This window comes from Patella vulgata, chromosome 7 (assembly GCF_932274485.2).
Source record: "Patella vulgata chromosome 7, xgPatVulg1.2, whole genome shotgun sequence".
In the NCBI taxonomy this organism is placed as follows: Eukaryota; Metazoa; Mollusca; class Gastropoda; family Patellidae; genus Patella; species Patella vulgata.
In genome coordinates, this window is record NC_065885.2 from 37918441 (window position 1) to 38062619 (window position 144179).

Sequence of the window (144179 nt, forward strand, 5' to 3'; positions counted from 1 at the left end):
CTTACTATAGAATTCAGTGATGCACTAATATGTACTTTGCAGAGATTAAACAGATTGCAGCAGAATTCTTCTTATCACAAACTATAGCAAGTTTATCATGAATAAAAAATAGAGTTTGTTTATGAATGAAATTGTGATACATATTTTCATTTTAAGAAAAAGTCTTTGTAGAGCTTTAAAGCAAAAGAATCGCTAATACATTATTCTTTTTAAAACAAGTCAAAGAATTCAGGACCGGTTTTTACTAAAGTTTATTGTGAATACAGCCTGTCTGGTAGGTATCTTGTTAGTTAGAATTTAATGACTATAGCAGATTCTGTACTCAAATTATATAATACCTAACCAAACTGCAGAGGCGGTCATCAAGTCAACCGTGAATACCTGTCAGCGAGTCATCCTTAACAACCAATTTAGTCTCTTGAAGTCTGTTTGGTCATTGGCTTAATTTTAGATTCTGAATTACAGAAGTATGTAAAAGTGGTACACATCTCTGCAATCAGTTCACAAAATTTATTCAAAGGTAAATTTGCCCCATCCTTCCTATACAATAATATGCTTAATGGTTTTGGGAGTATCACTCAACTTTTCGACAAAATAAAATTAAATGAAAGTTTTTAAAGTTTCTATATTTTGAAAATTTGTCTTTTGACTTATAAATAAATATATCTTACTTAATCGACTTAATCATTATGTGTGGATATATACCTATATTATATGTACATTGCATGAAAGTACTTATATAAAAGTTTTGCAATAGTATGAAGATGGATTTGAATAGATGGTTCTTTTTTTTCAGTTATTTTGAAAATATTGGTAAACTCTGGAACAAGAAAGATGTCATTTCAAAGAAGGTGACTATTTACATTTTCATCTTATAACACAAAAGCTGTATTATTGTGTGTCATGGCAAAATATGTTTCTTGCTCTCGCTGGACAAAATGTCGAAAAGTTTTATCAGCTGTACAACGAAATAAAAATGACATTATAACTGATAAACTCCGAAAGCGAACGCGGTAGTTACTCCCCGGTCAGAGCTACCCCTAAACACAAAATATTCAGCCTCGGCGACAACCTTGGTAGCTACCAACCTTGAACAGACCAACAAACGACAGTCACATATATTAGTATGCCCCCCCCCCCTCCCAAAAAAAAAAGTTACAAAGAGTCAAATTTGTTGATATAGGTTTGTTAGAACAACACTGACAGATATATGCTTTTGAGGGGTGCCCTTTTTTCACAAAAAACAACAAACTATAAGCATTTTCATTTATGATCAGGATGATGAAGCTGCTTGGGCTTGCATGTTTTAAGACGTAACAACTCCCATTAAAATAACTGTGAATTTATGAAAGAAATAGTTTCGTTCGATAACTTTACATAATATCGATATGCAGATTTTTTGCTGGTAATATACAGTGCACTTACGTATTTGATCATTTTTTCGTTCTGTTTAAGATAAACCGACTTGGACGATTAGGTGTCCACCGTTAACAACATCATGAAGAATCTCATTGTCACTTATGTACAACCCCTTTACAACTGGACTGGACAGGATAAAAAGGCAAACGTGAATTTGGGGCACATGCTACAGCTACCCATTGTTTTTAGTAGTAATATTGATGATACATCATTGTTTGAAATAAATACATATCCACGATGAAAATAATAGTTCTGGTACGATGGGGTTTATTTTAATGTTTTTACAATCTCTCACCAAAATATCTTCTAAGTCTTTTTGAACCCTCTGCATATTTCAGGTGCAATTTAGATTTGAATTGTACGTGTTTTGTGGTCTAAGGGGGGGGGGAGTAGGCTAATATGGGAAGAGTTGTGTTGCTTTGTCAGGTTGCACATCAACAGACCTAATGTGCTTTCCTTTTGAATTACAGAGCCAGTCAGAATAAATCCAATTTTTGTAAATACCACAAACAAGAAAATCGGAGCCGCAGTTAGTCGTTTCCTGACAAATTCAAGGGACGGGATGGTGGGAGATCCCAACGAATTAAAACATGAAACCAAATAAATAGTTTTGTTATTTTATTAGACTTATTTGGTAATTGTTTTTACCATGCTTAAATAACTAGAGAATTCGTCAAAGTTACATAGAGCAGGGTAACACACTTGATATTCATTAAAATAGTGTTACGTAGCATGTAATAGAAAATGACCATACATCAGAAGATACTTGTATTAAATTAGTCTTAGTTCAACTATAATTTGTAGTCTAAAGAAACTCTGTTCAAATTGCTTTGTGCTTTAATTATCATTTAAATGAGAGACCAATATATGAATCCCATAGAGGGACCGTATTACATATCATGGCATATCCACAAAGATCCTATATGAGTCCCATATTACATTTATTTGCACCCCACATGCAGTGGCGGCACTAAGAGGGCGGGGGGGGGGGGCAGTGGTGCATTTTCTTCCCCCCATTAATCTGGTCTGCCCTCCCTACTTTGACGCTTCGTCGAGATTCGCAAGTCAGTTCGTTTGACACATTACCTCAACGATCAGTGCGTGAAATACTGCCAGGCTGCATTTCCGGCAAACTTTGCCCCCTTAACCTTGAACTTTGCCCCAGCTTTGCCCCGCCAATCACCGACAGCTGGCACCGCCACTGCCCACATGAGTCCAATAAAGTACCCATATTACATGTCTTAACATGGCCATATAGGTCCCATGCAAGTCCCATATTACATATATTTGCACCCCACATGAGTCCCATTATTACATTTCTTAACATGGCTATATAGGTCACATGCAAGCCCCATATAACACCCATATTATTTTAAATGACTTTCCCATATAGACCCCACACAAACCCCATCCTACCCATATGGTTGAGCCCATATGGATCCCATATAATGTTGGGTGCAAAAATGTTGGGGCCCCATATGGGCTCCCCATAATGGCCCCATACATGACACATGGTATATGGTAGGCCTACCCATCAGTAAATGTTATCAGGAAAGGTAGTGACACATGTAGCTCTACACAGTTTACGTTCTTATAATAGATTCATGTATGAAATACAAACGCACTAACTGATTTTGCAACTGTTTTGGGTGGATTAAATAGATTTTCTAGAGAATAGGGTAGATTAAAGGAACTAAAAACTAAGGGTAGATAATTATCTGTAAATTTTGGGTATATGTGAACGGTACGTAAATTTTCATACAATGGACATTCTAGTTAAAAATGTGCTTCCTCTTCAGTTTTGTTTTTATAGCATTGTTGGCATATTCTTAGATCTGGGGGGACATTTTTGTATCTGCCAATTCCAATTTGAAGCGAGTGTGAACTGTTTTAAACAGAGATATTCAGCAGGTTTATAGATTTTTGTTTTAAATAAACCGTAAGTCCTTAAATGGGCTGGAGTGACATGATTCAGTGAAAAGGAAGTTGAATTTGGATTGAAGTGATGATTTGATTACTCTGTGAATTTAGTGAGGTTTGACGTAGAGTACCGGAATCTGCCGAGGTTTGCCGACTGATCTCACACTGTCACTCCTGTGAGCTCCACAATCTCTCTGCCTCTGGTCGGCAAGAATCTAACCTGTGAAACGCTATTCCACTACCCTTTTCGGGTGTTTGAGCAGCCAAAACAGCAGCAACTTTCTGGCATATTGATTATAAAACACGATTTAAAAGATCTAATGGTCGTCACTGTCGTCAGCGTCAACTCCCCGGAACTAACATGGCGGACAAGGCCCCATGTCAGCACGCTGTCACGTGATCAGTGCGGACTCTAGTTTCTATATATAACTCTATGACTGCGCTCTATCTATCGATTCCAATTAGATATGTAAACTTACAAATAATCGGACTTATAGATAATAATAATAGTTAACTCTTTTGAATTAATGGAGCAGTTACTTTCCTAAAAACATTACTCCTTGAATGAAATATTGTGACCCTAAAATTTTGGCAACGGACGTACATTTTTACCCTAAAATTTTGGTAAAGGACGTACATACATCTATGAAGCCCTAAGTAATTCAGAGAATTTTGGCAAATGATTTCTTTTTACGGTCATAGTAACAAGAATGAATGATGTTATTAGCTTTAAATATGAGTTTTTGAACAGTTCCATCAATAAATAAGAATAAGAGAGATAATGGAAATATTTGGTAACATGAAATACTGTGAAAAGTAACGGACGTACATCTATGAAAACCCAAGTTATTCTGAGAATGTTTGCAAATCTTTTCTTTTTACAGTCATTATAGTAAGAATGGGTTATTAAAGCTTTAGATATGAAGTTTTAAATAATTCCATATAAAAATATGAATGAGAGAAAAAAAAATGTAAATATTTGGTAACGGACGTACATTCTCATAGTAATATTTTTCAATGTTGGTTACCTTCACAAAAATATATTACTTTTATATTTTAATGTTTAAATATTATGTTTATATACATTGTCAGATAATTAACTAATGCCAAATCATTCATTATGAGCCAGAATAATCAAACAAACACAAAGTAAGAAAATACAATAGAATTATAAATTCGACATATACAACGTAAACCTTGACACAAGACCAAATAAAAAAAAATTGGAAGAGTCTCCACCCAAATTGAGATTTTTCTTCAAAATATGGATTATTTCCCACCATAAGACACTATTTTTGTCCACTTATCAACTAATTAAATTTTTCACCTAATTGTATTACTTTAGCGTGGAATTGCCCACCATATGCCATATGTTAGTCCCGAAATGACCTAGTTTGTGTCGAGTGGACGTTAAACCCCATTTCATTTCATAAATATTTTTTTCAGTTCCACAAATTTCTTAAAATAATTAACAAATAAATAAATACCGGTGTGGCAGTTTCAGATGGTTCCTGGTGTGTGATTACCGTTTGGCGCATGCGCAGTTGTAGGAGTCAACTCACACCGTTACAGTCGCGGTGTGCATTGACTCCTCGTGATAGGATTCCCCCTAAGATTTTCTTACGGTCAAATCAGATTATTATGTACCGATATTTACAGTATTACCACCACGAGAGGATGCAAATTGACGATCTTTATTATTTAGTATATATACCCGTCCACAATGCGAACATTCTCTCTTGTATTTGGGCTGTCTACATGCATGTTTGAATGTATGGGATGGTATAATAAATCTATATTTATGTTAAAGAAATCGGAATAAAAAATTCCATACTTTTATATTTGTGATAAATGAATCCACGAAATATCAAAGACCTTAATCTTCAAGCCAATCATCAATTTGTATGGGTTTCCACTGATCGTACGTGTGTAGAAGTTAGTAGAACGACTAATCACTAAAAAAAACAACGGCAACAAATCACGAACGATAGAAGTATCAATTTCAAGCCAATCAACTTAGATCCGTTGATTGTGTAACTACTCATCACTAAAACAACAGCTAATCACGATAACGAGTATGTTTATTAATGACAAAACTCTAATCAAGTACATAATATACTTTTTCCTGGACTGTCTGACCAGGAACCAACTCGCACTGCAGAAAGTAGATATAGTTTCGTTGTTAAGGCAAACATCAGTTTCGGACATGCGCAAGTGCCCAGGAGTCAACTCAAACTATCACACCGGTAAATAGAAATACAACATTTTACGCAGGCTATTAATTTTTCTTCACTTTTCATTCCCTAATTTCCTAAAATAAAATAATTAACAAATAAATAAAAATACCGGTAGGCTACATATAATTCTGCGGGCTATTGATTTCTGTTCACTTTTATTTTTAAAAAAACCCATTCATTTCTCTACACTCTTTATTAATTAGTTCCATAAATTTCTAAAACAATTTAACAAATTTACTGTATAGGAATAATTATTGTGTACATTGCACTAATTTAAAAGATCAATATTTTAATAAAAATTAAAAGAGAAAGCGAAGGTAAGTACAAGTAGGTAGACGTAGAGAAACTGCGGTCGAGATCGCTGACATGTCAAATTAAAATGTTCTATAACCTTTACTGTGGAAAGTGGATCCCGGAGATAAGTCGGTCCATGGATCTTTATTATTATTTTTATTAAACAATAAAAATTTGGGTGGGAAAATTTAAAAATTTAATATTTGTGCACATTTTAAAACAGTTTGACACAGATTGATTGATGCGATAACATAGTGAACATCCGGGTATTTACGTTCATACTGTTCTATTTATATTAAATCCAAACTATGCGATAGTGTCCAAATTATTGATAACAAGCCAACAGTGAGGCTGATGTCCCCCGCCGAAATAGGAAAATAATTAGAGGACACATATAAAAATCAAATTGCGTATCGCTCTGCTTACCCTGAGCAGAAAATGCTCATTATCAAACTTAGTCAAGGTATTACTGTAATGAAACTATACACCAAGTTTCATCAATCTCACTTAATTAGAACTAAAGTTATCGTGTCCCAAAGCATCAACCAATCAAATTGCTTATCTCTGCTTACCCTAAGCGGAAAATGCTCATCTTCGAACTCCATCAAGGCATTGACCTAATCAACACATACACCAAGTTTGAACATTCTAGCTCAATTAGGAAGAGAGTTATCGTGCCCCAAAGTATCAACCAATCAAATTGCTTATCTCTGCTTACCCTAAGCGGAAAATGCTCATCTTCGAACTCCATCAAGGCATTGACCTAATAAACACATACACCAAGTTTGAACATTCTAGCTCAATTAAAAGTTATCGTGTCCCAAAGCATCAACCAATCAAATTGCTTATCTCTGCTTACCCTAAGCGGAAAATGCTCATCTTCGAACTCCATCACGGCATTGACCTAATCAACACATACACCAAGTTTGAACATTCTAGCCCAATTAGGAAGAGAGTTATCGTGTCCCAAAGCATCAACCAATCAAATTGCTTATCTCTGCTTACCCTAAGCGGAAAATGCTCATCTTCGAACTCCATCAAGGCATTGACCTAATAAACACATACACCAAGTTTGAACATTCTAGCTCAATTAGGAAGAGAGTTATTGTGTCCCAAAAAGTGTGACGGACAGACAGACGGACAGACAGACGGACGAACCCATTTTAATAGTCCCCTGCTTTCTTCGAAAGGCGGGGGACAAAAAAGATGGTGATACCATTTGGCTGAAACTGTGTAAAACCGACTCAAATCTGAAATCAGATATCTTTATTGCCGCGGTATATATCGCACCACAAAACTCCCCAATATGGAAGAAAGACAGTATGATCCTTTTGACGAATTGGAGAATGACATATTACGTTTCAAAAGCCAAGGTAAAATTATTTTAGGGGGTGATTTCAATTCCAGAACTCATGTTTTAAGTGATGTTTATTTTCCTGATTCTGATACTTGTAGCATAACTAAGCCATATCCACAGTTGCTTAATGACATACCTGATAATGAATTTTTAAAAGTTAGGAACAACCAAGACCCTAAAATCAATACCTGGGGTAGAGAGCTTATTCAGATTTGTAACACAGATATCTGTATTCTTAATGGCAGGTGTATTGGGGATATACTTGGTTCGTACACTTGCATAAACTACAATGGTCAGAGTACTGTGGACTACATTCTTACCAGCCTCTCTCTATTTGATGATGTCCAATTATTTAAGGTGTCTCCGTTAAACTACATGTCTGACCACTGCTTAATTGAGTGCAATATTGTTGGTACATGTACTCCATATCATAATACATGTAAGATCCCCCAGAGTCCTAAACCGTCCTTATCCCAACCTGACCTTATCTCTTATAAAACGGGTAGTACTACTAGAAATAAAATTAAAGTAAGGAAATTTATTTGGAAACCAGACTCGGATATTTCTTTTCTAAAAGAACTACAAAAACTCTCAACAAAAGCTAAGCTGAATAATTTTCTAATGACCCCTTATACAAGTAATCGAAATAGTATCCAAGAAGCGACTACAGACTTATCCAATATCTTAATAGATAATACTAGAGCCTGTGTTAGATTTGTGGTGGTCAAGAAAAAGAAAAAGAAACATAAATGGTTTGATAAGGACTGTCAGAAGTTAAAAAGAGAAATGATAGAAGCCAAGCATAAATTTAATAATAATGTACATAATAGGCATTTCAGGGAAATTTATTTGAACAGAAAGAAATTATACAAAAATGTTACTAAATACAAAAAACGTCAAGAAAAAAATGTTATCCTCAAAAAACTCGCTGAACTTGAATCTAATAATCCAAGGGAATATTGGGATCTTGTGAACTCTCTTATTCAAAATAAGCAAACAGAAGATAGTAATATTAAACTGGATGACTGGCAAAATCATTTCACAAGTCTTTTTCAAAACAACTCCCCAACCACTAATGATGATAAAACGGAAACCTTAATTAAAACTTTGCTAGATTCTAATGCAGAAAATACATCCCTAAACAACCCAGTCTCTGCCGATGAAGTGAGAACAGCCTTTTCGAGCCTTAAAAGAAACAAATCTGGTGGGCCTGACCTCATACTAAATGAAATGCTACTCATGTCACAGGAAATCATGTTAGATCACTACTTGAAATTATTTAATCTAATTCTTTCAACGGGGATCTTGCCCCAATCTTGGAAAAATTCCTTTATTGTTCCCATTCATAAAAAAGGAGATAAGAATGACCCCAACAATTATAGAGGGATAGCTCTAGCTAGCTGTCTAAGCAAATGCTTTTTGTCAATCATAAATCAGAGACTTACAAACTTCCTTGAGGATAATAATGTCATAGATGATGCACAGTGCGGATTTCGTAAAAATCATAGAACTGTTGATAACGTCTTTATTTTAAAAACCTTGATTAATAAATGTAAGAAGGAAAAAACTGATTTGTTCTTATGCTTCGTCGACTTCTCTAAAGCCTTTGATTCAGTTTGGAGAAAGGGCTTGTTGCTAAAATTACTTCAGCATAATATCAATGGGAAAGTTTTCAGTCTAATTAGATCTCTGTATAACTATACTCTTATACTGTGAAAACCTTAGATGGTCCGTCAAAAAATATAGAATCATCCTTGGGTGTGAAACAAGGATGTGTCCTTAGCCCGACTTTATTCAATACACTCTAAATCCAGTGGACGCCAGGCGCGTCCGAGCGCGTTAGATTGTAAACACACGAAGTTTTAATCTGCCCACATAATGTTTTTTTTTATTTAACACAATCATTAAAAAGGGAACACAGAGCGTCCTTTATATGATTTGGAATTATGACGCCGAGTGTTCATTGTGATTTAGTAAACACAGACTGTTCGATTGTGAACACATTTGGGTTTAAACATTAATAACAGAACACATGACGTCGTTTGAGATGTTTTTAAGAATGAACACCTTGCGTCATCCATTCACCGTCAAATTTTCTCTATGAACAAGCTATTCATAGAAAATTATTAAAACTGCCAACTTGCACTTAAAAGTACAAGTAGGCAGTTTTAATATTTGATTAAGAAACCAGATATAGTTTTATTTGTTTTTTAAATAAAGGATTATTTTTTTTTTTTTTTTACAAAAGGCAGCCCAATGACGTTAATATACGTCCATTGGGGTAGCCTATCAACATAATCTCCGTCGAAGCAATACCATTAAAAGCTTTCGAATGAGAGTTGCGAACACGCTTTTAAAGGTCATGTTTGTGTGAACGTTGTATTTGTTTGCCCCAACGCCTGGCGTTAAGACAAACACCCACACCGTTCACACAAACATGCCCATGCGTTAAGAGTCACGTGCACACTTTCAAAGACGACCTAGGACGCCATTGTACGTATTTTGATGTAAGACATTAAATCCAGCTCCGAATCACTAATCAGTGTACAATGATGAATTTCAGCATAGACACTTTGTTAACGGTAAGTTTTGCAATAGAAAATTTAGTTTTATTTTCCTCCTTGAGTATTTTGATTTACTGTTAATCATTTCAACCGTTACTGCTCTCTTGGGCCCTTGGCGTCTCAAAGAGTAAGACGTCTCTAACTGAAGGCAAATTTCTTTAGTTATGTATTTTATTGTTATGAATAGAGGAACGCGGACATTTTTAAGAGTGTTAGAACAGGTGGGTCTAATTTTAAAATATCCTTAAAGAAAGGGGAAGCTGACTGTAGACTATAACGTATAAGGTTGGACACATACTTATCTCCCTTCTAGTTATACGTCACGCGAGTGCTGTTTCGAACACCACGTGTTCAGAAGAAGAACACCTCGTGTTCAGAAGAAGAACACAAACTGTTTGTTGTTTCAGCTTTTTATTTTTACCCCCATTCCTCCCCTCAACAAACACACACACGCGTTATTTACAGTTATCAGTAATGAGTATTTAGTATTGATGCATTTGGTCATTTTTATAGCGGTAGGGGTCTACTATTACAGTATTAGGTCTAGCATGTTCCATCACCGCCCATGAAGAAGATTAACATCGAAGAATTTTATAAGGAGTAGATTAAAAAAAACAACACAATTTCCGAATACGGTGCACTTTAAGCTTCTGCTAAATAAAACTGGTAAAGTATTTCTGTACATCAGTGATACTATGCCTGCAGAAAATTTCGTTTACAGCTTTTAGTTCAATGTACTGATTCAATGAAACTTTTTTTCATTTTTTAAAAAGTATTTACATTTAAATTTCGAATCACATTTTTCAGGTGTAAGGTGAATGACGGGCCTTTTTGTCATCAACTTTATTGAGATCGAAACTCAAAACGGTGCGATGAAAAAAGAATCCATTGTGCAAGTAATTGATGTAAGTTTAATTCTTGATGCACTGACAAAATTCATTTTCTGTACAATATTTTCAAATTACTGTTTGGCCAGCAATACGGAACGGATATTGTCATTGTGTTGCGGTACAAACGATGAAATGCAGGGCCTTGAGAGTCCAGGGAACTTCTGGCTTAGCCAGCATTAAAATACTCGGACAAAAGAAGGTAAAAGAAAAAAAAAAGAAAACATTTAAAAAAAAGAAACCTATTTGTTTAAGAATGCTTAACCAAGAACTTAATAATAACAAATAAATTTATTATTTTTTTTGTATGCTGGGTGTCCACTGGCAGTGCGGATGGGGATCGTGATTAATGGCTCCCTTTGCCCCCCTCCCCAACCCCTACACAGAGCTGGGCACTCTACTGGTTTATGACATGTCGTTCTAACGTGCACAGCTTCATTTGGTTGTCGATGTTGCTGTTGCTCTAGGTGGATACCTGCCTTAACTGTCAGCCACAATAAAATGTATTTTTGTTTTTTTTATTTAGACTTTCGTTTTTCCTAATTTCAGGAATATGACAGTTCAGAAATTGAGAGGTCACTCATAAGGGAGGACAGCTACATTTATAAGTACCAAGAACAGAAAATACCGTCCGTTGGATTTTTATTTAAAATCATGATAACATGTAAAATAAACTGTTTTGGGGCTAAATAAAACCTTTAAATTCATATATATGTTTATTTTTCTCTTTTTGCCCAGAACATTTTGTAAGATATGGAAATCGACTAATTTTCTTTCGCTCATTGTGGCTTTATATATATACAGTTAATCCAGTACAATGAATCTGAACACTTAGTGTTAGCAAACAGCAAATGAACGCGTTCAAGTGTTCAAAATCTGTTTCATTTTTGCGTTCATTACGGAACGCGTCCAGTGTTCGGATCTGAACGCTTAGTATTACTTTGTTAAGAACATTATGTGTTCTGTGCTGAACGGCAGACGTATACATCAGTTCGAATTTGAACGTTTAGTATTACTTTGTTAAGAACATTATGTGTTCTGTGCTGAATGCCAGACGTATAAATCTGAATACTCATCCTGTTGGACGCGTTCAAAATTTGTTTCATTTTAGCGTTCTGTAAAGGCGTCCGTATAGTCCATGCGACAGGCAGATATTCATTACCAATTTGATGAATTGGTTTAACTATGATTTTCAGTTAGCCTTAGGTCTAAAGTGTCCAAAATTGGTTGATGGACTTCCGGGTCACTTTGCCAAATGTCAGTTTGGCGGCCATCTTTAAAAAAAATGGCCGCCGTTTTTTTTCTTATTTGAAATAGTGCGAGTCGGGGAAGCCTTCATAACTCCTCAACAGTTTCACCTATATGGATATGTAATATATCTCAAAATGTTCATAATATAATTCTGCATCTGGTGGTATATGATATATGTTGTTTAATCAATACTATCAGTTTTAAAATAAAAGATTAATCTGAAAAAAGCAACATTTTCGATTTTGTTTTTCATGTCTGTTCGTATGTTTACTAACAAATCGTGTTCAGACCCATATAAGCCAAATTATCTGTTTGGTCAACTTAAGTGATTGAATAGATATCAGAAACATTGATCATAAAAAATAATCTCAAATATGAGTGTCCCAGATCCAAGATGGCTGAAATTCAAAATGGCGACAAATTTCCTAAAATGGCGAATATGTCAGATAATAGTCATTTCATTGTTTGATATGACATGTACTATCCAATGAGCTTACAATTAAAGATTCATTACGTAAGATTTAGATAAAGAGCTAGCCATTCTTGCTACAATAGTTCGAAAATAGATAATGTAAAATGAATAATTTGACAATTTCATTCAAATTACTTTATTGCGAGCGAAGATATTAGCCTTTGAAGGTTTGACAAGACACGTGCAATAATTTCAACCACTGTACTGGTTGCTCAAAGCTAAGTTTCGCTCCTCCATTTTTAGATTAAATCAAAATATGACTGATACGTTCTAATTTATTTAATATCGGAGAAATCCGATGCCATCGAGAGTTGATTATGGCCTGGGTCAGTTAATTAATGTCTAAATAATAATTTAGAAAACATTTCAGGCCTAAAGAAAGAACTGCAATAGGCAGATTTAGCTCTTGCACAATGTTTGTTTAATCTAAACAAAGAGTTTTAAAAATCAAAGATGGGGAAAATTCAAAATGGCGGTCAGAATTTCCATAACATGAATGACTGTTTTATATAGCTTATAATGTCTCTTTTATAAGGTTTTCAGAGTCACTGAACATGAATAAAAACTCAAAAATGATGCTGAAAATGATGTTAATGATACTGCTAAAAATGACACATCCTATGCGACCCCCCCCCCCCCCCACACACACACACACACCCCATAAACAATACAATGGGGCATAATATGGAATTGATTATTTTGTATCTCACAGATCACAAGACATTTCACCAAAATAGTGAGTCATTTTAATTTCATCTACTATGCCTTTGCACCATTTTAAGCCGTATTGAGAATTATTTGATATATCCAGTTGTTAAGAATTTAAGATCTCTTATTCGTTCAGAAATGGTAATGTGGTCCGTTTTTACATTAACGCCTCTATGCCCGGCAACTTTTGTCGTATAGTCTAGTAGGCCTGCAACCAAAATTTTTAGCTTGCTTAGAAACACAGTTCCGCTACAAGGTCCTCCCTATTAAACAAACTATACATATTTGGAAAGCTTATAACACCAGGAACACAAATCCAATTAAAATGTTTTAAGGCCAGATGAAAATTGTGATAATTGTCAAGTAAATGTTATATTTATACTGACAATTGTGAAGTTGACATAAAATTACACATATGATACCTAGGATAGGACAGGCTTATCTTTGCTCCGTGAGGTGAACGACGGGGTTCTCTACAACCAGGCTCGAAATTTCTTTTGAAAAAACTGACTGTAATTTAAATGGTACTTTCTAGAGTATATCCTGGTGTTTTTAGCTTATGCATATATCTTAATAATTCATCAAAAACGACATAAATTCATAACTACGCGAGAACATTGACTAATTTAGGGACCCCCGAAACTACCATACTCCTTTTAAGTGTCCATCCCTGAAAAGGGAGGCAAAAGATATGATGTTAAAACGATAATTCATATATTATTTTACAGTTATATATATAAAAAAAAATGTCTCCTTTTTATCCAATGGACAATTTATTGTTAGTTCATGTAGAAAGATATGGTGCTTATAAACGTGTTGCAAATTTCCGTATTACATGGTAGACTTCAACGTATCATATACACAATAGGTATTTATTTTACAAGTATAAAAAATGTTTCCGTTTTATCGAATGAACAATTTATTGTTAATTCGCGTGGAAAGATATGATGTTAAACATGTTACAACTGGTATATTAGTCGAGTATTTTACATTTTACAGAAAGTTTACGTTTAATCGAAAATTCCAATAAACAATTTATTTTTAAGTTGAAGGGAGTGTTCTACAGGTGGTAGACCATATTAAATGCTGCTTGAATGTGTATTTTCATAAACTTTGTATGCATATAGATTATTATACTGAAGGTTCGTCTGGATAGAAAATAAGATTTTGTGTGAAACAGGTGTCCTAGAAAAATGGGTTCACTAACATCAAATATCTGGTCTACAAATTGTATTTGTCCCTTCTAAGCTAATACCTGTACGGAACAAACCTTTCCGTTTCATCGAAAATTCCAATAAATAATTTAATTTTAAATTCAGTGGCTACGAAAACCCTATACATGATATATCACAAGCCCTACCTTGCATGATACTATAATAATAATAATAATAATAATAAAAACTTTATTTAATGAGGCAACGTATTTAGTTTGCAAAAAAACTAATCTTCCATAGGTCCCTCCTAAGCTACAAAGACATATATACATGTAATATCAGGATAAATTTAAAATCATTAGAAATGCAATAGCATTTTAAAGTGGGGAGTTTGATAAGTCACTCCCAAACTTCAAAACATATACATTATACAAGTAGAAAATAGGAAGAACACTATAATTACACACAAAATAAAATAGAATGCAGTTGCAAGTTAAAAACAAGAGATTTTTCAATAAAATAGAAATTTAGATAAAGTGGAGTATTAAATGTAATAATTTTGAATGCTAAGACAATTTTATTGTAAAGAATCCTCTGTGTAAGGGTAAGCCAACCGAGTTTAGTAAATAAAGAGGTGGACGGAGTTTCAATCGGTGCATCAAGAATAGTTCTTGCTGCCCTCTTTTGTAATTTTAAAAGAATAGAGCAATAATCAAATATTGGTAGTATGTAACTGTTATAAAACAAAATTCCTGTCTCGTAAGGTAAATGATCTTTTATCTTATTTAGGAGAAATATTTTTGATGCAAGTTTTTTTAGACATATCTGCTATCTGTGCTTCCCAATTAAGGTCTTGGTCAATTTGAATTCCAAGTAATTTTGCGGTAGTAACCGTCTCAATTTTCTCACCATGGAGTGATAAAGTTAGGTTTTTCTGATTTCTTTTGTGTTTTGATGAAATCGGCATTGATTTTGTTTTCGAAGGATTGATTACCATCCCATTGTTTTCACACCATTTAGCAACCAAATAGAGATAATTTTGGAGATTATTGGCGATGGATTAAATATCTTTGTGTGAACAATGCAGGGTACTGTCATTAGCAAACAAATCTATCTGACTTGATTCAATATTGAGTGGGAGATCATTTATAAAAATAAGGAAAAGGAGAGGACCCAGGATCGACCCTTGTGGAACCCCGCATTTGACTGTAGTAATTGAGGAGGTAATTCATCCTAAACAGACTTTTTGCTTCCATGAGTCAAGATATGATTCAATCAAAATTTGTGAATTATTATCAAATCGATAAAGATGTAGTTTTTCAATAATAAGCTTATGATCAATGAGATCAAATGCTTTGCTAAAATCAAGATACACTATACCACTCATCGCAACATTATCGATAGCATCAAGCCAATTATCTGTCATTCGGATCGGTGCAGTAGCACATGAATGATTTGATCTAAATCCAGATTGGTAAGCATAAAGAACATTGAAGGTTTCCAAATAAGTTTGAATTTGAGTGCTCAAGTGCCTTTCGAATATCTTTGAAATTGTGGGGAGAATTGAGATTGGCCTATAATTGTTCGGATCATCTTTAGCTTCCTTGCGGTCATTTTGGACATCGGACAGAACCCCAACCGAAAATGACGTCACAGAAGTGACATAATCTCAAAATTGTCTTTAGGGACAAATTTTGACACAGAAACAACCCGTCCCAAAATATCGTTTCGATTGTGACACACTAGCTAAAAGTTCACTAAGTTTGTGCCCTGCCTCGCCGACGTTCAACATTTTAAATTTGACAGTCTACTTACGACTTTTGTTGAGTTTGCGGCCACCGCAGCTGTATAGGGAGGACCACTGGGCGTATTTATTTATGCTAATTGAATAACTTAAGAAGACCACACACATAATTTGGCTAAAATTACTCTGAACAGGATTTGGTAGTAAACTTATAAAATAAATCATGAAAACCTGGGAAAATAAAAATGCCAAAAGGTTGCTTTTTCCAGAATAATCTGTTGATTTGGAAAATATATGATTCATTCAACAACAAGTATCATACAGCACCAGAAGAAGCATTTTCTTGTGAACATTGTGAGCCACATTCCATATCCATAGGTCGATCTTTTCATGAGTTATGAAGCTTTTCCCGATGCGCTCAATTTCAATGAAATAACGGCGGCCATCTTTAAAGATGGCCGCCAAAATGCAATTTAGCAAAGTAACCCGGAAGTCCATCAACCAAATTCCAACACTTCAGCCACCAGGCTAACTGAAAATCATGGTTGAATTTATTCATCAAATTGGTAATGATGTTCCAAAATCCCAGGTCTGTCACATGGACTAGTAGGCGTCCGCGGGTTTAGAGTGTATATATCTAAACGACCTGCAAACTTGTTTAAATACATTTAATTTTAATTTTGACAGCCCAGATCTTGACTCGCATGAAATATCTCATATTCTTTTTGCAGATGATCTTGTTCTGTTATCAACATCATCTGTCGGTCTTCAAAATTGTCTTGTATGTCTCAACTCTTTTTGCACTGATTGGAAATTTAATATAAACTCTGCAAAAACGAAAGTGATGCTTTTTAATAACAATAAGATAAGTCTGAAAAACAAATCCCAATTGAAATTCTTTTTTAACAATCAACTGCTCCAAACTACTGATGAATATCTATATTTGGGAGTCTATATAACGAATAACGCATCCTTCAAAAGTGCGATAAATGAATTAAGTAAAAAGGCTAGGAGGTCATGGTTTGGTATCCGTCAGAAAGTGTGCACCGATGATCACCTGCCAACCGAAGTACTCATAAGACTGTATGAAGCAGTAGTGAAACAAATAGCTCCGTATGCCTGTGATGTATGGGGGTCGCAAATAGTACATAGCAGAAATGTGAATTTACACAAATGGAACTATGTGGAGCATAATAAAATCGCAATAAAAACTTGCAAAACCATTTTACTCCAACCAAGAAAATCATCAAACATAGGATCATTGGCTGAACTAGGTATCTTCCCAATTCAAACTGATATTTACCAACGAATGTTGCTATTTTATAAAAGATTAAATACACCCGACATAAAACGTACAAATCCTTTACTATCCGCCGCATATGTGGAAGATGTAGAAATAGGCAAATCAAATCCCAAATTATCATGGTCAGCAGCAATATCCTCCCTCATGGACCAGTTCAACTTATCTCCCTTGCAACTTTCAAAATCTAACATTCAAACGGCCATAAGGTCCCAATTCAATACTATTTATAAAACCGAATATATTTCTGGCAATTCAAAACTTAGAACTTACGGCACTGTAAAACCTACTATAGACTATCCAGCTAATTATTTGCTTCATGTACACAATAAAAACTTCAAGTCTGCTATGACCGCACTACGATTGAGTTCCCATAAACTAGAAATAGAGAGGGGCCGGTACAAGAACGTCCCCCTGATATGAGACTATGTGCACTCTGTTCCCTCTCTAAAGCAGAAACCGAATTTTACTTCTTAATTGAATGTCCACACTATCAATCTCTTAGGCTAAATATTCTTTCTGCTACATTCAGTAACAACAATTTGGCCATAACGTTTGAAAATCTATTTGACCCTCCCCCTTCAGTTTCTGTGAGTGTATGCCATTATATATATAAAGCATTTCAACGTAGAAATCAAGCCTCGACCTAATAAGGTATTACAAGGCAAAACTTCACATTTTATTTTTTTTATCCTTTTGACATCTATACATTTTTGAAGTAATGTTTCTGATAGATATTTTCACTTTTAACATGAACCTATGTATTTTATGTTTAGTATTCTTATAAATATATATATGTATATTGCTATTTATTTTTTGTCATCTTACTTATGTCATGTATATGAATTGTATGCGGCCTGAAATGGGTGTTATGATACAATAAAATCTTATCTTATCTTATCTTATCTTATCTTACTCCCCGGAACTAACATAGCGGTCGTCGCTCTGTCCCGGCACAAACCTTTAACGTTGTAGTCATGGGGGTCACGTGATCAGTGCGGACTATAGTTTCTATAATATATAACTCTATGAGCGCAGTCTAATTTATGATCACGTGACTGGACGTGTTATTGCTGTATCGTGAACTGTTCCTGAAAATACATATGAAGGGTTTGGCGTGACAGCTAAAAAAATTAAGAAATGGAAGCTTTTGTGAAACCAGATACATTAGTGAGGGGAATACAGGAATTTTTATGGAGTCCAGAGTTCTGGCTCCCAGATGGAGTTTCATGGCATCATTTGGAAAGCCATGACGACCCAAATGTTTACTATCCGAAATCAAGGGATATCCATTGGTGCATTGTTGTCGGCGTAGTCTTTATGATTGTTAGTTATGCATGCGAGAAGTGAGTTCAGGCTTAATTATACTGCTATTAATTAATAACGCCCAGGATATATTTCATTTCTGTGTAGGCCCCACGTCCATCTATCAATCCAGCTTTAGAGTTTAATTTATACTCGTTATAATATACATGTATTATATCAATCATGTTATAGTTTGATTGATGTTGAACACACGTCACTATTGACTATATATGTATCCCTATAATTATACAAGTAATGAACTTACAATATGTGAACTTTCCATGTACAGATAAAAACTTAGATGTGGAATACTGTGTGTGAACTTCAGATAAATCATTCCATCTATTGCTAAAAATTAATGTGTAGTGCAGGGGGTGCACGTGGAGTGGAGGGGGTGCACCCCTCTAGAGAACAAACATAAAAAACTAAAAAAGATGAATGTATACATGTCCTTTTCAGTTGAAGTTACAGGGGCGGATCCAGGAATTTTTGCAGGGGGGGGGGGGGGTCATTTTCCTGAGACAATGTATCTCCCCCCCCCCTCCCGCTTGGTTTCTATCGTCATTTTGGCATATATACATACACATTGAGCTTTTTAAACAGAGAAATTCAACACCACGTTTGACGTCAATTTTTATTATGAATTAATACAATGACTTTGTGATTCAATTTCATGGATGCAAAGCATTAATTGTGATATCACATAATGTCTATATCATTATCTCGTGCTTTGAGTGCCCATCCTGTCCCAAATCTGACGATAAAGGATAAAGCACACGGCCGAGAAACCTTTCTCATAAAAAGTGTTGATTTACAAAAAAATTTATGTAGCCGAGCAGGGGGGGTTTCGACCCCCCAACCCCCCCCCCCCCCCTCTGGATCCGCCTCTGAGTTAGCCATGAGCCAATTAGCCCAGTTCGGAGCAAAACAGTAGGACGTTAAACCCCATATCATTTCATTTCCAATTTCCCCCTGTTTTGATCAATGCTAAGATGCTAATTATTCATGGTCAGGGCCCCATTATGGCACAGGGAATCAGGTCATGTCCTAGGGCCCTTGGCGTTTAGGGAATCATTCTCTGTGTTTCCCTAAGCTCTTGCTTGGTTCAATAAATTCTCTAAACAATCTACTGGTACGTAGAGCCCTAATAATAATAATAATAAAAATAAATACTTTATTTCAAAAGGGTTGAAAATTACATGTAGGCCAATGACCCTTCTTACATTTTGCCCTTTAAATTTAAACAATGAGAACATATGTACATTAATAAGATAGAAAAGAGATAGAAATTTATACATTAAAAATATATGTATACATTATATATATATACTGAGCGCCATGGAAAACGCATCACTTTTTTTCCCAAATATTTTATTACTAGGTGGTTTTGTATGTATAATATTATGCAATACTATGAACTATTGTTTCACACAATGCTCCCAAACGCAAAAAATATCGGCCCGTGTGCACAAAAAAAAAATTGCACGAGATACACATGAAAAACCCAATATTCACATGCAGCATTGTGTTTGAGCCCTTTAAAAGCATGTTTTCAACTTAATGTGCAGTACATGAACTGTGAAACGTCAATCTGTCGTAATTTGTTGTTGGACGTGTGAAGGAATCGAGCTAGAGATGCCGAGACTTACTGAAAATCAAAGGAATGAAGCCATGGGAATGTCCAGGGCTGGCATGTCTACACGTGCTATTGCAAGACACTTCAATTGTCATCAGTCCACTATTGTAAGGTTGGTGGAACGTGTTCGAGTTACTGGATCAACATGTGACCGTCTATGTCCTGGTCCACAACGCGTTACAACCCAGGCTCAAGACCGCTACATCCGGGTCACTCATCTGCGTGACAGATTCCGCCCAGCGACTCGAACAGGTGCGCAGTCGTCGAAAGACAAGGACCAGTAAGTGCCAACACCGTAAGACGTCGTCTAAGAGAAGTAGGACTCCGTGCACGATGACCTTATGTTGGAGCTATCCTCAGGGATCATCACAGTCAGCGGTGTTTGATATGGGCTCAAGGACACCAGACATGGAGAAGAGTAGACTGGCAAAGTGTGCTCTCCAGTGTTGAGAGTCGCTTTCATCTTTATTACGCTGATGGCCGTCAACGTGTGTGGAGACGTCTTGGGGAACGTCTTGCAGACTGCTGCGTCTTCAAAACGAATCGATGGGTTGGGGGAAGTGTAATGGTGTGGGGAGGCTTCACATTTCATCACCAGACCACCCTTCACATTTGCAGGGGTCGCGTTAATGCTGTAGCCTACCGTGATGATGTCTTGCAACCAATTGTTGTTCCGATGTTCCACAACTTCAGCACTTCCAACAGGATAATGCACGTCTGCATACCGCCCGTTTTAGTATGGACTACCTGGCTGCTAACAACATCAATGTCTTGGACTGGCCAGCCATGTCTCCGGACATGGCACCGATAGAACATGTCTGGGATGAGATTGGACGCTGTCTGTATCGGAGACCACAGATGCACACCATTGCTGCTTTAGAAGCTGCTTTTGTCCAAGAATGGAACAATTTGCCCCAGGCCTTCTTTTAAACATTGGTAAATTCCATGCGACGTCGCTGCACAGCGTGCGTAAGAGCCCGTGGAGGACACACGCGCTACTGACATCTGTGTTGTACTTTTGGTTTTGACCCCTCTGACATTGTACCGTTGATTACAGATTAAACATCCATAAGTGTACAAATGTGTTGTTATTGATGTGTTCCCATTTGAATATTGTTCACAATAAGAAGCAAAATAAATAAGATGTTTACAGGATCATTTTGTTATTCGAAAAACTAAGTGATGCCTTTTCCATGGCGCTCAGTATATATAAAAAAAAACAAAAACAAAAACAAAAAGAAACAAGAAAAAAAAACCCCAAGACCCCCCCCCCCCAAGTTGAAAATGTATTTACAGATGTACACTTTTGGCACATAAAAGGTGCAACATGGCTTTAAAGACGATTGGCTGTGACAATTAATACATAATTGATGTGCAACAATGTTTATAGATTGTACGAATATAAGGTTAATCAAATCGGGTGAGAGACAGTAATTAATTTTCATTTAGATATTTAATCAGTTGGGCTCGGAAGGCCTTGCCGGATTTCAAGCATTTGAGAAAACATGGTAATGTGTTCCATAGGCGTGATCCACAGAATTTAATACTATTTTTGACTACACTAAGACTAGGTCTTAATACAATCAGTCGTTTATTAATGTTAGAGTAAGGGGTGGAATTATATAACAGTGTTTCAGCGAGGTAGTTTGGGCATTGCTGGTTTATAATTTTGTAATAAGCAATACAGCAATGGGTCGGGTGACAGTTGATTTATTTGACATTGATGGTAGCAAACACGAAAGGTGAACGATCCTTGTCTGTGTTCAAACGTGTGAAGAACCAGAGTCGGACAAGATAAGTTATGTGACTTATCGCTGTTGACTTGATGAGAGGCATAGACTTTGAAGGTATCATTGCAAAATTTGCAACGCTCAAATCTAGAAAAAAAGCTATGTAATTCCGTGTAACGTCACGTCACCTATCTAATGTAACCTAATGCAATACATGCAGTGTATAATGTACATACATATGCCACTGTGATTTCTTTTGATATTTTTTTATTTGATGGATGGATGGATGCCTGTGTAATAGACCCCATGAAATATTTTGGCCTAGGGCCCCACAAAATCTTAATCCGACCCTGCATGTTGTGTAATAATCCGGGAAATACTCTGATCGTGCATATATTGCCCAGGGAAGCATGGGCGTTTTCAGGAATTTAATCAGTGGGGCATCAAAGGTGAAGACAACGTCAAGTTTGATGTGAGATATGGGGCATTAAACAAGAATTTTATAAAATAAGAATCTCGGAGGCAAGATTTCTGCTCATTTAGGTGCATACATGGATAGGATTAACGTGGAGTGAGGCCAAAACTGCAGGAATATTTTACACATTTGTTTGTACAGTGTTATTTTGATGAATGTAGGATTGATTGAATCCAACCAATCTGGCAAATGACTCACATAGACTTTAATCAGAGGTTAAGAAATGTTAGAAAATAAATAATTAACATTTGCCGAACTTAATGTGTATCCCCCAAATAAAAGGTGTTCACAAGTGCTCAGGTTGACTAGGCTGCCCCTGTACAAATTACAATAAATATGAGTATCAAAAAACACCAGTAAGATCATCTGATGGTTGTAGACATTTTGTCACGGTTCAGTTGTCAAGGTAAAAAAAATCAAGAGACGATTAAAGCACCACCCAGGCCAAAAAAAGGAAAATATTCTGGCTGACTGACTCAATTTTTTTTTTTTTTTGGTAGGGGGAGGAAAGTTACAGTAACCACATGTACTGGTGTTATCTTTCTTGGCCTCTGTTTTTGACTTGGATGTCAGTGTAAACAACAATAAATTTAAGGTCAATATTTTCCACGTAACTGACTAAATTGGCTTTGAAGTTGTAAAATAAATTTCACTTGATAGTATATAACATACCAGATGTTACCCCTTCTTGTTATGTATTCTATTCAGAGACACTCCGATTGTTAACAATTTGTAATGATGAAGAACTATTTCTTTCCAGAATAAGATCTCTTTATTTTAAATGCACTGCTAAAGCTGGAAGACAAATTCATTTTGTAAAAGAAATTTTAAAATATCCACTCCAAACATATCATTGACATTTCTTACAGGTATATATTAGCTGATTATATTTTCAGCAATGATATAATCAGGGCTATCGGTAATTTTTCACAGTTGATTAGCAGCACAGCAAATCAAAAAGTCAAATTTTACTAAATTTGATTTGCAAATTTAAAAATTGATTTGAAGATTTTCAGATTCAACATAAAACACCTAAATAACAAGATATTACTTTAATTTTAATTCATGATTAGATTTCATTCTTAAGATTTTTTTAGCACTGCTACAGGTACATGTAGCTGTGACAGTTTGTGAATGTGATGTAGACTTTTGGTTAGATCTTATGTCTGAAGCCAATTCTTGGCATTGGCCTCCAAAGCACCACTCATTTTAATTCTTACTTCTTCGTTAGAAATAGAAAACCGCTTTCTGCTAGGTTTCGTAAAAATGTAGTCTTGATTATCCCAGCCTGTCAATCAAATGTAGAATGGTCAGTAGACTGGTTAAGCGACACTACTTTCAAAACAAGGGCACGTAACCTATTTTTTTACTCACATATAGGACACAGATCACCAAATATTCCTACGCTCTCACCCACGAAACAAGGGCCAAAGCTATTTTTATATGCCCACATGGAAATGTGGTCGTATATTGTCGTCGCCCCCGTCCGTCGGTCCATCGTCCACAATTTATTGTGAACACTCTACAGACTACATTTATCATCTGATTGTTTTGAAATTGATATATGTTGTTTGCTTTGGTGAGATGAAGAAGCCTATTTAATTTCAATAACTTCCGTTAATTTCTTCTGGAGTTATGGCCCTTGTTTCACTTTGTTGCACCTTGTGAATATCAACCGATATGTATGAAATTTATATGCATCATTTAAATTAGTAAAACAAAGAAGCCTATTGAATTTCAGCAATTTCCGTGAATAACATCTAGAGTTATGGCCCTTGTTTCACTTTGTTGAATCTTGTGAACGCTCTAATGACAACAGTTATCATCCGATCTGTTTGAAATTGATATGCATCATTTAAATTAGTGGAACGAAGAACCTATTGAATTTCAGCAATTTCCGTTAATTACGCCATGAGTTATGGCCCTTGTTTCACATTGTTGTACCTTGTAAATGCTCTAACGACAAAAGTTATTATCCGATCTGTATGAAATTTATATGTATCATTTAAATTAGTAAAACGAACAAGCCTATTGAGTTTCAGCAAATTTCCGTTCATTACATCTAGAGTTATGGCCCTTCTTTAACTTTGTTGAATCTTGTGAACGCTTGAACGACAAAAGTTATCACCTAATCTGTATGAAATTCATAAGCATCATTTAAATTAGTGAAATGAAGAAGCCTATTGAATGTCAGCAATTTCCGTCAATTACGTCTAGAGTTATGGCCCTTGATTTACTTTGTTGAACTTTGTGAACGTCCGAACGACAAAAGTTATCATCCGATCTGTATGAAATTTATATGCATTATTTGAATTAGTAAAATGAAAAAGCCTGTCGAATTTGAACAATTTCTGTAGATTACTTCCAGAGTTGTGGCCCTTGTTTTAGTTTTTAGAACCTTGCGAACCCTCAAACGACGAAAAATTATAATGTCATCTGTATGAAATTGTCTATTAAATTCCCCTAATTACCTACAAAAGAATAAATATGTGACAACCGTTGTGGACTGCTCGGACGATTTAGCTGCTGTGGGCGGATGTTTTGTTGACTTTTTGGTGTAAAATCGAAGAAAAGAGTTTGAAAATACATTTTCTGCCAGGTTTTGGTGAATATTCATAATTTTAATGCGGAAAATTTTTGTTGACTTTTTGGTGTAAAATCGAAGAAAAGAGTTTGAAAATACATTTTCTGCCAGGTTTTGGTGAATATTCATAATTTTGATGCGGAAGGATACAAGAGTTGAGAGGTTGGTTAGGTTAAAATGTAGGGCCTAAAATTGCATGTTTACTAGTCTCTACTTCCAGCTTAAATCGTCATAGCTTATTAAGTACAGCATGACCGTTTATTTAGTGACTATAAATGTTTGAAACTGATTTAAGGCTTGATGTATACAATGTATATAAATATTGTGGTGTAGTTGTTGAGATATTTGGAGATATTTATTTATGGTGGGGCACCTTAACCCTCTATTATATAGTATCATGAATTGTGTCTGGGTAGTTGAGAAGAAAATGTCACACGGGGAATTCAGTTTTTATTATACAATTTTATTTGATATTTTATACATGTTGAAAGTGTTGAGAAAGCCTTCTAGTCTTCAAAATGTGGATAAATTTTCGTGTCAATATCCAAAATGACAGGGGGGTTGGATGGCCGAATGATTAGCACGTGCGTGCTGTATCATAAAGCCTGTCATTGAGTCAACTGGCGTGGTTTCGAATCCCTGGTTGTACGTGACAAGGAGTAGGGTCGCCTGTCCAACCTTGTGAGTTTTCTCTGGGTCCTCCGGTTTCCTCCCACTGCTAAAGACCCCTACGCGCAAGCAAATTATTGAAATAAATTTAAACCATATGTTAGTCCCGAAATGACCTAGTTTGTGTCGAGTGGACGTTAAACCCCATTTCTCTCTCTCTCTCCAAAACGACAGGGATAATGATTCGCAGTTCCTGCAAATCAAAAACGTTAGATTTTAATTTTTGATTAGCATTGGACAAAATATGTATTGCAAATTGCGCTGCGATACTGGTTGTCGGCAGCCCTGGATATAGTTTGATTACCGACAAAAGAAGTAATATGCCATGACCCTTGTAGAATGCTCGGATGATTTATCTGTTGGTGTATGTTTTGTTGCCTGGCAACCGAATCAATAACAAGTATATTTTATACTCAAGCCACCAAAGGACAGAACAGCCTAGGTTTCCCCAAATATATAATCAATCACACAGCATACTACATATTTAAATCCATACTACATTTTTATACACCCACATTGTTTGTGACCACTCTACAGGTCACAATTTTTATCCGATTTCAATGAAACTTGAAATATAGGTTTATCACCCTAAGATCTCGGTTCCTTTCAATATTGGCATGTATCGGACTGTAACTTCATGGACTATGGCCTCTGATTGTACGAAAAATCAAGTTTTTAGCTTGTGAACACTGTAAAGGTCACAACTTGAAATGTATGTTTATAACCAACAGATCTCGGTTCCTTTCGATATTCGCGCATATCGGACCATAACTTCCGGAATTACGGCCCCTGATTGTACGAAAAATTGCGTTTTTAGCTTGTGGTCCCTGTAGACATCACAATTTTTATCCGATTTAAAAAAAACATGTGAATATATCACCATTACACACTAAGATCTTGGTTCCTTTTGATAATCGCGGATACCCAAACTTAACTTCCTGGATTAAGGCCCCTGATTGTTCAAGAAATCACATTTTTAGCTTGCAGATTCTCTAGAGGTCACAATTTTTTTCCGATTTTAAAAAACGTTTAAATACATCACCATTCCACCATATTGAACGATGAATTGGAATTTCGGGTAAATCGAAATGAAACTACCCGACAAAATGGCCGCTCTTTGTACGCAAATTGTGTAGAAGTGTGTAATATGAAGGTTGTGGACCCTCTAGAGGTCACAATTTTTATCCGATTTGGATGAAACTTAAAACATATCTTGATATCCCAAAGATCTCCGTCCCTTTTGATATTTGCACATTTCAGGCCATAACTTTCTGGATTATTGCCCCTGATTGTACAAAAAATCGCGTTTGTTTTTAGCTTGTTCTCTATCCATCTCATGCAAAATGTGGGTGTATCCTGCCTGGCAGCCGCTGGTTGTAATGCAGGAAACTTTCATATACATTGTATTTTAATTCTTATCTACTATTGATTGAAATATATGGGTATATTTTATCTTGATTGCTTTCTGTCTCAGCGCTCACAAAAATATATTAATGTGTGTCTTTAGATATTTAATTCCCCGGATATTACCGAAATGTATCGAGGATTGCCAACTGAATTTGTACTTTCTCATTACAAATTATATTTTGACCATGGGTAAGATTAATCTCATGCTTTCTGATATGATTTCAGATTATTTATTCGACCTTGGGCTAGATGGCTTGGAGTTAAAGGTAGACAAAAGCAGGCCCTCCCTAATAATGACTTGGAAAAGGTTTATTGCCTGCATAAAGGTACGGTGCCCGCATCTGAAGTGCAGGTAAAGAAGTTTATTTACTCACTGGATATTTTTCATGTGAAATAAGATAGAACCTATTAAAGATAATATAATTTTAACATCTTTTCAAGCAATGAATTAGTTTCAGAGTTATTACCCTGGTTAATTTTTATACGCCCACATTTTCGTCGCCCCTGTCCGTCCGTCCACTCTACAGGTCACAATTTTGAAATATAGGTTTATCACCCTCAGATCTCGGTTCCTTTCGATATTGGCATGTATCGGACTGTTACTTAATGGATTATGGCCCCTGATTGTATGAAAAATCACGTTTTCAGCTTGTGAACACTGTAGAGGTCACAATTTTTATCCGATTTGGTTTAAACTTGAAATGTATGTTTATAACCAACGGATCTAGGATCCTGTCGATATTCGCGCATATTGGACCATAACTGCCTGAATTTTTAACCGATTTAAAAAAACGTTTGAATTTATCACCGTTACACCCTACGGCTGGTTGAGATGAAATCGGACCGATTTTGATCCAATTTTTATGAAACTTGGAATGCATGTTTATATCCTACGAAGGCCCATTAGTGCCGAAAAAAAATATATTAATCCTTTGAACGAGTTAGTATCTCGTTTGAACGTATTAGTATCTCGTTTGAACGAATTGGTATCTCGTTTGAACGAATTAGTATCTCGTTTGAACCAATTAGTATCTCGTTTGAACCAATTAGTATCTCGTTTGAACCAATTAGTATCTCGTTTGAACGAAATAATTATCTCATTTGAACAAATTAATTATCTTGTTTGAACGAATTAGTATCTCGTTTGAACGAATTAATTATCCTGTTTAAACGAGTTAGTATCGCGTTTGAACGAATTAATTATCTCGTTTGAACGAATTATTTATTTTGTTTGAACAAATTAATTATTTTGTTTGAACAAATTAATTATCTCGTTTGAAGAAATTAATTATCTCGTTTGGACAAATTAACTATCTCGTTTGAACGAATTAAGATTTCGATTGTACAGAAGCGTGTAAGGGACATGCAGAACCAATTAGTATCTCGTTTGAACGAAATAATTATCTCATTTGAACGAATTAATTATCTTGTTTGAACAAATTAGTATCTCGTTTGAACAAATTAATTATCTTGTTTGAACAAATTAGTATCTCGTTTGAACGAATTAATTATCCTGTTTAAACGAGTTAGTATCGCGTTTGAACGAATTAATTATCTCGTTTGAACGAATTAATTATTTTGTTTGAACAAATTAATTATCTCGTTTGAAGAAATTAATTATCTCGTTTGGACAAATTAACTATCTCGTTTGAACGAATTAAGATTTCGATTGTACAGAAGCGTGTAAGGGACATGCAGAAATTGTGATCCTAACAGGTGTTTTAAGTAAAGATTATGTCATTTAATACATAAGTTCCTTACTATTTCTAGCGTTACCGTCAGTAGAAGGAACAACATTTATGAGAAGGAGAATTAGTATAGAATATATTGGAAGTTATCCACGTTTTAAAAGCCGAAAGCTGAATATGTTTAATGTTAGCCTGAATTAGGCAAAACATCGTAGTGAAGTCATTGTTTTATGACATGTATATGCTTAAACAGTCATTATGCAAGAGCTAAATCTGCCTATTGCAGGTCTTTCTGTAGGCCTTAAATGTTATATAAACCATTCATTAGACATTTATTAACATGTTTAAGTAGAATAGAACGGTTCGGCCATTTAATGATTTAATTGAAAAATGGTAAAGCGAGGCTAAGCCTCGAACAACCAGTACGGTGGTTACATTCCGTGCACTGTCAAACCTTCAAAGGCTAATATTGTCGCTCAGAATAAAGTAATTTAATGAAAATTTCAATATATTTATTTCACATTATCTTTTTTAAACTATTATTACAAGAACGACCAGCTCTTTCTCTAAATCTTACATAATTTATCTTTAATATTGTAAAGACGTAGATTTGAAACGCACCCAGTTAAGAAATAATTATGCCTAAGCTGAATTTTCGCTAGCTCAGTGAACAGAACTACAGGTATACGATTGCTTGTCAACGGGGTTTACATATTAATTGAACTTTGCAGTAAAGTATTATCCCAGAGTAAATTTATTCCTAGTGTTGACTGTGTTGCAATACAACGGATGTAAGAGGATTTGGGTGAGTTTCTAAGATAGAGGGGTGGTTGGGGGGGGGGGGGAGAGGAAACAACTAATTTGCGACGTCTACTTTAATGGCGCGAGTCTTGTAAGAAAAGTCTGTAGTCCTCGGATGACACAAAAACTGTGGATGACACGAAAAACCCGTGGAATACAGTAGCAGTATGCAAAATGAAACAAGCATAGTAATTGTGCCGAAACATTGATAACATTGCACCGGAACATTGCCCACATTGCTTTTCTCATCCCTCCCACTAGGGTCCCGTGTGGCAAAGCGACGCTGCTGTTGGTCGACCTGTTCGAGAGAACAGGGGACGTGAAACCAAGAGCCACAGAGGGGAACGATGGCTCAAGGTGAACCAAGAGGGAAAGGCCTCCGTGTCAGCTTTTGCCGGTAATCAAGTGTAGGGCGGTTAGAACAGCCGTTCCTCGCTTGAGCCAGCATTCCCCTATGCAACCCCCAGCTTCAAGTCATCTGTCCTAACGAGGAAGTCGGCCAACAATAGCGTCGCTTGTCAACAAGGTTCCCTCATGGGAGGGATGCGACGTGCAATGCGATAAATTTTGCGGCACTACTACTCCTGCTTCGTTTTGCATGCTGCATTCGAAAATTAGTTATTTCTTTTAACACTCCCACCTCACCCATCTATCTTAGAAACCCACCTAAATCCCCTTCCAAGGCAATCAACACTGGAAACAATAACATTAATCTTTAATATGTAAACATCGCTGACAAGCAATCGTATACCTGTGGTGCTGTTCACTGAGCTAGTGAAAATTCAACTAAGGCCTGTTTAAGCATATATGTCATAATATGTCATAAAACAATGACTTCACTACAATGTTGTGGCTAACCCAGGCTAACATTAAACAAATTGGATAATTTCCACGGTATTCTATACTAATTCCCCTTTTCACAAGTGTAGTTCCTTCTACTGGCGCTAACGCCAGAAATAGTAAAGAACCAACAATTTCTGCATGTCCCTTCCATGCTTCTGTAGGCCACAATCGAAATATTAATTCGTTCAAACGAGATAATTAATTCGTTCAAACCAGATACTAACTCGTTCAAACAAGATAATTAATTTGTTTAAACGAGATACTAATTCGTTGAAATGAGATAATTAATTCATTCAAACGAGATACTAACTCATTTAAACGAGATAATTAATTTGTTCAAACGAGATACTAACTCATTTAAACGAGATAATTAGTTTGTTCAAACGAGATACTAATTCGTTCAAATGAGATAATTAATTCGTTCAAACGAGATAATGAAGTAGTTCAAACTGTCAGACAAAATGGCCGCCCTATGTACGCAATTAGTGTGAACATCTGGTATATCAAGGTTGTGGACCTCCTAGAGGTCACAATTTTGATTCGATTTTGATGAAACTTGAATTGCATGTTTATAACCCAAAGATCTTGGTTCCGTTCGATAATCGCACATATCGAATCGTAACTTCCTGAATTATGGCCCTTGAGGTCACAATTTTTATCTGATTTAAAAAAAAAACGTGTGAATATATCACAGTTATACACTAATAATGGTTGCGTTCGAATTTCGTGAAAATTGGGCAAAACTTTAAATATATGTTTTTATCATAAAGATCTTTGTTCCTTTTGGTAATCACACATATCTGAACATAACTTCCTGGATTATGGCCCCTGATTGGTCGAAAAATTGCATTTTTAGCTTGTGGATTCTCTAGAGGTCACATTTTTTTTCCCGATTTTAAAAATCGTTTAGATTAGAAATTCCACCATAATGACGGTTGAATTGGAATTTCAGGAAAATCGAAATGAAACTGCCCGACAAAATGGTCACTCATTGTACGTAAATTGTGTATAAGTATGTAATACAAAGGTTATGGACCCTCTAGAGGTCACAATTTTTATCCAATTTTGATGAAACTTAAAACATATCTTTATATTTCAAAAATCTCAGTCCCTTTTGATATTTGCACATTTAAATATTATTTATTATTATTATTATTATTACAGCATATTTATAGTGCACCCTTCCATATAACATGTTCAGGGGCACTTTACAAAGTGACAATGTAATTATAAATAAACAACAAGATTATGGACATGTTAACGACATGTTAACGAGTCAGTTAAATGCCTGATTAAATAAATGTGTTTTGAGTTGTTTTTTAAAAGAATATAGAGATGTACAACATCTTAAACTAAATGGTAGGTTATTCCATAAAATAGATGCTTGATAACTAAAAGAGCGCTGACCATAAGAGGCTAGTTGAACAGTTTTGGGCTTTAAAAGTAATTTATCTGATGTACGTTATGTTTGGGCGGGTGTATCCTTAGACATCATATTGTGACGCTGACATATCCGAGCTGACTGTCACTTGCACGTTGTATCCACAACATATGATATATCGTTCTCATCCGTTCGTGTCTTCGTACAAACAGTGAACGAATTCACTCAAATTGGCCAAATTATCGCGACGTCTTCGTATGAAACGTCGAAGTCAGTTGACGCCGCATATTCTAGATTGCAGATACGAAGTTTCATTCCACTATGGACAAACGAGCTCTTAGAATTCTTTGATTGAATCAAAATTGTCAAAATTGAGGCAATTTCACAAGGTGTCCCTAAACTTTTGTTATAGACTGTAGAAAGTTCTTTGACATCCATTTTCTAGTTTCACTAATACAGTTCTCAAGTTTCAATTTTGATAAATTGAAAGAAGATGGACAATTAGGTGTAAATGAAATATATAATTGAGTATCATCGGCACACAAATGAAAGCTGAGACCATATTTTCTGACAATGTCACCTAATGGTGACGTATAGAGGGTAAATAAAATCGGACCAAGAACAGAACCTTGGGGAACCCCAGATGACAAAACAGATTCAGACGACGATTGACAATTAACTAAAATACACTGTTTTCTACCCACAGTATAGCTTTCTAAAAGATTTAATGCAGAGCCACAAATACCGAATTTAAATTGAAGTCTACGTAGAAGAATGGAAGGGTCCACCGTGTCGAAAGCAGCAGATAAATCTAATAGAATTAAAAATGTACATTTTCTATTATCATTATCCCTTAAAATATCATTTGAAACCCGGGTTAAAGCTGTTTGGGTACTGTGAAATTGTTTATAAGCACTTTGAAATGGTTCATACAAACAGTTATCATCTAGATGGACCTTTATCTGAGAAGCAATACATTTCTCCAATATTTTAGAAATAAAACTTAAGTTAGAGACAGGTCTGTAATTTTTAAAAACATTAGGATCGAGTGTAGACCTTTTAGTTAAAGGGGTAACATAAGCTTGTTAGAAAACGTTGGGAATAGTACATGTAGAGGATGATATACAAGAATTAATAATATTGGTAAAAACTGGAATAACTTCGTCTAGACAGTCCTTAAGAACATAACTTTCTGGATTATGGTCCCTGATTGTACAAAAAATCCTCTTGTTTTTAGCTTGTTCTCTATCCATCTCTTGCAAAATGTGGGTGTATCCTGCCTGGCAGCCGCTGGTTCTGATAATTACATAATTTGTTGTAATACTCTTCATAGTTTTGAATGTCTTGTAGATGCTCCCATTACATGTATCTCTAAATGGCTGGCCATGGGAACTTAATTTAACTATTATCTAATTCTTAATTTAGATATAGAATAAATTCTACCTGGATATAGAGTTCTCAACAGAAATTTTAAAAATTTGGTGAAATTATTCTTTGGGGCATATTAAATTTCTCAATTTTACTCATGAAGCTTTGAATAAAGTTCATTGTTAATGTTTTTAAAAACTTGCTGTTTGATATTAGAGCTAATATGAATGTTTTTGTTGCAGGATGTTTAAAAGGATTGACCTTCTCGGCCAAAACATTATGGTATATATAATTTCTATTTCTAGAGTTTATCACAGCAACTTAAAATGCGAGAGATAGATATTGAAAAATGGCTGGCACATCGAGCACAACAAAACCGAGCAACCACCAGGGACAAGTTCTGTGAATGCTGGTATGTTTAATAAAACATTTTGAAAAACATGTACCTGTACCATTTGAAGTGCTTAATGTTGTAGCACACTGCATGTTTACTCTTTCGGAAGTAAGGTGTGTTTAAGCATTGCAAATATACAATTATTACGATCGCTGGGGAATGGATAACAAATGGTTTGTGCCCTTTTATAGTTTTATTAATGGGGTGTACTCTATTCTTCTGTTGTCAGCCTTTTGGACAAAGACTTAGTTCGTCACTTTATTTTCCTTTGTGTGAGGTGTGTCAACAATTTACACTTTTGAAATGTGGATAAGATTTACCGGTATAGGTAATAGATGATTTAGATTTGCTTATTTGAAGAATTGCCTTACTACTGGGAAAGCTCACAGAAGCTTAAATAGGCTATCAATATTAAAACTTGTATTTTTATGCTTATTGCATTTTTACTCTTAATTGAAAAATGAGTGAAATGTCACTGTCTTCAGATTGACAATATATTAGATTTGTATAGTCATTACATGTAGGAGATTTAGAGTGGAGTGCATAGGTGGTGGATTTTAACCCTATCAGGTATAATTCATGTATTAATAGATATATTTGGAGTACCTATTGACATGATCCAACCCTGTATAGTTAACACAAGAAAAAAATCAAACTAAAGACCTGAGCACACCATGGGTTAATACTTGCTTTCTGATGGTTTGTCTGCCAGGAGTGCACATATCATTGACAAAACATCAGGGACAGTTTGTTGGGCTATAACATGAAATGAAGACAAATCAAAATCTCTAATAGATAATCCTTGATGTGTGCACTCCTTTAATCACCAGTTATGTTTTATCATTCCAATATTCAGGCATACCTTACATTTTTCAGAAGCTACACATATAATATTACACCTTTGTAATGTAATAAATGGTCAAAAGCTTTCTCGGGTAGATTGTATGACAATCTCTATCTTCACACAGAAATATGTGATTTTCAATTAGACTTTTGAGGTTCTCTGTGTATGAAATTGTACTTTTAGAAAACCATGGTATAATATTTCATAATAATAGTCAAGTTTCTTTATATTATAATTGTAGTTTGAGCCTTTTGAAATTGCTCTTTTTGCAGTTGGCACCTTTTGTTTTATATGACTATGTTTATTTATGGATGTGTTATTTTATGGGATGTAAGTAATTTCTTATATATACATATATTAGTTTAATTATAAAATTGCACGATTAGGGCTAGTTTAGGATTCTAACAATAAACATAGCATGGGCATTGGTAGTTTTATTTTCAATGGTGAGATGCTTTTCTAATTTAAGCTATCATAGAATCAGAATGCTTAGGCTCTGTGGCTTTTCTTTTCATATGTCTGCATTACAATGTGAGACACAGTAATAGAACACATACAAAGAAATGTATCCGTTAATGATAGTACTGACATCTTCAGGGATAAAGAACTAAATACAAAATGAATGGATTTAGCTCTTTATCCCTGAAGAAGTCAGAATTTCTATGGATGAAATGCATCATTTGCTGTTGGCGTATATGTTCTTCTCTGACAGCCTATCTTTTCATTCCCAAACTAAAACATGCAGCATTTATGCATTTCTGACACTTAAATGTTGAATTTGTGCCAAGAATAATATTAGTAATCAATATAGCATGGCAGTGAAAATATTAGACCTATTGATAGATGATATGCCTAAGATATAGAAAATGTGTGTAAAAATTTGAGAATAAATTAGCCTAATTGTTTTGACTCTCTCTGGCAGTCAACCAAAAAACTAGATATAAAAATGTGTAAGGAAATAATCGCACATTTGGCATGACAATGGTGATGAGTAGGCCTATAGATAAATTTATTAGCCCTTCCTTGTGACATATCTTTAAAGATGATATAAATTCAGGTACCCTAGAGGTAGACCTTTCTTTTAAGAAAACATTTCTAAACCTTTGTCCATTTGACTGAGTGTGATCTATTACTGTAAGTTCACTAATCAATTCAGTTCTGAATGATAATGTCTGAAGCTAAATGTATATGTATTAAATTAATTCTGTTAGATTATGACTGGTTAGACTGATGTCCACCAGATGGGTACAATGACAGCTCCATCAGATGGTACAATGACAGCTCCACCAGATGGTACAATGAAAGCTTAATGGGTCTTTGACAACTGAACACATATTAATATAATTTCTCAATGTTATCAAGTAAAGCAAAGTGTGTTGGGAACTGAGATAGAAACGATTGCAATTTTGGATGTTTTAGTCTTAAAAATCACATCTTAAACTGATTTTTTGAAAATAATCATCAAAATAATTCTTCATTCGGATCATTTCTAATTGCGCCACTTTGAATCTTCGCAGTTGTGTGTTGTGGACATTGGCTAGTAATGCTGCCATTACCTACAAAAGAATAAAATTTTGAGGAACTGATTTGATTTTTTAGCTATGGGTGTAATTTTAGTTGCATAGAAACTTATCTGTTTGTCAGTAAAAGAAAATAAGATACCAAGCCTAACTGGGTACAAAGTCAAACCTCAACACAAGCTTAAACTACCAAGTATTTTTTGACTAATCAGAATATAGAATTTCCTAAAAATGAATATAGATCAGGGGTTTGTCAGGGTCCCTAATACACCCACTTGCAGCAAATTCAACCGTGCTAGCTCTAAATTTATGAATGTGATACAGGTCAATACAGAGTTTATTAAAATTTGGTAGGATAGAATAAAATGAAGAACTTTTCAGGGTTTTTTTTATATTGTAAATACTCAATTTTATCAGCAAAGCTTGTAAAGGGGACAACGTTGTCTATGCAACTTGGAGATTTTATTTATCACAAATAACTTTTTTTTTTCTCTGTTTCTGTTCCAATTTATGATATCTTTCAAGCTCGGTACAGGTCTTAGTTCTAGATGAATAAATTTTTCTGATGGTTTTATTGCAGAGCTTTCTTTTCCATAGTGTTTTTTTTTCAGAGGTAGAATGGACAATTTGCTGTTGGTGAACGTTATCTTTCCTTTCACATTTAGATTTCTTAAGCTTGGAACAGAGTTCATAGTAGTTTTGTAATTCAAAGGGAAGGGGGTTTGGAAAGTTTTTGTGTATTTATTTGATAACTAACTGCATGTGGAATGATATATGTACATGTACCTTAAACTCATTGGCAACCATTAGTCTATTTAAAGGGGAAGACCATAGATAAAAGGAGTTCAAGTATTCAAATCAAAAGATGAAATGTGAAGAAATGGTCTATTTAATTACCATGTCTAAAAGTTTCACATAAAAATATTATTGATTATAATACATTGACAATGAATTTGACAAATACAAACTGCTGCTGGGTTCAATTCGTACATTAGATGTTAATGTGTCTGTGAAATTAATTAGATCAGCATAAAGTCTATTATCAACAAGATCAATTCTAAGCAATTGCTGAATTAGACTTCTGAAAACCCTTCTTCAGAAATTCTGATGCGATTTACATCAATATTTGTATTCCTTGTGGGTAATATATGAATCCTGGTGTTACCTCCTATGCTAACCGGTCAGATCTATATGGATATGAGGCCATTGAAAGTATAAAAAATCAAAATGAATTTTAGATCTATTTCTCACCCAATTATTTCATGATAAGGTAGTACATGTATAAAAATATTTATTCACTGATTAATTTATGAAGATCCCCAATTATCTTCCCAATTACGTTCATATGTATGACATATTGTTAACAGGGCAGTTCTTGATGAAATATTTTAAAACTTGGTGTGGTGAGCTTGTTTATTTGAGCAAAAGGATCAACCATATCAGTGAGGAGGGGAACACCTTGGTAAATTATTCATGTACTGTATGTGTGTACGGTCCTGTGGGGATGCTGGAAAAAATGTGAATGCCCTGTCCCCCATCCAGATTGTAAGCTGTAAAAGTTGCTGAAATATATAAATATATATGTATTTTATGTTTCTTAATTTATTTTCAGAAAGACTGGATGTATGATTCCAAGTTATTCTTTAAAGACTGGCCACATGTGAGTTGACAACATATTAAAATACCAAGTACTGGTATAAAATACCAGATGTACAACAGGCTGTACTACATTATATCATATTAAATAAAACTGTGGATTCTCATTTAGATATATATAAGGCTGTTGAGACCTTTGATCTTAAATTTGATCAAAGTTGCTCTGAACTCATTAATCAGTTTAGACACTGTAAAAATAGAATATTTTTCCCAAACCCATCTTGAAACATATCAACAGCCTGTACATATTATAGAGCACATGTCAAAGTTATTAAACATACATTATGCAAGAGCTAAATCTGCCTATTCCAAGTCTTTATTTAGACTTCAGATGTTATAGAAATTATTAATTAAGACCTTTATTTACATGGCAAGCTCAAAATCAGCTCTGTAGACCCTAGGATGGCTGGATACAACTTGGATTTAAACAGTCGTCCAATTAAAAATAAATCGATAAATGGTGGACGTCAATACCAGAGACTTCCAATGAAAGGCCTTCCAAGTGAGGGTACCATAGCCACTGAGAATGTTACTTGATAATCGAGAATATGTGGGTGGTGTTATCATCTGTCAATCAAAAGATCGGCAAATGGGGTAGATAGTGCGGACACAGTTGATGCCTATTTCTAGTCCAAACTTCCAACAGTGACAACTCAGTTCAGAATAAAGTAATTTGACTGAAATTTTCAATATTTTCTTTTTTTTTTATCATCTATTATTGAATTATTGTCCCCCGCCTTTCGAAGAAAGAAATGGACTATTAAAATGGGTTCGTCTGTCTGTCTGTCCGTCCGTCTGTCTGTCTATCTGTCCGTCACACTTTTTGGGACACAATAACTCTCTTTCTAATTGAGCTAGAATGTTCAAACTTGGTATAGGTGTTCAATAGGTCAATGCCTTGATGGAGTTCGAAGATGAGCATTTTCGGCTTAGGGTAAGCAGAGATAAGCAATTTGATTGGTTGATGCTTTGGGACACGATAACTTTAATTCTAATTAAGTGAGAGTGATGAAACTTGGTGTATAGTTTCATTACATCAATACCTTGACTAAGTTCAATAATGAGCATTTTCTGCACAGGGTAAGCAGAGCGATAAGCAATTTGATTGGCCGAGACTTTGGAACACAATAACTCACCTTCTAATTGAGCTAGAATGTTCAAACTTTGTGTAGGTGATTATTAGGTTAATGCCTTGATGAAGTTCGAAGATGAGCATTTTCTGCTTAGGGTAAGCCGAGATAAGCAATTTGATTGGTTGATGCTTTGGGACACGATAACTTAGTTCTATTTAAGTGAGAGTGATGAAACTTAGTGTATAGTTTTATTACATCAATACATTCACTAAGTTTGACAATGAGCATTTTCTGCTCAGGGTAACTCACAATAACTCACCTTCTAATTGAGCTAGAATGTTCAAACTTTGTGTAGGTGTTTATTAGGTCAATGCCTTGATGGAGTTCGAAGATGAGCATTTTCTGCTTAGGGAAAGCAGAGATAAGCAATTTGATTGGTTGATGCTTTGGGACACAATAACTTAGTTCTATTTAAGAGAGTGGGATGAAACTTGGTGTATAATTACATCAATACATTGACTAAGTTCGACAATGAGCATTTTCTGCTCAGGGTAAGCAGAGCGATAAGCAATTTCATTGGCCGAGACTTTGGAACACAATAACTCTCATTCTAATTGAGTTAGAATGTTCACACTTGGCGTAGGTGTCAATTAGGTGAATTCCTTGATGGAGTTTGAAGATGAGAATTTTCTGCTTAGGGTAAGCAGATTTGACGGATTGGTGATAAGGAATAGGTTACTTATTTTTTTAGGTGTAGTTTTGCTGGATTGCAGCAAAACTAAGGGGAACAACTCTCCTGACTAAAGCTCTTGTTGTTGGAGGCGAATTTGTTGTCGCCATTTTTCCAATTCACCAAATTGTCATTCATTTCTTCACAGGTTTTTCGAATCATCACTTGACCCCTCAAAGAGAGACAGGTGAAGGTACTGTGGGCAACACAGAGATAAGCAGTTTGATTGTTTGATGCTTTAGGACATGATAACTTTAGTTCTAATTAAGTGAAAGTGAGGGCACTTGGTGTATAGCTTTATTATATCAATACCTTGACTAAGTTTGATAATGAACATTTTTTGCTAAGGGTAAGCAGAGTGATAAGCAATTTGATTGGTCGAGACTTTGGAACACAATAACTCTCCTAATTGAGGTAGAATGTTCAAACTTGGTGTAGGTGTCTATTAGGCGAATGTTTAAACTTGATGTTGATGTTTATTAGATGAATGTCTTGACTGAGTTCAATGATTAACATTTCGAGCTGAAGCTAAGCAGAGGTAATCGATTTCATTTGTCAATGGTTTGGGACAGGATAATCTTGATTCTATCTGATAGAGAGTGATGAAACTTAGTGAAAAAAATAATTGTGCGATTAATTAATATGTTTCATCTATTTATTTTGCAATTTCGGCAGGGGACAGCAGCCTCACTGTTGGCTTGTTATAGCAAGAATGGCCAACTGTTTATTAAACTATGAATTAATGTATTTTTTAATTCAACTCCAAATTATCAATGTCAGTTTGCTTCCTTGAACAGGTGATACAATGTGTAGGCTATAGTCCGGTAAAAAATTTAAATGACCTAGACAAATTGCAACAGAATTTTTCATGACGGAATCCGGTAGAGAGGTCCCTGAAGGTCTCCCAAACAAAAATCGCCCAAAATAAAAAGATAGGTTTTCGAGTAATTAGCATAGATCCAATATGGCCACCATTGGCACCTTAAAACTTCAATATCTCGGGAATGGTTGAGTTTGGAGCGTGTAAATGTATTGCGGGTAGATAGGAAAGTGGTAAAGATGACTCAGAAAAAACATAGCTAAAAGACTTTCCTGTGATGTCATACTGTCATACGGCCAATGATTAGCATAAATCCAATATGGCCGCCATTGCACCCTAAAACTCCAATATCCCGGGAATGGTTGAGTTTGGAGGATGTAAATGTATTACGAGTAGATAGGAAAGTGCTACCAAAGAACTAGAAAAACAATGCCAGGTGACGTCCTTGTGACGTCTTATGTCAATCGGCAACAATTAGCATGATTCCAAAATAAAAAGATAGGTTTTCGAGTAATTATCATAAATCCAATATGGCTGCCATTGGCACCTTAAAACTCCAATATATCGAGAGTGATTGATTTTATAGGGTTTAAATGTATTAGAGGAAGATATGAAAGTGGTACCAAAGAATAAAAAAAGCCTAATCCATGACGTCCCTGTGACGTCATTAGTCCATGTGACAGACCTGGGATTTTGGAACATCATTACCAATTTGATGAATAAATTCAACCATGATTTTCAGTTAGCCTGGTGGCTGAAGTGTTGAAATTTGGTTGATGGACTTCCGGGTTACTTTGCTAAATTGCATTTTGGCGGCCATCTTTAAAGATGGCCGCCGTTATTTCATTGAAATTGAGCGCATCGGGGAAACCTTCATAACTCCTGAAAAGATCGACCTATGGATATGGAATGTGGCTCACAATGTTCACAAGAAAATGCTTCTTCTGGTGCTATATGATACTTGTTGTTGAATGAATCATATATTTTCCAAATCAACAGATTATTCTGGAAAAAGCAACAAATTATGTGTGTGGTCTTCTTAAGTTATTCAATTAGCATAAATAAATACGCCCAGTGGTCTTCCCTATACAGCTGCGGTGGCCGCAAACTCAACAAAAGTCGTAAGTAGACTGTCAAATTTAAAATGTTGAACGTTGTCGAGGCAGGGCACAAACTTAGTGAACTTTTAGCTAGTGTGTCACAATCGAAACGATATTTGGGGGCGGGTTGTTTCAGTGTCAAAATTTGTCCCTAAAGACAATTTTGAGATTATGTCACTTCTGTGACGTCATTTTCGGTTGGGGTTCTGTCCGATGTCCAAAATGACCGCAAGGGAGCTAAAGATGATCCGAACAATTATAGGCCAATCTCAATTCTCCCCACAATTTCAAAGATATTCGAAAGGCACTCAAATTCAAACTTATTTGGAAACCTTCAATGTTCTTTATGCTTACCAATCTGGATTTAGATCAAATCATTCATGTGCTACTGCACCGATCCGAATGACAGATAATTGGCTTGATGCTATCGATAATGTTGCGATGAGTGGTATAGTGTATCTTGATTTTAGCAAAGCATTTGATCTCATTGATCATAAGCTTATTATTGAAAAACTACATCTTTATCGATTTGATAATAATTCACAAATTTTGATTGAATCATATCTTGACTCACGGAAGCAAAAAGTATGTTTAGGATCAATTACCTCCTCAATTACTACAGTCAAATGCGGGGTTCCACAAGGGTCGATCGTGGGTCCTCTCCTATTCCTTATTTTTATAAATGATTTCCCACTCAATATTGAATCAAGTCAGATAGATTTGTTTGCTGATGACAGTAACCTGCATTGTTCACACAAAGATATTTAATCCATCGCCAATAATCTCCACAATTATCTCTATTTGGTTGCTAAATGGTGTGAAAACAATGGGATGGTAATCAATCCTTCGAAAACAAAATCAATGCTGATTTCATCAAAACACAAAAGAAATCAGAAAAACCTAACTTTATCACTCCATGGTGAGAAAATTGAGACGGTTACTACCGCAAAATTACTTGGAATTCAAATTGACCAAGACCTTAATTGGGAAGCACAGATAGCAGATATGTCTAAAAAACTTGCATCAAAAATATTTCTCCTAAATAAGATAAAAGATCATTTACCTTACGAGACAGGAATTTTGTTTTATAACAGTTACATACTACCAATATTTGATTATTGCTCTATTATTTGGGGAAATGCTACCAAAAGTAGATTAGACATTCTTTTAAAATTACAAAAGAGGGCAGCAAGAACTATTCTTGATGCACCGATTGAAACTCCGTCCACCTCTTTATTTACTAAACTCGGTTGGCTTACCCTTACACAGAGGATTCTTTACAATAAAATTGTCTTAGCATTCAAAATTATTACATTTAATACTCCACTTTATCTAAATTTCTATTTTATTGAAAAATCTCTTGTTTCCAAAACGGATATCTTGCTCCGTTCACAGACCAGTAAATCTCTTTTTCTTCAAAATTGCAAAACGGAATCCATGAAACGTACTTTTCATTATTCTGCATGTCTTTTATGGAACAATCTGCCTTTCGATATAAAGATGTGTAAAAATGTTGAAAATTTTAAGATTAAACTGAAAAGTCATTTATTTTGCACACTGAAGGAACCATAATATTCAACTGATGACATACTTATTGTCCCCCGCCTTTCGAAGAAAGCAGGGGACTATTAAAATGGGTTCGTCCGTCTGTCTGTCCGTCTGTCTGTCCGTCTGTCCGTCCGTCTGTCTGTCCGTCTGTCTGTCCGTCTGTCCGTCCGTCTGTCTGTCCGTCACACTTTTTGGGACACAATAACTCTCTTCCTAATTGAGCTAGAATGTTCAAACTTGGTGTATGTGTTTATTAGGTCAATGCCTTGATGGAGTTCGAAGATGAGCATTTTCCGCTTAGGGTAAGCAGAGATAAGCAATTTGATTGGTTGATGCTTTGGGACACGATAACTCTCTTCCTAATTGGGCTAGAATGTTCAAACTTGGTGTATGTGTTGATTAGGTCAATGCCTTGATGGAGTTCGAAGATGAGCATTTTCTGCTTAGGGTAAGCAGAGATAAGCAATTTGATTGGTTGATGCTTTGGGACACGATAACTTTTAATTGAGCTAGAATGTTCAAACTTGGTGTATGTGTTTATTAGGTCAATGCCTTGATGGAGTTCGAAGATGAGCATTTTCCGCTTAGGGTAAGCAGAGATAAGCAATTTGATTGGTTGATACTTTGGGGCACGATAACTCTCTTCCTAATTGAGCTAGAATGTTCAAACTTGGTGTATGTGTTGATTAGGTCAATGCCTTGATGGAGTTCGAAGATGAGCATTTTCCGCTTAGGGTAAGCAGAGATAAGCAATTTGATTGGTTGATGCTTTGGGACACGATAACTTTAGTTCTAATTAAGTGAGATTGATGAAACTTGGTGTATAGTTTCATTACAGTAATACCTTGACTAAGTTTGATAATGAGCATTTTCTGCTCAGGGTAAGCAGAGCGATACGCAATTTGATTGGTCGAGACTTTGGAAAACAATAACTCTCCTACTTTGATTGTCCCCCGCCTTTCAAAGAAAGCAGGGAACTATTAAAATGGGTTCGTCCGTCTGTCTGTTTGTCTGTCTGTCCGTTCCGCTTATTTGTGATAGATTTATATGTGTCCTCTAATTATTTTCCTATTTCGGCGGGGGACATCAGCCTCACTGTTGGCTTGTTATTTTTAACTTGCAACTGCATTCTATTTTATTTTGTGTGTAATTATAGTGTTCTTCCTATTTTCTACTTGTATAATGTATATGTTTTGAAGTTTGGGAGTGACTTATCAAACTTCCCACTTTAAAATGCTATTGCATTTCTAATGATTTTAAATTTATCCTGATATTACATGTATATATGTCTTTGTAGCTTAGGAGGGACCTATGGAAGATTAGTTTTTTTGCAAACTAAATACGTTGCCTCATTAAATAAAGTTTTTATTATTATTATTATTATTATTATTATTATAGTATCATGCAAGGTAGGGCTTGTGATATATCATGTATAGGGTTTTCGTAGCCACTGAATTTAAAATTGAATTATTTATTGGAATTTTCAATGAAACGGAAAGGTTTGTTCCGCACAGGTATTAGCTTAGAAGGGACAAATACAATTTGTAGAACCAGATATTTGATGTTAGTGAACCCATTTTTTCTAGGACACCTGTTTCACACAAAATCTTATTTTCTATCCAGACGAACCTTCAGTATAATAATCTATATGCATACAAAGTTTATGAAAATACACATTCAAGCAGCATTTAATATGGTCTACCACCTGTAGGACACTCCCTTCAACTTGTTTATTGGAATTTTCGATTAAACGTAAACTTTCTGTAAAATGTAAAATACTCGACTAATATACCAGTTGTAACATGTTTAACATCATATCTTTCCACGCGAATTAACAATAAAGTGTTCATTCGATAAAACGGAAACATTTTTTATACTTGTAAAATAAATACCTATTGTGTATATGATACATTGAAGTCTACCATGTAATACGGAAATTTGCAACACGTTTATAAGCACCATATCTTTCTACATGAACTAACAATAAATTGTCCATTGGATAAAAAGGAGACATTTTTTTTATATATATAACTGTAAAATAATATATGAATTATCGTTTTAACATCATATCTTTTGCCTCCCTTTTCAGGGATGGACACTTAAAAGGAGTATGGTAGTTTCGGGGGTCCCTAAATTAGTCAATGTTCTCGCGTAGTTATGAATTTATGTCGTTTTTGATGAATTATTAAGATATATGCATAAGCTAAAAACACCAGGATATACTCTAGAAAGTACCATTTAAATTACAGTCAGTTTTTTCAAAAGAAATTTCGAGTCTGGTTGTAGAGAACCCTGTCGTTCACCTCACGGAGCAAAGATAAGCCTGTCCTATCCTAGGTATCATATGTGTAATTTTATGTCAACTTCACAATTGTTAGTATAAATATAACATTTACTTGACAATTATCACAATTTTCATCTGGCCTTAAAACATTTTAATTGGATTTGTGTTCCTGGTGTTATAAGCTTTCCAAATATGTATAGTTTGTTTAATAGGGAGGACCTTGTAGCGGAACTGTGTTTCTAAGCAAGCTAAAAATTTTGGTTGCAGGCCTACTAGACCATACGACAAAAGTTGCCGGGCATAGAGGCGTTAATGTAAAAACGGACCACATTACCATTTCTGAACGAATAAGAGATCTTAAATTCTTAACAACTGGATATATCATAAATAATTCTCAATACGGCTTAAAATGGTGCAAAGGCATAGTAGATGAAATTAATATGACTCACTATTTTGGTGAAATGTCTTGTGATCTGTGAGATCCCAAATAATCAATTCCATATTATGCCCCATTGTATTGTTTATGGGGTGTGTGTGTGTGTGGGGGGGGGGGGCGCATAGGATGTGTCATTTTTAGCAGTATCATTAACATCATTTTCAGCATTATTTTTGAGTTTTTATTCATGTTCAGTGACTCTGAAAACCTTATAAAAGAGACATTATAAGCTATATAAGCCATTTTGAATTTTCCCCATCTTGGATTTTTAAAACTCTTTGTTTAGATTAAACAAACATTGTGCAAGAGCTAAATCTGCCTATTGCAGGTCTTTCTTTAGGCCTGAAATGTTTTCTAAATTATTATTTAGACATTAATTAACTGACCCAGGCCATAATCAACTCTCGATGGTATCGGATTTCTCCGATATTAAATAAATTAGAACGTATCAGTCATATTTTGATTTAATCTAAAAATGGAGGAGCGAGACTTAGCTTCGAGCAACCAGTACAGTTGTTGAAATTATTGCACGTGTCTTGTCAAACCTTCAAAGGCTAATATCTTTGCTTGCAATAGAGTAATTTGAATGAAATTGTCAAATTATTCATTTTACATTATCTATTTTCGAACTATTGTAGCAAGAATGGCTAGCTCTTTATCTAAATCTTACATAATGAATCTTTAATTGTAAGCTCATTGGATAGTACATGTCATATCAAACAATGAAATGACTATTATCTGACATATTGGCCATTTTAGGAAATTTTGTCGCCATTTTGAATTTCCGCCATCTTGGATCTGGGACACTCATATTTGAGATTATTTTTTATGATCAATGTTTCTGATATCTATTCAATCACTTAAGTTGACCAAACAGATAATTTGGCTTATATTGGTCTGAACACGATTTGTTAGTAAACATACGAACAGACATGAAAAAAAAATCGAAAATGTTGCTTTTTTTCAGATTAATCTTTTATTTTAAAACTGATAGTATTGATTAAACAACATATATCATATACCAGCAGATGCAGAATTATATTATGAACATTTTGAGATATATTACATATCCATATAGGTGAAACTGTTGAGGAGTTATGAAGGCTTCCCCGACTCGCACTATTTCAAATAAGAAAAAAAACGGCGGCCATTTTTTTTAAAGATGGCCGCCAAACTGACATTTGGCAAAGTGACAGGAAGTCCATCAACCAATTTTGGACACTTTAGACCTAAGGCTAACTGAAAATCATAGTTAAACCAATTCATCAAATTGGTAATGAATATCTGCCTGTCACATGGACTACATAACGTCATATACGTTCAACAATTGGCATAAATCCAATATGGCTGCCGTTGGAACCTTAAAACCACCCCCAACCCTTTTGAAAAATCAAGTATCCAACCTTGTGAATAGCCTCGTTCTGGTCAAAATACATCGTTCTAAAAACATGGCAATTTAAAAAAAAAATAGTTTTGGAACTCCAGACAAATGTGGCATTTTGTTTTTACCATGTTACAACATGGCAAAATTGTGGACAAAAATGCGGAACGAGGCATTCTGAGGTTTATAGTGTTGATGATAGCTGCTAGGAATATCAGGGTGAGTTCTGCTGAATTTCTCTTGTATAACACCCTCTTGTATAACCCCCTAATTTCTGCATGTCATAGACTGACCTAGGCGTTCATTTCTTTCCCAAATATGGAATAAGCATCCCCATTCTCCCCAAACCAGGGGGAGAACATTGCCTTATTTGGTCTATCAACCACATGTCATAAACAGATAGAGACACATGGACAGAAGCTCCAGAACTAGACCCGCCAAGTTTGTTAACAAATTCACCCGATGAGAACTTAAAGATTGAAATTCATAGTCAACGATTCAGATGAACCTGAGCCAACTGCATACTTGACACTACAGTCCCTGAAATCGTCAATAAAGAAGAATTGTTAGCAGAAGAATTGTACAGTCCATAATTGAAATACAGGTCTATCAGAAACCAAGTAAAATATTCCTGTTAAAACCTTTACAAACTGATGAAATATATGAATTGTTTGACAAGATGATACAAGTAATACATTTTCACCCTCTAAATTAAACCATCCGCGAGAAACTGGATAGTTTATGGTTCCAATGGCAGGCATATTGGATTTATAGTATATACTAATTATTGGATGTATGAAATTACGAAGACACGGTGACGTAATTTGGCAATGTTTTTCTGATGCTTTGGTGGCACTTTCCTATCTACCAGTAATACATTTATACCCTCAAAACTCATCCATTCCGGAGATATTGGAGTTTTAAGGTGCCAATGGTGGCCTTATTGGATTTATGCTAATTGTTGACCATATGATGTTATGACGTCACAAGAAGTCGCCTGGCATCGTTTTTCTAGTTCTTTGGTAGCACTTTCCTACCGACTCGTAATACATTTAGATCCTCCAAATTCAACCATTCCCGAGATATCAGAGTTTTAAGTTTCAATGGCGGCCATATTGGATTTATGCAAATTGTTGGTCGTATGACGGTATGACGTAACAGGGACGTCATTTGGCTTTGTTTTTCTTTCCTGTCTACCTGTAATACATTTACACCCTCCAAACTCAACCATTCCCGAGATATTGGAGCTTTAATGCTAATTACTCGAAAACCTATCTTTATATTTTGGGCGATTTTTGTTTGGGAGACCTTCAGGGACCCCATTACCAGATTCCATCGAGAAAAATTTTGTTGCAATTTGTTCTAGGTATCCACTCTATATGGCTTATCTTTACCCGACTACTATGTTGGAAGGATCTTTCTATGCTCATTTCAGCTCTTAGAGCTCTTTCAACAGCTAAAAAGAAATATTATTATGCCAAGATTTTATATCTTATTCTAATATTGAAATATTTATATACACCACAAAAACAAAGATGTCTAGATGCAAGAATTCATATAAACAAAACCATGGAAAATTTATTAAATTTGCAAATCAAAATTTTGAAGTGGTAGTCCAGGATGTCGATCTGTAACGATATAACAACTTACTGTTAAACTCTGCCATTTAAAGGTGCACCATTATGTAAGATTTCGATAAAGAGCAGGCCAATCTTGCTATCATAGTTCAAAAATAGATTATGAATAGATTGAAAATTTCAATCAAATTAATTTATTCTGAGCGAAGTTAATAGTGTTTAAAGTTTTGTCAAGAAAGTCTCAATTGTAAAGTACAATTGCTACCATAATAGACAAGGACTTGTCTATCTATTTTATAACATTAAATTATTAAATGGCAAAGATGTTTTAATCAATTTGAGTTGATTATTGGCTTGTTACGTAAATGATAATTTACATAAAATAAGATTTTAGGGTCAGTTCTCAGAGTGCTTCTGCTTTCCCCTTCCCAAACAAAAGAATACAACAAACCAAAATGTACGGAAGTTGTCAATAATGCCAAAAGATTGCATTCTCATGTCATTTGTTTTGCTGCATGCAAATTTGAAACAAAAATGGAGGTAAACATAATATATCTTTTCTATATTTCAGCATGTCAGCAATGATTTGTATTATTATTATTTGGTGGAAATGGGATTTTATTGGTCTCAAATATTTACAATAACAATTTCTGTTAAAAGAAAGGTATGACATAAAATAAACACAGCAGTTCTATGGATAACAATTACTGCAAGAGGAATGTAGCTCCAATAAAAATTCAGTAATTGTTATCCATAGAACTGTTGTGTTTAATTTAATGTGTTAAATTACTACATGTAAATGCCATTCAAACAATATAAAGTGTATGCCAGTTTTAATCTTTTACCTGTAATCAGGTTTCAGTGTTGTATTTCACCATTTTGTCATTCATTCAAGTTTGTTGTAATGTCATCTTTACTTTCCATACTGCTTTTCTCTTTTGTTTACACATCACCACATTGTCGTCAACAATTTTTATATGAATACTCTACATTTGAATTGAAATGAAATGAAATGGGGTTTAAGGCCTGCTGGACTAATGAAGACGGGCATACGCTATCCTAGGAAACACTTGTTAGTAATATCACCCTTGGTGGAAGCAGACGTTAAACCCAACAAGAACATATCTTTTTTCAGATTGTTGGCAAAATTAAAATATATTTGTAATATTTTTATACACCCACATTTTCTTTTGGACGTATTATGCTGTCACCCCTGTCCGTCTGGACATCCATTCATCCACAATTTGTTTGTGGATACTCTACAGGTCACAATTTTTATCCGATTTTGACGAAATTTGAAATATAGGTCTATCTCCAAAAGATCTCAGTTCCTATTGATATTAGCCTGTATCGGACCATAACATCATGAATTATGGCCCCTGATTGTACGCAAAATCACGTTTTTAGATTGTGGACACTCTACAGGTCAAAATTTCATCTTATTTTGATGAAACTTGATATGCATGTTTATCATCCAATAATACATTCTACAGTAGATATCGCTTATGTTATAAATTTCATAATCTAGGAGATATCGCTTTACATGAATTTGATTGGTCAATCAAAAAGGAACTACTTTTTTTTATTTTCAAAGAACAGCTCATTTTTTTTTAAAAGTAACTTCTTTCTTATTAAAAAGGAACTATTTTTATTTAATTGGCCATGATGGAAACACTGGGTCAATATAAAGGACTTTGCAATGGTTGAATTGCTGTCAAAAAATGATGTATCACTACGCCGTAATGTAATCAGGTTCAATAAAGGTGAAATCTATATTATATTTTTTTATTTGTGCATGTAAGAAGGGATTGGAGGATAAATAAAATCTCACACTCGTTTTTTTTTATATCAAAAAATATCAACACTAGTCGATATATCAACGTTACACCATAATGTCAGTTTAATTCAAATTATCAGACTATAACATCCTGGATTATGGACACTGATTGTACGAAAAATGATGTTTCTTAGCTTGTCACAATTTTTATCCGATTTAAAAACCGTTTAAATATCACCATTCCACCATAGTGTAGGTTATATTCGAATTTCGGGAAAAGGAAATGAAACCTTCTGACAAAATGACATCTCTTTGTACACAAATTGTGTAAAAGTATGTAATACGAAGGTTGTGGACCATCTAGAGGTCACAATTTTTCTCTGATTTTGACAAAACTTAAAATATATCTTCATATCCTAAAGATAAGCAGTTCGTTCCTTTCAATATTTGTGCATTTCAGACCATATCTTTCTGGATTATGGCCCCTGATTGTACGAAAATTCAATTTTTATTTTAGCTTGTTCTCTATCCATCTTTTGCCAATTGTGGGTGTATCTTGCCTGGTTTTCTTCTTTGCATGACCTTGAAGGTATTGGGCAGGCTTTAATCTTTCAATTAAAACCTTTAATCTTCAGATTGTTGGTTGAATTAAAATATATCTATTTGTTATATTTTTTTTTAGGATTTTAAAGAACTGGTTTTGCACCACATTACTACATTAGGTTTAATGTATTTCTCCTGGTTTATCGATATGGTACGAATTGGAGCAGCCGTTTTAATTTTACATGATATCGCTGATATTTGGGTGTTGGTAAGTACTTGTTGCTTACTTTTATAATCATTGTACATTTCTTATGTGGGAGAGGTGGGGTTCGGTTATTAGTAAGTGTAAGAGTACCCCACTACATTGAAACAAAACTGACAAATCTGAAGACTAGACACAAACTACATAGACATTGTAAGCAATAAACAACATATATCTAATCAAGTGAATGGATCCGGGGAGGGGGTCAGTCGTAAGCATCCACTGCGCTGTACAGTCCCGGCCTGTAATGATACTGACACTTTACTAAAATGTCTGATAATCAAGTCAGGGTATGGGCAGCTAACACTGTAACCCAGGTATCATTTAATCTTGTGTATCTAGCACTAATTTCTTTCACATTCATTTGATATCAAATCTTTGTTTAAAAATTCATAAAAATTATCTTATTTGTACTTGTGTCCAGTTTAAAGCTGTTTGATTAATATTGATAATGAGTGTTCAATTTACAAGTATTTAATTTTTTGACCACTGTTCATTATACATCATAAATTAATTGGGTTGTTGATCGAGAAATTAAGCACTTGTAATTGGAAAATTATTATCAAAATTGAATGGTCAGCTTTAAACTGGACACAAGAACAAATTAGATGATTTTTATACGCCCACATGGAAATGTGGACGTATATTGAAGTTGCCCCTGTCCGTCCGTCCGTCCACATTTTCTTGTGAACTCTTTAACTCCAACAGTTTTAATCCGATTGTTTTAATCCGATTGTTTTAAAATTGATATATTTGGTTTACATTAGCGAGATGAAGAATCCTATTTAATTTCAATAATTTCTGTTTATTACATCTAGAGTTATGGCCCTTGTTATCAAACGATCTTTGTGAAATTTATATGCATTATTTGAATTAGTGAAACGAAGAAGCCTATTGAATTTCAGCAATTTACAATAATGTCTTGTAAATGCCCCTAATTACCTACAAAAGAATAAATATGTCACAACCCTTGTCGACCGCTCGGACGATTAAGCTGCTGTGGGCGTATGTTTCGTGGCCTGGCAACCTATCTTTGGTGATTTGAAACGATTTTTACGAATTTTTAAACAAAGATTTGATATTAAATGGATGTGAAAGAAATAAATGCTAAATACACAGATTAAGTAACACTCAGATAACAGTGTAAGGTGATGTATAGCTAGTTAAAGAAGTATGCAACGATATGAAATGCAAAGGCGCACCAGTGTATAAGTGACAAGAACATTGACCTGATCTTATCTGATTTTAAACAAGTATGAGCTAAATTACATGAAACATAAACCGAGTATGATACCATCGTCGACAGCCTGGAATTGTGGCATCATATTAAAAACTAAAACCCTTATATCAATGTGCAATATCCTAAAAACAAGCATTCCACTCGAATTGGCAGAATATTTAAAGAGTGTCGCCCCAAGAACAAGAAGAGGATTACTGAGTGTATGTAGCCAGTTCCTGATTCAAGAATTAGCGCAATTAGTTGTGGAAAGGTTTCAATACTTGTCACCGACATAGGCGTACTGGTCGATTTTCCTTGAGGATGGGGGGGGGGGCTGCTGCATCATTTTTCCCCAAAATTAAGCGACAGTGCCCGAAAAATGAACCTACATCCGCTAAGAACTAAAATGTTTACATTGACTAATTAATAATTTTCATATATATGCAGTTTAAGTTTAAGAAGATAGACATCCTCAATCAAAATCAGAATTGTGTGATTTTCTGAAACTCTCAACTGCATTTGGGAATTGCATCACCCCAACCAGTGGTCATTAAAAGTCCTGGATTAGGGGCACTTCACTTTGTGTAATGGAATAATTTTCATATTTTTCCTTTAATATCCACTAAGATTAGTGTGGACGTTCTAGAGGCTAAAGTTAATATCTGATTGACCTTAAATTTATACACAGTGTTAAAGGTTATGAGACGAAGAATTTTATTGCTTTTCATCGATTTCCGATAATTACTGCCAGAGTTATGTCCCTTGATCACATTGTAAATCTTGTGGATGCACTAGAGGCTAAAGTTAATATCCGATTAACTTTGAATTTATACACAGTGTTTAAGGTCATAAGATGAAGAAGTCTTTTGATTTTCATTGATTTCCGATAATTACTGCCAGAGTTATGGGCCTTGATCACTTCGAAAAATCTTGTAAATGCTCTAATCAGATTTTAGTGTGTTATAGATGTTTCATTACCGACAAAAGTAAAAATATGCGACAACTCTTGTTGACTGCCCAAACGATTTATCTGTATGTTTCGTTGCCTGGTAACCTATCTTTACATCATTTAGCCACTGCCCGAAAAATTTGATGATCGAATACCCTCTCCGCCGGTCTCCTACACCTATTGTCACCCAAAGAGTTAGTGTAGAGACTTGAAATTTGCTAAGGGTGTTCAGGGTGTCTAATTTTGCTCTCACACCAAATTTCAGACGAATCGGTCAATAGCTTTTGATTTTACACAACTTTTACTTCATGCGACCATGCTGTTTACTATTGAGACTTGAATATGAAGACACTGATATGACTTGCTCAACACCAAGGAAGCTTCCTACCATCACTGATCATATATAATAATAACTAGAACTGCTAAAGAGTACTGACATGTTTCGGTATGTCATGTCACATTGTGCCTTGTCACATCAACATTCCAGTTACACCATAAATTATTGAGTATAGTACCATCCAATACCTAATAATGTGGAAAAACCTGTCATTTTAAACTCTTAATAAAATGAAAGTTATACTTCATGACCAAACTTTTTGTCCCCCGCCTTTCGAAGAAAGCAGGGGACTATTAAAATTGGTCTGTCTGTCTGTCTGTCGGTGTTTATTAGGTCAATGCCTTGATGGAGTTCGAAGATGAGCATTTTCTGCTTAGGGTAAGCAGAGATAAGCAATTTGATTGGTTGATGCTTTGGGACACGATAACTTTAGTTCTAATTAAGTGAGAGTGATGAAGCTTGGTGTATTGTTTCATTATATCAATACCTTGACTAAATTCGATAATGAGCATTTTCTGCTCAGGGTAAGCAGAGCGATAAGCAATTTGATTGGCCGAGACTTTGGAACACAATAACTCTCCTTCTAATTGAGCTAGAATGTTCAAACTTGGTGTAGGTGTTTATGAGGTCAATGCCTTGATTGAGTGTGAAGATGAGCATTTTCTGCTTAGGGTAAGTAGAGATAAGCAATTTGATTGGTTGATGCTTTGGGACACGATAACTTTAGTTCTAATTAAGTGAGAGTGATGAAACTTGGTGTATAGTTTCATTATATCAATACCTTGACTAAATTCGATGATGAGCATTTTCTGCTCAGGGTAAGCAGAGCGATAAGCAATTTGATTGGCCGAGACTTTGGAACACAATAACTCTCCTTCTAATTGAGCTAGAATGTTCAAACTTGGTGTAGGTTTTTATTAGGTCAATGCCTTGATGGAGTGTGAAGATGAGCATTTTCTGCTTAGGGTAAGTAGAGATAAGCAATTTGATTGGTTGATGCTTTGGGACATGATAACTTTAGTTCTAATTAAGTGAGAGTGATGAAACTTGACGTATAGTTTCATTACATCAATACCTTGACTAAGTTCGATGATGAGAATTTTCTGCTTAGGCTAAGGAGCAATAAGCATTTTGATTGGTCAAGACTTTGGAACATAACAACTCTGCTTCTAATTGAGGTAGTATGTTTAGACTTGATGTAGATGTTCGTCTTGACTGAGTTCTATGATTAAGCAAACATTATGCCAGAGCTAAATCTGATTATTGCAAATCTTTATTTAGGCTTCAGATGTCATAGAAATTATAAATTAGTTCTTTATTTACACAACAAGCACAAAATCAACTCTGTAGACCCACGGATGGCTTGGATTTAAACAGGATTTCATTAATTGATTAAATTTTTAAATGGCATCGTAAGCGGAAATTAACCGTTACGTTGACGTCATACTCCCGGAAATTTTAGATCGAGGCTAAATGACAGAGTGTACGAAGCGAGGCCGCTGTTGAGCGAGGCCGCATGTCAGTCAATTTGATTGAAAGTTCGATATATACGGCCTTGATGTTATGTTTAGTTGTGGTTAAAATGAGAGTTTGGATGTCAGTATTATACGCTCTTTTGACACTTGCGTTTACAGACAAATTATGGAAATTGGTAAACATCGCAGCTAACATCACCCCATTGGATCACTGTTTCCTATAATTTGTCTGCTTCGGGAGTCACGTAGGCCTACCAGTTACAGTACAAGACTGTACACGCAGGTTAACAAGAAGTCGGCTATAATTATACCTCATTGATTTGGTCCATTCCTTTCAAATTTTCTCTTCTTATCTAAATATTAAAAGACTTATTTTTAATTTGTAGTAAAAATAAATGTGATACGAATTGAATTGCAACCCCGTCTCAAACCAAATATGCTAACGGTACCACAGCCATTGAAAACGTTACTTGATAATCAAAATTATGTAGGTGGAGTTAACGCCTGTCAATCAAACGATCGGCCATTATCCGAGACGGTGAAGAGAGAGTTGACTACTATTTTTAGTCAAAAATTACAATGGTGATAACTTTGTTCAGAATAAAGTAATTTGACTGAAATTTTCAATATATTCTTCTTTCATCATCTATTTTTGAACTGTTATAGCAAGAATGGCCAACTCTCTATTAAAATCTCCCATAATGTATCTTTAAAATATCGAGCTTAAGCTAAGCAGAGATAAGCAATTTCCTTGGTCGATGCTTTGGGACAAGATAACTTTGATTCTATCTGATAGAGAGTGATGAAACTTACTGTATAGTTGATAATCAGTTTGATTGCTTGATACTTTTGAAAAATAGAGATGTGCGATTAATTAATATGTGTCATCTATTTATTTGAGGATTTCGGGGGGGAACATCAACCTCACTGTTGGCTTGTTTATATTAATAGTTAGTAGACATCAGGGTCATTATACATACAAAGGTCAAGGGTCATGGAAAGATTAGGTCGCCATGTAGATGGTGATAAGTCGAACAAACTTCAAAGTGAAACTGGAAGTAAACAAAATCAAAATTAAAAAATCGGCACCCAAAGAATTGTTGCCATTTGGAGTAGGTTCAATACAAAAAAAGTTTTAGAAAATCGGAATAAAAATAGTGGCTGAATATCGATTTGAAGGTTGTTTTGTAAAATCCAATATGGGGGTCCAGCAGTTGAAAATGTTATGAAAATGAAAATGAAAGATAATATCTGGGACTAACACCACCATATGTCATTTTTTGTCTATTTTTAAAATGGAGAGAACTATTCATGTTTGGGAAAAATCAGAAGGCCTCTGTAATTTCAGGAAGTTTCCAGAAGCTGTTACAAAATTTTTTAATATGCCATTTTGAAGGCTTCGATTTGTTCCTTATTCCTACCAAGTTTCAACTTGATTCTCAAATAGTGATGGAGATATGCCATCTTGAATGTAAAAAAAATGATGAAATCTTTCGCAAATCTTTGTTGCTAATATGAATCGAGAGAACTTCCGAATTTCTAAAAACGGTCACTAATTATGAGTTCCCACCAAATTTCAGATGATTAGATTTTACACAACTTTTCTTTAACAGTTTGAAGGCTTAAGTCCCTATGACCAAGGGAAGTACTAGGTGTACGAAAGTGCATTAGTTCCTTACTATGTGCATTGTCACTTTTGCTAATGCTAGAGTGAGAAATATTGGAGTACTGATAATACTCTTTATAAATTTATGTGTAATACTCTTTATAAATTTATGTGTAATACTCTTTATAAATTTATGTGTCTGATTTTTCAGAGTGCAAAAATGTTAATATACAGCAAACATCAATCTTTAGCAGAACTAATGTTTACTGGTTTTGTGATTGTATGGGTTATTACACGAGTAATAATATATCCCTACTGGTAAATATTTTTCATTTAAAGTAAGAAGTTGACCATATATTAACTTGACAGTATAGTTCTACGCTCAGTTCAATGCTATCCATTACAACTACTAGCCAGTATAATTATTTACTTGAAAATAAAGGGGGTGCGGGTGACCTAAATAAATACACGACTGATAAAACCTGTTTATAATAATATCCTAGAGCATTGAAAATCCAGTCAGTTTGTTTGGACATAACATTTGATAAATAAGTTGTAGAAAGGTCAGCTTTGGAACACTGCATAATATAACCAACGAGGGCAGGCTGAAAAGTTCTAAGTCTGAAAAGGATAGATCAATCAGGTTGTAACAAACTTTTGCCACCAACAAGTACAATCATTGAATGAATCATAGACATAAGAACTACAACTGTAGTGTTATTATTGTCTTCATACCGGACCATCTTGTGAACCTACCCATTGAAATCACCTGAAATAGACAGAACTGGCTATAGGGCAGTCATTGAGTGGCTGCAACTGAAAGGACTAACCCCAACACAGAGACATGGCAACATGGTCTCCACTTTAGGGTATGATGCCTCTTCCTTTTCCACAGTAAAAAAGTGGACTGCGGAATTTAAGCATGGCAGAGAGTCTTGATGATGACCTGCATCCTGGAGGGCCATTAACAGCAACCATTCAAGAAAACATTACTCGAGTGCATGACATGGTGATGGCTGATCAACGATTGAGCACTCAGCATATTGCCAGTGTTGTGGTCATCTCTCATGAGAGGTTTGAGCACATCGCCAAGGAGTTAGGAATGACAAAAGTTTCTGCAAGATGGGTGCCAAAGCTCTTGACTGTTGATCAGTGTCATATTCCTGATGTCCCGCAACAATCTGCGCTGTTTTGAAGCAGATCGTGATAATTTTTTGGCCAGATTTGTAACCATGGATGAGACTTGTTTCCCAAAATGAAAAAGGAACTATCTGGTCGTCGTTTTCTTAGTAATGATGACGTCAGGTCAGCTCTGAACGACCTTTATTAGAGTGCCTGAAGAAAATATCTTCCCGACCAGGCCTTGCAACCTCATTGGCAAAAGTGTGTACACCTCAAAGGGGACGATGTAGGATAAAATGGAAGCCATCGACTTTGTGCAGGTCTTTCAAAGATAGGCTTAGAACTTTTCAACCAGCCCTCGTATGTTAGGTTCAGAAAAAAAACTAGATAAACCTTTGGAGGTATGGAACAAATTAACAAACACCAAAACCTTATCTTTCGGACACTCCCCTGACAATGAACTATCACTATAGCCAGTAAAATAGCCTAGGTAAAGAGCCCACTGCTATGGACTGAAAATTTATGTAATCAGGTATGTTTAGCCTTTTGAGTATGCAATGGTTGTTGATTTTTTTGGTATGTTTTAGGATATTGTACAGTGTGATTGTTGATGTAGCACTATATTTTCCACCAACGCCTTCTCATCAATTGTTAGCTGTAATGCTTTTTATATTACAAATTTTACATTGGATATGGACGTATTTCATCTTTCTTGCCGCAGCCATGAAGTTCAAATATGGAAAAGTGAGTTAAAACTAGTTTTTAGAATTTTATTCGATAGTGGCTTTAATTTTAAAAGATGAATTGAAATGAAATGGGGTTTAACATCCAACTTTTCTGCAGAGACTGGGCTAAAGGAGACGGGCATAAGCAATACAGTGTGCTGTGGGGGAAATTTTGACTGGACTGGACAGTGGGAGTACTGCCTACTCTTATTTCGAATTCCAACTGTCAAAGGGGGGGGGGGGCACTGTGGCTAAGTAAGTAAAGACGCTGGCTTGCTAGCCTGGAGGTCGGGTGTTCGATCCCTGCATTGGCCGAAAAAGTTCATCCAGATTTTCCGGCCTGGTTCCCCCTTGTCAGCGATGCAGGTTGGAGGGCCTGACAAGGACAGCTGTCTAGTGGTTTGGATGGTACAAAAAACGTAAAAGATCCCTTGACAGTTGGAATTCTATATAAGAGTAGGCCGTTGTGCTGCTGTTCGGGCAAAATTTTCCTCATAGCACACTGTATGGCGTATGCCTATCTTCATTAGCCCAGTTCGAAGCAGAACAGTAGGACATTAAACCCCATTTCATTTTATTGTTACGGGAAGGGACGTAAGTTTAACATCAGTGATTAAAACTGTAGTAGCTGCATCGCGGGTCTAGTTTATTGTATATTTGATAACGCCAATATTATCGCCCTGTATAAAGGGAAAGACTGTTTCTTGTGTAATATTTACCAGACATTTTGAAATAAAGCCAGGGTGAAATGAAGCAAGAACGAAACTTGGAACATTACTGAAATTAGTCCTACATTTTTAGCAACTAATTATTCTCCATTTTTGGATATACATCAGCTGAAATTAGTCCTACATTATTAGCAACTAATTATTCTACATTAATCAATAATATGCACCATTTTTGGACATACATTGGCACAGCAATAGACTATGAATAACACTTTAAAATTGATTAAAACAAGTCTGTCGGGATATCTATATACGTTAGGCTCTACTTCAGACATCAGTCAAATTGACCATTTCGCATTTTCTGACTTTTCAAGGACATCACACAGAAATGGTCACAATAGTTGGCTAGCTTTATCAATGATATCATTTTCTTGTCTCTGAACATCTATGTCATTTCAATTTATTTTAACACTGTATTTTTTTACGCCACCGCACTTCACAGCTTGTATCAAAATTTTATGACAATTGTCTTATGGTCAGAGTTGTGGTTTTATGTAATTTTATTTTGTCCCCCGCCTTTCGAAGAAAGCAGGGGACTATTAAAATGGGTTTGTCCATCTGTCTGTCCGTCTGTCTATCTGTCTGTCTGTCCGTCACACTTTTTGGGACACAATAACTCTCTTTCTAATTGAGCTAGAATGTTCAAACTTGGTATAGGTGTTTATTAGGTCAATGCTTTGATGGAGTTCGAGGATGAGCATTTTCTGCTTAGGGTAAGCAGAGATAAGCAATTTGATTGGTTGTACTTTGAGACACGATAACTTTAGTTCTAATTAAGTGAGAGTGATGAAACTAAGTATGATAATGAGCATTTTCTGCTCAGTTTAAGCAGAGCGATAAGCAATTTGATTGGTCGAGACTTAATAACACACTTACCCTCATTCTAATTGGGGTAGAATGTTCACCCTTTGCGCAGGTGTCTATTAGGTGAATACTTGATGGAGTTCGAAGATAAGAATTTTCTGCTTAGGGTAAGCAGAGATAAGCAATTTGATTGGTTGATGCATTGGGACACGATAACTTTAGTTCTAATTAAGTGAGATCGAGGACACTTGGTGTATAGCTTTATTACATCAATACCTTGACTAAATTCGATGATGAACATTTTCTGCTAAGGGTAAGCAGAGCGATAAGTAATTTGATTAGTCGAGACTTTGGAACACAATAACTCTCCTTCTGATTGAGCTAGAATGTTCAAACTTAGTGTAGGCTCTCATTAGGTGAATGCCTTGATGGAGTTCGATGATGAACATTGTCTGCTTACGTTAAGCAGAGATAAGCAATCTGATTGGTTGATGCTTTGGCACACGATAACTTTAGTTTTGATTAAGTGAGAGTGATGAAACGCAGAGTATAGATTCATTATATCATTACCTTGACTAAGTTTGATGATGAGAATTTTCTGCTTAGACTAAGGAGCGATAAGCAATTTGATTGGTCAAGACTTTGGAACATAACAACTCTGCTTTAAATTGAGGTAGAAAGTTTAAACTTGATGTAGATGTTCATTAGGTGAATGTTTTGACTGAGTTCAATGATTAACATTTTGAGCTAAAGCTTATAGCCACGGATTGTACAAAAAATCACGTTTTTAGATTGTGATCCCTCTAGAGGTAACAATTATTTTCCGATTTAAAAAAAACGTTTGAATATATCACTGTTACACCATAATGTTGGTCAAGTTTGAATTTCGTGAAAATCGGACCAAAATGGCAGCCCTTCGTACGCAAATAGTGTAAACATCTGGTATGTCAAGGTTGTGGACACTCTTAGAGGTCACAATTTTGATCCGATATTGATGAAACTTTAAAATATATTTTATAACCCAAAGATCTTGGTTCATAGTGGTCATAATTATTATCCGATTTAAAAAAACGTTCGAATATATCACTGTTACACCATAATGTTGGTTGATTTCGTGAACATCGGGTCAAAGCTACCTGACCAAAATGGCCGCCCCTCGTACTCAAATAGTGTAAACATCTGGTATATCAAGATTGTGAACCCTCTAGAGTTCACAATTTTGTTCCGATTTTGATGAAACTTTAAATACATGTTTATAACCCAAAGATCTTGGTTCCTTTCGATATTCGCGGGGGGTTACAGCGTCCATGTAAAAGATCTCTTGACATTTGGAATTTGGTATAAGAGTCGGTCGTAGTGCCACTGTCCGGGCAAAATTTCCCTCATGGCACACTGTATGGTATATGCCCATTTTCATTAGCCCAGTTCGGAGCAGAACACTAGGACGTTAAACCCCATTGCATTTTATTTCATTTCATTTCGATATTAGCGCATATTGGAATCGGATCATAACTTCCGGAATTGTGACCCTTGATTGTACAAAAAATCATGTTTTTAGCATGTGGTCCCATTAGAGGTCACAATTTTTTATCCGATGTAAAAAAATGTGTGAATATATCACCGTTACACACTAAGATCTTGGTTTCTTTTGATAATCGCACCTATCCAAATGTAACTTTCTGGATTATGGCCCCTGATTGTTCGAAAAATCACATTTTTATCTTGCGGATTCTCTGGAGGTCATAATTTTTTTCTGATTTTAAAAAACGTTTAAATATATTACCATTCCACTATAATGAAGGTTGAATTCGATTTTCAGGAAAATTGAAATAAAACTGCCCAACAAAATGGCCACTCTTTGTACACACATTGTGTAAAAGTATGTAATACAAAGTTTGTGGACCCTCTAGAGGTCACAATTTTTATCCGATTTTGATGAAACTTAAAACATATCTCTTTATATCCCAAAGATCTCAGTCCCGTTTGATATTTGCACATTTCAGACCATAACTTTCTAGATTATTGCCCCTGATTGTACAAAAAATCACGTTTATTCCTAGCTTGTTCTCTATCCATCTTTTGCAAAATGAAGGCGTATCATGCCTGGCAGCCACTGGTTTAAATAACTGACAATAAAGGTTATATTCCTGTCTCTAAATATTTTGTTAATGGTAAATCTATTTTGTTAATGAGAGATTTTATCCTACCACAATTGTATAATTTAATAAAAATTTAATAAACTGAAGATTTAAGTTTTTTTATTGGTTCATCAAACTGATATTTACAATATCAATATGATGATATGCATTGCACATACAACAAACATTTATACATGTAGTTATAGCAATATTTATAAATATAAGATTATAATAATTTACAGATTTAATAACTAAATAATATTATGTACATCTGTAGAATTTCCTATTGAGAATTAAAACCCAGTCTTATTAGGACTTATTATCGAGAGCCATCCTCGATATCCTCATTGGTTTCATTCCGTTCTACTCCACTAACCCCTGGGTTAATCTATTGGGGGTTGGAGGGGACACATTTTCAAGTTATCTGCCCTTGATGATGGTGCTGTTTTTATCGACCAATCCCTTAAATCATTAATTGAAAAGGAAGTTGGCAAAGGGAAGTCACTCTCATTGGGTAAAGTGGGAGCAGACCACCATTAAATTTCACCATCTCGGTACCCACAATTTGTAGTTGTCTATTTATAGCAATTCTCTCTGTGTCACTTTGCTCCCCCTTTTGCATGCCCATTTTTGTTGATTTTTTGGTCTAGAATGGATGAAGAGGGTTTGAATTAACATTTTCTGCCAGGTTTTGGTAAATATTCATGATTTTGAGGCGGAAGGATAATGGGGTTATCAGGTTGGCTACAGTGACATTTACGGCAGCAGTTACATATTTTTAGTATGCTTCTTCAAGTATGGTCTCAAAGTTTTGGTGGTCAATCCCATACAAATTTGAGTGCAAAGACATGACCATCTGTAGTGAAAAGCATTCAGCCCAACGAAAATTTGGGGAAAAGTTGGAGGTGGGCAAAGAGGCCAGAATTAACATTGAAGTCAATGGGAAATTAATGGTGGTCTGCCTCCAAGTAAGCAAAACGCAAAGGCTCTCCTTCAAGAGACAAGGTTAAGAATTAGCCAGAAGGTAGCCTAAATGAGAGAAGTCTGAATTATACTAAATGCATATTTATTAACAACAAATTACAATTAATATATAATATATTAAAGATACATTAGTGAGTTTAATAAAGAGTTGGTCATTCTTCAAATAATAATTCAAAAATAGATAATAAAAAGAGAAAATATTGAAAATTTCATTGAAATTACTTCATTCTCAGCCAAGTTATCATTGTTTGTAGTTTTGACAAGATGTGTGCACAGTGGTAACCAGGGCACTGGTATAATCGGGCTTAGCCTCGCTTTCCCATTTTTAAATTAAATTTTTAAATGGCGAACCGTTTTAATCTAGTTAAAATCTCGAGTATCCGATGCCATCAAGAGTTGATTATGGTCTTGTTTTGTTAATAATTGTTTAATTAATAGTTTATATAACATTGCAGGCCTATTGAAATACCTGCAATAGGCAGATTTAGCTCTTGCATAGTGTGTGTTTAATGAAGACCGGACAGATTTTTATTGAGAATCAAATTGCCAAGTATAAATTCAATAATAATAAACATAACAGAATGAAACATTTCAGACAAAGAACGAATAGTAATAATAATAATAAAAGTCAAACATATAGATGTTACACATTTTTAAAACAGTGAAGACTTTTTGTAAGCTGTTTTTTGATTGGGTTTGTAGACTTAAGCTACAATCAAGGCCAGGGCAGATAATTTGAAATTGTGGAAACCCTATGGATTAACTCAGCGTATAGTGGAGTAGAAGAGAGTGAGATCACTGGGGATACCGAGGATGTTCGAGATCATTCCAATATGTTCACATTAGAAACCAGTTGACCTACTTACTTTTACCCACCACCACCAAAAGTCAAAACTGATTGACCATCGTGTCATGTATCTAGTTATTATAGACGTGCGGTCTAGTTATTATAGACCGCATTGGGTAAATCTATCATGATCACAGGAGTTACCTCCCTTACATAAAATTTAGTAACTTAGAAGTGAGCAGTTGAAACTAGATGTTAGTTTTGGTCCCATTTATTTTGATGGTTATTCCTATAACATCTAGAGACAAGGTTGAGAAAAATTATATTTTTAGTCTTTTTGCCAATTAATAAAGAAAAGTGACCAACATTTAATTGAAATAAAATGATTGTGGCCTATAACTTTTATTATTGTGCCATATTTTTTAATCAATCAGTGATTAAAGATGTGTTATTTGTTATAGGTAGAGAAGGATACTAGAAGTGATTCGGAGAGTTCTGACACAGAAGACGAGGTTATAGAATCAAACGGAGTTGATGGTATCCAAACACATAAAGTTAAATCACAATAGTAATTAACGATATATTGTTACAACGAAAGAGATCTGAAACATCTCAAACATTTATTAATACTCCATTGCATAAAGAATGATACTCAATTGTAAAACATGAAATTGTTGTGTGGAACATAACATAAAACAAATGATTTAAAAAATGTGATACTCCATTGTAAACCACTAAATCACTAAATGTTTATTCTAATTTAATGTTTAGTCCAATGTTTTTCATTTTATGGTAATTCCTTCAACGATTATATTTTGTAGTTCCACATTTTAAGTGGTAGTATATTGTTGTCACCCCTGTTTATTGGGGTCTGTCAATCTTGTGAACACTCTGAAAGTCAGGCTTGTGAGATTTTTTTATATCAAACTTGCTAGAAGTGTTTGGCTAGTGGCTTATATTGAAATTCAGATTTTATGGCGAAATTTGTTTGTGTCACCAAACCCTGGTACTAGCACCCATTCCAAATTTCAGATCTTTTGAGATGGTTTTATTGCATCTTTAAATGAGGAACAATGTGTTACGTACATGGTGCCTCACTTCACAAAGCTGTTGATGGATGTAGGTTTGTTACTTGTTTTAAAAATGGCTATTTTTGATTTATTTATTAGAGACAGATTAGTTCAGTTTTGGGTCATGGGCTGTATCTAAAGTTACCAGTTCCATTCTAGGTAGATTGATCAAAATGAAAGTCCATTTGATACGAGAACAGTAATATGCAATTCTTATTTTGAGGATTCATTATTAGCTGTTTCACTGATCTATAATTTAATAATCCACATACTTTGATCCATAAAATTGAGATGAATTAATTATGATTTTCATTCTCTTAACCCACCCTTGACCCTACCCACATGTGTTAATTCTTTTGCTGCAGCCCGATCCATTCATCTGTTTATAAGTTGAGACATGAGGTTCGGCTATTGTAATTTAATGTAAAATAGAATATGTATATCACTTCAGGGGGAGATATTACTTTATATCTGATGGTCTTAACTATAAAAACTTTAAGTAAAATATGTTAAATAGCCTACCAACTAAATTTGTTAACCATTTTAGGGGGAGTTTATTAGGAGAAAACTGTTAGGGTTTGAATCATATTTTGACAAACTTTACTATTTATCCGTTCAAAACAGTTTTACTTCTTAAGATTCGTCAATAATAGTTTCAAACAGGAAAGCTCATGTAGCAGTTTGATATTTTAGTGGTTTTGAGAGCCACATGAAAGTACAAAACAAGGAAACTGAAACTAAAACCAGTTGTAGTGTCTTAAGAAAGCCTATATGACTTTTTTTTATTACAGAGAGCTGTTCATAGTCTATGCCTCTGCGTTTTGAGTTGAGTCTAGGGAGACGTAGTTTCATATGTTTTCGGTCTGTCCTGGATATACCAATATGAACTATATCATTTTTGACTAACTATAAATTACAGTAAATATTTACATGTAAAAATTTGAAAAGGGTTAGTAATATTTTAGCATTGTCTCTATGCAAACCGTATTTAATAGATTAAACTTGTGATCATACTGTTAACCCAGACAGTATTTTTTTATTTTATAATATTTGTATATAGAAAAAGGTTTTGTGATAATATTGCATGTCGTTCACTAACAAGATTTACCACTTCTAACGTGATAGGTTATTTCTTGCCCCGAACTCAATGAACAATCAGACAGTATTAAAAACTATATCAAATTCTTCAATTCTTCATAAAGCATCTCTTCAATTTGTGGACAGACACAGGTGATGACAGTATATGCCTATATTAAGTGCATATGGTTAATTAATATAGAATGTTAAAAAGTTTCAGTGGCCACTTAAAACATACTTATTAAACTAACTTGCCCCCCCCCCCCCTAAATTACTAAATTACGAAGTAGCTCTCCTCTTTATTTTCAGCAAATACTGTACATCAAAGATCACCAGTCTCATTTTGTTAATTATTATTCAGATGTTTATATACTCTTCAAAAAAAAGTAGGGGATATTCAAAAACAATACAAATCTGCGGAAATGCACTGCTGTTTTTATTAGAGGTAACCAGTGTATGTTAATAACAGGCCAATTGCCTACACATGAACATTGACAGTTCATATGGACGGCTTATCTGACGGCCCCATTTCACTCGCAAAGAGATACACTGTCAAAAGTGAAAATGAACGTTTTCGATTTTTGTCTTAATAATGAGTAATTGCTCCACCAATCCTCAGACCTTCAGCAATTCGTCGTGGCATGCTCCTAATCAACCGTCCAATCACGATTTGGGGCAATCTGAACCACTCTTGCAGTGTGGTCCGGTGACGTCGACGAACGCATCTCCCGATCATGTCCCAGACACACTCTATACTCATGGCTGGCCAAGGCATATGGACAATATGGTGGCGTTGGAGGTAGTCATTCACAACACGAGCACAGTGGGCACGGGCATTATCATCTTGAAAGAAGAAACGTCGACCTGCACGTTGAGCAAAGGGCAGAACTATCGATGCCAGGATGTGGTCACGGTAGTACACACCAGTGACCCTTCCTTGAACAATATGCAAGTCCGTTCTGCCAGTCATGGTGATTCCTCCCCACACCATAGCACGACGCTCATTTACACGCTTCCAAACGCGAGCACGCCTATCGGTGAAATCCAGAGTAAATCTGGACTCATCTGAGAACATTACACGCGCCCATCGACGATTACCCCAATTTCTACGCTGCCCACACCATTGACGCCTGTTTGCCATGTGCTGGCGAGTTAATGGAGGCACAACATGCGGTCGTCGCGCATGCAAATGGGCTGCATGTAGCCGATTTCTAGTCGTTTGGGGTGTAACTCGTATTCCTGTAACTTGGTACAAGTTTACAGAAAGTTGATTGGCCGTTTGTCCTAGATTTCGCAGGACATGTGTACGAATGTAATGATCCTGGGCTTGTGTAGTGGTTGTAGGACAGTGATCATAGGCGTACGGGCTCGATGACAGGGGGGCAGAACCCGAAATGCCCGAAAAAATTTCGGGTTTACAGACAGCGGCGTTGGTCTTCCTTGAGAGGCGAAGAAGCAGAGCTTACCTTGCATGGACCCCCCCCAAGAAAATTTTGGAATATTTGACGGCTGTCCACAAAGACGGGACCGTTAGCAGAAAATTTTGAAAATTTAACTGCCGCAAACGCCTTTTCCTGCTATTCCAGCCTGTGAATACAGCAACTTCAATTTGGTCCAATAGCCCATCTAGCTGACCCGAATTCCAAACAACCAATCAATCGTCGCGGAGTATGGAGGCCTCACCCTCCCGGAGACAATTTTGAAAATTTAACCACCGCATATGCGTTTTCTGCTATTCTAGCCCGTGTAAGCAACTCCAACAGTATCCAATGGTTTTGTAACCAAAATCCCATTTTGAATTCCAACCATTCAATCAGACTGTTGCAGCTGCATTCACAAATAATAATCGATGCCCGAAAAATGTCGCACAAAGTAGAGTGGCTCCAGACAAAATGTTTTAATCCATAGTCAACTCAGTACAAATTCGTGGTATTCAATTATAAGATAAGTAAAATTAGTGTTTTATTAGGGCTCGTGACAAGGAAGCAAAACTAGAAATGCCCAAAAAAATTCAGGTTTACAGACAGCGGCGCCGGTTTTCTTAGAGAAGTCAGCTTGCCCGAAAGTTAGGGGGGCAGCTGCCCCCCCCCCCCCCGCCCCCCTGACTCGTACGCCTATGACAGTGATTCTCAACCAGATCTTCCTAAGTGTGCCGCGAAATTTTGAACGGCACACTAAGAAAATGTGAAAAACACGTGATCCCAATTGAGTATCCACTGATAAGTTCATAGCTGTGTTTTTCTTCATTTAGTTTGAGTCATTCTAAGTGTCTATGACTAGTCTATGTCTGCGGTTGTATGCCGTCTGACTTAACCATGTTTTTATTTTGAAAAATTCAGATATTTTTCATATATATTTAGCCAGGTGTGCCGCTATTTCTTCATGTTTTCCAAGGGGTGCTGTTGGCAAAAAAAGGTTGAGAACCACTCCTCTAGGACGACCTGAACGAGGTCCGTCATCAGCATTGTGTGTTTGTTGGTACCGGTTCCACAGTCTGCTGATCACATACTGTGACACATTAAGCATGTTGGCTACTGCTCGCTGTGTAGAACCCATTTGAAGCATGCCAATAGCACGTAGACGTTCATCATGTTGAAGACGTCTCATTGCAAATTAAACGTAACACACTGAAGTAAAGATAAGCTAAACAGTAAATCTTATGCAAGAACAGATATGAAAGCAAACATGAGTAGGATAAACCAGCCCTTTATCAACCCCTCCCACGTGTATGTCGCTAGTGCGTGTCGCACGTGCAGCTCAGTGGTTCTGTTTGGGCGATAAGTGTCCATGACTATTTATCATATCACAACCTGCATTAAAGTAGCTAAGTCTCTAACTCAATATCATCCAAAATCTTCGACATTGCAAACTCGATTTATTTGTCGGTTTAAATCAACATTGATGTTGTGATCTTACCGGGAAAAGATGACCTTCTGATATCCAATATTTAAAGACAGAAGAAACATTTCGTGTACCATAATGCGTTTCAGCGCTATTTGTAATAAGGGACTCGAAAAACGAGGCTAGGCATATTCCACAAGTCATGTCAAACGGTGACATCATATATTCTTATCTGGAGAGCATGCCAAATAAATACTATCGGCGTAGACTGGAATAACCAAGCGCTAGAGATTGAAATTCGGTTGAGAATACTGGCGTATTTCGCCGAACCTAACTGATTAGAAATTACAGTAAAAACAGAAACGATTGAATGTAAATCAATTTATATACAATCATATTACATTATTGTATGCGTTGCGACCCATTTGTGTCAATTTCTAGGTCCCAAATATTAGCAACTTAGCTCCTTTAAGTATTTGCATTTCAATATCCCCAATTTTATTTTATTTTTGAAGAGTATAATATGTTACACTAAGATATTATTAAATCTGGACCCAGTTTCTCGAAATCCTAACTAAAGTTAGAATCCAAATTTTAGTAGATACTTCACTTTTGATTGGCTAAGCACTAAAATCAATCTAATATCATCCAATCAAATTACTAAAATTTGGATTTTATCTTAGTTAAAATTTCGTGAAACAGACCCCAGATATCTAAAGAAAGTAAAATATTTCCTGAGCAGAAGTGTTACGGCTGCCAAACATATATAATATCCATGTTGTTTAGAACGGCATTAGATTTATTATTGTTTCAATTTTTTAAAATGGCATTCTATTCTCCTGGGCCCTTATTCACGAAAACTTAAACTAAGTTACAACCGAAATTTTAAGAAATACTGCAAATTCATTGGATATATGCAAATTGATTTTACTGGTCAGCCAATCCAATTGCAGTATTTCTTAAAATTTCGATTGTATCTTAGTTTGAGTTTTCGTGAATAAGGGCCCTGTTTTACCTTCTTTTGTGGTGCATAATATATTTGGTTTAACCTTTTATTTTTTGTTTTGTTTTATTTGGTACTTGTTATAAAATAAATTTACCGTCAAAAACTCGTTCATTTTTTAGACGCCCATATTTTAATGTGGTCATAAATTATGACATCTGTCCGTCCATTAGTCTGTCATTCACGAATGCTATAGATGGTCGAGATGTATGATGTACCCTTTAAAGCAACTGTTGTCCCCAGCCTTTCGAAGAAAGCAGGGGACTATTAAAATGGGTTCGTCTGTCTGTCTGTCTGTCGGTCCGTCCGTCCGTCTGTTTGTCCGTCACACTTTTTGGGACACAATAACTCTCCTTCTAATTGACCTAGAATGTTAAAACTTGGTGTAGGTGTTTATTAGGTCAATTCCTTGATAGAGTTCGAAGATGAGCATTTTCGGCTTAGGGTAAGCAGAGATAAGCAATTTGATTGTTTGATGCTTTGGGACACGATAACTTTAGTTCTAATTACGTGAGAGTGATGAAACTTGGTGTATATCCTTCTAATTGACCTAGAATGTTCAAACTTGGTGTAGGTGTTTATTAGGTCAATTCCTTGATAGAGTTCGAAGATGAGCATTTTCGGCTTAGGGTAATCAGAGATAAGCAATTTGATTGTTTGATGCTTTGGGACACGATAACTTTAGTTCTAATTACGTGAGAGTGATGAAACTTGGTGTATAGTTTCATTACATCAATATCTTGACTAAGTTCGATAATGAGCATTTTCTGCTCAGTTTAAGCAGAGCGATAAGCAATTTGATTGGTCGAGACTTTGGAACACAGTAACTCTCCTTCTAATTGAGTTAGAATGTTCAAACTTGGTAGATGTGTTTATTAGGTCAATGCCTTGATGGAGTGCAAAGATGAGCATTTTCTGGTTAGGGTAAGCAGAGATAAGCAATTTGATTGGCTGATGCTTTGGGACACGATAACTTTAGTTCTAATTAAGTGAGAGTGATGAAACTTGGTGTATAGTTTCATTACATCAATACCTTGACTAAGTTCGATTCTGAGAATTTTCTCTTCAGGGTAAGCAGGGCGATAAGCATTTTGATTGGTCAAGACTTTGGAACATAACAACTCTTCTTCTAATTGAGGTAGAATATTTAAACTTGATGTAGATGTTCGTCTTGACTTAGTTCAATGATTAACATATCGAGCTAAAGCTAAGCAGAGATAGCAATTTCCTTGGTCGATGCTTTGGGACAAGATAACTTTGATTCTATCTGATAGAGAGTGATGAAACTTAGTGTGTAGTTTATAATCAGTTTGATTGCTTGATACTTTTGAAAAAAAAAATAGATGTGCGATTAATTAATATGTGTCATCTATTTATTTGGGGATTTCGACGGGGGACATCGGCCTCACTGTTGGCTTGTCTAAACTTTAGTTTGTCTCAGGGTATTTTCTAGTATTATAATATCTACATTATCAATAACATGTGGGGTTCATTTCATCGAACAGATGCTACTATATTGTAGATAGAATGTGGTTTGATAAAAGTTATGGAATTACGGAGCAATTTGTCACAAAAATCTCAAAGGCCATAAAATTGTGTCTAGAGAATGATGTTTTCACGATCGAGTAAACGCACAACTCATTAATTCTCTCAAACGCAAAATAAAATGATTTCGAAAGAATTGGGAGGTTGAAAATCACGAATGTCTAGTACAGACATGGGATACATAATCTGTCCGAACGCCGTTAATTCAATAGAGCATTGAGTATCAGAGCCAGGGTTTGAAGGTTTACATAACTCTGTCATTTTCGCGGCACTTTTGTTTTTTGTCCTATCCCAACGATTACTAGGTCTTACTGGGCCCTCTGTCAAGGGGAAACCATGCCCGGAAGAGGGTCGGTGTCTCACGAAGCCACAGTGGATCCTATATCTAGATGTAATGTTTTCAACATGAATAAATTAACCTAATATGTCTTTCTGAGTACAAATTTAGAATGATAATATATGGTTTTTAAGGCATCTGGTATTGGATACAGGTTACTGACTATTTTAATTTGTAACGTAAAATAGCAAATCAATCTGATTACATTCACAGTATATCTTATGTCAGTAATCTAACTCGATAAATGGAAATCCTCATCTCTCCTAACTCTCTTTTGATATAAGAATAACTATAAACACACCGACTAATAGAAAGCTAATCAATAAACCTAAAGAGATTAAATGTACCATATTTTTGGAGGGCTGATAGCCAATGGATATATACGCTTGAAGGGTATCGAAGAGGTGAGTAGAACGAATAATAGCCCCCGCCCCATCCGGGCAATCAGATTTTTCGGGCAGCCGGGTAAAGTGAAAATAAAATATAATATTTTTGTGGAAAAACAACCGGTTTGCCTTCAAGTCGGCAAAATAAAGTGCGCGAAATCCGATGACTTTTTGGTCTGAAGCCACACTGCATTGTGCGACAGTTTTCGGACATCGATCATTATTTGTGTCATAAATATTTGGAAGCTGAAATTTCTTTAAATGGATTGGTGGATAAAACATTTAAAATCAGCGTAATGAATTGATTTGGGTTCACATGGGCTGTATTAGACCATTTTCAGGTGGGGGGGGGGGGGGTGATGGACGTGTGCGCTGTATCATAAGGTCTATCATTGAGTCAATTGGCGAGATTTCGAATCTCCGGTTGTAGGTGACAAGGAGTAGGGTCGCCTGTCCAACCTCGTAGGTATTCTCCGGGTCCTCCGGTTTCGCCCCACTGCTAAAGACCCCTACGCGCAAGCGAATTATTGAAATAAAAATAAATTAAACCATGCGTTAGTCTTGAAATGACCTAGCGGAGACAATAACCGAGACAATAGATCACATGCAAACGTACACAAGACAACTTTTTGTATAGATAAATCGATAATTAAATTTAAAAACTATGTAGATTTAGTAAATTCATTATCAAAACAATGTTTTGCTTCATCAAATAGATTTCCAATCTGATTAAAATACAGATCTATATTTCGTTTCGTTTTTTTATACTTTCGATGGCTCACACTACATGAAGATCTGACAAGTTATAGCGATAGGTCACGTCAGGGGTCAAAAGACCGACTTTTGACCTATGACGTCAGACATTTGATTAACCAATCAGCATTGATGTTACTAGTGGATTACCCACAGTTCAGGGCAAAAAAGCACTCGGCAAACCTCAACAGATTCCAGTACCCTACATCTAATGTAGGATACCGGAATCTGCCGAGGTTTGCCGAGTGGGCAAAAAAGGTCAAACACTCGATACGACAGACCATTTGATTGGCTGACCCCTCATTTCAAGCAGAACACGATTTAAATAACAAGTCTTCCAGATCCAAGTGTAGTAAAGACAAGTAAAACGAAATTTTGAACTATAAAAACGAAACGAAGTAGGATCTGTGTTTTAACCATATTGGTAGATTTCTTTTGAAACTAAGTATTTTTTAAAAACGGTTTAATCAGCCCTAGGAAACTACTCAGAATTGCTCTCATAATCAATCATTCATATTAAAATAGTTTTAATAGCCCCATAAAATGTTTCTAATATTGTGTTTATTATCCATTAAAGCAATTATGGAACAGATTTGAGAAAAATATATATGTCATCAGATTTATCTAATATATAAATATCACTCGAGTTTATCCAATCGTCTATAAATATCTATTTATTTGCATAAAGATTAGCTTATGTCGCCCTACGACGCGATAAAACTGACGGCAACTCGAAATTGCCAATGGTTGCGATCAAGTGGAACTGATCAGTCGTAACTACCTGGGCGACCTGAGCGCTCTAACGACTAGGCTACGTCGGACGGCAACTAGTTGCTGTCCAGTTGCCGTAAAACGCACATGTTCTTCTCCTACGACTGGTACCGAAGCGGGTGGTGGGGACAAACATGGCGGACAAGTGGATGTGTGGACATAATATACTCTTCAAAAATGTAGGGGATATTGAAATGCAAATACCTATGCAGGTTGTGATATGATAAATAGTCATGGACACTTGACATGCTTTGAGAGTATGTTCACAGATGAAGAACCTATCGCCCCAACAGAACCACTGAGCTGCACATGCGACACGCAATAGCGCCATACACGTGGGAGAGGGTCATTGTCAAATTTGACACTTCAAGGAGGGGTTGATGAAAACTGCCGCGTGCTGGTTTATCTATCTATGTTAGCATTCCTATCGTTACTTGCATAAGATTTACTGTTTAGCGTATCTTTGCTTTAGTGTGTTACGTTTAATTTGATCGGGAGACGTGTTCGTCAACGTCAACCGACAACACTGCAAGAATTGGCAGTGGCACTGCAAGAGGGGTCGGTCAGATTGCCCCAAATCGTGATTGGACGGTTGATTAGGAGCATGCCACGACGAATTGCTGATTGTCTGAGGATTGGTGGAGCAATTACTCATTATTCAGACAAAAATCAAAAACGTCCATTTTCACTTTTGACGGTGTATCTCTTTGCGAGTGAAATGGGGCCCAGATAAGCCGCCCATATGAACTGTTTATGTTCATGTGTAGGCAATTAGCCTGTTATTAACATACACTGGTTAGCTCTAATAAAAACAGAAGTATGTAGACTGGGGTACATAATCTGGTCCATAATCCATCTCTAGTCTAATTAGAGTAAAATAAAGGGAATTTTCATGACTGACTGCTTAAAGGGGTGACGTCTTTAAAAAAAACCCATCTAAGTGATTCTTAGTGCTAATATTATGAAAGTTTTTACCCTTGGATGCATCGGGAGCAAACATTGATTCTCGCATCTGTAAATTTGGCTGTCGCCGAAACGCGTTATTGGAACGAAAATTCTTTGACTCAAATATCTCCGATATAAATTCTATAAAGGTGTATGTTTGTACCAATTATTACTGTCTACCTTTAAGTATACGATAATATTTATCCAATTTTGTGAAGAAAATCCATAAAAATTATTTATTTGATCAAAAAAGGACATGTATTTCTATCCAGTGTGTTGAAACACAATACGTAACATGACAGATCTTCTCTTTGATCTGGGGTCTTCGGACAGTTGATTAAATTCATTAAAAGATGGTGAAAATATTATTCGTCTGCTGTGTGGTTCAGAGGATGATAAAAAGATTCCACGTGCGAGGCGATTACCTAAAGTCTACCTTTGTAGTTATTTTGGGTAGCCTCGTTTATCACACAATTAGTTTCTCTGCAATATTATGTTATGCACTATGACCGCCTTTTGACTTAATGTAGCCGCAATTCTCACCAGATACTTTACGATAACATATTTAGAGCCCTGGTTAATCCCGATTGATTTTGTTACGTAGTAATTTATTGGTTGTTGTTCAGACTGTTAAAAATACATTATGCAAGAGCTAAATCTGCCTATCGCAGGTCTTTCTTTAGGCCTGAAATGTTATCTAAATTAAACATTAATCAACTTATCCAGACCATAATCAACTCTCGATGTCATTGCTAGCCTGCGAAATTTACTCGATTAGGATCCGATTCGCTGCTCAAATTTCATTTATGATTTAATCATAAAAAGGATAATCGACTTTAGGAATGATGATCGAGGCTAGGACGAAAATTCAGTCGCTAAATTCTCGGTCCAGAGCGGATCAATTTGACTGAAATTTTCAACAAATTCCCTTTACATTATCTAGATTTTAACTATTATAGTGATAACTACCAGCTCTTTATCTAATCTCCCATAATATATCTTTAACGAGTCATAATTTGGGACATAAATTTGCAGTGAGTACGGCTTTGTTTGAGTGGAATTAGGTCTAGGCTAATCAAACAAAACACTGCGGGGAGTATGAATCTGGCCTGGCTACCATTATACTCTTACCACGTCTATTTATGTAGTAAACAGTGTGCTGTATTTGTTGGGGTTTTTTTTCTCAGGCATTACTACATCCCAAACTTAGGCTGCCTGTCTACAGCTAGCTCCACCTGAGAACAGGCCCTAAGCTAATTACCCGACATTTTAATTCCTACATCGACGATTTTAGTCGAAAACACTGAGTATGCTTTTAGTAATTTTTAGAAGTATTTATTTCTCTTCTATTGCCATATTGAATGAAATTAGATATGTTTATTTAGCCGGTGTGTGTATGAAAGATGTCAAACTAATCAAAGCCGAATCACAAAATAGTCCTCTAATTATTCAATATGGCGGCGCCCATAAAAGGTAATTTCACAGAAGCGGTTTTGTTTGCGAAGACAAATTTAGGAGTATCTAAACTTATTTTGAAAGATAAACAGATTGAAACCCTAATGACAGTTTACAATGGCAAAGAATGTATTGCCATATTACCCACTAGCACATATTATATATCGCTTTTACCGGATTGGCAGAAGTTGACATTTTGCTAAAGACATGTGTTTACATAAAACACGTGCGTGATCGGGTTATTCATACTCTGTTGTGTACACAAAGTTGTAGTCCAGTCGATAAGTCCCGCCCCAAAATGATCACATGAGCGTTTTAAATGGCGACTAACTGGGGCAGTGATCATAATGACGTATAACGTAGATGGATCGCTGCGGGCAGTTTGGCATTACTAATCTGGTCACTAGTTCACAAAGCATTCTCAGACTTAAGTTAATTGTTCGCCTTATTTTAACTAAAATATAGTCTTAAAAAACTTTTGTTGTTTTAATGAATCAAATATATCACTAAGAAACTATGCGCAAAGTTTTGTGCTTCTGGGTCAAAGATATTTCTCATAAACAGAGATTGAAAGTCTGAGAATGCTTTGTGAATTCGGGGCCAGATTAGGTTAGAAACCCACCTGTCTAAGTACAAAACATGCCGATGGGATAAATGAACAGTAGGATTATATGTGTCTACAGAACGCTCCTTCAAGAAAAAACAAGTCTACCAATTCAGATTTCGTAAATGACTTCAATAATCTAATAAACGCGTATACCAAGACACATGCTGCATCCTCAAACGAGCCCCCTCCACTAATAGTTGAAAATGATACATTGTTTACGCTCACTGACAAAGCCAATGCCCTTAATAATTATTTCATACAGCAAACGGAACTACCAAGTGCTAATAAATCTCTTCCACCCCTCAAAATGAATACTAATTGTCTAGACACGATTATACCAACACCTAGAGAAATTAAAGACGTAATTAATAGCCTTGATACAACTAAAGCCTCCGGTCCAGACGGAGTAAGTTCGAAAATTTTAAAATTTAATGTAAATGAAATCAGTAATCCCCTGTGCCAACTCTTCCGTTTTTCACTTGAAACAAACACTGTTCCAAATTTATGGAAATTTGCAAATGTTATGGCTATTTTCAAAAAAGGTCACCCAAATGAATGCAGCAATTACCGACCCATTTCGCTCCTTAGTATTATTGTAAAAGTATTTAAGAAAATTATATATAAACACGTCTTTAATTTCTTAAAGGACAATTCAATACTAACAACACTGCAAAGTGGTTTCCTACCAGGTGATTCTACTATCTTCCAATTAATAGATCTAAATCATTTTTTTTTGTCAAGCCATTGATCATAACAAATATACCAGGATCGTCTTTTGTGACATAAGCAAGGCTTTTGACAGAGTCTGGCATCCCACAGGGCAGTGTATTGGGACCACTGTTATTTTTATTATATATCAACGACATTGTGGATGATATACAATCAAACATTAGACTATTTGCAGACGACACCTCTCTGTACTTAAAAATAGATGATCCAGAGGCATGCGCAGTTACCCTAAATAAAGACCTACAAAAAATCAATGCATGGTCGGAAACGTGGCTAGTGGCATTTAACCCCCTAAAGACAGAAACCCTAACCCTCACGACTAAACACAATATTGTGAAACCACCCCTTTTAATGAAATCAATTAGAATAAAGGAAGTAATTGAACACAAACATCTTGGACTTACTTTTCAAACCAATTGTAAATGGAACAGCGACATTGATAGTATAATTAGTAAAGTATCTAAATTAGTAAACTGCCTACGCTCCTTGAAATATCGCTTAAACAGAAAATCGCTAAACACCTTATATTTTTCATTCATTCTGCCGCGCTTTGACTATGCCGATGTTATCTGGGACGGGTGCACTGACTAGTTATCTAATAATCTCGAATCCCTTCAGCTTGATGCACTACGCACTACGGGAATTGAATATGAAAATATGCATACTTTTGATATTGCTTGCCATGAGACAAAATTTAATGAGATATTGGTGTAAATGTATTATGTGGTTTAATTCCTGGATTTCGCCTTCTAAAAGTTTTTTCTCTCAAAATGACTTTCCTAGTTTCTGTCACTTTTCTAAACGCACTTATATTTTGGAAAATTGGTAAGCTAATAAGGTGCGTAAAATACCCGCCACCATCAGACCCAAATCAAAATGTAAACAAGAAATATTTTGGATTAGTAAATCGTTTATCTACTAGTAATGAAGAAGTATACAGTGTCAAGATTTGCCTGTAGTTTAGAACGTCTTCGAAAACGTATATTTCCATGTTTACATGGTAAACTACTTCTTTATTACCCCAGTTTGTGCAGAAAAGTAGGCCGTTAAACCCCATTTCAATTGAGGTGAACGTGCCTTTAATTATACTACAATCTGTAGATAATACCATGTACTTACATATAATTGTGTAATTTACATTGCCTTGCTTCCAGACATTTTGAGATGACCCCGCGGTATCCGATGGATTATTTTGAAAAAAATCAAACTTCCTGTAAGCTTGGTTATGAAGATGTACATTATGATACAGTTTATTAGCCCTTGTGAAAACATGTCGCCTACAATAACCTGTCGGAAACAAAGGGTAATCTAAGACATTAGATCCAATATAGCAACCCGTTTTTACCGTCCGGTAAATTTACAACCTCCATCATGGGACCATAAAGGCCAAACGGGGCTTTTGTTTTGAAGTCAAATTACAAGATCCTAAACCTGACCCTAATCCCAGCGAAATATAGGTCTACCACGCACACGAAAGCTTTAAACCTAGTGACAATGGAAATAACTCCACAAAAAGAATCAAATATTTATGAATATCCGAGCCTAAAACATACAATGGCTGGCTGAAAAGTTCTAAGCCAATCTGTGAAAGACCTGTACAAAGTCGATGATTTTTGTGTATTTTTCTACATAGTCCCCTTCCTTCGAGGTGTACACACTTTTTTTCTGGGTTTTATGATCATATTTTATTGCCTTTATTTAATATTACACGATTGTGGACTATAACTGTCAGTAGTTTGATAACTATAAAAGAAGATTTATTACTAGGCATATAAATGTTCTTAGTCTGTATTATTCTATATTATCACACCGGGTTGTTATGAAACTTACAGGGCAAGGAGGTAAACATGAGGGTAAAACGAAGAAGATGTTTAAAACAAATACATTATACATTATATCTATACATGTAATTATTGTAGATATACAGTACATTATATATAATATACATGTACTTATTGTACATTATATATTTCTATACGTATACATGTAATTATATAGTCACGTGGTTTAATCCCGAATATCATGATTTTCAAATTTAACATAAACTCACCTTGTTTAGAATATAAACAACACTGATATAAACAACCGAGGAAAACTAGACAAAATTGGTCTGTAATACGAAATAAACCTATCTGGCGTGCCCGCAATCGTAATTTACAAAGTTTGTATTATACATTTTAGTGTCAATACTACCCTGTCACGAAAGGATCGTCTAACTAAAGCCACATCATGCCTCAATTAATTTATTGAAAAGATCCGTCTTTAACATTTTTTTTTTTTTTTTTTTTTTTTTTTTTTTTTTTTTACGGCAATATTTACAATCCCATGTTACGCACATTTATATCTTAAAAGTAAAATAGATTGTTCTGTATAAACGGTTAGGTTCCTACTATACACAGATCTAAGTACATGTATCCATCAATTGGGAATCGGTATGGAGGAAGTCTGTTGATTCTTAAAAACTTGCAATCTGTGTATTGTCATTAGAATATAACTACTCAGTTTCCTCTACCCTCTAAACCCCCAATTCGGTAAAAGAGAAAACATAGATTAATTTGCATATTACCAATGATTTTCTGGATACTGACAATATCTAATATATGAATAATTAGACATCTCGATCTACTTCCCCTAATGCGATTCCTTGGGACTTTTAATATGGTATTTAGGTGGTCATTCCTGAATTAGACATTTTTGGTGGGTTTAGCAAATCTATCGATCATTTCTGAACGCCATAATTTATTTGATATGGTTTCTAATTATCTTCCACAAAGAATTAATCTGCTTGGTTCATTAAAATATACATGGGGCAGTACCTTTAAACATTTTATATTATTTTCCCACTTAATGTACTTTTATAAAAGCGGAAGTAATTCGATCCGATTTCGTAATCTCTTTATGTTTTTATTTCTAAAAAATATTCACTGATTTAAGGACATTTCAAGCAATCAGATTTATAAGAGCTTTGAGATAAAACTGATCTCTCAATAAAAAATGTTTAATTATATCACATAGTGTTTCTTTTTATGACTCAGAACACCAAGTTTGATATACGAACTCGTTTTAAACACCAGACCACGATTTTAGTATCGCAAAAGATTAATAACCATTCTGCTAAATAATGATCATCATTGCATTTATAAGACAAGCAATTTATATAATGCATTCAATCAAACCAATATTACCTTATAATCCATAGTAAAAGTCGATTTATTGAGAGAGAAGGAATGAGGGGGTGGAGATAATTTCACGTATAACGATAGTTCTCGGGGGGTTCACAATGAGACGAATCCGGAGAAAAGTCACATAGTCCGGTGGCTGAAGGGGGGGGGGCGGGGGTCGCCACCCGAGCTGTGAATTTATGAGACCAAGTTTTTCTAGACCGGTTATTTGCGTAGAATCCGAATCTGGGTGGTGATCATGCGTTTGAGGGGGCGTTTTCGAGATATATAGGGGTCCAATGTCTACAATTGGGGGGCAATGTCATTATGTTGACATAAATAATTATCATGTTATATATTAATAAAACATAAATTTCTAGGACTGTCCATCTCTAAAGAAGTGTGTATGATGTCCCTTTGACAACCGTTTTGATTTGTGGCGAATTGGGGTGGGGTGGTTGCCGGTTTGCGTGTGATGAGTGGGGCGGGGGGGGGGGTGTAAAATTGGCAGGAAATGAGCTCACATCGATTTAAATGATGACTTTCTTAGAGCTTGCAAATGAAACATCGGTAAATATGTTTATAAGATTCCCATTGTGTGGGGGTGGACGCCGGGGTGGGTGCCCGAAGGGGGGGGGGCAACATGTGTTATTGTGGACAGAAATTGTTTGGTTAAAAATTGACCTTACAAGTTTGAAAGTGGTTTCTGGTTAGCCTTTTCGTTCAGTACCTATTTCGTCATTCAATATATTAAATTATAAAGGTACTTCTCAAGAGATCTGGAAATGTAAATCAAAACACAGTAAATCAGAGACATGTTTAGATATTAGTTTATTGTTAGTTTCATCAGAAGATTCAAAATCAGGGGTCATGATAGCGGGATAAATATGTGCTTGGTTGCTGACCAACAGCTCGCATATATCCTTTGCATATGCTTCAGATAACAATTCACATTATAAATCTTCATTCCATCCATGCATCCAAAGACAACTACGGCAAGGTGGTAATAAAGAAAGGCCTGTTATTTTTTTCACCCAGAAAAGCTTTTTTTCTAGCGTCATCTACTGATCTATGTCGCCTTCCGCGATATTTTCTACCTTTGCCTGTTTCATTATCGACCATATATATATGTATATATTTGGATCAATGTTTCTGAGGAGAATGATTGGGATGTCTATTTCGCCCAAGCAAGAACGCAAAATACAATTTGTATCAGCGCCTCCATTAATTTGCAACGCGAAGAGGAGTGTCCTCGTGGTTTGTTGTCAGTTCTAGGATATTCTCGACACTTTCAATACTAATCTTGATATATTTTTTTGATCCAATCAAGATTAGTATTGAAGTGTCAAGAATATCTTGGCCTACATGCTTTCAGTGGTAATGACTATCTGTTTTTCTTTCTCCAACAATATGGGGATAGGCTGCAAAACCAATGATTGAACAAGATGATCCTGCGATACAAGGCTGGAATGAAGATTTACAGTGTGAATGGGTATCTGAAGCATATCCAATGGATATATTATGCGAGCTGTTGATTAGTCATCCAGAAGATATCTATCCCGCTCATATTATGAACTTTGATTTTGAATCTTCTGATGAAATAAACTAATAAACTAAACTAATATCTAAACATGTCTCTGATTTACTGTTTTTATGTACATTTCCAGATCTCTTGAAAAGTACCATTATAATTCAATATTTGGAATAACGAAATTCGTACTAAACGAAATGAAATGAAATGAAATGGAGTTTAACGTCCTACTGTTCTGCTCCTAACCTGGGCTAATGAAGACGGGCATACGCCATACAGTGTGCTATGAGGGAAATTTTGCCCGGACTGCGGCACTACGGCCTACTCTTATATCGAATTCCAACTGCCAAGGGATCTTTTACGTGCACGCCAATGTGTACACGGGACCTCGGTTTTTCATCCCATCCGAACGACTAGACAGCTTTCCTTGTCAGCCCCTCCGTCCTGCATCACTGACAAGGGAGAACCACGCCGGAAAATCTGGATGAACTTTCTCGGCCAATGCAGGGATCGAACACCCGACCTCCAGGCTAGCGAGCTAGCGTCTTACCCACTTAGCCACGTGATCCCCCGTACTAAACGAAAAAGCAAACCAGTTAAAATACAAATGTATATTTCGTTTGGTTTTTCTTATACTTTCGATGGCCTACACTACATGAAGATCTGACCAGTTCTACTGGGAGGTCGCGTCAGGAGTCATACGAGCGGCTTTTGACCCTATGAGTCAGAATCAGCGTTGACGTTTCTGGGGGTTTACCCACAGTTGGCTAATTTTGAACCAAGTGGTTTCTGTCCCCAAAATTACATCCCCGCCCCATACAATTGGAATCTTACACCCATATATAGAGGTGTGCCGCGGAATTAATGTTTTTACCAAGCTCTAAGAAAATCATAATTTCCAGCCAATTTTACCCCCACCCACCCTCCATACACGCTCACCTGCTACCCCCACCCCATTATCTATACATCCATTTACTGCATCAATATGTACATTAGTAGGCATCTTAATCTCATAGGTATGTAACCAATATTCACTTGAGAACTGTAGAGTATCCATCGGTTTAAACACAATACCATAGTTGATACGCTGAATAATATCATTACTTGATGAAACCATGTTAAATAAACTTAACAAAACGATCCATTTGAAGAAGATATAAGTGACGCTGAATGGTCTTTCTGTGGATGAAAAAGAATAATGTGATATGATGAGTCTGGGATAAAGAACAAGTGTCGCGACACTGGAACTATGTAGCACTTATACACATGGCTGTGTAGAGGAGAGACCAATCATATCCTATTAACAATTTCAAACATCGTATTTCCCTAATATGTGAAAGTTAACTTTTAGTGAAATATTTCTTCTTTTTTTGTCGTCTTAAGCCATTTGGTTTGTAATTATTATCGAAATTTGTACGGTGGATTTCGTCAATATTTTCTTCTGGTTCCCAAGTTTTAGATTTGTCATCCCATAGTATTTGGTATTGAACTTTATCACTATACTTTCGTTTTCTTAGAATTCTAATGAAGTTATATGCCCTGTCTGTCTCTACGGTATGTTCTTTATCTGTCCTTTCTGTTTGATATTCGTCATTGGCTACGGGTAGTGGTCCATCAACTTGAGATTCCTCAGCTGTCGAATTGTCAGCATTGTCCACTTGATTTGGTATTACTGTATCATCTGGTTCTTCGATAGGTAGTCGAATGTTGTACGATTTTAGACGGTTATGGTTGACTAAGGATTTATGCTTGACTTGAGTTTCGCTATCGGATAATTGGTAGGTGTGGTTCGGACCCATTCCTATGATGGTATATGGTCCTTTATATTTGATAGTTAATTTGGAAGCCTTACCCTTTGGAACAGCGGGGTTGTATAAAAGTACCATATCGCCAATTGCGAATTTCGGTTCTTTAGCAGTTTTATCGTACCGTTCCTTAGAAGATTGCTGACTTTTCTCTATATTTACCTTGGCGATCTCTTTCGTGACTTTAAGATTATCCAAGAGATTGGTGATGTAAAATTTTGCGTCTGCGTTCAGAGATTCCTTTGGAATTAAAGTTATATCTATTGGTAAGGTCATTTCTCTTCCAAACAGGAGATAATGAGGCGTGTAACCCGAAGACTGACAAGGAGAGCTTCTTAATGCCATCATTACAAAAGGTATATAAGTATCCCAATTATTCTGTTCATCACTGGTATATGCTCGTAAAATCTGTGCGATATCTTTGTTCTTTCTTTCGCAAACACCATTTGTTTGTGGGTGATATGCTGAAGTAAGGTAATGTTTGATATCGTAAAGCTCACAAATAGCATCTACAAGTTTAGAAGTAAATTGTCTTCCCCTGTCAGTTACTAACTTTACAGGAGCACCATACCTTGAAAATACTTCCTTGACGAGAAAATTTGCAACTTCTGTAGCATCTTGTGACTTCATGGCAAATGCTTCCGTCCACCTGGTGAAGGAATCCACGGCAAGTAGTACATATTTATTTCCTGACTGCGTCACAGGTAATGGACCTAAAATGTCTACATGTAGACGTTGAAATGTTCCCTCGATTGGCATAGGAACCATCGGAGCGACTGCATTATGCTGTACTTTACATCTCTGACAGACATCACATGATTTGATATAGTCTTCGATATCTTGGTACATACCTGGCCAATAATATTTCTGCATGAGTGATTGTCTGGTAGCATCCCTTCCAAGATGACAACCACCTATTTTAGAGTCATGGTATGCGTACATCAAATTCTGTCGATCCGGAATAGGTACTGCTATTTGTTTAATTATTCGCGGTCTATTTATCTTTGCGCCACGATGCTTTGGATGATGAAAGTGATATAGCGTATTATTAACTATGTCATATTCTCCTGCTCGTCCCGTAAGACCATTGATTTGCGATTGGTTATAATTTTCAGGTATCTCCTTCTTCTCCTTGTACTCAATGATTGCTTTAAAATCAGGACATTCTCGTTGTCGTTTACTTATTTCAGAGATTTCAGTAGTATCGTCCCTATGAATCGGTGCTACTAATGGCATTTGATTCGTGTAAGTAAATTCGATTTCAAGATACTCACTTGATTGTTCTGTTTGGTCATTCTTAGTAGAGTCATCCGTATTAGTTGTGGCAGTTAGACAGGGAAATTCTTCTGTATCTTCTAAATTCGGTACAGGAGGGTATTCTCTTCTTGAAAGTGCATCGGCGTTTTGATTACAAGAGCCAGGGCGGTAGAATATTTCGTAATCATAGTTTTGAAGAAACATGGCCCATCTTGCTAGTCTTCCGGTTCCAGTATGTTTTGCGGATTGTAGATAAATTAACGCTTTGTGATCTGTGTATACTTTAAATTTACTAGTAGCCAGGTAAACATGAAAGGTTTTTATGCCTTGAACAACTCCTAATAATTCCTTATCTGTAACAGAAAACTTTCTTTCGTTTGGACTTAAAGATCTTCCTCCATATGCTATGACTCTTTCACGTTTTGCGTCATCTAGCTGCGATAGTACGTATCCTATACTTTCACCACTTGCATCAGTTGATAGCAGGAATTGTTTTGAAAAATTCGGATAACAGAGGATAGGTGCTGTAATAAGGGCTTTCTTTAATTGTTGAAACGCTATCTCGCACTCTTCTGTCCAAATGAAGGGAGTATCTTTTTGTAAAAGTTTGGTAATTGGAGTCATAATCTTAGAATAATTCTTAACAAACTTACGGTAGTAGTTCGCTAATCCGAGGAACTGTCTAACTTTCTGCTGGGAAGTTGGTTTTGGGAAAGACTCTACTGCTTCTATTTTGGCTGGATCGACTTCGATTCCCTCTTTAGTGAAAATATGACCCAAGTAGTGTACTCTCTTAGCAGCAAATTTGCATTTAATTGGTTTCAAGGTTAGTCCAGCTTCCCGGAGTTTGTCAAACACAGCTGTCAGATGTTTTAAGTGTTCCTCAAAATTACGTGAATATATAATTATATCGTCAATATAAACAAGTACATACTTCCAATTCATCTGGCGGAGAGCTGTCGAGAGAGTGGATTGAAATGCCATAGGCGAGTTTTTCAATCCGAATGGAAGCCTATTGAACTCAAACACTCCATCCTGGGTTATGAAAGCTGATTTGTGTTTAGTTTCTGGATCTAGCGGTATTTGCCAAAAACCACTTGCGCAATCTAACACAGAAAAAAGTTGAGCTTCAGCCTGTCCTACCGAATCAATAACATCTTCGAATCTAGGTATAGGATAGTAAATAGGTTTAGTGATTTTATTTAACTTACGATAGTCGACAGCAAATCTGTAAGTTCCATCCTTCTTCTTTACCATCACGACAGGGGATCTCCAATCAGAATTACTGGGTTGAATAATATTACCCTCCAACATCTGTTGTATCTGTTTGGTACACTCCTGTCTAATTGGTACAGATTGCCTATAGAATGGCATCCTCACAGGTGGGTTATCTCCCGTTTCTATCCTATGTTTGTGAAGATGGGTTTTTCCTAGTTCTGTAAAATCCTTTGCGAAAACGTCTCTTTGACACTTCAAAAACTGTTGTAGTTTATATTTCTGATCATCCGTAAGATCGGAATCACTAAAATCAAATGCGACATCAGATGGTATTGAATCAGTGTCGCTATTTGAACACAGATTAACAGATGGGTTGTTATTAACATTCGGATTATCACTGAATGCACGCACTGAATTAACGTCAATATTGAACGCAGTTCCTAATAAATAATTTTTATGTATATACAAAGGTTCATTGGTATGGTTAATTACCAACATGACAGTCTTATTACCATTTAGTTTGACGAGGCATTTGGCTCCTAACATACGATCTGATTTACGTATAATTGGCTCGACCAGATAAATACCGTCTTTCTTAACGCGCGATATCTTAATTGGTATATCACACTCTTGATTAGGTAATATCTTACAAGGCTTTAACGATCTAGCAAAACCACAATTATAATCAATTAAAGAAACCTGTACTAATCCATCCTTAAGCGAAACAGTTTTATTTGAAAAATCTAATGTAGCTTCATTTTCTTCAATAAAATCGAGACCTAATATAATTGATTGGTGCAAATGTTGGAAAACATGAAATTTTTGTTTGAATACAACGTGCCCTATTCTAACTGGAAGAATAATAGTTCCTAAGACAGGGTGGGTCTCACCTCCTACACCAATAATATTTTGAAATTCTTTAGCACTTAAATTTTCTTTGGAAATACCCGCCTTTTCAATAAACTTTAATGTCGCACATGATATACTTGCTCCTGAGTCTAAAAGTGATTTAGTTTTTGTGCCGTTAATACTCACTAAAATTGTATTCTTATCCATTGGAGCAATTAATTGTACTACTTTATCTTCAGTATGCCTGACCTTACCAGAAGTAAGAACAGGCGCCTTATCCTATTGCGAAGACAATCGTGACTTAAAACATGATTCAGTACGATGACCTGTTTTGAAACAATTTTGACATACAAAATGAAAATAAGGACAACTAGATTTAGGTTGACAAATTTTAAAATTACCACAGCCATAACAGGATACATTTGTTTTCCATCTTTGAGATCCATTTTGCCTTGGTTGCTGAAACTGTTGTCTTTGAATACGTTGTCCACCATTTCGTTTCTCTTGCCAAGATACACCATTATGTTGTCTACCATTCGGTTGCCAATTTCCACCATTATGCCGTCTATCGTTTTGCTGCCAAGATCGGTCATTCTGCTGTCTATCGTTATATTGCCACGATCCACCATTCTGTTGACTTGGTACACCGGTCGGTTGATAGTATCCGTCATATTGTTGATACCAATCAGCACGGCGATTGTCAGAAAACATATCTCCTGAATAAGGTTGGAATTGTTGCGAATTTGATCTATTCGGATGGTTGATACCTTGTTGATCGGTATGCTGTTTTAAAGCTGCAACCAGCATTTCTTGCATATCTTGCGTATCAACCATGCGAACACTTGGAGTTAAACACATCTGTTGTTCTGTTGTTTTAGCAATTTGTCGAACTTCAGCTAATGTCTTAGGGTCTTTATTACGTACCCAAGGTTGTAAGGACGCATTTAGGCCTTTTAATACATACGAAACTAAAATGTTTTCTTGTATTTGATGTCCACTAATGTTACACTGCACTCGGTCGATGTATTCATCCACTGTTTCTGATGGTAACTGTTTCACATCCAAAAGCGAAGTGTCAAATATTTTGGACACAGAAAAACGATCAGATAATGATTTTAAATACGGTTCGATCGATTCAACCGTGAAATCTATGTCTATAGTGTCAAAATATTTCTTTGCGGTACCTTCTAACAAACTGCCTAAAGTAAATAATTGGTGACATATCGGTAAATTACTTACTGTAATGTATGCCCTAAAACGCTTGAGCCATACTTCTATATTTTGTCCAGGGGCACCACTAAATTTTTCTGTGTAAGTTGGTTTACTCACCGACATATCGCTGGTTTCTACACTAAAATTATTTCCAGAGGTATTTCGAGTTTCGGTATTTTCTCTAACACTGGATATTTCTATATTGTCTGCTTCTTTTGCTGTTTCTGTACCTGAAGTACTAGATTCGTTGTTTCTTTCTCCTCTCGTATTCCTTAGATCGTATGGAAATATACTTGGTACAGCTCCAGTACTTTTATCTTGTCGGTTGTTCATATCACACAGGATCTTCCGGACTCCACCACTTGCGAGCGTGCTTCTTTTGTGTTAGCTTGACGTATTTTAAGATTTCTTATGTTGGGGGGTGCGTAGCTCTAATACGTCGAAGCACACAGCGCTCTCACAATAATTGTTATTCAAGAAGCTTTAATCTATAAGAAACATAAGTACTAATTATTTGACGTCGATCTGGGTTTATTAACGAATGAACATTAATAACACAAATAAAGATATATGAAATCATAATTAAAACATCATTTACAAATTATCTAGTAATGAATAGTTGAATATATAAAGTAAGCATATATTATGTGATCAAGTGCAATTGTAAGCTATTTCACATTATCATATTATGCATAAAAGAAACATACATTTATCAATAGCAAATATAAAGTATTATCATATTATGTGAATAAGTATAGTAAACTATTACACATTATAATATTAGGAATAACATAAACATATATACTAAATGAATTATTAGGCGACACAATTATAAACTAACTCACCTATAAGAAACATAAGTACTAATTATTTGACGTCGATCTGGGTTTATTAACGAATGAACATAATTGTTCGTATTTCGTCTCTTATATTTATACCCAGTCGCTATCGCCAACTTAATATCTTAATAATAATTACACTAGAATTATTTGAACATATACATGATAAGGGTTAACCATATAATACAAAATGTGATATAAATTAACATATTTACATTACTGAGACGTAACTCAAATATAGGTACATACTAAATCAATGACTAGGATGCATGTTAAGTAATATTAAATTATTTTAAGATTGTTGTGTAGAAAAGGTAATTAGATAAGACAGTGCGTCCAGATTAGAACGATCAGGGTTCGGAGTAAAGATTAACTTATCCACTTTAAAGCAATTAATCAATTAAGATAAGTAAATACATGTATATCAAAATATGTACTATAACAAATATATAAAATTTGTCAACATAATGACATTGCATTGCCCCCAATTGTAGACATTGGACCCCCATATATCTCGAAAACGCCCCCTCAAACGCCAGATCACCACCTAGGTTCGGAATCTACGCAAAAAAACTGGTCTAGAAAAACTTGGTCTCATAAATTCACAGCTCGGGTGGCGATTCCCCCCTTCAGCCACCGGACTAACAGGGTTAGACAGACTACACTACTCCTTAGCACAAGCTTGGTATATATATAAATGAAATGGGGCTTAACGTCCTACTTATCTGCACCAACCAGGCTAATGAAGATCGACATGCGACATGCGGTGTCGAATGAGAACACTTTTGCGTTTCCGCCTACTCTTAATGGAATTGAAAGTAGCTGAACGAAAGAAATAACAAAATATTTCTCAATTCGAAGGGAAAATAGCCTTTTAGGTGAATTTTTGATCTTCTGCAGAAATAATAATTTTTGGTACAGGAAATAACTATTCTTACAGACGCTTGAGCTGTTGTAATGGGTCTTGTAAATATGTGAAGGTTTCTGTATCAATAAGTCTATACTGTGGTAGAGTTTTTTTTGTTGATGGATGGAGCAGGAAATGACCCGGGGCCGAGAGTATGAAGATTCACAGATAAACATTATCTTCCCAAAGACCACCCCACGGATCAGAGTTTGGAAGGTAGAACCACTATACCAAAACCGGTTGTTTATAAATTGGAGATCATACAGTTAGCCTTTTTTATCTTCTGGAGATACTCTCGTATATTTTGGATCCCCCTGGTGAACTATTGCTTACAAGAAAATCTGCAGAAATTTTGATTTAATGACAACCAGTTTTTCAGAGGATTCTGTTAGTCCTTACGATATTCTTTGTATGAACAAATCTAAATTACCAGTTACCACCCTTATATTCATTACAGTTGAAATCATATCAGCGGATAAATAATGAACAAGTCCAAAATAGAATTTATTTTTAACCCACATTCCAACAAAGGTTGTGACGTTAGCTCTTTAGCCATACGGGCTAATAAAACCGGCCTCACAGATACATATCCAGTTGAGAAAATAAAGGATGGTAGCGTCGATGATGAAATGTTGATTTAACAATCTAATATTTCGTGAATTGAAATTGGGTTAACCACGCTATTTTTCTGGACCAGCTGGGCTACTGAAAACGAGAATATGTCATGTAGTGTCCTACTAGGGAACTTTTTCCCGGACAATGGCGTTTCTGGATACTCTTCTTGGAAAGTTTCGATTAACTACACGGGTGGACCTCAGATTTACGACTCAGCCGAACGACAAGACGCCTTTTCTCTTGTAATACACTCCGACAATGGTACAACGAGCTTGGAAATCCGGAGGACATTTCTCGGCCACCACCGGGACTGAACCAGAGACCTTTGAGATTACTGTATTCAAATGAGTTTCGCTGCCGACCAGATATGGAATTGTCATAGTCATCGCTTCCAAATGAAAGGATGGGTTTTTAAACAAAACGTAACTTGTGGGCGTGTTGATCCCGTTTGAGTTGGTACAAATTGATTTGGTCAACAGGGCCCGAAGACGTTTGCCAATAGCCAACTGTGATATTAAAAGATTGTTATTTGGCCATGTTCTCATTGAACTGTTTGTGTTCCCGGGAACTGAGATTTGGACATTACTGTACAGTAATGTCAATGCAATCTGAATCTGGACTAGGATTCATTGCCAGCAATCACACCAAAATCGGTTAATAATAGATGTATTCCACTTGTTTTTCGCCACACGTCAGTGTTGTCAGTGGAAACGCACGTGCATGACTTAAAACTGTCTCTCCCTGTTTCCATATTATAACAAAAATGGTAAAGATTATAACGTTAAGAAAACAATCTATAAGTAGTTCCCTTTCAATTAGTCTTTACCTTAATGTGGTGTTTGAAAGGAGCTGTCTAGTAAGTTTTTATGTTCCATCTTTGACAGTGGTACCGAGGAAGACGGACGTTGCAGCTGTTGGTTCCGGCATTTTCAGAACGAACATGTCTTAAAGTGTCATTAAATGAATAACTGAATCAATTGTTTTTTTAAGACTATTCGGTCTAGAGACACAATTCAGTGGAAACAAGAAACGGAAAACCGCGCAAATCCAAATCCGACCTGTATTCCCTTCAGTGTTTTACTCACTCCACTAAACGGATTCATAAAGTGACTTTCCCAAATTTTCAATGTTGTCAGCATTCGTGTGCGCTGTTTCAGGCTGATCATAAACCAGATCGGTATTATTATAGAGAAGAGTATAATGGTCACGTATACTTCTGGTTTTTTTTTAAAAGTCCATTGGCAGCCCGTCATAATTATCTCGACATGTAGTCACTAAGGGTGCTCAAGGTTTGAATTGGCCGAATATTTTGGTCAAGACAATTTTAATGATCAATTCCATGGCTACGCTAATATCTCATTTGCCAATCTTGAAGTCGAAATGCTTCCCCTACAGCGAGACCAAAACTATCTGACATAATTATGTTAAGACCTCTAAATGTTTGTAATCTCGAAGAAAAAGAAAAACTGAACGGTCCACGAACTATCAGGCGCATGTGAACTTAACAAAATTAAATTTAGAGAACGGGCACTATAGAGCAGGAGGGGTGGGGGGAGTCAACCTAGCTGAAAAGCTAACCAATTTAGTCTATGAGTCAGAATCAGCGTTGACGTTTCTGGGGGTTTACCCACAGTTGGCTAATTTTGAACCAAGTGGTTTCTGTCCTCAAAATTACATCCCCGCCCCATACAATTGGAATCTTACGCCCATATATAGAGGTGTGCCGCGGAATTAATGTTTTTACCAAGCTCTAAGAAAATCATAATTTCCAGCCAATTTTACCCCCACCCACCCTCCCTCCATACACGCTCACCTGCTACCCCCACCCCACCTCCCCACAAATCAAAACAGTTGTCCAAGGGCACCATACACACTTCTTTAAAGTCGAAATGCTGAAAATGCTGAAAAGCTAACCAATTTATATATGTGTCACTAGATTCCCTATGGGTCACTGTCACGGGATATGAACGTCTGTCGCACCCGTTGAGGTGGGTGCGGTCAAGAGGGTAAAAAATGGACCCAAAATCTAGGCTAGACTAGCTCTTTTATTAACCGCGTCAAACCTGCTGCAAAATGTTAAACGTATAAAAAAGTATTGAGAACGACCACTGCCAGACATTTAGGTGGTGAGGCGTGTCCGCCAGACTAAAAAACAGGTATCCAAAAACTAACAAAATAAAACTTGTTTTAAAAAGTTCAGCATATCCACATGTATCGAGAATCACTGATGCCATACATTTTCAGGCGTGCCCAATTGCCCCACCCCAAAATCTAAGTTAGATTAGCTTATTTACTAACCGCATGAAACTTGTTGCAAACTGTTCAACATATTCACATGTATCGAGAATCACCGATGCCAGACATTTTCAGTGGTGGGGTACCCCCGCTAAACGCCGCTAATTGGCCCACGCGTCTCATTTAGTCTGCCGAATTTACGCACAGAGCAAGTGTCGAAATGTCGATGAAGCACGATACTATAAACTCGTGCAAATTACTGGCAAAATCAATATAAATTCTGTCATGGCTATATTTATTTTCAAAATAACACAAAATAGCCTTTCTTAAATAAGTTGTTGTGTGAATGAATACTGTTTAACTAAAACCAAAAGTATAGTATATGGATGCTCGCTTGACAATAATATTATCATTAGTTTGTCCACATTGATTCACCGAGTGATTTATCCAATGTTTTATTTCAGGAGAATCCACTTGAAAATTTCAAGAAGATTGACTGTGCCTTGCTGCCTCCATCAAGAAGATGTCTTGAAATGAACCTCAAAATAGTCAACTACGTGAACATGTTGTGGCAACGGGCTTCGTCGGCTTGTAGGTTTGGCACCTACCGATTGTGGATGGAAGATGATTGATGGTCTCCTCTAGCCCATTTAGTTTAACGGAGCAGCAATACCAGGCAGTTTGTTCAAAAAGACAGATGCAGACATGACAGAGAATGACAGTGACAGCTGTGAGACAATCATTGTTGGGAACGAATGTGACACTGCATCTCTTGATGGTTCTGATGATGAACCCTGAACAGAAGACTCCGATTCTGATCCGGAAGACATAAACTAGTCTTTTACTGACACTAAGGGCATCCGACAGGGATACCCAGCCACTGAAAATGTCTGGGTCAATTCTAAGTAAAAGTGTCAAAAAATTAAACATAAGAGTAACTGTTGTCATTGTTGTAGTTTGGAGGTGGTGCTGGGGCGGGGGGGGGGGGGGGTTAGAGACATCTTGCAGGTGTACACAACCACTGACTGTGGTCCTTCCTGATACATGAGAATGTGCTGAGCATTTCCAACAAGTTTCGTGTGGTCAGCAAATGGGCTAATTTAGCTTAAGTTTTTTGGGGGCGGGAGGGGGGGGGGGGTTAGGGAGGGGGGGGGGGTTAGGGAGGTCTGACGGGGTTACCTACCAACGAAATAGTCTGGCGGTGGTCATTCTTAATGCTGAACATTTTGCAACAAGTTTTAAGTGGTTGATAGTTAGTTTTTGGGTACCTGTGTTTCTAGTCTGGCCGACACGCCCCACCACCTAACATGTCTGACAGTGGTCATTCTCAGTACCCTGTCTTCATTAGCCCAGTAGGAGCAGAACAGTAGGACGTTAAACCCCATTTCATTTCATATCATTCTCAATACATTTTGATATGCTTAACATTTTGCAACTAGTTTTACGTGGTTGATAAACGAGCTAGTCTAGCTTAGTTTTTAGATCCAATTCTGTTGCCTCTCCTGACCACACCCACAACCACGGCAGACATTCACATCCTGTGACAGTAACCCATAGGGAACCTAATGACACATATAGAAATCGGTTAGCTTTTCAGCTAGGTTGCCCCCCCCCCACCACCCGCTCTCTTGATCTATTAGGATTCAACACTGAACTGGAAATTTTATGACCGTATCAAAGGGCACATTGTAAATGTTTCCAGGCAACGAAACATACGTCCACGGCAGCTAAATCGTCCAAAGGGGTCGACAAGGGTTGTCGCATATTTATTCCTTTGTAGATAATTGGGGGCCTTTACAAGACAGTTCCATACAGATCAGATTATACATTTTGTCGTTTGAGGATTCACAAGGTTCTACAAACTGAAACAAGGTCCAACTCTGGAAGTAATCTACAAAAATTGTTGAAATTTGACAGGTTTTTTCGTTTTACTAATTTAAATAATGCATATCAATTTCATACTGATCAGATAATCACTTTTGTCATTCAAAGGTTCACAATCGCCATAACTCTAGAAGTTATTGACGGAAATTGCTGAAATTCAATAGAACTCTGTTTCACAAATTTAGATGATGCATATAAATTTCATACATATCGGATGATAACTTTCATCAACAAGGGCCATAACTCTAGAAGTAATTATTTTAAATTGTTAAAATTCAATAGGCTTTGTGGTTTCACTAATCTAAATAATACATATAAATTACACAAAGATCGGCTGATAACTTTCGGCGTTAGAGCGTTCACAAGGTTCGCTAAAGTGAAACGAGCCATAATTCTAAACGTAATCAACGGAATTTGCTGAAATTCACTAGGATTGTTCTTTTTCCTAACTTAAATGGCACATATAAATTCCAGATAACATTAGAGGTTAGAGCGTTCACAAAGTGCAACAAAGTGAAACAAGGGCCATAACTCTAGCAGTAATAAACGGAAATTGCTGAAATTCAATAGGTTTCTTCTCTTGACTAATTTAAATGACGCATGTAAATCTCATACAGATCGGCAGATAACATTTGATGTTAGAGCGTTTCCAAGGTGCAACAAAGTGAAACAAGGGCAATAACTCTAGAAGTAATTGACGGAAATTGCTGAAATTCAATAGGCTTCTTCGTTTTACTAATTTAAATCATGTATATAAATTGCACAAAGATCGGGTGATAACTGTTGGCGTTAGAGCCTTCACAAGGTTCAATAAAGTGAAACAAGGGCTATAACTCTAGATGTAATAAACGGATATTGCTGAAATTCAATACGATTCTTCGCTTCACTAATTTAAATAAGGCATATAAATTACACAAAGATCGGTTGATAACTTTCGGCGTAATAGCGTCCACAAGGTTCAACAAAGTGAAACAAGGGTCATAACGCTAGCCGTAATGAACTGGCTTCTTCGTGTCACTAATGTAAAACACATATATCAAATTTAAAACAATCGGATAATAACTTTTGGAGGTAGAAATTGTTGACGACGGACGAACGGACGGACAAAGGCGACGGCAATATACCTCCACATTTCCATGCGGGCGTATAAAAGTACAATGTACAAAATATAACTTTATTTAATATGGATACAACAAAAGACATATACTAAACGGAAACAAATTAAATTATATATATTATAATACATTTTAATAAACATTGAAATGGTTACATGTTTGCAAAAACCGAAACACTGTCAAATGTTCATAAGGCTCTTGAATTTTAGACAGAACACATATAACATTCCTAGCTTCTAAAAATATACACTAGGCTCACTAATACCTTAAAAGAATCAATCTTAAGGTAATATTTCTTGTCACTAGACCAATCTCTATAACATTTTATTCCATCACATGAACCTCACAACCTGAAGGAGTGATGGTAGAGATTGTCGCTTGACTAGTTCAGTCGGCCAAATTAAGCACAACCCTGTAGGAGATATATTACAAATAATTCAGGAACGTTTTCAATCTCATACGGACGATAACCACACAAATTGAAATTACTGTGATTTCATGAAACTTGATGCAAAACTTTGTTTCAAAAAACAAAACTTCGAACACCAGTAAGCCGCTATCGCCTAGGAAAGGCTTCCATTGGAACTTCATGCCACGTATCGTCTTGAGTCGTCGGAGTACCTGTAGAAAAGAAAAGAGATATCTGAATATAGTGTGATCTACAAAATGGAAAGTAAAATCTATACAATACTTATAGAAATACGATCCCAGCAGAAAAGCTTTTCAAATACAAATGTGATGTAAATCAAGGAGTATTTATCTGAAATCACTTTAAATTCGGTAAGATTTTTCGTCCCGTTCGCTAATCCAAAGAAAACATATTAGTATATCAAATACTTGTCTTAAAGTGATCGAGGGCAATAGCCCCAGAAGTCATCTGAATTTGGTTTTGCTATAATTATCAGCACGATTTTAAAAAATGACCAAGGTTGATGACCCTGGAAGTGACCATTAGAATATATCAAATTCAAATATCGGATAATTGAAGACTGTTAGTGTTCCTTTGAACCCTCAACTTCTTATTGAGCTAGGGGGTGAATGGTCGAATGGTTAGCACGTGCGCGCTGTATCATAAGGTCTGTCATTGAGTCCAATGGCGTGGTTTCGATTCCCCGGTTGTACGTGACAAGGTTAAGGGTCGCCTGTCCAGCCTTGTGAGTTTTCTCCGGGTCCTCCGGTTTCCTCCCACTGCTAAAGACACCTACGTGCAGGCGTATTATTTAAATAAATTTGAACCATATGTTAGTCCCGAACTGACCTAATTTGTGTCGAGTGGACGTTAAGCCCCACTTATTTCTCTCTTTCTAATTGGGCGGTGTCATGAACAATGACTTTTCATGAACTTAAGTTACAAAACATCATATCCGTTTGAGCTAAAGAGATACTTTGGTATAGAGAATAATCAAAATTGATAATACAAACACAATGCAAAATTTACTTTAAAAAAAAATTCAGTAATTAACAATTCTATAAATAAAAAACGTTGTATTTTGTAACTTCCTTAATTTTCTCCAAAAAAACCCCATGTGATCACGTTGTAACATCTTTACATTCCTTTATAAAAGTGTCCCGTGTGATCACGTCAAGTAAATCTGATTTTCAGTTGGCGCGTGAAAAATTGTTTTAGCAATTCGGTTTTTACGGAGTCCTCCCTCCTCCCATCGTCTCTGAATATCTTAGATAGACCGATATCTTAACGGGGTTTAACGTCCTACTTTTCTGCTCCGACTTGGCTAATGAAGATGGACATACGGTCGCCATGCAGTGTGCTATGAGGGACAGTTTGCCCGGATAGCGGCGAAACGGCCTTCACTTACGTCGAATTTCAACTGTCAAGGGTTCTTTTACGTGCATGACAATATTTTCGTTCCATCCAAATGAATAGAATTAGAACATCGGATGGTCCGATATACACAAAAATCAAACTCAAATGAGATCTTTTGATTTTTAACACGTTTTAAAGATGCATTGTGTAAAAGTTTGGTACAGAGCTGATCGTTCTTGCAATAATAGTTCAAAAATAGATAATGAAAACTGAACACATTGAAAATTTCAGTCACATTACTTTATTTCGAGCGATGTTTTCACAATATAGACTCGATTGTCAAGTACCATTGCTACGACAATAAACAAAGTCTCGGTTATCCATTTTAACACTCAATTATTAAATCGATGCTAAAGAACCAGAGATAACACCGAGATGATTTGTCTGAGATAGATTATGTATTGTTTAATGGTCGAGAGCGAGACATTAAGTAATATATTGTAACAACATGAGGGCCGTAGGCCCGAATGTTTTTACAATATATTACGCAATGTCGTAAGCTCGAGACCATTAAACATCTTGAAATACTGACACTCCGCACGAGCTTTTACGTCACACTAGTCCAATATCTCACTGGTATGAATAAAGTACTATTGGCAAGTTGCCCGTACGATTATTTGAAATAATGATACGCCAACATCAAAGGGTGACGTCACATCTGTATTTTAAGAGGAAGTAGCGCATATATAGCAGACGAAATTTGGGGGACTATTGGTTGGGCTTTATTAGGTAGAGAGCAAAGATAAATTATCCTTGGTGTGCGCAGGATTTATATTTATATTTATTACGATATAAGATATAAAGTTATTGCTTTAGGCAGTAGGCAAATGAATGTAAATTAGGCATCATTATATTTAATTAAAAATATTGCAGCACTTTATACATGGAGGGGGCAGCTAAATGACAAATCTCAAAAATTGTAGCTTCCTTCAATTTGATATCATTAAAGTAATTGCTATTTTCTAAAAGGCATTTTATTATACATCAAAATGGAAATAAAGGGCGGAATACGGTCTCAATTTATAATGCGCGGATAATTGGCAAAATTTCTAGATTTAACGGCGTTAGTTCAACTATAGTTTACGCTAAGCCCTCGTCATGTATTCTTTTTACGTGTCAATGTATTTTAAGTCCCAAATTTCAATATCTAGTTTCCACAGCCGATTTGATATCCCTGGAATATTTATTTGTATCTATTGTCCAGTCCCGATATATGTAGGACGTGTAATGGTTTATTCATCATTATTTCAATTAGTGTTGGAGCTAGGTCAAGTTTCATTTCAAACGTGCGTAAACTAAGTTTGTGTAGCTTAAGCTTACTGGTAGGTACTTGGTAAAGGAACCCAAAATATGGATTCCCTTTTTTTCATTCCTGGTATTTAGCCATCACGCATCATTGATTTGATACGAAATTCCACATATGACGTAAAAATTTCATTCTTGGTGGATGGAGTCATTAGAACGTAGTTTTAGTTCTTAAGAAATGGTAACTACCAGGATCCATACTTAAGAAGGCACTAGTACCACCTGGCACGGATCACGTTTAATGGAAAATTGTCGTAAGCACCTAATTTGTATGTGAAATGACCCAGAACTATCTGACTAGCCAAAATATAATCACGGGTATGAAAAACTTAAGAAATCCATATTTTAGGATCACATACCAAGTACCTACCAATAAGCTACCCAAATATAGTTTACGCAAGTTTGAGATGAAACTTGACCTGGCTCTCACATTATTATCTGGATCTAATTCTCTGATGTGTCCTCATCCTGTCGCTATTGTTTATTGCCATGTATGGTTTCTCATTTGTTCGTTACTATGTTTATGATTAATACCAAGTACCAGTCCTTTATTAGTTCTCTGACCTATCTTCGCTTCTCATCTCCTGTGTGACCTATTGTTTATCTCTCCCATGTTAATTAATATCATTAGTGGTCTTACCAGTCCTCTATAAGTATCTTTGCTTTGATATTGTTGTTGTCATGCACGGTTTCTGAATTGTTATCTCTTGTCTATATATTGTCCTAATGTACTTGCTTGAAAACGCCGAAAGAATACTCACCGAAACATCGCTTAAATAAATTAGTATACTTTCTACTGAATTACCGTCTTGCCTATAGATGTAAGTATTGCAGGCACAGTGCTTCTGCTCCGGAATCATTTTACGAATATCAAAACTAAGACAATGACAACAATATGAACTTTATTAACATCCAATACTAACTCAACTCACAACTCACTTCGCCCCATAACACACTTCACCCCACAACACACTTCGCCCCATAACACACTTCATCCCACCACATATTTTTCCCGTTTAACCCATTTTTTTGTAATCTCGGTCAATTATTCCGTACATAAGGCTTTGAACTTTTATACATTCTGTTCCCATTTTTTAATTTCTTCGTGGTTTCAGTCCCGATAATTTAACCCCTACGATTCTAGCTAAATTTTAATACCCGAGATTAAAAAGGCCATAATGGCTATCATAGATGACTACCCAAATCCCAAATTGCTTTGCAACCTTTCTTTGATTTCACACAGGTAAGCCCCCTTAAAAACTATGCTTCCACACAGGTAAGCCCCTTGATCTGCTTCTACACAGGTAAGCCCCCTTCTACACAAGTAAGCCAACTAATCAATGCTTCCACACAGGTAAGCCTCTTAATCTGCTTCCACACAGGTAAGCCACATTTTGCTTCCACACAGGTAAGCCTCTTTTTGCTTCCACACAGGTAAGCCCACTTACTTTGCTTCAACGTGACACGGAAGCCATCTAAACTATGCTTCCACACAGGTAAGCCTCTTAATTCGCTTCCACACAGGTAAGCCCCTTAATTTGCTTCCACACAGGTATACCCCTTAACTTTGCTTGCGCAGAGATAAGTCCTCTTAGCGTATCTTCCATGTTAGGTTGTGGAATAATACTTGCCGACACAGTATAAATAAATTAAAACAACCTTAGTATATGTCCCATGTTAGATTGCGGAACAACAAGGCTGAACAGTTTCACTCTAAATTAAATTAAAACAACCTTAGTCTATTGCCCTTTTATATACTAAAAAAGAGGTCAACCTTAGCGTATGTTCCATGTTAGATTGAGGAACAACAAGGCTGAACAGTCTCTCCTAAAATTATTAAAGAAAAACATTCAGTTTACTTCTTGCCGACACAGTAGAAATAAATTAAAACAACCTTATTGTATGTCCCATGTTAGACTGCGGAACAACAAGGCTGAACAGGTTCACCCTAAATTATCATTTGCTTTACTTCTTGCCGACACAGTTGAAATAAATTAAGACAACCTTATTTTGTGCTCCATGTTAGATCGCGAAACAACAAGGTTGAGCACGACTCGTCCAAATTATTGAAGAAAACATTCATTACTTTGTCTACACAGTAGAAATAAATAAGACAACCTTTGGTGGATGCTCTATGTTATAATTATATTGCGGAACAACAAAGCCGAACAGGCTCACCCAAAATTATTAATAAAGACAAACAGGCATTTAATACATCCTAATCAATCGACCACAGCTAAACACAAGTCACGCATGACGCATGCACGTGCGTGACCCATATCAACGTTTTTCTTCAAATACTGATATACATATAATATGCTATTACTATACCTTCTAGATTCAGATTCAGATACTTTCATGTCGAACACTTTAATAGCCGAGAACTAATGCCAGATATTCTTCATTCTAGCATCCAAGATTTTCTCTGGCCCGTTCATTATCAAAGTTTATGTCAGTCGCAAACCTTTTTCGATCTACATGTATTGCATTAAAAGTTTCGATATTTACACCAGGTACAATATTGGTCAATTTCGTCGGGGTGAACCATTTCCTCTTAACGCCTTCAGAAATTTATTTGCAAAGGGTTTACTTTCCCGTTCCACGCTGTTTGCGACATTTCAACAGATCGTGAACTTGTGCGCGAACTTGACTTGACTACTCAAGTGTTTCAGACAAAGTAACAGTTGGGACACTTGTCTCTTACGGCAAGGGCCGGTAACTCAGTGAATAGTAAATTGTCTTCCAAAAGTATGTGTTATAGTTTATTCCAGATATATAACTATGCAGTTCCCAATATTTGGAAGTTTAAAAGGGCAATCCAACGAAAGTATTTGTAGTTGTTTCCAATAAAAGTATGGCATCTTTGGTATATTATCAAAAGTAGAAACACTCATTAACACTAGAGAAATACTGAATTCCCGGAAAAACACCCATGGGGTGCCCAAAAGACAAAAATGTAAGGGTAAGCACTTCTTCTGTTGATATAATGGCTATAAAGAGAAGGGGAGAAATGGTTTTTAACGTGCAATCGACACAAACTAGGTCATTTCTGGACTAACATATGGTTCAATTCTATTTCAATAATTCGGTCGCGCGCAGGGGTCCTTAGCAGTGGGGGGGGGACCATACACCTTGTGACATACAACCGGGAAATCGAAACCACGCCAGTTGACCCAATGACAGACCTTATGATCCAGCGCGCACACGCTAACCATTCGGCCCTCTACACACTAACCATTCGGCCCTCTAACCCCCCTCCCTCCTGTAATGGCTAAAGTTGAGAGACTTAAACGTATATTAGCTTCTACGATTAAACGGCGAAAAAAGACGTCTGACATAGAATAATCCACGAATTCATTCAAGCGATACCGAATGGACCTAAAGACACCGTTTCAGGGATAGGCATCCCCAAGAACATAGTGTTCTTTGTATCTATCAGTTGGATCTGAATAGAATATATTGGGGTTTTTTTGGGAGGCACTTGATCAGTTATTTTCGTATATATGATAGATTTTAACTGATTTTAAAACAAAATGCCTTGTTTCAAAGTGATAATTGCTGTTAAATGCAGATGTTTTCGTCTAATGGGTTTTAAATAATTTTTTTAAAAAAATGTAGTTTCAGGGAGATAGTTGCTGTTAAAAGACCAAACTTATATCAAGAGTTCCGCGTTATACATGAATTCTTTAATGGAAAATTTAGAAAACGTGTAGGAAAATGAGCTTCATTGTACTGAACAGGGAGAATTAATGTAACGCGTCTGGAAATATCATTAATGCAAAAACCGAGCAATTGTTTCCGGTCTATAATAGACTTTTCTGAAAATATGAAATATTAAAGTACATGCAGTATTAAAAGAAATGTATCTATTATCGACATGTATGATGACACTGGTAACATTTTTCGACATTTGAGATTGAACAAATGAAGGTCGATCGGTATTGGTGAGTGGATTAAACTTTACGATTGCAGCATGTGAAGTAGTAGGATGCTAACTCTCAAGGTGGGTGAAACAATCAATTGACACTATCGGAAAACATGGGATTATATGCTGAGAGGGTAACGATTTCTTAATACACCACGCATTATGGCGGCTTCTAACACGTGAATAATCGCAATTAACCCCTACATTACTCGTCAATTTCCGGTTTTAAATAATGCTTTAGGTGTCTTGTAATAAATCCTCGATTGGTGTAGAAATTGGAAACTTCATAACGTCAACTTTTCAACGAAACCTGTTAAAATATATAAGATGAACGGAAATTAATTTGATCGAAAGCGAAATTGCGAGAGTGTTTGTTACAATCATGGCCTTGTTCGGGTCGTAGACGTTATAATAAAATACAGGACTAGTAAGTTAACTTTACAAAATAGCATAATCTTGAACGAAAAATTTCATAATTTTTAAACGTAATTCTATTGGGATTATACATATTATAACCCACACCCAAGGGTAAAATGAAGTATACGGTCAATATTTTTAAATGAAAGAAAACTGAACGCAAGTAAAATAATATTAAGATAGCAAACATCGCCAAATAACTACCTATATCCCCGCTTGTTGTTCTGTGATGTACCCCCTTTGCCGCCAACGTCCCATCCTTTTTTTATTTAGCTCGGGTTAGTGCAGATTAGGAATGCGTTAAATCCCATCTTATTTCTGCTGCTAACAGCTTTAAATTTACTCCCAGTTTTGCTAGTTTTAGTGCTAGCAGTTTGTGCAAGGTCATATCTGTTTAGTGGTATGGTGTTCCTGTATTACCCACTGAGCACACCTCTGCAGTCTAAATGGATAGAGTATGGCGGTGCTTTTAAAACTGGAAAAATATTTTATCAATTCGTTCACAAATAGTACCTATTTGCTAGTATACTGCAAAGTTTGATACTACGTTATAATATTCCACAAGAACGCCAGGCCAATGGTTACCATTGATTTTGCATCATAGCAGACCAGAATGAAAATTCAATACTTTAACCTTTCTATTTGGATATAATTTTCTTTACATATTATATTACACTTGGTAAAATATATCATGCACCTTTTCCTTGTACAATGAACAGTTAAGAGTTTACAGTTTTTCTTCGTCTAGCTAGAGATAAATGCCGATGTATACTTTATTTCTCTCACAAATTTGAGCATATATTTTTCTTTCTTTTTTTTACTTCTTTTGTGTAATGTATTTTATATAAGACTTATATATCCTATTGCTTCTGAATCGACTGCACGCTTTAATAATTAATTTGTTTTTGTTTCTGCTTTGGATAAGACGAACTGAACTATCTATTATTTTTTATTGTTTTGTTTTATATATATTTTTTTTATTAAATTGTCTTTAAAATAAAGACCAAAAAAGATAATTGTTAAAATTAAGATCATGTAAAGAAAATATATATCGTCTCTAGGGATTTGAGTGTGTTATTTTTTTTGTATAAAATTGGTTTATTGTGTAACAATACATCAATATGTAATATTGGCAATTTTGTCTTTATTTTTTTTTTAATAACGATATATTGTTAATATTGTATTTTGTCTCTCACATAAATGGATATTTATACAGTATGTTAATACAGCGCAAAACAGTTTATTTAATTCATCTAAATGATTAATTCTTGTTAAAACGGACTGCTGCTAAATAAACGATAAATCTTGATTACAATTTCTTGTTTGGCCAATCAGCGCAATCTACATTATTATGTCATCTCACAAAATGGCATTGTTTCAACAAGCGAAAAAAATAATCGCCCGTGTGCGATAGTCTTTAGTTTCTGAAACGTTGGATGAAATATTTACTATAATGTGTACCCAAGTCCTTTTTGACCAGTTTGCGTATGAATCAGGGGATTTGGTGTTTATTCAGAGATTTCGAGTTATTACGAACCCCCCTGTTTTCACCTAGCGCATTTTATAATAATAGTACAGGCGAATCACGTTCAAATTTGACGACGTTTTCTGCTAGCTATATTTTCCAGTCCACAAAATTGTCCCGCAAGACGGCACTGGCCCATAAAATGTTCCGGGGTTATATTTTGGGTGAAAACGTGCTGGTTTATGATGGAGCATTTCGTGTAAAACAGAACACGGCTATCCCATGAGATATATACATGGATCACTCACAAACATGTATTAAGTTTTTTTTTATTTTGGTTATTCAGAAATGTTTGTGATAAATAACCAATCAATGGTCAAATTGCTAAGATGATTATGATATAGGTAGTAGTCTGAAAAACTATTGGCAGGAAGGGGGTGCAAACAAATGAAATGAGGCTTTAACCCCCTACTGTTCTGCAGCGACTTGGCTAATGAAGACCAACCATTGTAAACATTACCTCAAGTCGACACAAGCTCGCAAGCGAGTCTGACAGATTGAGAACTATAAAGCTTCGTATGTTCTGTAAAAAGATTCATCAAAAGATTTTCTTTCTACACACCTTAAATTATGCACAAGTATTCACATTTCCGAAGATAGAGATCTTCCCACTCAATTACCGCAACTTCAAAGGCATGTTAATGGAATATCCTCCACGAAAATGCCCTTAGACGTGAATATAGATGAGAAGCATACATGTTGTTTTGACGGCCCACAGCGTCGGTTACTGTCCCAGACATTAAACACAGCTTGACTATCTGGAAATATCCATTCCATAGAGTATTCGACGGCATTTACATAGTTGATTTGCTTTCACCCGAAGCAAATCGGCATGGACGACTTTGGCATTTACAATGGTGTCTTTGACATCCCTGCACTTTCGAATCGTCGAGATCGTGAGTTGTCTTCCCAATGCGACCATACTCCAATCATCGGATCAGAATATTTACCCGAAGCCTCAGTGTTTTCACACATACATGCAACCTAGATTAACATTCAAACAATGTTAACTTGCCATACCAGAGATACAAGTAAAATTAGGTTCAATTGCAAAATTTTCAACACAAATCATCACAGTTTTCATGGAAATAAGTAATTATGTTAAAAATAGTGAAGAGTGGAACACTTAAATCTTAATCTTATCTTACCGAATAGTTTTTCTGTACTTTCGAGGTGACGTGAAATCACGTGCGGCCATTTTAAAATCAACAGTTGGGTTTTATCAAATCATATAGTTATGCGGTAAGGTTTCACCTTTATTTTAATGGCAATTGGTTTATTATGTTTTAACATAACAAACGCTATGTGCAGTACAGTTTGCCTTCATTACAATTGGAAATTAAGGGAGTTTTAGGCCAGTAACTTTTTTGTGTAGTCAATGACTTAAAAAAGGCCTTGGAACGATCAACTACTGTGGCTGGAGCAAGACGGAAGAGATTTCTAGCCATAAAGATTCTTTTATGTGTGAAATAGCTTTATTTAACGTCCGCTTCCACAGAGGTGATATCTTTTAATTTGAACATGCAATAAATAGTGGTTACGTACCTGATGCAGCACTACCAATGACCGTACACAAACTGTTAGAACAGTGATAAAAACCATAACAAACACACTGCGCATCTGTTAAACACGTCCTAGTGTCTATACCTTCACACTGAGACTGAAAATAAAATAATTATACAGACATTTTACCAACGCACCTCCTTGATTAAATATGTTGGAGTAGTGGGTAGCTGAAACGGAATGGGGTTTAAAGTCTTACTTTTCTGCACCATCCAATGCGCTATGAGGAAAACTTTGCACGGATAGCGGCGCTACGATCTACTCTTACTTTGAATTCCAACTGTCATGGGTTCTGTTACGTGCGCACCAACACTGGTAACAGAATAAAAAAGGAAATAATCGATCTAACGTTCCGAAATGAAATAATCTCAATGTTGCAAAGGTGTCGGTCGAGTAAATATAAGAATTTTAGGCAACCAGAGCTGTTATCGGGACGGGCATGTCTTGGAGGGACTGGCATATCGATTACATTTCGAAACTTCCAGGGCGAACGAACTAGATTCCTCAAATTTACGCCCGCTATGAACCCAGAACTAAGCGAATGATATTTCTGCCTAGCCTCGGTCATCATTACTAAAGTCAGTATGATAAACAGCATAGTCTCGATTATCCATTTAATCGTTAAATCGAGAAGGAAAGTTATGCAGTAAATCGTCTCACAATCCACTTAAGATCGCAGGCTAGCGATGCCATCTAGAGTTGATAATGGTCTGGATAAGTTAATTAATGTCTAATTAATAATTAAGATAACATTTCAGGCCTAAAGAAAGACGTGCATCTTGCATAATGTATGTTTAACTAATACTTAATAAATGATAATACATGTACATTATACTTATAAAATCATTTTTGAGGGATTGGATGGCTGAATGGTTAACGTGCGCGCGCTGTATCATAAAGTCTGTCATTGAGTCGACTGGCGTGGTTTCGAATCCCCGGTTGTACGTGACAAGGAGTAGGGTCGCCTGTCCAACCTCGTGGGTTTTCTCCGGGTCCTCCGGTTTCCTCCCACTGCTAAAGACCCCTATGCGCAAGCGAATTATTGAAATAAAATTAAAACCATATGTTAGTCCCGAAATGACCTAGTTTGTGTCGAGTGGACGTTAAACCCCATCTCTCTCTCTCTCTCTATAAAATCATTTTTAAAACCCTTTCGGCGTACTCCAACAGTGAATGTGCTAAAGACGTGTGTGTGTCTAACCAGGACTGTGCAAATCATGTGTCGTGTCAAATTAAAAACTTTTCTTTGTAAATAAATGTTGAGGGGAATCGAATCACTCTCAATATGTGTGACTACAACGGATCACGATTTTTTAAAGAGTTATCTGAATTCAAAATGTATTTAGGGGAACTGGAATATCGTTAAATCGATGTATCCCTATTCACCCTCTCGAAATACACAACGTGCTAAATCGAAACATCACGATTTTCTTTTTATTATCAATTAAGGGTAAACTGTAAATGTGGCATTGTTATAATATAAAATAATCGTTTTGCACTGAGAAATTAACTCACGAAGTAAACTCATTATTTCTATATACTAAATGGAATTGTATTGCAACACATGTATTGTGATACATATCGTATCATGGCTAATTTCAATTATTAGTGATTTTTAAACGATTCTGGTTTTATTACTTTTAAGCAAGAATCGATGCCAAATACCAACAATTTTGCCATGCATGATTACAGTAGCACCAACTATTATCGTCCAAGTCCAACTATTCTGCTAAATAGGGCTACCCGGAAGCAAATGTTTTTTGTAATATATATACATGACAGTTTAGAGATACCAAGGTCCATGTACTTTCGATCCTCAATGCATATTAACTGTCGAGTTCTTGTCGAAAACTAATCCCAGACGTCAATTCTTTAGATTGGCGAACAACAGGAGCTATCAATATCAATGCTGAATTATTTTCCGTCTTTTGCGTGAAGCTTAAAAGCTTACAATTTCATTGATAGGGTATAATTGATTAAAGCACATCTTATCCTATCGATTATCTTTTGACATTTATACAAATATTATAGATCATTCAGTTTTCAGTAAAAACTATTAATACAAGAGGTCTAGTACTCTCCATGTGTTGCTTCCCCTTTATTGGAAGACGAAGCCTTATAATGCAAATTGACAAAGACTGTGGCGATAAAAGAATTTCTTATTAAATAGGTCGATACTAAAATCAGAATATGTGTTTCGGGGGCATTTCTGGGTTGTAATTATCAACGTTAAACCCACACCTAATTATTATAGCACTGTGGCACGATAATACTTAAGAAAAAAAACACGTCTCGTAAATTTATTTTAGTAAATGAAAGTGACGAGGGTTTTTACATTTTACAGCACATTTTTTAAAATAATAATTTGGTTGTTATGAGGATATATGAGGATATATTTCAAAAACGAATGTATATATATCTTTCAAACGGAAATGAAATGAAATGGGATTTAACGTCCTACTGTTCTGCTCCGAACTTGGGCTAATGAAAACGGGCATACAGTGTGCTATGGGGAAAATTTTGCCCGGAAAGCGGCACTACAACCTACTCTTATATCGAATTCCAACTGTCAAGGGATCTTTTACGTGCACGCCAATGTGTACATGGGACCTCGGTTTTTTGTCCCATCCGAATGACTAGACAGCTGTCCTTGTCAGGCCCTCCGTCCTGCATCACTGATAAGGGGGTGGGGGGCACGCCGGAAAATCTGGATGAACTTTCTCGGCCAATGCAGGGATCGAACACCCGACCTCAAGGCTAGCGAGCCAGCGTCTTACCCACTTAGCCACCGTGATCCCCATCCAATTTGTTTGAACAGATATAATAACAAACAAGGTGTCACTAATTGATTGGCGAATACAAAATGATGGTCCTAATACAATTTCTAGCATTACCAGAGCGTAAAACATGGAGGACATAGCATTAGTAATAATCTAATCCGAAACTTATAGTTTTTTTTATCGTTATTACCATGATGTTATATAGCTCCTTTTCCAAGTGTGAAGTTTTATCATTAGTACCATGATGTTATATAGCTCTTTTTCTAAAAGTGGTGACAACCAAGGATATAAAATAATACAATACAGATATACAAATATTTGATCTAGCAATAATCTTACCCCATCGTTTACAAAACCGGCTCCACCAGTTGTAGGTCCATTCGATTGACCAAACTCGCCAAATCCACCGCCAGACCAGCTAGATGCAGAGCTCTCGATAGCCGTTTGGGATGTTCTGCTTGTCGAACCAGAATGAGTAAACTCTATATCCGAAAAGCCGTTGTCTGTAAAACCGGAATCGGCACCAGTATTCCCGAAACTAACACGTGCGGAACCAGTATCATCAGAACCTGTAATGCTACCCCAGCTGCCGCTTGTATCGACAAAACTACCCCCAAAGAATTCACCGTTAGTGGGCCCACCACTTTGAGAAGCACCAGCATTAGTAAACTCACTTCCAGCGAAACCTTCATCGGATTGAATCTGGGGACCTGCTAAACCTAACGTCTCAAAACCGCTTGAAAGGCCTGTTTGTCTATCAAACATGTCATTTAAAGGCGGGGACGTTAAAAATAAATCTTTTTCACTGTTTAGAAACTTGGATTGACCAAACAAACTGTCATCCGTGAATTCAGAAACTAGGTTTCTAGGTTCAGAAGTTTGCTCGGGTATATAGGAAATGGGTATTGATGGAAACCCTTGATAATTTTTTAAACCCTGGCTGTTATCTATACCGCCTTCTGGCAAATGTTTCTCAATAACGCTAGATTCAAGATAAGGCCAGTTATCCGAAGATTCTTCTGTATCATAATTGTTCTTTATTTTTCCCTGGCCATTAAAACGCGGGTTAAAGTTAAAAGATTTATGTAGTGGTCTTTCGTCGTTAAAATAAATATTACCTAAATCCGAGATTTTTTGAAAAGATTTCGTGATATTTTCTGTATGAGCAGGTAAAAATTCGTGATACTTTTTATAATAAGGCACTGTACTTTTTGAATATACATCGGATTTTGCTAACACTTCATTAGAATGAATTCGAATTTTATCTTTTAATAATTGTTCAATCTTTTTTAACGTTGAAAGTCGCCCATCCTCTATTAGATAATTTGGGAGAGTTGGTGATAATGAATAACGTCGTCGTCTCCAAAACGTGTATAATGGCTGGCTAGAGTGTTTTGATTTATCTGCCTGCTTATGATGAACTTTATGAATTTTTTCTGGGTCTAAAGAGTTTAAGAAATGGCGGCGATCCCCATACCATACAAAACAATTAGCAAGGTTCGCTGTTAAAAGTATCACATTCACTATGAAAATTGCGTAATACGTCCATAACCACGATCTCTCCATTATTCTAGGCTCCTGTCAATTTTCCTAATCGAAATGGGAAAACTGTTGGTCAAAAACGCACTCCCCCTTCTCCTCTTCCTCTCCACTGTCTTTGGTAGCTGATCTGAAATAAACAGTAAAGCGTTTATTACAATTAAATATAACCGTTCATTACGGGGTATATCAGGGGTGTTGTAGGCGTGGGATCCCCATCGATCTTTGAACGCATCTGAATAAGTGCGCGCGTTTGAAGGTTGAATATGGAGACAGAACTAGATCGTTTTTCTGAACAAACAGGATATACAATAATTATATTGACAGATAGATACAGGATAATCAATTGATGGATTTTATCCCACCCATTCGCCAACCGTTACAAATACATGTAAACTATCTATATCCAACTTCTATAAATAGTGTCACGTTTACTTATACATACAATTAGTAAGTAAAAGAAAACTTTCAATAAAGTGAATACTGTCGCAAAGTCACAGATATTAATGTGTATCCATTAAATATACAAACCGCCCAAGCGCCTTCAAATAAATTTCTTTTCTTTTCACAATAGCAATGGTTAAACGAGCCGATAAATATACTCGGAGAGAACTGTCTTCATAAATATAATTTACTTTGATTTCTTTCTCTCGTGAAGTCCAATCTGATTAAAATATAGATAGATCTATATTTCGTTTTGTTTTTTTATACTTTTGATCATGAAGATCTGACCGGTTTTAGTGGAAGGTCGCGTCAAAGGTCATACGAGCGGCTTTTGGCCTATGACGTCAGAATTTGATTAAGAAATCAGCGTTGGTGTTTCTAGTGGGTCACAGTTCAGTGCACCTCACGCCAAAAACTCTCCGTAACATACCGTTTCATTGGTTAAACCCTCACATCACCCAGAACGCGGGTTATATAACAACTTCTCCAGATTCTAGTGTAGTAAAGCAAGTAAAACGAAATTTTGAACTATAAAAAACGAATCGAAATAGGATCTGTGTTTTAATCAGATGGGATGAAGTCCAGGTATTATTACATTATTTGGTCGTTATTTTGTTTGCGAACTATATTTTATTGCTGTTTACCATCTCTTTAGGTTTCACGTAAAATTAATAGTCAACATTGAAGATAACTGGAAAAGTATTTGGTCATGTTCTGCAGATGCAACTGCCGATTAAACCGAATAAGCTATTTTTGAACCCCTCCCGAAAATGTGCTGGACTGACTGAACCATAACGGCCACAATTTCAAATAATCCCCTATAACTTCCATAGTCTTTAGTCCAGAATGAGAATTTTGGTGTCTAATCGTATGTTTTGGGGATCAAGGAATACACCGAAATCGATCATTATGTTCTAGGGTGATTAGAAGATAGTAAAATCAAATATGCCAGACGATATGGTCTTTTAACTACTTAGCGGTGGTTGGGGACAAACTGTATTTGTGGATATAGGAGCCTATGAGCGATACGATAACACCACATACATGCCTATCAGGGGCTCCAGGGCCACATGGGTCAATCCTGAAAAGGGGGGCACAAGCTGTTTGTTGAACATTTAAAAAAAAAATTCTACCCGCAAAACACGAACATAACCTCCACAAAACTAGGTAATATTCAGTTTAATCCTGTAGTTGTATTTCTGGCTCCAACCTGTGACAGTACAGTCGAAAAATGGTGTATATTCTAAGCCACCGCTAGTGCAGTTACCGGCACACGTACTACAGGACCTGTAATCCACATCTGATGAGCTACATGACGACTCTGGTCACTCTGGAGCAAGTTGATCGGCTGTAATGTCTTCAACTCAGTGTCCTTAACCCAGCAATACAGTTCCGGATCAAGTTACGACGGTTTACAATTTCCAGTGAACGCCCCACAATAGCTTGGTGTCTGAACGAGATCCTAGTGCACAGTAAATTAGACTAAATAACACCAGTCCTCACCCTAACTTAAAGCAAAGAATATATCAAACCCTAGCCCTAACCCTTAGTAAATAAAATTAACTAGTTATAAGAATCCCTAGCCTTAACCCCGGGATAGTGAAAAAAAACCCACTCATTTTTAGAAAGTCCAATCCTTAGTAGGAGAGTCTCAAATTTATTTATTTTTTCTTCAGAAACCAAAATACCACAAGCGCCACCAACACCAAAAAACATGTATAATATGTATATAAATCTAATGTATTGTAATCTATTTTGTATAAAACTAGGAAATATCACGAACCAAATTTTCATCATCCTAGGTCAGTGCTTATGTGGAGACTTAACCTCTCCCCCAAATTCTTAAACCTAACCATGGACCTAACCCTAACGCTTACACTAACCTGCCCTTATTTACATCTCAGCGACCTTGGCGAATATTATGTTGGCTTTAACAAATAGTTCTAACCCTAGAGGTAACGTAAAATTACCGTAAAACGTAAAACTATACTTCCCACCATTTGTATTTTCGAATTTTACTGCCTAGTACACTTTTCACGCAAGCGACAGAATTGTTGCTCTTTAAATTAATAATAGCATTATATTAACTATAGCTTTGGCTAATTATTGATTTCGTATTATAGAGAAGTCATATCTCACGCACTCAAATTAAATGAGTAATTTACAAAGTACACCAACCGTCACTTTGTATACGCTCATGCAGTATGCTATGAGGGAAATTTGCCCGGGCAGTGCCGCTACGGCCTACTCTTAATTTGAATTCCAACTGTGAAGGGTTTTTTACATTCACGCCAACGTGTACACTGTACCTCGGTTTTTCGTCCAATTCGACCGACTATACGTTGTACCTTGCCAGGCCCGCCGTCCTACACCACTGGCAAGGGGGAACCACGCTGGAAAATGAATTTTCTCGGCAAACAGGCAACATCTGGATCGCACTCATGACCCCAGGGTTAGCGAGCAAACGCATTACTCACTGAGTCACCGCGACTCCACCATTACCCTGTCGGTCCGTCAACAATTGCCTTGTGAACACGAAAAAGGCCACATTTTTAACGGGATTTCTTTCAAATTTGGTTTGAAGTATTGTGGTCATAAGAGGTTGAACCCTATCGACAATCTGCGTTCTGCGACCTTCCGTTCCTGCGCTGTGCCTTTTTTCAGAAACACGATTCGGGCTATCGTTCTTTCTAATTAGGTGCGAAGAATTGGGGTCATGAGAGTACAAAACCTATCAATATTCAGCGTTCCGAAAATTTAAACGCCCATGCTTAGTCTAATTTTGGCTTTGTCACTATTCATAATATACGACCACAAGGGACTGTAATAAACCCCAAGTTATCTCATAAAAGTACAACATATAATGCCAGGTGAATAGATTTATATTATACAATGTTTCACTATAATTAGACTTTTTCAGCTGGGTTTAAAATGTGATACATTTTGATGGGACATTCATGTACTTCTATTATAAAATTAGTTAGTTATTTCTATTTTAGTAAAAATTGATTATCGTTGTCACAACTGTGTCGTCCATTTATAGACTATTAGATGTGGGAGGTCAGAACAATGTATTGGAGTAAAAATTAAACTATCTTTGTTAATTGTTACAGCTGGTTTAGAGTCTACCTGCCAAATGAACATTGCAAGTAGTATGGTCACTTGTCTGAAGCTGTTGGTGGGCCCTTTGTGAGATCGTAATAATGGCATTAAGAAATCCGAAATAATAGAAACATAGAAAATAAACAAATACTTAAAATAAAATAGAAACCAATTAGGAAGTCTAATAATACGAGCTTATTGTTAAATTTGGACACAAATGAAATATACTTGATGTCTAAAATAATGCTGTGCACCACGTAGTCGACTGCAATTGTTTTCAACCAGCGGCTGCCAGGCAGGATACGCCCACATTTTCGCGAGATGGATAAAGAACAAGCTAAAAAGAAAGTGACTTTTCCTACAATCAAGGGCCATAATTCAGGAAATTACAATTCGATATGAGCAAATATCGACAGGAACCGAGACCTTTGGGTTATAAACTTACATTTCAAGTTTCAACACAATCGGATAAAAATTGTGACCTCTATAGGGTCCACAACCTTGATATTCCATATTTTTACGCCATTTGAGAACGAAGGGCGGCCATTTGACTGTCAGTTTTGGCCGATTTTCACAAAATTCGAACTTAGCCATCCTTGGGTGTAACGATGATATAATAATACGTTTTTTTTAAATCGGACAAAAATTATGACCTCTATAGGGTCCACAAGCTAAAAACGCGATTTTTCGTACAATCAGAGGCCATAATTCAGGAAGTTACGTTCCGATATGCGCGATATTTGGGTTATAAGCATACATTTCAAGTTTAAACCAAATCGGATAAAAATTGTGACCTCTACAGTGTTCACGAGCTTAAAAGGTGATTTTTCGTACAATCAGGGGCCATAATTCATGAAGTTACAGTCCGATACATGCCAATATCGAAAGGAACCGAGATCTAAGGGCGATAAACCTATATTTCAAGTTTCGTTGAAATCGGATAAAAATTGTGACCTGTAGGCTGGTCACAAACAATTGTGGACGGACGGACGGACGGACAGGGGCGACGACAATATACGTCCACATATACGTTACATATACACATGTGCTTGCTAAACTGTTATAGGTTTTCCTAGTTAAACACGCACGGGTATCATTAACACTTCAACTTATATTCAAGAGGGAAAAAACTGAAAGAGATAAATATCACAGCGTGGTTTTTGAATTGTGCTCTTAGTTAAATCGTGACATATTTAATCATGTACAACTCTCTGGTGGCGTTTATTTTTACCTATCATAATATACCGATTTGTTTTCCGCTAAATTGTGTTGAATTACTTGTCATCATCGGAATCGGAAATTGTTGACACCCCAGCAATCCCACGTATCCACTCTTGGTCTTAGAATGAAACGGTCATTAATAATGGCAATCGAAATAATCACCTAGATATTCTAGCTGTCCGTCGGATTGGTGTTACCGATAATCATAGCCGGTGATGTAAAAATAGATGAGATCAAAGACAACGTTTTAGCAAATGACAAACACGATCTGACCCGAGAGAGAATATACTGAATGACACCTTGCTGAACTTGGAAATCGACAAAATGCACGCTCACAAGCCTGCGCTAAGTTCACTATAAATACATGTAGGCAGTGAACAAAGCCAACCGTTGATCAACGTAGTCCTCCGACAGTCATAATCAAGACTAATGACAGCGTTAGAGAGACAAAATCTAAAACAATCTACTAATTACACACATATTAACTTTTATTCACCATTCTATCGAACATTCACTTAATCGAATATAAAATCAATATATATATAAATTAGAAATAAATCATTGAACTTGTAAACGTTAAGCAAAAGCTCTGTTTCACTAACTATGGGCTGCTGATTGTTTTCAGAATATATTTCCTGAACACATTAGATCTAATTTCCGTGAAACAACCATGATATCCTGTATTCTTGACAAATTATCAATTTACAGAGAGAGAGAGAGAGAGAGATTGATAGAGAGAGAGTGTTTAACGTTCACTCAACACAAACTAGGTCATTTCGGAAATAAATTGGTATTTTTTTAATTTCAATGGAGGTTTTATCATTTGGAGGAAACCGAAGAAACCAGAGAAAACCCACGAGGTTGGACAGGCGACCCTACTCCTTGTCACGCACAAGCAGGGAATCGAAACCACTCCACTCGCCTTAATGGCAGACCTTCTGATTCAACGTACACGCGTTAACCATTCGGACACCCAACCCCTCGATTTACATCTATATCTATGCAGTAAAATTCAGTAAAAAAAACATCACTGTGTGATAGACATATGTTACAATTCTATCTGGTTAAACGCACATTCTAATGAATTTAAAAATAAAAAATATATGAAGATAATCACTATTTCAAAGGTTTCACCCCACTGATAAACACAGTTAATAAATTTGTGTAACGCGTATAGATCTATTCTTTCCAACCCCTCTTTCTTTTAGTATTATGTACCTTTGAAGAATTCCACCTGAACTTTTATGGCTAACTTAGTGAAATATAAAAACTCTTATACGATAATACATCGTCTGACATGACTCTTTAATCTTCGAGTTCTTTACCTTAGAGCTAGGTGAAGAGAGGAGAAAAGGCGAGATCTATTTTCTTCTGTCATCGTTACTTCCTTTAGGTTATCGGTCAAGGTAATGTACAGTATGTCCATATTAGCCTGTCATATTATCTTTGATGACAGAGTAGAATTAGTGGGGTTTTGTCATTTAATTATGATTAAGATATGGCCCGTAATGGCGTCAAATGTATCACAGGGAAGTTGATCCATGATAATTTTCAGATGTTAACAAGTTTGTCGATAATTTCCCATTTAAACTGACAAGGTCGTGTTATATATTCCCCAATAATTACCAAGTATCAGCTTTAAATAGCAAACTTTGATGAAGTCAAGAAACATCCTTTTAACGTAAGTCTAAGTGAGTAGATTTGCATGAATTATGGCCCCATTACTGCTTACGGAGGATATTAATAATTATATAAAAATAGTCACACAAAGAATCGAAATACGCTCGCAAAGCAGCATGGACAGAAACTTATCCGACAGGGGACGTAAATGAAATAATCATTGAAATGTCTGCGGCTGTAATTCAAAATAGTTACTAACAATCTTGTGCCTTTTAATTTTAACAATTTTTTTTTTTTGTCAAAATACAATAACTATTATTACCTGCGACTTCAAATTATTTGCCATAAATGCATTAAGAAGAATTTCGGAAACAACAATACATATTGATTTTCAGGCGTTCGAGCAAACTTGTGCACACTGTAGCAACAAGTAGGATCTCAGTGTCATATTGGAGTGGCGATGTCATGAAAAATGCAAGCATTATACACACGTTGTATATTTGGGTGCGTTTTATTAACCAGCTATGGAATAAACCACACGATACTGAATTCCTTTGTTATATAGTAAACAATCCACAAAATTGAAATAGAAAGATGCGGTTGCCATGCAAGTTACGCCAACATTTTTCAAGAGATGCACGGAGAATAGGCAAAATTAATAGGACTCAACCTCTCATTGTCCCATTGCTTCACACTGAATTTGACAAAAATGTGTTAAAAACTCTAGCCTCTATCGCGTTTAGATAGTTTCGGAAAAGATATCACTGGAACGAAAGTTCGCGGAATGCTGAACATCGATAAGTTTGTTCTCTCACGAACCCAATTCACACCTAAACGATAACCCCAATCCTCTATCGCATCACATCGTTTTCGGCCAAGGGGTGTAACATAAGAACATATTTTAAGTTCACTATGTATGACATAACAACAAAACACATACTTATGGAAAACAGCTACTAGTGTATTTAAGGCGACGTTTCGTAGAGTATTCTCTCAACGTTATCAAGCTAATACAGTAAAACAGGTATGAGGCAAATATATATAGACAAAATACAACACCATAACCGAAACCATACATAATGTTGTTGCTATGTATGGTTTCGGTTATGGTGTTGTATTTTGTCTATATATATTTGCCTCATACCTGTTTTACTGTATTAGCTTGATAACGTTGAGAGAATACTCTACGAAACGTCGCCTTAAATACACTAGTAGCTGTTTTCCATAAGTATGTGTTTTGTTGTTACTCTATCCAGTTACTAAATGCCATTTAAAGAACATATGTATGACATGTTATGCCACTCCTTACATAAAGGGGGGGGGGATTTTAACGAGAAGTTACGGTCCGATTTCCACGAAATTGATGTGCAATAAAGACATATTTGAACGATATTCAAAATTGAATAAAAATTGTGACCTCCAGAGCGAGTACGGCTATTTACGTAATTTTCGTACAATCAGGGGCAATAATCCGATTACGGCTCGATATGTTCCAAAATCGAGATGTATTTTAAATTTCATAAAATTGAATAAAAATTGTTACTTCTACAGTGTCCACAAACAAATGTGAACGGACGGAAATGAGCGACGACATAATACGTCCATATGTAAATGTTGGCGCATAAAAATATCTTGGAATCCGCCCAATAATGTGTTTACAGCGTTTAAATGCCAACTGCGGTTCCGTGATTTGCAATCGAAAAATGCAAATGTATAACAAACAAATATGAACACATAATCGCCAGTCGGATATTCGGGCAATGGTTGTATATCAACAATCTGATGATGAAATATTGTTATAGTTCCGACTTTCGATTATTGGTTTTTATGGCGTTTTACAAGCACGAATTGCCATCTGCATTGTATGGAAGACCAAATGGGACAATTTTCATGATTCTTGTTTCTACATTCCAGTTTGAACATTTTAGACACGAACGCAACATTCTAAACTAATGATTCTTGTTTCTACATTCTTATGTCAACATGTCGTCTAAAAAAATGAAAATATTTTTTAATTTTAATATTTAATGATATATAAAAGTTACCGATAAAACGCCGAAAATGAAACATAAAGTCAATTTTTTGTTTAAAATGTTGATTTTGTGCATGAAATGTTGACATAAGAATGTAGAAACAAGAATCATTAGTTTAGAATGTTGCGTTCGTGTCTAAAATGTTCAAACTGGAATGTAGAAACAAGAATCATGAATATTGTCCCATTTGGTCTTCCATAGCATTGACTATCAATTTGTGACCATATTTGGATCTAACACGTTTGTAACAAATGGATATACGTGAGACCAGGAAGAACTGTAGAACACACCCAACACTAATTTGGTTTGAGCTAGATATTTTTATAATTTTCATTTAAAGGCAGTTGGGAATATAATCGAATTCTAATTAATTCCTGAAGTACAACCATGTTTGCAAAACACTTGTACATTATGGAAGGGTATCGCTGCCAATATTAAATGCTCTGCTATAATGTATTTTTCTATTAATGAGGTGTAAAAGTACAATGTACAAAGTCTTAATACCGGTAATGATACAGTCAAAATACCTCTAAGGCCAAAGTTAAATGTAAAACGTCAAATGCAATGTGTCAAATGTCAAATGTTTTATTGGAAAATGCTGTTTTGACGTGTCTACTTTTGACATTTCCCTTATCACTTTTTACATTTGCGTTCTGTCGCATCTCATTTGTCCTTACGCAGAGTGCCAAGTTTGATATGCAAATGTAGGATATTACGTGACTTAACATATACGGAAACGAGGCCGAGATCAACCTGACATAGTGTTACATTGTCTGCGATTTTAACGTCCACTCGACACAAACTAGGTCATTTCGGGACTAACATATGATTCAATTTTATTTCAATAATTCGCTTGAGCGTAGGGGTCTTTAGCAGTGGGAGGAAACCGGAGGACCCGGAGAAAACCCACGAGGTTGGACAACCGACCCTACTCCTTGTCACGTATAACCCGGGAATCGAAACCACGCCAGTTGAATCAATGACAGATTTTATGATACAGCGCGCACACGCTATCCATTCAGCCACCATGTAACACGGATTTTGTAAGTTGTTGTATATATATTGTATATACCGGTACGGGAAATTTGCTTTATAATAGGCCTATATAATAAATTAAATTGTTGTAGTCTAAGGTGTTTTTTTTTATCAGACATTTTTGGCAGATACAATATCCCAGTTGGCGGAAAAAAATATGAACATTTTTTTTTTATATAAAAAATTATTATCCATTTTGACGGAAAAGAATGAAATACAGTGTGAGCCCTGATTGCACGTATTCAAATGCGACCTGGAAAATTGAGACTACAACAACTTCCGAGGCCAAAGTCGAAAAGCCGACAGTACGACAGATCATAGGTCGCTAATAGCGCAGTGTGTTAATTTCCTATTTTCGAGTTGCATTTTGGCTTGGTATGCGTGTTGGCGCCTTCTTACTGACATCAATAAATACAAAAATATGACTAAGTCGAAAGTCGACAAGATGGTAACAAGCCAAAATGCAAGTCGAAAATAAGAAATTAGGAAAAAACGAGGGGCGCTATTATCGCGGTGTGTTATTTCTTAATTTCCTATTTTCGAGTTGATTTTGGCTTGTGTAGCGTGTTGGCGCCTTCTTACTGACATCAATAAATACAAAAATATGACTAAGTCGAAAGTCGACAAGACTGTATACAAGCCAAAATGCAAGTCGAAAGTAAGAAATTAGGAAAAAACGAGGGGCGCTATTATCGCTGTGTGTTATTTCTTAATTTCCTATTTTCGATTTGATTTTGGCTTGTATACCTTCTTTTCGCCTCACATTTTGTCGTAACTTCTACTTTTCGACTTTCGCGTTCTGAAGAGGCGAAAAGTACAAATATGAATGGTAGTTATAGGCTTCCATAGTTTTTTATACGAAATCATAAAAATGTCCGTGTACAAATAGCTTTATAAACTCATCCATGCATGCATACGTCATTAGGACACGGTGCGTTAAAGACTCAATTGTGTGGAAAATTCAGAAGTACATGTACTTCATTCCTAACACATTGTTTTTCACTTAAAGGAGCTAAATCGCTATTCTTTGGCACGTAGAAATGGAAACAAATGGGTCGCAACGCATATAATAATGAAATATGAATATCTATATACATTGATTTATATACATTCAATTGTTTCTGTATTTAGTGTAATTTCTTATCAGGTACCTTCGGCGAAATACGCGAGGAGTGCAAATTGAATGGCAGTCTTTGGTGTCTGGTTTTCCAGTCTACTTCGGTAGTCTATCCTTGTGGGATATGTTAAGCCTCGTTCATCGAGTCGCTCATTACAAATGGCGCTTGCAAGAATTCTGACATGCGATTCGTGTGCCAAGTTTAAAATTTTCATCGTGTCTTAAATATTGGAAACCAGGGTCCTGTTTCACGAAATTTTAACTAAAGATAAAATCCAAATTTTTGTAGATACTTCAATTTTGATTGGCTAAGCACTACAATCAGTCTAATATTATCCAATCAAATTACTAAAATTTGGATTTTATCTTAGTTAAAATTTCGTGAAACAGGCCTCAGAAGCCCAACTTTTCACGTTAAGACAACAACATCAATGTTGATTTAAGTTGTGTTTGCAATGTCGAAGACTGTGGATTATACTGAGTTAACGACTTGGCTACTTTAAACCTTACCACTCTGAGAACCAAACTGATCCGTAAATATTGGCGTGACCGAGATGTAAACGTTTGGCTAAGGGCTGTGTCATTTGCGCATTTGATTTGTGATCCTGACAGTAAGCTAACACCCATTATTAGTTACACATCATGGCTAAGTAAATTAATATACATCTTGACGGAACCAATAAACAGGTGAATCATGGATATCTTCTGAAATTAAAAATTCGTGCAAGTGCTTGTCAACTTTGTGCATCCATTTGAGGCGACGATAGGCAAAATTAAACTTCGAGAGATTTTAAAGGAGAGAATGTTTACATATGATAGTGACACATTGTATATTTGTACTGTGAAATCAACGCTGTAGATCATAAGTAAGGCCTGTAACTATGCAAATCATGTGTGAAATTCCAGGTTTTTATTCTCAAGCAGTAGGTTGTCAAACCTCATAGCTTTTTCCCACTTAATCTTCTCTTGGCTCATCCTACTTCTATTCCATAGAATAACCGGGGCAGTTTCGAGAGAGAGAGAGAGAGAGAGAGAGAGCGTGTTAACGTCCACTCGACACAAACTAGGTCATCTCGGGACTAACAAATGGTTCAATTTTAGTTCAATAATTCGCTTGCGCGTAGGGGTCTTTAGCCGCGGGAGGAAACCGGAGAACCCGGAGAAAACCCACGAGATTGGACAGGCGACCATATTCCTTGTCACTTACAACCGGGGAATCGAAAGCACAGACCTTATGATACAGCGCGCACGTACTAACCATTCGCCCCCCCCCCCCGATAGTGACATAATATGAATACATGTATATATAATACCCAGGTGTATATTTTAACTAATTAAAATTTTATATTTATTTCCTCCCGATCTTTATCAATTCTGTGTTGTCCTTGAAGATTAATTGTAGTCGTGGGGGCGGGGCATTGTCTATTGTCTCTTGTTTTGTGCTACAGATATATCTAATAGTAAGTGCAGGGGGACTGCATCACACAAAATTTACACAAAAACAAATACACGGACAGGACATCATACTCAGGAAAACACAAACATAGGGCCTACAGGGCTACAGACAATTCAAAAAAAGTGAATGGATCCGGGGGCTAGCCGTAAGCGTCCACTGCGCTGTACAGTCCCGGGTCTGTAGTGACACAGACTTCACTCAAATTTGAAAACAATTAGGAATACAACCCAAAGAACCCATTGTGTAATGCCAGCATGAGTCATGATCTGCTATATGCTACACGAAATACGAATGTAAGCATATGTAGTAAAATTCAACTATACAAGTAACCACATCGGTGAAATATATAAAAAAAGTAGTCTAAACTCTTAAATTTAATCAAGATACGCTTCAGTATTCAATACATATAGGGTACATGTTCCATCGTCACAAAAACCAAAAACAAAACTGAATACAAAGAAGCAAATAGGAAATGTAGACTGAGAATGACGTCATAACTTAGAAGGTGATAAAAAATCACAATAATAAGGGCGATAATCCAGATAAAATAACGTTTAAAGCTTAAAAACCATAAGTTCTAGCGACTAATCGGAATTATAAAGTTATGTAAAAAATATAATATATTAATATAATACCCCACACAAGAAATGCAAAACAGGTATGTTGAAGAAATCGTACTATGTAAGTATATTTATAAATGCATATCCTTAAGGGAGGTAATTCAGACAGGGTTAGATAACTACAGAAAATCTAAAATAAAATTTAAATTGGATCATTATTATCCAGTATGTAGTCGGTTATATACTTTCAAGAAATGTTAAACTTGGTATGTTGAAGTAATGGAAGTTTTGAAATTTCTTTTAAAATGCGTAATTGTGTAGCGCCTTTGGTAGTGCATTTAAAGTAAAGATATTTTATTCGGGAGAGAAATAGTTCTTTATTGTTACATATTGTCAAAAATCGTAATGCCTGTGAATAGAAAACACAATATAGCGTGGTATCTGGTATGTTACTATAGATTGACGGGTATTTTACTACTTCAAAACCAAATTTGTCCGTTTTGTCGAAAATACCGACATTAAATTTATTGTTAATTATATTGATGTTAAGGTCAAGAACAGATGCATTTATAGTACCGGAATTTTCTTTAATTAATTCAGGAGGATATATTTCACTTTTATATTTGTTGAAATTTCCGTTATCATTGATAGGTGTTATGTCATCAATGTATCGGAAGGTATAGTTTAGACTTTTAGCTACTTTGTAATCTGTTTTTCTTTTATGGTCTTGAAAGTCGAATTCGTATTTATATAAATGTGCATTTGCCATAAATGGGGCGGGGTCAGTTCCCATTGGCAAACCAATGGTTTGTTGCATTATCTGATCCCCAACCTCAAATATGGCATTATCAATGAGGAAATGTATGATATTTTGAAATTTTTCTTTATCAAAAACTACAGTGTCGGCATTGCGACGTTTTATAATCCATTTAACATTTTCTGCATAAATGGCCATCAAGTTTCCGCCTTTCCCGAAAGCTCCATTAAAGGCTTTATCTACAAACCAATCTAAATTATCTTTAAGATCTGCATGTTGAAGCATAGTATACAAAGTAGAAAAATCGAACGTTTCTATTGTGTTTGCATTAATTTTTTTATTGATTTTATCTAAAGTGTCTACTATAGGTTTATTTTTATCAATTATAAAAAAAACTATTAATTCCAGTAAAGCTACGAAGTGTTCTGCACCAAATGGCATGTTGGGTTTGGCATAATTTAAGCCCTTTGGTGATAGTCTTAGCTAATGGTTTCGTTTGGCAGATACTGGAGGATATTATATATCTGAAGTTTACTGGGTTTTTATGGAATTTAGGTATAGAATAGATGTAAGGTAGTGCATCTATTTTCACATTGTCTTTAATATCATTACTCCTGTTAAATGTATCTTGGTTATGTAAAATATCTAGTTTAGTTAAATCCGTAATGCATTTATAAGTGTCATTATGGGTATTGGGCCAAAGTCCAACTTCAGTAAGAATATTTCTAATATAGTATGTTTTACAGATAAAGGCAATATTATTGCTGGCCTTATCGACAGGCGTTAGAACAAATCTATCTTGAAGAAAAGCAAGACATTCAACTGCGGATGTATTATTTAGGACTTCGGGTGGCGGGTGTCTTGGGTTAAGTTTTATATATTTGATTCTTTTTGATAAGAGATCAAAAACAGTGTTTTTCCATTCTCCAAAAGATTCTAATGGTGAACAAAATTTATCAGACCAAGCTACTATGCATTTCCTGATTTGAGATTTAAGATTATTATGTAACTTTTTGAAATTAGTTTTACTAGGTTGTTCTCGAAATTGTGGTCCAAAGCGAAAAGGTTTTTTAAAATTTTTATCTTCAACAATATCGAAGTTTCCTGTCAGTATATGGTTATGAAACTTGTCTTTAAAGGGAGAGTTGGCGCATTGACATGTAGTATTATCGTAATTGTTAATAAATTCTTGTACGTTAAGGTTTTCAATAGTGTGATGGTAGTTAAATATTTTATTACGAATATGAGGTAAAAATTTGTATACGACTGTATGTGAAATTTTAGGAATAGTATCTGGTATAGATTTAATTACTGATCGGTCTCTAAAGATTCTATTCAATCCAATGTCTTGTATATGTTTATCTGTAAAAAGGATTTTACATACCACGTCAGGTTTTTTCTTTTGCACTTTATGAGGCTGTATTGAATGCTTAGGTGAAAATTTACTATTTATCAAATCGGTTATAACATCGTAATATTGAGGAAGAAAGCGTTCATTAAGTTGATTAGAATAGATGATATCCTGTATGAGGACACCAAGTTTCTTAGCTGTAGATTTTTTCAAAGTGTGTATAATTTGTCGGGCTAGGTTGAGTACACAAGCTGCACAGGTCAATTTAATGGAAGTATGGCATTGGCATACAGAATACAATTCATTCAAAATACTTTCTGGGTCTTTTTGAAATTTCGATTTTTTTTATAGAACGTTAGTTGTCTGTTATGAAAGCTTAATAAGAATGAAAAAAATAAAACCCTATAGGACACTTGATACTTAATTTGCTTTAATCTTCTTTTATCCATTTGGTTGAAAATTGGTAATAAAAACGATACATGGCTCCACATATTGATTAGGACTATTAAATTGTTCCAATCATTTTTCTATACGTCTTTTTTAATAACCGCATAAATGTTACTATCTGAAAATTGATTTCCATATCAGGAAACAGTTTAAAGATGTCAAACTGGTAAAGAGTAAAATGAAACACGATTGGAATTAAACTGACATATTGTGTGGTTATTCCTCAAATAGATTTATTTTGTTATAAGTTTGGTGTACTATAATATCCACATCTACCAGAAGAGATTCCAAAAGCGCGAGCTGGAACATGATCGTTTGTTATATACTGCATTACAAAGAACAATCAGCAATTTGTGCATCATATCTTCCTATTTCCTCTGGTGGTTTCTAGGCACACGTATAATACAATATTATAAACTTGATGTGACTTTGGGGCGTCATTGGTATTTCAACATCCTGTATTTACAGACAAGACGCTCGCGGTTATAGAGCTGGTATTTGCTACCTTGGAGTTCAGGGTTGTAAATTACATTAAGCTCTCGTTAAATTAAAAGGCGATAAGGCTAAAATCAATTAAGGTGATTAAAAATTACAATTTGTTTAAAATCACTCCCAAAACTAATGATGGTACTCAAGAAAGTAAATTTAGAATTAAATCGAGTGGACGTGTTACAATTAAGGGGAGATGTTCCAAGAATGCTTCCCGGAATTGCCAATACCTAGTCATCACTAACATAAAGCGGGGTTTAACACAGTTAGCACCGACGGTAAGATTGATTATCCTAGAACCAAATCAACAATCTGATAATTGTTATTATTATTGATTATTATACAACACTTACAAGCACTATCTTTCACATGGGAGTTCAGATGCGCTTTACAATAAATATAGAAAATATAAATATCTATAAGATCAGTAAAAAATAAATAAATATCTATAAGATCAGTAAACAAATAAATAAAATATCGATAAAATCAGTAAAGAATAAACAGTAAAATATAAATATCTATAAAATCAGTGAAAAATTAATAAATATCTATAAAATCAGCCAAACCAGTAAAATATAAATATCTATGAAACCAGTCAAGGAAAAATACCTCCAAACTAGTTAAATATTTATATATAAGAACAGAAAAAAACAAAGTATGGGGAAGATTTAAAACTAATTTAACAATAAAAAGGTTTTAAGTTTAGATTTAAAAGTTTAAAATTGCGGATACTAAAACTAATAGGCCAGGAGTTTCGCTGCTTTGGTGCTTGAAACGAAAAATATCGCTCTGCATAACTTGGAAGGTTGACCCTTTTTTCCGTTAATAAAAAGCTGTCACTGGATGACCGTAACGTTCGAGGATGTTTATAAATATCCAAAAGACAGGGCAAGTATACTAGATCAAAGAAACACCGACCAACCCATAATCTAAAAATGCAACCTTCCAAAAGTTGAAGAAAGATCGGTCTAAAGCTCTAAACGACCAGTAGATAAAAGGGTCAAAGCTCCCGTAATAGTTAAGAAATACATAATAAAAAGAGAATATGTTGAAAATTTCAACCAAATTACTTCATTCTGAGAAGAGTTATCCAAATCTGTTGAGCATCAAAACCATCCAAAGTTCTAGAGAGTTTGCAATATCACTATTGTGGAAGCAGGCGATAAAAATAAACCACCAAAGGAGAGAGAAAGGGAGAAACCAAAAATAATTTTGTCTGCGATATCCCTATTATAGGATCAGACGTTAAACTATCAGAAAAGAACACTAATTAATGGCATTGTGCTTGATAACAAAAGACGATACTTTTCAAAACTTCGTGCTTATAAAACAATTTTTTTTTTCAATTAATAAATACTACTCAAAGATTATCAAACTATGACCGCACAACCTACAGAACGTTAAGACACACAACGACAAGCATACTGTCCAGTTTAGTAACATGAAGACACGGAAGCGTTTCACCAACTCAAATTGTCCCATCCAAGACCACCGTATGCCAGAGCAATGAAAAAAAAAAGAATATAATTTGGTAAACATTAGCTGGTTCCGTGGGAATGAGAATATCATGTTTAACACGTGATTGGAAATTTACTAATTGCATCATGTGGCTTGAGTAACCAATCTCTATAATTGTTTACGTCATATTTGACCAATTAGATAATTGAAGGTCCAAAACCCAAAGCTAGAAGATCATTATATCTTTGGGTACTCGTCAGACAGCAGCTTGATTCCAGAAGGGAAAAGATGTAGCCATTTCTATCATCAGACTCGCCCCAGCGAGTCTGGCTGGATGGGGTTTGAGAGAACGACTTTAGTATTGTAATCTACTGTGCTTGTATCTATGTTTCCGGCTATGATATATCAAATGTAAAAACGAACTGTTGCATTGTTATTCCTGAGAAGACAAAACATCTTACCTATTTAGATAAGAAGTAGAGAATACACAACGTGAACTGAAAGCAAAGACGACAAGTGAAAATACTAGATGATCAGAGGGCTACTTAGGTGTGTAGTAAGAAAAGATGTATGGGTCATACGTAGGATGTGGCGATCGGTTTGGCGTGGCCCGCTCTCCACGTCTGACAAAAGACCCATGGTGCTACAATTATGGTTCCGCGTAGAAGACGACATTTTTGGCATACTTCATTAATCTAGTGATGATACAGGCGCTCTTCTACCGTACCCCAATAAAGAGAATCAAGTTCACCGTCATAAGAGACAATCTTTAATTGTTCATGTCACAACTCAAATATTGGTGAAACTCGACAGCCATTACCCAAGAGACACGCCGAAAATCAGCCAAAGTCACACACAGCGGAATCAAGTGTTGCCCAACACCTACAATCTAGTGCAGGTCACATAATCAAGTGGCCCAAGACCCAAGCAGTCAATCAACGCAAGAAAAAGATGGAAGCTGTACACATCAGAAGACCCAAGCCAGACCTCATCCGTGCTCGGGAATATTCCTCCCAAGAGCTTATTATTTTTAAATCGTGTTTTATCGTCATGTAGTCATTACGAAACTTGAGTGAACGGCGGTTTCAAAGAAGAACTGAACAGTTACTACCCAGATGTGTCTAATAATTTAGTCAACATTACTAAGCAATTGTATTACAAATAGTATTTGTAATGAAACAAATGACGGACCGTTTCCTCCCTCGAGAATCGTCGCTATTCGACTGGTTCTTAACTATTCGACCAATGGTGATAATATAATTTGAAATAATAATACCCGATTACACATGCTTGTATGAAGCCACAGTAAACGGAATTCAACCATCAAAATATTTAATTCTCTTCGAAAAGAATTGTGGGCTATTTTGATTATTTCCATTTATTTGTTGTTTAAGACGAAACGAAACATCAAATAATCACCGCTTGGATTAATTATTGGAAGTAAATAATGATGTTGTTGTTGTTATTTATTAAAGATTTAACGTCCAATACGTTAAATATGATATTATGGACAGGTTGATTTAATTAAATTATTTACACTTAATGGGTTTAAAATTGATAAAAGCATACAATACAAACGCCCGTGTATATAAAAAGTCTCCTTAAAATTGGTAAAAACACAAAATAAAAACTCATATAATAAAAAAAGCCAATAATGACTTGAGGCAAGCTTTATATATGCCATTGGCAATCAACTAATCATTAATCAGAGACAATTGATTAGTATTACTCATAGACACGCTCCGGATTATAATATGCCGTCACGTGATTGACACGATTAGAATTTTAAGATTTTATTCCCGCCAATTCCCAAAAAGAATCGCCAGCACCCCAAAACGCTTATCGCAAAAATCAAATTTTAATCTCCACTTTCATATTTTTATCGCAAATTGTGACTTCGGCAACCGACAGTGTGAGCATGAGATTGTACCTAGTCCATAATGTAAGTTACAGCCCTACATTCAATTTAAACAGTGAAGTACATTAAAGTTAGAGCCAAAATATAGTTTTTGCGTCATTCCGCTCGACATAAGTTGGAATACGTACTTTCCTGTATAAGGGTGAACATCTGGAGTTCGTAAACAAGGTTCCAAGAAATCAAATCTTCGAGACAGTCCAGGTTAACGAAGGAAGGTGGTAATTTATTATGTTAGACATGTCAATTTAAGGAGTGTCAAAATTACGATAACCGAGAATCTATTCTATGAGTCACGAAGAAGAAAAACATAGCGACGTAAAATGTATAATCAGGTTAATATATGATTATCATCAGTCAAACCTATTTTTTTATGTTCTGAAGAGACAAGAAGCAAAAATAAAAATCAGATTCCCCGAAATCTATCAATCAAACACATTTCATTTATGTTGTAAAGAGAAACAAGTAAAAGTACAAATCAAATATAGATACGGCACATAAAGTTTAAAAATCTTACCGTACCACCCCCGCCCCCCCCCCCCCCGAAAAACAAAACCAGAAAACCCCCAAAAACGATAATATTTTTCATGAACCACTTCTAGGAACCAAGAAAAGCAAAACATAGCTTCAAAAAATTTATAAACAGGTTAATATATGGCTGTCATTGGTAATACCCCGAAATCTTCCGATAACACCTCAATCATTTATGTTTTGAAGAGACAACAAGTAAAAGCAAAATTCAAATATAGAGTTTAAGACCATAAGAAATAATAATAAAAATAAACCTTACCCATCCCCCAGAATTATTCTGTGAACCACTTCTATTAATCAGGAACCGAAACATGGCTGCGTAAAGACCAAAAATAAAAAGGGGGGTTCCCCGAAATCTTCCAATAAAAACTAACATGTCGGTCAAAATAGTATTCAATTCGATCAGTCTTGCCGTCCATTATAAGTTTACTTTAGTTTTTGGTGATTTCGCGTAGTCAGGTATCACTCTAAAGTAATATCACTGACTTACGAGTGTGTGTGAAATAGCTTTGTTTAACGTCCGCTTCCATAGAGGTGATATCGCAGACAAAAAATTTACGAAAAAAATACCAAAACACTTTTATAGATGAAAATATCTAACACAAACAGATCAAAGTCGTCATTTTATATACATAATATTTATTAGTTAGTTAAAATTGTTAGACATCAGTGGTCATTAAAAATGCATTATAGGAGATTAGATAAAGAGCTGACAGTTTTCACTATAATAGTTAAAAACTAGATAATGTAAAGGGAATTTACTGAAAATTTCAGTCAAATTGATCCATTCTGAACCGAGATTTTTGCTGTTGAATTTTTGGCCTAGCCTCGATCATTATTACTAAAGTCGGTACGATAAAAAATATAGTCTCGATTATCCATTTCATGATTAAATCATGAATGAAAGTTGAGCAGCAAATCTGGTTGTAATCCAGTAAATATCGCAGGCTAGCGCTGACATCGAGAGTTGATTATGGTCTGGATAAGTTAATTGATGTCTAATTAATAATTTAGATAACATTTCAGGCCTAAATAAAGACCTGCAATAGGCAGATTTAGCTCTTGCATAATGTATGTTTAAGTACGTGTTATTCCACTAAGGTGTTCAAACCGTGACTATTGAATGATATACACCACTATGGTCCAGGCCTTTGTATTCAATACTATATTAGATTAGAAGTGACATCATTTACACCTGTTAATTAATGACTACTGTATGATTTCTAACAACTTTCTGTACAAACTAAACATTAGTTTAGAATAATGATCATTTGTATGATTTGGTGACAAAATATTTCATTAGTAAATGACCTGGGTTCATAAGTCAAATGGTATCAGCTATTTACGTTGTGATGGTTTGGGATATCACTAATTTGTATTTGCTGGCATGGACGCCAAGAGATTATCTATATTAATTTCTATATTGATTTCCTGTCTTCATCTTTCTACGTCTTTAATGTTTTGAGTTATACCCTAATTGCATACATTATGTCACTTAAACTGCTTTTCATTTAATTTTCTAAATCACTAAATAAAATCTACAGCTCTTATTTGCATATCATTTAAATAGTGCGAATGCGTATTGACCCTCTGCCATATTGTCTCTTTAAGTTACTTTAAAAAAACAGCAACCAAAATTCATTTAGTGATTATATGCAACTTTCTTCCTACCTAACGAATTTCCATAAAGATATGTTTCAGAAATCCTAAAACCCATCACAAGCATTTCTTACAGACCAACAGCCCACAATTAAGCGAAATCCTGTAAGCTTAAAGAGGTCTTTAGAGATCTGTCGGGTGGGGATTATTCAGTTATGCTGTTCAAGTGTAAACCTTGTTGTAATTTCTTGAATGTTCGTGGATGAATAAATGAAGACGGGACTCTTGTTGGTTGTTAATATTACTGTATTCTTTGGTTAACAACTATACCAATAATTAGTAATACTAATCATCTTAATTTTTAAAATTTTATTTCCATACCAGTTCCCTTTAATACTATATCAAATCATGCTACACAACATTTAGATCTGCCACAATGCGTGTATTTCGCAGTTCAAAGGATTACCAGCACTATCTAACATTTGACTATAATTTAATTCATAATGTTTTGGCGATAAGCACTTGTATTGTACGAACAAAATCGCGTTGAGATTAGGAACAATTTCTTGTTGAAAGTTTTAATTTTCCTTTATTTTCTTAATACATGTTTTTTAATAAAAAAAATCAAAGACACTCAATACATGCAGATAGTCCTTCATGTCGTTATTTCAAAGACAGATAAACGTAATCCTCTTATTTGAGGCATGGCATGGATTATAACATTTGGATTTAGAATGATACAATTCATAAGGATAATACTTTTTAAAAAGGTTGAGTGGAATGATTAATATTTAATAGATATATGGTTATGGTCAGTGGTCTAGCCACTTGCGCTCACGGTTTTGCTATTCAAATATGACTAAATTGCAGTGGGTAGATGAACATTTTCAGTTTTTATCATAATGTTTGTAAGAGCGAATTTCAATATTTAACATAGCGAATAAATTACTTATGAAAGAGAGTTAGAAATTGGGTTTAACGTCCACTCGACACAAACTAGGTCATTTCGGGACTAACATATGGTTCAATTTTATTTCCATAATTTGCTTGCGCGTAGGGGTGGGAAGAAACCGGAGGACCCGGAGAAAACCCACGAGGTTGGACAGGCGACCCTACTTCTTGTCACGTACAACCGGGGATTCGAAACCACGCCAGTTGACTCAATGACAGACTTTGTGATACAGCGCGCACGTGCTAACCATTCAGTCATCCAACCCCCCAAATTACTTATGAATAAGGAACACAAAGCAAAGTTTTTTTTAAGAAAAGCACCCCATTTATTGGAAAGGTACTTGTTACATACAACCTGAAGGATAACACGAAAATTAGAAGAATGTCGAACACATACAGTATCAAAAGGATAATATCGTAAATATAAAACTTTAAAAAGTTAACTTTTCTTTTGCGATTCATTTATCTATTTTAGACGATGTGCGTGATCCGAACTCTCTCGTTTCGAACCAAAGTTAAACTTAAATTTTATAAATAAAAGCTTTAAGTCGTTATAGTTTTCAATCCACTCTTCCACATTTCCAACCAATGACATCGTTTGAACTAAGTATTTCTTTAAACTGATTAAGAAAATAAAATGAAACAAGAAATGCCTTACCTGTAGTTTCTAACTTTTAAAACACATCTTTTCGACTTCAAGTAATTGTTTACACAATGAATCCAATATTTTTACATGTCTATATGTTTCTTTTTAACCCTTGCCATAGAATCGATTAATGACAATATATAGTCAATAAAGAAGGAGCGAATTAACCGCCCATGCTTGATCGTTGTCTCATCATTTGTCCATTGGCTAACTGCGCACTGCCAAGATCAGCAGACGTCATCTGATAATTTAATTTCGTATGCTACCATCGTTAATTTTAACATGAAAGTGCGATGCGTTACTCTTTCATCGATTGCCTTTATAAATGTAATTGATACTGAGGTTGGTACATACCATGATTATTTCTGTCATGTGAGTTATATTTTAGTCAGTGACAGCTGAGATCTGACAATAAAGTCGGTGTTGCTATGTCTTTAGCTTCTTAATAATTCTGTAACTTAAGAAAAGCTAATATACTGTAACACATACTTATGGAAAACAGCTGCTAACATATTTGGGCGACGTTTCGATTAGTATTCTCTTAACGTTATCCAGCTAAATACAGCTAAGTATTCTATTATTCTCGTGTTCTCTTATTTAATGACATTCAATTACTTTGTTGAATTGTCAGGTATCCTCTTACAGTCCCATATAACAACTTTTGGTCTTCGAAGGAATTATTAGTGAGCAGAAATTCGGCCGTGTATCTGTTATCACTCGTCACATCAGTCAGTTATATAGAGGGATGACTCGTGTTTTCCTTTGGCGTTCGTCACTTCCGATTCAGGAAACCTGTATTACTCAGCTATTGTAGCAATGATCTCTGTGTTAAAATTATATTTGGAATGTGATTAACCAGCTCTATCACATATGTGATAATGACTGGCACCAATATTGTCCTTTAATATAGATTGACAAAAAATGAACCCACATTTTAAAGGGTTGCTGGGCGACATGACACGCATCTTTCAAAATGCATAAAATAATAATTTAATTAATGAATGAATATATTTTTCGCACCGTTTTGTTCAAATATCATTCGAGCAAGTCATATTCTTTTTAGATAATTTAATGTTCATTTAGACGATGGCAACCCAAGGCCATAATATTGTAACTTCAATTTGTCAGAAAGGAATATTTTGTGTAGGCATAAGAAAAGTAAATTTCTTGAATGTTTCCCGATGTGTCTGTTAGTACCTCGCGGAGGATGATGGGAGGTTGTATTGACGATCACGTGTTGTTTACCCTTTAAGAATGTCGCTTAATTTCAAAACACATATGAGTCAAATTAAAGAAGTCGATCACACACCATTATTGTTGTGTTTGATCTGAACATAACAGAACAAACATCTTTCTTCTTGTCTTCTTGTCTTCAATATTTTACTTAATCATCGTCGACAACGCCTTGAGATACCACTCGCCATTAAACAAATTACGCGCTCCTAAAGGACGACATCTTACAAACCTTCAAGGAATATTTCGTTGAAATGGACGTAAGGCTATCAGTGAACATAAGGTATTAACACATACATTTGTTTACCATATTTATTTTTAATAAGGGTTATTATAACACGTAATTATTATTGAAAGGTATGAGATTTCGGTTACGTCAAATCCGAGCAGCTAGCCCATAATCAACACTCTAGATCAGGGGTTAGCGACCCGCGGTCCAGAAACCAGCTTAAAAAATTACCTCTGTTTTTAGAATTCAGTAAAGGATAAGGACGTTTGGCTTTGTTTTTAGAATTTTTGTATCTCCGGCCCACTTGAAGTAAAATTTTAGTTCATGTGGCCCCGGAATCGAAATGAGTTCGACACCCCTGTTCTAGATCATCAGGGGTCGCGATTTTCGATCGCCATTTAATAATTTGATTTAAAACTGGATAATCGAAAGTTTTATTCTATTATCGGAAAAATGGTACACGGCAATTGAGACAACATTGTGAACATTTCAAAGTCTGATCCACTTTTTATTCAGGCTGATTGGTATCATGTTGTGATGTCGTGGTGTCACCCTTCATAAGGCGACAATCCGACATCACGACATTTTAACCCGACACTACGACAACCCGACATACGACATTTTTACGCGACAATACGACATTTTGTGCACACCAATATGTACACAGGAGCTTGTTTGGGTTTTTTTGTCTTATCTACACAATTAGACACTGTTCTTTGTTAGGCCCTTTGTCCTGAACTAATATGGTACAATTTTATTTCCAGAAATAGCTTTAGTCGAAATAAAAATCCAGTTGACGAATTCGGAAAAAGTAAGTAATCGAAATTAGTACCAGGTTAATGGGTTGGGGCCAAGTGGGACGCAAGTGTCCATAATGACAATTAATCAAATAAAAACAATGCTGCCCAACCCCGTACATGGGTTTTCTCTGATTCTTTTAATAATACATTATAAGAAATGAAATGGGGTTTAACGTCCATCTGTTCTGCTCCGACTGGGCTAATGAAGAAGGGGTACATTTATAAGACCAAATTATTTATCGAAAAGCCAAACAAACGTTTGGCGAAAACTACTTCAAATTTACACGATTAGTAAATATCCAATCTAAACGATTTAATCTCATATATAAGATTTTAACAGCGTCCATCAGTATACGCACCAGATTTCACTGTACTCTAAAATGGCGTCAAATGAAATCATATTTTTAAAGTTTTACCGATAGGTTTAGATAATCAAATACCATTTCTAATTAATAGCAGAAGTAATAGTACGTCATTAAAGATCTATTTTCTCGATGACCTTGATCCTAAATACATACGCAACGACATTTGTTAGCAAAACATGAATGAATTTAAGTCTCCGATCATTATTTGCATTTTTTTGACATTATCTACTTTTCGCCGTTTAATTATACTAAAATATAAACATATTGATTTGTATTATTTAATACGATAAATACTCTCCTGACTTCGATTCAGGCAGATTAAAGTCTCTAACGAAATATTTTCCGTAATATTCGAAATTAAAAACACGAATTAGAATTCAATATTGATCAATTTCAATCAATATTAATGTTTTTATCTTTCCGTGAAACTATATGATCCTAATATCCAATATTTAAGACACAATTAACATTTTATAATCAGTACACGAGTCTTGTACCCTATGGTTTCGGGTACCATAAAGGCTGATTCAAAAACGACAAAATAATAATTTAAAAAACGTGTAGAATGCACTAAGCAGGCGTATACGACTGCCGTCCCATTTGAACTGTTCGCTTATTTCACGGAGATTACAATATTTCTTTTTCAATATGAATATAAATCACTTTATACACATTCATACTACATTAATATGTGCTTTGTTATATTTCAAGGTTAAAAAAAAAATAAGAGACTAACTTGGGTGTTTTAAGTCTATTATTTGAGTTTTCTTCGTAGCTAAAAATAACAAATAACAACATTTCGTCTAATAATAAGTTTAGGGGGCCAAAATGATGACAGGATTATGCCAAAGGGTAAATACCCTTATATATCCAGACAGTGACTTTATTAAATACTAAAATTAATGCTGCGTATTAAAAGCGAATAGTCATTTCATCAACACTTATAATTAAATGTCATTACATTGGGTTAAAGAAAATTGAATGCTATTAAAGGGGGTGATATTTTTATACTTACGTACACGATCGATATAATAGATAGTTCGTTTAAAAGCCAAGGCCAGTATCTGTATGATTTGCAATAGTGTCCATTACCCATCCCTGTCTATATTCATTGCTCCAGGAACTAAAACTATCGCAATATGTGTAAATGTTTACAGAAAGTAATTATTATAGCGATATCCTGTTTTTGACGAGGATGAATGTCATCAGCCTTATTATCTATGTTTACTTTATAAACAGATATAGTCTTTAGAAGCGTTTACCATTTGTTTATGTAGTGTTTGACTTTATTATTTACGGAGTTCGAATGTCACCCAGGCTAAAATAAAGCTTAAAAAATTCAGCGGTATGTTGAATAACACTGACAAACACAAGTCATCAGTCCAATTACCCACACCAGTGGTGTCATAAATTCCATCACAATAAAATCCTATCTATTTTTTTAGGAATATAGTTTCCTTGATAAAACCAACCATGATGCTTCATGTTCTTGAAATGAAGATGTTTATGATAACATGGTGTATCGGTTAGAATAGGTGCCCGGATTGACACAGAACGCAATCTTACTTAATATTTAATATACGATACAATACTTATTAACCAACAAATTACCAAAGAAAAGAAGCCAATAAGGTAAGATCAAGTGGTTACAAAATGAAAATAAGAAATGTTTGGAATTAGTTTTACGGACAATAATTCAGCGGAAGTTCAAACATTTAATGATTTAAACGTCTCGATTTGAATGGCGGCGCTTCCGTTTCGCCAAGAGGACACAGCTCACCGAACGAAACAAGTTTTAACAAGGGCAAATGTTATCTTTAGCCTTTCTGTCCCTTCCCCCCTTCTGCATGGCGATCTTTGTTGACTTTTTGGTGTAGAATTGAAGAAAAGGTTTTGAATATACATTTTCTGCCCGGTTTTGGTCAATATTCATGATTGTGATGCGCAAGAATACGAGAGTTAAGATGTCGGTTAGGTTTAATTGTAAGGAAAATTGAATGTTTATTTGTCTCTTCTTTCAGTTTGTGTTTTTGAGCAAGAGTTTGCCACATGTTGCCCCATCTGTGGTAGAAAGCGTTCTACCCAACGAAAATTTGGGAAAAAGTTAGAGCCGGTTTAATAGTAAGTGCAGGAGGACCGCACTACACGTAAAACAAAAATTTACAAGATAAACCTGCGGACAAGACAGAAAAAAGACATTGCAACAAATAAAAAAATGTCAAAGAGATGAGAATAAACATTAAAGTCAATAGGGAAATCATTGTTGATCTGTGGCCAACAAATTTAAAGTCACGCTGATAACCGAATTTGTACCACGTGATCGATAGGTTTCCACTCCATTCATATGTACGAAGAACTGAGCAACCCCCCCCCCCCTTTCGATCCGCCCCGACTTGAGCATAGGGGTTTCGGATAGTTTGTACACATGAGATTATGTTTATTGATTTTACGATCTTTATGCTTCTATAATGGTTTGGAAAATATCTGATGTGTATTCTCTAGCATTTAAGTTAATAAACGATTATCTATACCTACGTTTAAATCTTCCAAATTACCATTTACATAACACTTTTTTTCAGATCAATTTAAGTAATACTTCTGTATCGTGTGGGAGCATAATTACAGAAATATTGTGTAATATTTTAATGATTAGTTCAGATATTTTCTTTATTAACTTAAAATTACAGATTTTATATCTCTGAAACGTTATTTACAGCAAAACAAATATAGGGTTAATTTATAAACACTTGAAGTTTTACAATATTGTAATGGGAATTTGTTAAATCTAGTAATCTGTGGTAAACATGGATACAACGGTAATCGTTCTCTACATCTGGTTCATTACACAATTTTCATAATCTATCCTTACTTGTTTTAACACATCTGTCTTTCCCAAGGATTGGCTTATTGAAGCTAAATATTAAACAGCCGTGCAGAATGTGAAGATTATTTCAAAAACTGATTTAAATATTCATTATGTAAGATTTAGATAAATTGCTCACAAGTTCAACAAGTTTAACGCTGCAATATACGTCCACTTTCCTGCTTTCATTGATATAGTACTTTTTAAAATGAAGAGAATGAAATATGAAATATTAAATAGCTGCAATGATTGTAATATGACGAGGCAAAGAAGGCTAGGCGTTGGGTTTGTTTTGTCAAATTTAGAGACTAAATATTAACAAAAAAGTGAGTGGGACACCGCCAAAGGGGGTCGGGGCATGCACCATAATAAAATAGTTGTCGTCTTTAGGGTATAAGGAATAAATATGCAAAGTTCCAAGATGATCCATTCAGAATTGCTGCTTATAGATTATAAATACAAAAATTGGACGTGGCTCTGCCCCTGGGTGTGGATTTGGAAGTATATAATTAGGCACCACCCTGTTATTGAAATGACCGATAAGTAGAATTTGAACAAAATCTGTTAATGCACCAAAACCAATAGGGATCATTCTTAGGGTATAAGAAATAAGTATGTAAAATTTGAAGACGATCAGTGAAGAATTGCTGCCAGTAGGCTAACCACAGACACCCCCTCCCCCAACACACACGCATACATTATACATATACACAGAGAGGTGCGACGGCAATATACGTCCACATTATGAAAAATGAAAATTTCACTCAAATTACTATTTTCTGAGTAATATACGGCAATATACGTCCACATTATGAATAAGGACGTATAAAAATGGACAAATGAAAAATGAAAATTTCACTCAAATTACTATTTTCTGAGTAATATGAGTGTTTGAAGTTTTGAAAGAAAAAACTGATTGTCAGGTACCATTGCAATGCTAATAAACGAAGTGACGTCCATTTTAACGTTAACGGATTAAATGGTGCGAATGCTCTACTCCATTCAATATCTCTAAATAATAATTAATATTATATAACACTTGAAGCCAGAAAAATACCAGCAATAGACAGAATTCGCTATTACATAATGCATTCGTTTAGTTTTTAAAAGTCAAAGTACATTAAGCTGTCTGTACTCCTACTCTAAAACAGTTCGTACTTATGTAATTAGTCTTTACGTAATGTGGTTATAATGGTTTTCTTGTGATATTTGATTATATTTATGGCACATATATAAATTGCTTCCAGTATATTAACAGAATAAAAATCAATGGACTAAAAACATAATAAATATTGCTTCTGTAAAATTTGCGATGAATCAGCAATAAATTGGTATCACAAAAAAGAGATGTGTGAATAATTAATGATATGACGTCTTAATGACGTGGAGTTTTAAAGGTTAATACAATTTTGAATATTATATATATCATGGTAATTTTGAATCTCTGATTTTTTCTGATCTACGTACAGTGGCAATATAATTCTTGCGATCTTCATTAGATGCTAAAAATAACAATTTGATTTGACGTAATTTGACAATATATTTATATCGGACATGTTCAAATCAACGGGAAATAAAAAAAAGAGTGTAATTTTATATAAAATTGGTGATGCTTGAGTGGTACTGAGGAGTGAAACTGGGCTGGTTCATAGTAGTGACAATCTAATCAATATTTACACCATTATAATCTAAAATACTTCAACAACCATATTCTACTTCTAAAATTTATATCTATATTATTCAATTATACCAAAACCCAAATTGCACTAGACACAGGGAAGAGACGGTCGGAAGAATTACGCGGGATGGCTGATTTGTGACCAAACCGCGCTCCGGAGCTTTTCCGGTCAAAACATAGCTGTTGTAATTCTAGAGCTAATACACTCACCCACCTCCTTTAGCTTGTCGACAAGAGGGGACACGGCGTTTAGCCCTAGTAGCCTACCAGATCGCCTGCTAAGCGACAAAAGTTGAAATCCGAATAACTGTGCTCATCTCAAGGCCTATCCTGCCCCCGACGACTTTGTCATGAAGCGTCTGTCCCATCAATTAGCAATTGTCGACGACTTATCTACAATGGTGTTGCGGGTAACGGGAAATCAGGGTTCGATTTCGGAAAGGGAGCCTGTGAAACCGCTACCGCAACGAGGGCAACAGACGCGGGCGGAATAGGCGCCATCTAAAAGGTGTGCGAGAAGCTATTAAAAGGCAAGCCTGGTATCAGCAGCCGCGGTAATTCCAATTACAATACCTTACACGCTGCTGGTCCAACCGGCGATTTCTCGACCGTCCCTAACCAGCTTGCAAAGTAAAGTGGACTTTGTGGTCCTGCATTTTCTGTCCACCTTGACAGCAATACAGCGTTATGGGCTCAGGACAGTTTACAGTACATTTCCTAAAAGCTCGGTACACTTTTTTACCTGTTGGTAGTATAATTTCTGGGCATTGCGGTGCATAGTTAACAAGATATTCGACATACAATTAGCTTATTAGATAAAACAGCTAATTATCACAAAACGAACAAACCTGTCGATGATCCTTTAGGCAGAAATGAGCTCTATTGGTCCTGATCCATAAGAAACCGTTGAGAAAAAAACTTAATCCGACAAAATAGGGTCCGTAGGTGGATAGACCGGGCTATATGAAAGTACAGTCGAATTTGAGCACTAATAACTGTAAAACCACCTGCCGTATCTCAAGATCTGATACATTTTGTTAATTCATGTTGTTATAAGCATGTAGGTAATAACAAAACTTATGTTATGTATACAATATTATTTAAATTTTTTAACATAGTAACCCAATACCCATGAACTGACATCATCCCATAATAATACACCAATCATAATGCAATATACAATATTATCTTTAGCTTCCATTATTTTTGGTTAAAGAGACATTGTCTTTAAGGTAATTTACTATCCACGTATATATACATACATATTCCTAAACATCTAAACTTTGTTTCAAAATATTACCGCTTTCAAAATCTATCGGCAAATATTTGATTGATATAAATTTGAAACTAATCCCGCCAGCCAGATTTCAAAATAAATATATGGTCTTGACAACCGTGGTTATATTTCCGCGCGTCGTCGAGTTAGTTACCTTGATCTGCGAACAAATGGAATTTGGGTAAAGGCTTCGACCGGAATTAAAAATGTTTATTGCCTTTGTGTGTATAAAAAGAGGTTAGAACCCCATAATTTATCATGCAGTACACTATTTTTTTAATATGGTGACCTATTCTTAAAGTGGATATTTCTCTATGTGCAAAGTGTAAACATGGCTGTAATACCTGGGCAATATCCCTTTAAATATATGCCTGTGTGTAAGGTATGCGAGGCTAAATTAAAGAACTATGTCACTCGGTTAAATAAAGAGTGCTAGTTTTTCTTGTGTTAAACAATGAATTATGTTTGATTGCCATATAAGCCTGTATATGACAATAAAAAAATTGATGAAAATCTTGTTTGCATAGCAGTACGTATGTACAAGGACGGGGTTTTGGGTGTTTATTGTGTGGAGACCGGAGAAATAGCAGTGGTAGAGGTCTGATATAGTTTTCAGGATTGCTAGAGAAAACAACGAATCATAAATATTTTGATCAAGGCCTCGGACCAAATTACAACAGACTCCCTATTTCCGATTACAGCACACCCAACAAAATAATCTGTCGATGTCAGATTACAACAGACTCAACACAATTATCGACGTATGTCAGATTACCACAGACCCAACGCATTTCTCACTCTTTTTCAGATTAGAACAAACTCAACGCAAGTCTCACTCTTTGTCAGATTACAACACTCAGCGCATTTCTCGCATTATGTCATATTAGAACAGATTCAACGCAATGCCGACCCCATGCCACAACAGATTCAACGCATTTCTCACCAAATGTCACATTACAGCGGACCCACCGCAATTAATGCATTTATTTGACTTGTCATGTCAAAAGGAAATTATCCCAGTTTTCTTTGCTTTGTTTTGTGGGAACAGACTGACAAATCAGTTGTTACACTATTGGATTTTATATAGGCCCCATTCTTAAAATAGTTTAAAAGTATCAGCAAAACTGATTACATGAGCTTAGATCGGATCAAAATATGCATATATTCTACAACCACATTACTTCATAAATCGTAGAAACTCTTTGTACTTATAAATTGGCGAATCAGTTCTAATGTTTAATCATTGCTCAATGGTGATACATTAGGCAGTGGACGTCTCTAAACGTACACACAGAAATACATATTGACATTCGGATTCTAATAACTTAGTATATGAGGCGAAAAGCACATAAAGCATTCCGGTGCTTAGTTTTGAACGCCAATTAAAATAATTACTATTTAACTCCAGTACCAGTGTTATTAGGTGATAAATCCTCGGTTTACAAAGCAAGCACGTCGTTTCAATAAGTATTCACTCATCTTTATCAAGCATAATGACGGTTATAATGTCTGTCTACTTAGCCAATAGTGATATTTATCTCTTGTTCATTTAACGTCTACTTCCACAGATATCTCAAACAAGTACTAGAAGAAGCCAAACTTCAATATGATTTTGCAATATTCCCATTAGCGGCCTAAGGACATGGATTGGTGTGACATTTAGTTGATCAATTTGTTCGTCAGATTTAACGTCCACTTTCGCTGAGGGTGATATCGCAAATATTTTCTATAGGAAACTTGTCAGAAGAGCGAATCGTGACCGAGAGGCTAGTTCGGCATAGGGTGGACATCGAAGGGGGGGGGGGAATAAAATTGACAGCTTGAATGAAACTATTCAGAACCATGTTTGTTCCAATCTAGAGGCGTTGCTCCTGGGAACAAGTAATACATTTTTTTAAAATCAGGACCGCTATGATATTTAGTAAACTTCAAAGGAAATATAGAAATTAATGTTACAATGACAT

The 144179-nt window shown here is 35.7% G+C and overlaps 2 protein-coding genes and 1 long non-coding RNA gene across 10 annotated transcripts; 2 read left to right on the plus strand and 1 right to left on the minus strand.

Annotated features, from left to right (window-relative positions):
* The first annotated feature begins 471 nt into the window (after positions 1–471).
* LOC126828749 (uncharacterized) lies at positions 472–1988 on the plus strand. Its single transcript, XR_007683226.2, has 3 exons — positions 472–520; positions 797–851; positions 1890–1988. It is a non-coding gene; the product is annotated as an uncharacterized LOC126828749 (long non-coding RNA).
* A 16388-nt stretch (positions 1989–18376) lies between these two features.
* LOC126828723 (ceramide synthase 3) lies at positions 18377–66922 on the plus strand. 4 transcript variants are annotated; one of them, XR_007683212.2, is made up of 10 exons: positions 18377–18653; positions 27339–27465; positions 33500–33606; positions 34705–34762; positions 37565–38276; positions 49129–49221; positions 51017–51145; positions 56937–57043; positions 58435–58591; positions 64475–66922. XR_007683212.2 is itself a non-coding variant. In XM_050558693.2 (10 exons), exons 1-10 carry the CDS (start codon positions 18448–18450, stop codon positions 64580–64582), a joined length of 1140 nt encoding a protein of 379 aa, XP_050414650.1. In that variant the 5' UTR covers positions 18377–18447; the 3' UTR covers positions 64583–66922. The 4 variants fall into 4 exon arrangements, 1 of the variants encoding a protein (XP_050414650.1); XM_050558693.2 differs by having other exon boundaries at positions 37565–37612; XR_007683213.2 differs by lacking the exon at positions 34705–34762.
* Positions 66923–96223: 29301 nt separating this feature from the next.
* LOC126828716 (uncharacterized) lies at positions 96224–141980 on the minus strand. 5 transcript variants are annotated; one of them, XM_050558677.2, is made up of 4 exons: positions 141788–141980; positions 109840–111169; positions 106703–106817; positions 96224–96781 (listed from the first exon to the last, which is right to left on the minus strand). In XM_050558677.2, exons 2-4 carry the CDS (start codon positions 111064–111066, stop codon positions 96717–96719), a joined length of 1407 nt encoding a protein of 468 aa, XP_050414634.2. In that variant the 5' UTR covers positions 111067–111169; positions 141788–141980; the 3' UTR covers positions 96224–96716. The 5 variants fall into 5 exon arrangements, with proteins under 5 accessions (XP_050414634.2, XP_050414635.2, XP_050414637.2 ...); XM_050558678.2 differs by lacking the exon at positions 141788–141980 and adding an exon at positions 137414–137533; XM_050558680.2 differs by lacking the exon at positions 141788–141980 and adding an exon at positions 137418–137528.
* Positions 141981–144179: the final 2199 nt, after the last annotated feature.

Coding starts and splice junctions, on each gene's coding strand:
- LOC126828723 (XM_050558693.2), top strand. CDS start 18,448: ATGGAAGCTTTTGTGAAACCAGATACATTAGTGAGGGGAATACAGGAA. Junction 49,222..51,016: donor CAATTTCTGTTAAAAGAAAG/GTATGACATAAA, acceptor ATTTTTTTTTAG/GATTTTAAAGAACTGGTTTT. Junction 58,592..64,474: donor TGAAGTTCAAATATGGAAAA/GTGAGTTAAAAC, acceptor TATTTGTTATAG/GTAGAGAAGGATACTAGAAG.
- LOC126828716 (XM_050558677.2), bottom strand. CDS start 111,066: ATGGAGAGATCGTGGTTATGGACGTATTACGCAATTTTCATAGTGAAT. Junction 106,818..109,839: donor CCGGTTTTGTAAACGATGGG/GTAAGATTATTG, acceptor TTTTATTTTCAG/TCTCAGTGTGAAGGTATAGA. Junction 96,782..106,702: donor CATTGGTAGTGCTGCATCAG/GTACGTAACCAC, acceptor TCTTTTCTACAG/GTACTCCGACGACTCAAGAC.